General features: G+C 38.8%; 1 protein-coding gene and 1 non-coding gene across 2 annotated transcripts; one reads left to right on the forward strand and one right to left on the reverse strand.

The window, feature by feature from the left end:
- Window positions 1–11,912: 11,912 nt before the first annotated feature.
- LOC140245145 (trafficking kinesin-binding protein 1-like) lies at window positions 11,913–80,526 on the reverse strand (the record flags this gene model as incomplete). Its single annotated transcript, XM_072324744.1, has 15 exons — window positions 11,913–13,391; window positions 13,915–14,011; window positions 14,812–14,973; window positions 15,698–15,966; window positions 16,566–16,757; window positions 17,266–17,345; window positions 22,557–22,703; window positions 24,027–24,101; window positions 25,083–25,213; window positions 26,106–26,290; window positions 26,542–26,639; window positions 32,818–32,934; window positions 33,863–33,939; window positions 69,039–69,269; window positions 80,379–80,526. Coding segments are annotated over 15 exons (3,261 nt in total), but the record flags the coding sequence as incomplete, so codon positions are not given.
- On the forward strand, window positions 67,719–67,838 carry LOC140245643 (U5 spliceosomal RNA). The gene has a single exon (XR_011902353.1). It is a non-coding gene; the product is annotated as a U5 spliceosomal RNA (small nuclear RNA).
- Window positions 80,527–113,439: the final 32,913 nt, after the last annotated feature.

Raw genomic sequence — 113,439 nt, forward strand, 5'->3', positions numbered from 1 at the left:
ATGATCAACTTTGTTATCAATCAAGGAAGTGATTAGATGAGACCATATTCCCCTGAAGTACCGGCTACATAGATAATGAAATGATCTGTGGTTGTTTTCAAGATGTCCAGTGTCATGCAACAGTCATGACTAGGAAACATACTGCAGCATGATTTCTTTTTATCCACTGTGAAGTGCAAGTTACAGCACTGAACTTAAAGGTTGATATATTGATGCATTCTTGGCATAGAAATATACCACCCACACCCCAAACTCCCCCCCCCCAAAAAAAAGGGGAAAAAATAGATGAATAAATAAAAAATTTGAGGAGTTTCCAGTTAATGTTGCCTGACAGTGATTAGAAAAATGATATGCGCAAGCAAGCATTGTACATTGCCACTAGAGTACTTAATGTAGACAAGATATATACAAAGGTAGATTCTTTACACTGCCAACTGTTGTATTCAATGTACATGTGTGTACACGTACTGTAGGCCTACTGCTGCTTCATGGACATTTTGGTGAATTTGATTTGATTTGACCACACTTTTGAAAGTGGCGCTTCAAAGGTCGCTGACATTTTTGACCCTCCAAAATGTGCCTCTGAATAGACCTTATGCATTGACGTCATCACTCGCTTGACAACCTCTCGCGACGCCATCTTAGAGGGCAAGCGAGTCCTTGACATCGCAGAGGCGTGCAGCTAGTTATGTGCTTTTCCTATGCGCGCTAGCGGCGATCGCTCTACTCGCCGCCAGTCCCCAGGCTAGTGGCAGGTTTTTTTTACCATCAAACAAGTTTGACATGACATGACACATTATGCAGCAATATTTGGGTAATTTTCTCACATTGTGCAATCGAAATACTCACAGTAACTACAGAATTCCTAGGTTATATCGCAGAAATTTGTATCCATAGCACAACATCGCCGTTCGCTGAATGCATGTCGCCATTTTGAATTTCATTAGCCAATCACATGCGAGGTACGTGTTTTAGTAAAAAACACGTAGAAATCTACCTCACATGTGATTGGCTAGCGGATTCGTAGGTTGATGAGCTGTTACGACCGCTGGTAGTTGCATCTTTTTTCATGAAAATTGTGTCAAAATGTTGGATATATCATTAACCTGGTGAGTGCAATGCATACATCAAATGTCGATTTTGCTATACAAGCTTGAATTTCCCGATCTAGGGCTGTAGATTACATGCAATAGAAAAGACAGTAAAAGAAACACCGATGTTGTGTGTAAATGCCCATTGCCTCGCGTGTAAAAGCACGCTCTAGCAACGCATCGCTTGCCCTCTGAGGGAGGGCGCCCTTCAGTTAGTAAGACCGTGTGACGTCATATGCATAAGGTCTATTGACCAAAGGAGAAGAATTGTGTGGGAAGACATCGAGTTTAAAACAGTGTAAGCTGACTGCGTCAAATGCTGAGAAATGTACTAGCATAAATACAGTAAAAGGGGACGTTTGTTTGGTACTTGATGTCTAACAAATCACGGAAGCTGGTTGGTTTTTCACTCTTGTAGTTATTGTAGAATAAAATCTTTAGTACTTGTAAGTACACATTTATTTTTTTCAACGGGGGTTGAGCTGCCATTATGAGTATTGCAATTTATGGCTGATGTATGATCAATTAATATTGCTACCAGAAAGGGAGCCTGAGGTTTTATTATTGCCAACTTGGCACTGTTTTTTTTTTTTTTTTCATGTTTTGTTTTTGTACCTCTTTTTTCAGGACTGGTGTAGCTACTGTAGTTCACCAAAGGAAATCCACACTGTCTTCAAAGCAACATACTGGTAGTTCTTCCCTTTACACATACAATGTATCACTAACGGTAAAAAAGAAAGAAAAAAACAAACTAGGTTTTAATGTACCTGGGCATGTACATGTATATATCTTAAAAAGACATCTCTTGAATATTTTTTATATGTACATTTGTATATGTAGAACCTATTCAGACTAGTTATCTTGGACAATATACGTTTTGATATGAGTTTATGAGTTATGGCATAAAATGACATCAGTCACCTCTTGACATCAGTATTAGTGCGCTATGCAATTGCCGACATTGCCAGTAGCTGCACCAGCACACACATTGTATTTAAGTGTACATATGCTCACCATGTTTGATTTTATGTAATAGCACTTATGATTAAGAACAGATGTATTTCTGTGCGTTTTCATAACCACGGAGTTCTCACGCGCCCATGGTGTTACTGAAAGTTTAATACACACTGTCCTTACTGCCTTCTGACACTACACATGGGCTGCATGATGTTGCTGTTGGCTGCAAAAGAGATCTGTATATAAATCGCCAACTTCACACAGCACTAATGACCTTTTTCCACTCACTCAAACAAAAGCATACAGTGGCGGTAGCATCCCCATTAATATCTGAAAGGAATGCAGAGATGGCAACATTTATCCTATGAGATCCCAAGGGCATGTTCTAAATGTCATGCATGCCGAAAATTTTACATGCGGAGCACTGAAAGTTTTTTAATTGAATGAAACAGTTGAAAAAGTCATTTCACATGTTCAATTTTAGTCATTCATTCACACACTGTAGCACAGTTCTCCTAGGAAGAAATGATGTGTTGTTTGTGCATGTAGCGCTCTTATGTTTTCCATATTGTTTGAATAATTTCTTCATTTGGGCATGGCATACATGTCATAGAGAGATGTATTATTGGTCAGTGCATTAGATGAAGATGATAAGAGCAATTAGCAACTCTGCTCCTTCAAAGTTTTGTATATTGGTGAAGATTCCATCCATATCATGCCTGAAATTTGAGATACCGTGGCATTTTGGCTTCCAGTCATTCATGTATGTAACACAGAAACTGTGCAACTTCCTATGTGTTGGTTTTTATATGTTCATCATTATGAAAGAAATTGTGCAGTGGTAGAAATCAAGTTACACTTTAAAAGTCTGTCAGAGAATTAGATATTGCTGCATGAGATGGATTTGTGTATGAAATCTTTGGGAATCTTATGCATAGCACGCGTCGCTGAAAAGTGCGTAACTGTTGTGGGATGCACCTTCATGGTTGCATGCGAGTCTGCATTACTTTTTAAAATAGGCAAGTCAAACAGTATCATCTGTACTCCTTTCATTTCTGTGACACAGATACTGTATATGCATTGTAGCTGGAAAATTGCCTCACTTTTGAGCCCAAACTATGGGAGTGTGATGAATTTTGAGAACTACTGTGCAGAAGATTTTTCATCACAGGAAGTGGTCAAACTCTGTGGATAAGGGCAGGCCGTCTTGCTGCAGGTTTGAGCTTTGGGTGTATGTCTATGTGTCTGTCTGTTCGTCTTAATTCTGGTCATATTCCACTAAGCCTGGACCTCCATGGAACTTCATGGTGAGTAATTTTCTCATACTTGTACTTCCTCTACCTTCTTAGTCATGGCACACAATCTTTCATAAATCAATTCAAATGCATCATTATGTTGTACTAATAATTATGACCAGAATTCACTAACGGGACATCTGAATTAACACATCACATACAAAATAGACGCAAATGTACTGTATCCTATCAAATCTATGCTATCGTGCATATATGCAAGGTATGCCTATTTGGTGCTTGCTTTTAGTCTGTAGACTGGAATTCAAGCCATAGATTTCATTTGATATAAGCTGCTTTTGTGTATTCTGGTCTAAGTGTCTCGGGTAGGAAATTCACATGTCACTGTACACAGCTTTGCTCAGTATTACTGTGTAATGATTTGAAGCACAGATTCTTATATTTTACAGGGCGAGAGATGGCTTATTTCGCATCTACATGTAATCTATATTTCTTTGTACATGTGTAGTTATTCATTACAAATATTTTCTATGTATTATGTTTTTCCCCTTATTGTTATTTTAAGTTTATGCTGAATACATGTATTGACCTGTATGTTATTTGTCTATTTTGTTATGTTAGGGTATAGACTGCAATGATTACATACTGTGTTGTTCTTTGTGTATTATGTGTATTTGTGTTAAAGAGGCTGCCTATTTTTAAAATGGTATTCAATTGTAATTATGTTTGCAAGTGTTAAATGTATTCTTGTGAGTTTTTTGTTTTTTTATCAAATCATGATCTAATAAATTCTAACTAGTATAATTATATGACAAACATGTAATGTCCCGTAATGGTTTCTTTGTAAAATTCTGCAAAAATACTTCTCATGCATTTACTGGAACTACCTCTAATACATGTATATGTACTTCCTTGGTCTTTAGGGGTGTACATGTATTCTTGTAAAAGCTGATTAAATGGTAAACAGTGAAGAGCTGTTGAAAAATTAAAAAGGATTTTAATTCTGTGTATTGAGATGCCAAATGGTACTTTTTAGACTTACGTTGTATGGTTTATGCAAAAAATAGTGTAGGTCTCATGGAAAATACTGTTTTCCCCCATTGTATTACGACACATTACACACATTACTACACACACAGGAAAGGTAAAACTACCATTTAAGACCTCGCATCTACAAAATGTCAAATGTTCAGGAGAGCAAAAAAACATGGCAGCCAAAGCACTGTATCCAATGGGATAGACATTCCTTTGACATGCTGTGGTGGCTTCATTTTTGGGGTGAGACATCTAGGATTTGGACTGGACATCACTTAACTGATTAACTGACCATTAATCCAAAAAAGTCATTTTCACCAAAATTGCAGATACAAGATCTTGTCACCCCAGCGACGATATCTATATATATATATATATATATATATATATATATATATATATATATATATATATATATATATATATATATATATATATATATATAGATATATAGATATATAGATATATAGATATATAGATATATATATATAGATATATAGATATATATATAGATATAGATATAGATATCAAGAGTAAAAACAGTCGTATAAAAACACCGCAGGAGCCAAAATATTGGACTGACGTTTCGGTCAAAGACCTTTACTCTTGGTAGCTATTATTTACACACCGATGCAGAACTTCCATATTTTGATTATGTTTTTATTACTATATATATATATATATATTTCTCAAGTGTTGATAGGGCGGCGAGACGCTTGAAAATTTGTGTGAAGAAATAAACCGTTGGTGAATACAGCATGAACTTCGTTGCAGCTTTGTTACTTATCTTTTTATCTTGCCAACACGTGGACTACCTTATCAACATTGTATATATATATATATATATATATATATATATATATATATATATATATATATGCATTTTCAGCCCTCAGAATATTGCAGTGCTGTTGACAAAGTTGGCATCCCTATAACCATAACCATAACCATATAACCTCTCCTTTAAGAAACAGCAATATTCGGTCAAAAGGCATTGGTGGCCGAGATGCTACATGACATGTAAGGAAATAAGATCCACTCACATACAGATTATCAAAAGCCAGCCTTTTTCTTTTAAAAAAAAAAAAAAAAATCTATTCAACCTCTCTGATCAAATGAGTAGGGAAAAAATGGGCTAAATTCCATATGGACATCAAAACAATATTTTTTGTATCAATACTACTATAATGAAGATGAGAGAATGATGGTGAGATATTATCACATCCTTTAGTGATCATCTAAAATGGGGAGATTGAGTGCTTGGTGCACGATACCGGAAAATCCTGTTATAACAAGGTCGCCGGGATTGACAATTTTACCTCGTTATAACTGGTACCTCCTCTTAAACACATTGAGAGAGGCTAGCTACATGTAAATGCAGTAATGGAAATTAAGACCTCCGAATTCACCTCGTTAAAAGTGGTACAGTACCTCATTATAAGCTACAATGTAGCTCGTTACAACAGGGTTTACCTGCACATAACATTCAAACATACTCAGTCTTGGCTAGACTAGTCTTCTTTCAAGAGCACATCTCACAGTCAGTAGAACTGACAGAACATAAATGAATGATACACAAGCAGCACTCCAGGTTTTACTGATGTACTTTTTTTGTTTTATTTATATTATTGACACATTCAACTTGTACATGTGTAAGAATAGTTTCATCTCAAGTCCTTCTTCAATTAATTGCCTGCTGCGTCCCTTACTACATAACATCACTTGATGGTAATAAGTAAATACATGTAACAGTAAAATCACTCAATATGCCCAATACAGATCCCATTGATGGTCAGGAATAACTCATCAACTGCCAAACTTTGCCTTCTCGATATATCAAAACATCAACACCGGCTTGCCATTCACATCCATTACCTATCTACAGTGTCACTGTGTATGGTGCAACAATCGCCTATATCCTACACAATCATGTCCAGTGTTGACGGCAACACAAGAGCGCTCCCACCCAAGTCACAGCAAGAGTGCACTTCAAGTCCAATCGTTTCCGGGTCTGGATAGTGCATCTGTGTTGAAGTTCACTTGCATGATTAAGTATGGGTAGAAATTTCACACACTTGTTTATTGTACATTCTCATAGTCATTTCTACAGCTACAGACATTACTGACTCATTTTATATCTGAATGAAAATTGTTCATTGATGCAATGCAATACTGTCCTCATGCGAGCGAATGTCTCAGCTCACCCTATCGATTTTTCAGTCAACGGTATACAGACACAGAAAAGTAAGATGCGAGATATGTTGAAGGCAATTTTGAATTTCGCAGACAGGGACCGCACAACAATAAACACATTGCTTCCAACTTCACACTGAATCTCAGGTCAGTACAAATGGACAGGGGAGATTCTACCCATGTAAACTGTAGAATTTGCCATTATACATTCTTTTAAAAGTAGGGACCCAGTAATCATAGATAGCAAACGTCTTTACCAGATCATACAATAATCATTTTAGCATTGTGCTTTCTTGTGACGCTGGACGTACAGACATACAGCCACTAACCTTGGACAGATCAAAAGCCATGTAAGTATATGACTACTCGAGTAATCTGCTTTACTTGGGTACCTTCATTTAAAGATGGCACTTTGTGATATAGACTCTGCACTTTAAAGGGATTGTACAGTTTTGGTTGAGACCTAATTTCAGGTTTCTAACATTTTTTGGTGAGATAATGAGAAACCTCTTATGAAATATGAAAGAGCATGTAATTCTATGAGGAATCCAACATTTATTTGATGAAAATTGGTTTTGAAATAGCTGAGATAGCCAAAAAAGAGCGATTCTAATAAAGTGTGGGACCCACACTTTATTACGATCGCTTTGTTTTACTTTGTTTTTGGATGTTTCAGTCATTCCAAACCCGATTTTCATCAAACAAACTTTGAATTCCTCTTAAAACGGTATGACCTGTACTATTTCATTAGTGTTTTCTTGGTATCTCGCAAAAAGTTAAAAGCCAAATTCTCATCTCCACCAAAACTGTACTATCCCTTTAAAAGGGAACACAGTCAAATTTCAACGATAGATATTTACGCTAAATCATAGAACAATGTTTCTTTTAAAGCCAGCAATTCATTAGGATGGGAGTAAATGCACTGAATAAGCACCTAGGCAGGACTGTGCAGAGGCTAAAATGTATGATATTGTATAAGACATATCAGCGCTGACACAAACACTGGAAGCAAAAAAAATATACTGTCTGAAGATATGAATATAACAGCATCACTGCGACAGTTTAAACAAAGTGACAAAAGTTAGCTCTGATGTGATTTTACAAATAGGGCAAAAGATGGGTAGATCAGCACACACATTAATCATGATGTTTCTTTTAGACATTGGACGGTCATCTACTCTATCCTAGACACTTCATTTAGTTGACAATTCATGGTCATCGAGAGTGTGGATTTTCATAAATGTCTTGATTCTACTGGCCAACACAGACAGAGCAACTCTTAATCTTAAAAGAAAACAGCAGAGATAGAACAAACATCTCTTGAAGAGCCTACTATCCAATGGCTTGGGCACGATGACATGGCAGGGATAGTGAAAAATTTCTTTCTCAAAAGACACAGTCTACCCGCCCAGCCAAATGCTACTCTGACTTTTTCAAACCTCACGTACAGAAACAAGATACACATCAACCAACGAAATGCTTCTTGTGCCGTCGACCGACATCAGTCCCTAAAGTTTTTCATAAACATGTACATTTCATACATGGGGAGTAAGTACAGTTCGGATTTTGTGTCATGGAGTGTATCATGTTCTCTGACACATTTCTAATCTGCGCTAAGGATCGTACTCATACACTATACAGCTACAATAATCATTCTGGCACAGGGAGTAGACTTAGTCATTTTGGCTTGATCGCTCTATAAGCAGAGAGCTGCAGCACTTTGGAAGTACTTATAGCCTGGCTCTCTCCAAGGTGGTACAAATGTTCTTTATGTCCAAATGTTCACAGCTCAGTCAACTTGCACAATTTTAAGTAGCATGGTATATCCTCCAATTCTAAGTGAAGTTAGGAACAACCTTATCAGTCACCAAATTTTCTATCTACAGTGGGCTTTTTTCTTTTCTACTTTATTAATGCTAGTCTTTTGAGGTAAGATTTTCTTCATAAGGTATCCAATGCTGGAATTCAAGACATGACATAACCATTTGTCCATAAATATTGGAATTTCCGTGTGGATAAATTACACACTTTGCTACGAAGTATATCCAGTACTGTTTGTCATCCGCCCAATACAATGTAAAGATTTGTTAGGAGAATGTTATAGATTATAACAATATGGGCCATAAAACTACAAAGGAATCCATTAAATATACAGGGGTTATACATAAACACAACAAGAACCTATTTCAAAGGGAGGAGAGGGGGGAAAAATATGATGATATAAAACAATGGATTAGGGACAATGAATATAACTACAGTGAGTGGTTTTATAACATACATGTACATGTACTTGTAAGTAAGGGTAACAGCTGCAATATTCAACACCTTCCTCTCAGAGCGTTTAACTATGGCATGACAAAAATGAATGCATTGCACAGCAAACGATGAAATGCTTTGTTAGATAATATAGGCCAAGTATCAGACAAAAGCGTTTCGAAATGACCTACTATACTACAGCAGCATAAATACACTACATGCATATCACCTGTAGTCTTTCAAATAGACTGTACAGAATCATGGTCCCTTTACTTCATGCCTATTGCATTTCCAAAACAGTCCTTTAAAATAAGAATGAAGGGAATAAATCCTTTAAAATATTTTGAAGTCCTTCAGCTGATTCATTCAAGCTGGCCTACATTACGAACTCACTGTGTAAGTTGCACTTTATAGTAATAAATTTTGGTTGGCATTGAATGCTATTACAAGGGCTGATGCACACCTTAAAATACACTTGAACAACCAGTACGCTCTTATACTAACATTCAGAAAGCTTGGAAAAGTATATACTCTGACATTAGGAAGATTACTGCGGCATGTTCCAATTTTTCTAGGAATTAGTGTTGTCCTAACATTAGCAACCATCACTGTTTTATGATAGGCAAATTATTCAAGTCACAATTCATGTAAAAGCATGTAACTCACATCAAATACAAATATTTTGATTTGTTCAAATATTCCAGCCGTACAAAAATAATATCTCAATTTACAGCCGTGCACAAAATTGCATGGTATTTGTAATTCAAAAAAAAAAATAGAAATACAATGAGATTTCTCAAATGAAAGTCAAAAGCATAACTGGCTAGAAAAGTGTAAAGGAAATATGCATATCTCTCTATGAAGGGAAATGAAATGAACATCTAATCGCTATGTGACTGCCATTCAAGTGAACATCAACATCTACATTTCATGCACTGTTGACACGAAAGCACTATTTCTATTGCAGACACCATGGTTCCCTAAATTCAGTCAAAGGTACAATAAGACTCTAGCAACACAAATTTACAGTAGGAGAGGTACAGAAAAAAAAAGGATAAGAATCGCTCGGCATTACAAAACTGGTCCCAGTACCGCTGAACAAAGACAGAAATATAAACTTCTTACCCACCCAATGTGCCAATGTTAAAGAATTTACCAAGTTCTTATCCAGTCGTTTGTGTTGAAGACTTCCCATGGATGGCATACCAAGTACCAAGTACAATGTGAGAATGCCAAGGAACACTCTACAAATTAGTCTCACAAATTTTGTGAAAATATTTCCGGGACATAGAGGAGTGGGATACAAAATTTCTGAATGAGTCCTAAATTTCTGTTTGCCCAAGGATTACGTGAAAATAGCTAACATTCCTGTTACACACATTGGCCCAAGACATTTTGCCTAAGAAACAATGTTGGGGGTACTGGCTTGACGTTGGACGATACGAAATACACACCACACCAAAACGACACAAAACATTGTACGCTGTGGGCCTATATTCATCATTCCATCTGCCAATTCCACGAGAAGACCGCTTGTCTTTTGACTTCACTGACAAATACAAGAAATTCTGCTCAATGGAAAATAACCTCAGAAAAATAAAATTTAAACTTCAGAGCACTTTTTTTTTTTCTTTTCAAATCTATAAGCTACAGAATGAAGCCATTAACAGAAATCCTTCAGCACCAATAGATTTTATCTTGATGAAAGAATTAAAAAAAAAATACATAAATTGCAAAAGAAGCCCAAGTATAACTTTGAGTTGATAGAGAACAGACTAGGAGCATTTATTACTATCAAATAGAAGAAAGCCTTCATTATAAATAAATATAAAACTTCATTTTTTAAGGCAAACTGAAGGACAAACCCAATTTCAGACAATTCAATTCGCTTACAAAGAGATCTCAGTTGGGAAGCAGGAGGGCATTAACTCCAGACCTCGGATTTAATCCCTTTTGCTTCTCAACAGAGATGGATAAACATGGCATCGAAGCATCACATCTTTACATACATATTGCACTATCAAATAATAAAAAAAGATTTCTTCAGGATAAACAATATCAAATTAAGAAGATATCCATATAAACAAATAAAACAGGTAGACGTTAATTTCACACATAGCAGAGCTATTCATATCTGTTTCCCCTGCACAAAGGCAAAGATCGGTTCATTGTACATTGGAGAGAGAATGCCGTTTTCACTCAACATGAGTGGCATAAATTATGAGACAGTAGACACAGGAAGACATTCGTGGCACTCTTGCCTTTACGACAGAAAGCAGAGCGAAGCGGCCGCAGAAACGATCCCTCCATACGGCTGCTGGAAACAACATCGGCAATTATTTGAAAGAGCACGTCCAAAGCGACTTTGAATTCAGTGATTTCATATGGAGAAGCGAAAATCATTTCTTTTGAACAAACGAGGGAGATGGACACCAGGAGATAAATTCATTGCAGAATGACGGACGCATCTGGTGCTAGAACATCGCCCCCGTGCGAGATTGTCCGACACATTTCATCAGGCTATTTAATCCTTTGCAAATCTTCCGTTCATAGCAAAGCATAATAATGGCAAGAGCTATTCACATAAGAAGCCGAGGTAAATTTTGCTAAATATCATTTATTGCCAGTCTGGGAAATACAGATTCCTTTTATGATTCCTTGATTGCAATATGCAATGTGAAAACCTGAAAGCAAAAAAAAAAAAAAAATGCTATAATGTGATTATTTTCCCTCGGTTGATGCAAGCCAAAAGACATGAAGTGAATATGTATACTTTAATGGATGAAATTTTTGACAGAACTTCAAGATTCTTCTTCTGTTATGCATAAGTTATCTGTGTTAACTGCAAATGTGTTGTGCATGTATCATACATATTATAAATACACTATGTATAAAGGTTTATCGCTAGTTGCAAATTCCTGAACGCTTGAAAAAAAATAAGTGATTCTGAAGGAATCACCTCGTGTGTGCATGAATGAGCGCATCTATATGATTCTGAATGTGGACAAAAGCCTGGCGCTATGAGAAAGCTCGCACATCAGTTGACTCCTCTCCTGATTTCAGATCAGACACTCCGGAGAGAATTTCAACGACCCCTGAACCAGGGTGTCATCGCCTCAGTGAGGAACTCTGCGCAATATCGCGCAATACATTCGCCTGAGGTCAAAGGTTCTCGTACTTCTGTTTAAGATGGATTTCAGTTTTGTCCAATATCTTGCAGCTGACTTACAACCTGAAAAGAGAACGAATCAGTTCTTGGAATTTCACGACAACTTCTGGCTAGGCCTGTTCCATTGCTGTATTGGGAGTACACAAAAGTTCAAGTGGCTAGTGTCTCCTAGTCTTGACACTATGCTATAGCCTCTTTCCAGACTTTGGTCTGCTTTTTGATACCACTGTCTTCCCGTTGGGGCTGTCTTCGAGGTCTAATATGTTGCCAAGTCCCGAGGGAGCAGCCAGGTCCAGGACTCCTCCAAGGCCTGCGGCGGGTGTCTGTTCTGAGGTCTTCGATACCGCCGCCTTTGATACCGCCGCCTTTGATGTCGATGTCACGGGATGGCTGGCTGCCAAGACTGCCATGGGGCTGGCAATTTGGCGGGACTGTCCGAGCACTGGTGGGAACGCGGATGAACTCGGTGAGGCCAGACCACTGGACATCTTAGGCACGGTGCCGCTGGACATAATGGGACCAGCACTGGACAGGGAGCTGGTGGTACCTTGGGCTGAGAGGGAGGGACCGCCACTGGTGGCTGACATCCTCGGCGAAGTCGTGCTGGACATGACTAGTCCTTCGAGACCGAGGTTGGCGCGAGGGATGCTGACCGCCATGGGGGGTGCCGGTACCAGTGCGTTGGTGGTGACCATCCGCGGGGTGTTGGTGGTGACCATGCCTGAGGAGTACGTGGATGCCAGTGCGCCGGTGGTGGCCATCCGCGGGGTGTTGGTGTTGTACATCCCCGATGTGTATGTGGATGCCAGTGCGCCGGTGGTGGCCATCCGTGGGGTGTTGGTGGTGACCATCCCCGAGGTGTATGTAGATGCCAGTGCGCCGGTGGTGGCCATCCGCGGGGTGTTGGTGGTGACCATCCCCGAGGTGTACGTGGATGCCAGTGCACCAGTGGTGGCCATCCGCGGGGCGTACGACGACACCAGTGCACTGGCGGAGGTCATCCGCGAGGCGTAGGTGGACGCCCTGCTGATCGCAGCCTTCTCTGCCCGGATGCTCCTCACCTTCTCCATCAGCCGTGCCTTGGTCTCCGGGTCTAGGATCTTGATGCCGCTGCTGATGGAGCTCATGGGCGAGGCGTTCCTTGAAAAAATTTGGCCGGACACTTTGTGGACGCCCGAGGGGGCCTCCACATCCAGTTCGGCCTTCTTTTCCGAATTCGGACTGGTGGAGAGGAAGTTGAGGCCGATGGACGAACGCTTTGACCGCGGTGCCGCTGTGGTCTGACTGGCCTTGAGGCGGACGGCGGAGCCACTGGTCACTTCAGGTGTGGCCAGGACAGAGGCTATGCCAAGAGAGGCCCCTGGCGGTGGGTCGTAGACACCGGGACTTGGGGGATGGCTCTGGAGGTCGATGGTCATTCGGGTACCAAAAGGGTTCCTGCATATTTTGACCGGAGAACAAATACAATTGAGAAATTACCTTCAACAACTGGTGCACAAAGTGAGAAGTCAAATAAATTTCGATACATCAGGACAAGTGTTTTCAAACATCCAGCAGTGTCATTCCCACTTTTCTCATCTTCCATTGAAGATGAGTGACTCACTCAAATGATTACAAGCCTCATATTTGGTAACATCTGATTGGAATACTCTACTTCATTTTGTAGCTGTGAAACCTACACCTTTTGCCATAAACAAAGATTGGAACGTACCTCTTTTCTCACAATGCCTCAAATTCCTCTCTTTTAACCTGAGGAGGATGAGTACCGAGTATACTCGGGCAAGAGTCTACGGGAAATGTGTGGTGTAGCAAATCAGCAACCTAATGGAATTTTTCATGGCCAAATGCACAGAACACACTGAGCAAATAATTACATTTTTAAATGTAGCTGTTATAGTTCCCCACTTGACCTATGCACCTAAGCAGTGAATGTTTTAGAGTGGACTATTCCAATACTTACGTGGAGGTCATCATGGTGTTGCCCATCTGGCCCATGCGGCTGGTGGTGTAAGTGTAGGTGCTGCTGGTGTTTGCAAATCCTTTGCTTGGATAAGTGCCTGGACATTTGAAGTGGAACAAAGGGATAGAGTATTACACCACTGCTAAAACCACAGAGGTTAGTCGCTGCTGAACCAATCAACTTACTCCTGTTTCCATCATGATGGTTAAAAAATAATCAAAAGATCACACAAACACAAGGAATGATGGAAAGTCTGTCCATGTTATAGGAAAGCAAAATAACTGAGAAGCAGAATGTTACATTTTGACATTAAGGAGATACATTGTATCTTCCACTGGTACAAAATGTTAGCTCCAAGCTAAATACTGTTGTAAGAAAATGAGTAGACATGTATCAGTAACAAAGTAAAAGCACTTTAAAATAGATACATACATGTACATTTCTGTTCATCTGCTTTTTAAAGTGAAGATAAAGAGTTCACTATTTAAAAAGGGCGATGTTATAGTGAACATTAAACAAAGAGAGATTTGAATCATCATACATCATCAGGGAAATGGCACTCAACAATTAAAAGATATGATCTGTTAAGAACCTACTCTTTTGGACATCTTTTTAGCATAGCAAAAAGAGTGCAATCTTGCAAACTGACACTTCAAAATGCACTTTTCCAGCTCACGTTGTTCTTGCTGCTTCCTTAACTTTAAATAGACTGTCTGTTGCATAGAAACATCAATTTCTCACCAATCCAGGCCCGTAACTATGGGGGGGGGGGGGGGGTTCAGGGGGTTCGAACGAACCCCCTGTTCACTGGACAATGCACAACAGACTTATATTCCCCTAACACCTGAAATTGTGACAAGGGTTTGAGAACAGGAAGCCTGGCTCTGTGGAACTCACCAACAACACAGCCATCATCCTCGATGTCGTCCAGGTGGTAGCCGGCGTCGCGTTTGGTGTCGATCTCACGGAAGCCCTTGACGACGACCCCAGGTCGAGAGTCCAGCATGCTTGCCATGTGAGGAGTGGCCAGCCGCTGCCAGTGGTGCAGGGCCATGGAACCTGGGGGGAGGTATGGTGTGGCAAGAAGATGATAGCCGTGAAAGAATTGAAAGAGTTTTTGTAACAGTGCAGGAGAGGAAGGGGGATTACAAGAAGAAAACAAACAATTGTTTGTCGACTCAATGACAGGAGAGTCAACCTGGGCCACATTTACAATACATAAGATCAGAATCCTCATACACAACTTTGGAGTAAGCGATTAATGGCTGTGAGGATAACCAAGAAGTCCTGAGCAAAAATGGGCAAGTCAAGTACATGTAGTTTACCCCAGCAAGCACAGTGGTTTAAATTCTTTGAAAGACATGGGGAACCTTTGGACACATCTGGATTTACACCAAAAACACTTCCATTTCGTCTTTTAAGAAGAGGATATTTGGGAGAGTATTTTGTGTGCCCTGAAGGCATATCCTGCATCGTACAGATATACATTACAGATTATTGTGGAACAGTGCTCTTCAGGAACAACATAATTAGTCTGTTCAAATTTGAGACATTTTGAAGTGCTTCTTGAAAGTGGTTTGATGCAAGATCAGTTCATGAATGTTTGTTGCTGTTACTCACGAACACAAATAACTTATGTTTAGAGATCCTGTACTGGCACTTCACAGGACAGCACAGAGCAGTTCTCCGATTGGAGCAGGGGCAACACCAAACAGAACTAACAAACACAAATGAACCATCACAGTCAGTTTTCTTTCCCGAGTAACGTCTCTCTGCCACCTACCTTCCATTGGTTTGACGATCTGCAGCTTCTCCGGCATGTACCCGCGGAAGCTCTGGCCGCCGCCCCCGGCGGGAACTGTGGAGATGCCCGAGATTCCCGACAGTCCCGACACCATGCTCTCTGGAGTCGGGCACCTGTCCGAGTCGGCGTGCCGCTCGGCATACTCCTGCTCGGCTTTCTCGTTCTGCTGGCGTAGCTTGAGGCGTCGCAGTGCCGTAGCCAGGTCGTTGGAGCCGGGTATGCTGGACACTGGAGCGGAGGAGGAGGCTCTGTGGACCACGGAGACGGATGTTTGAAAATGAGGGTCATCTTTGTCATTTCATTCAATCTAAATCAACTGGGCGACATTCAACTTGAACAAATTCACTCTATAAAGTCTCATTGCACTAATATTATGATGTGACTTGTCTACAAACTATTTGGACAGTGACCTCACAAAATGATTTCAAAAAGAAATTCACAACGTAGTATAAACATAGATATACATGTATACAAATATACATATTTGACCCATCGTGCAAGTAGTCATGGAATAACTGTGAGTCTTCCATCTTTTTTTCTCATTCATGATAAGGAAGAAGGCACCAAACCCATCATGTTTCAAATGACCTGCAAGTAGGCAGCAGTTCTGCTGAGTCCCTTAATGGAGTACAAGAAGGTAACAACTCTACAATGCTGCAATTTTAACAATGCTGCCGAGTCAATATCGCCAATCTGCCCAATCCATTCTTGCAAACAAACACAAATATAAAATCAAATATTTAAAGAGAATGAGTTAGATTGTTTATCCTCTACCAGAGTTTTGAAGAGGTTGGGTCCAATCTCGGGACTCAACTCCCAACCCTCCTAGGAACACTACTCTACTTACCCTGTGGGGCTATTGATGGACTCGCTGTCACCCTCATACATGTCGCTCCTCTCGGAGCCGACGAGGGAGATGACCGAACTGGACGGGGAGGTCTTCTGGCTGTAGAAGTCGCTGCTGTAGCCCGAGCCGGGGCTGTTGTGACTCCGCCGGTTCACCACTTTCACCGTCTTCATCACGTTCTTGTTGTACTCCCTGGAGTGCAAGAAATAAGGGAGATCGCAGGTTAGGCTGGCAGGATAGGACGAATCCCTTGAATCAAAACCCATTCATCCTCTCCAATCATCACCACGGGACTCTTGGTATATCAAAACTACATTTCCCCTGAATTTCATCCTCCTCAGAAACATAGCAATAGATGTAAATAACCAAGAGTCAATTACTGATAAGAGTCCCTTAAAACCTCTTCTTAAAGGAAGGAAATACTAGAATTGAAGACCAAGTGAAAAGACATTGACCACAAGAGATTTAAATATACAATGTAATACGATGCTGCTTTATTCTTACAAATTTTACATCCAATGTTAATCTTAAATCTGCCTATACCCTGCAACACATTCTAATGTGAGAACTGAAGTCAACTATTACTCTCATCACCATGACTTGATTTTTCACTCAAAATATAAAATTGGAGGAGTGCATCCTTTCCCTTTGAGTGGATTCCATGGTTTGAAGTCTCAGCATTCCTGTCAAAACAACTCACCTCTTTCCTTTTTTCGACAGATGTGGATCTTTCTCTAACCTCTGCTCCACGGAGTCCACCAGCTCTGCAGCTAAGGAGTCCTTCAGTCAAAAAAAAAAAAAGAAAATGGGAAAACAAATTACAATGCTGTGATTACTTCTTGATGGACAGCATAGTGTGTTTCTGCAAAGGGTTGACTGGTTTCCTGGATAAGCAAAATTGTACATCTTTATCTTTCTACTATCTTCTATGGAAAAACTCTAGATTGGTGGCATCTATTAAAATTGTACTTGACATCAGATTATCTTTTTTTCAGAATAATCAATATAATTTCCTCTGAACTAATTTACATGTACAATTCATGTGGATCAATACCTCATTCTTTTCTCTTCTTTTTTTTAGCACTGAATGGCACTGCTGGTTCCAAGAAAGCGTACACATACATGGTATCAAAACATTATGCTAATTTGTTACTGATGACAAATACATGTGGGTATAAATTTGGTACTTTATACAGTAGTCTTCTGGTCATTTTGCACTGGGATTTCACTAACTTGTTATATGTCTGTCTTCAAGAAAAAACAAATAAATGTAAAGTTTATTTCTTCCGCACTTTATATTTTTCCTTTGTGTTTTCCATGAGATGTACCAAAGTTTGAAAGTAAAAGTCAGTCCTTTGGTTAAGATTTTCTTCACTTGCTAAGGTCATCTTCCATATGAAGGTGAAACAAATGCGAACTTCACAATAATCACTTGTTTGCTTTTTGTTTTGAATGATTTGTAAAAAAACGATGAAGCAAGGTTTGAAAGTGAAAATCTGTTCCATGCCTAAGATAACCAACTGGGGAAGCAGATTATCTAAATTTATTTTCAAGGGCTTACCCATTAAACACACAATCAAAAACACATGAAAGAGGTGAACATATTGTGAGTCTCTTTCACAGGGTTATTATGGAAGAGAAATGCTTCCCTATGAATTTGTCTTTTGAATGCTAGCACAATCTTTAACGTACTGATACTGTCTCCTTTCCTAAAATCACAGAAAGGATTTCTGAAGCATATCTTTACGAGGCATCGCATATCCAAACTTACAGTTCATAAGAGGAAGAAAGATACTTTATTCAGATGGTTCAGTGGAGCAGTTGATTAGAGTTTACAAAATGATATCAGAGATTGGACTTACACTGTCAATGATCTCATATACCTGCATCATAACCATTTCCTTATCATAAAGAGGAGGTGTGGATTTACATTGTCACATGTTCATGACACTAGCAAACATCACGTCCATTTGTGTCAATATCATTCTCTCTCTTATGAGTGTTATAATGGACATTCTGCAGAACTTTGCTCAGAGCTGTAGTTCATTTAATGAGACATATCTCCTAAGATAAATGTTTGACTTGGCAAAAAACAAAAACAAAACACAAACTGATAAAGCCTGTTACTGCAACATTTAATGTGCATATTTGATCATCATATTATCGGCACGTTATCGACCGCGTGAATGTACAAGGTGTATACATAAATTTCATTAGTGCATAACTTCTTTTTCTTTTCCAGAGCTGATTTGAGTTTTGCTTTCTACACGTACGTCAGTATACACGAACAACAGTATACAAGAAAGTTTGGCCGCAGCTTGCCCCGACACAGCAACAACCAGGGTCACCTCCCTGCAACAACTAATACATACAAAACTGGATTCACAATCCAGCAATGCACTGAGTATGGAAAAGTGGATGGAACAGTCCGTCATTACATCCGTCCTCAGAAGAAAAACATCCATATCAAATTTTGAATACATTTCTATACCAGCTTCACAGCAATACTTTCTCCTTTTCCTACTGTACTTCCTTTTTTCTTTACTTTAGAGTGTTAAGTATTGGGTACTGCTCAAAACTTTTCATATTGATGTAAGAAGACAGGAATGGAGAGAATGGAGAAAAAGGAAAAGGAGGAAGACAGGAAATGAGACATTCAAAAAAGAATAAACAGAAGAGGAAAAAATACCAGCAAACTAATAACTTTTAGTCAAGAGGACTATGAACTGACTCTAATTATTCTTTTGGTTCTCAGAAAGCACTAATCATATTTGCAAATCACTTCTACAAGAGGGGTAAGATCCCCTCTGATAAATCTAAGACATTAATCTTGATATGAGTTTTTTTTTTTTTTTTTTTTTTTTTTTTTTTTTTTTTTGGGGGGGGGGAGAGAGGCTGGGTCTGTTAACATCATGGAATTCATTAGTAATACACATTAACCTTAATCGTGGACTGTAATGGCAGTATTAGATATCAAGCTGTGTTTTCAAAATCCAGTCTTTTGCGACTTCTTTGGATTTGGGGAATTTATGACACTGCAAACAATTCAAGATCTTTTTCATGATCTCCTCATGTGCTATGTAAATGAACACCAGTGTACGTCCACTTCGCAATACTCTGTAGGTGTAGACACTGCATTTTTCACTGGGGCTCTACTCTACTTTCACAAATTTCACAAGTTAAAAGAAAATTCACACGTTTAACAACCAGGTTTAAATATCACTCTTCAGTGATGTGATTACTATGTATGGGTGACATACTTGTACATGGCCACACAGTTGTGCATGCAGTATGGGCAGGCAGTAGCTTCAGATAGATGCCTAGCAATACTAAAATGTACAAGTACATATATGCACATGCATGCCTCTCGTCAGAGTGCATGCAAACAGTATCATATTCATGTTTCGAATCAATTCATCTACAGGCAAAATTGTCTTACAACTCCCAATTCCAGAAATATTATGCCATAGAGATATTTGGCATTTACAGAACAGCAAAGCCCGCCTTAGCAAAGCCATGTTAGAGACCTTGTCTACAGTGGCCACCTGTCTATATCGGCAACTATTTTGTCTCTCTTGGGCAGGCGCTGCAGACATATTTGACTGTATTTGTGTGATCTACACATTTACAGAAACACATCACTAAAGAACGCTGAGCTTGCAGTATGCTCCGTCTTTCTAAGGAAATACTCGATGTTTCAGACACACCAAGGAATGCATGACTTCCACAATCTAAATGTGCTAGCAAAACATTTACGCATATTATCAAGATGGCCAAGTTGACGATAGCATTCACACACACCATCGAACATCAGAATAGAGAAGTGAGCACATTATGTGCTGCGCAGTGACTTCAAACACATTATACTCAAATTAAAGGCTGTTTCTTCTTTGTGCAAGCTGCTAAAGGCATCATTGCAAAGAAACCCTTCAAAGCATTTAAGTGGGGACGCATTATGTGAAATGCTCACAGTGAGCAAGGATAATATTAATTTGCATTGCATGCTACAAGCAAGCATATAGTAGTTCCAAAGATGATCAGGTGCTACCATGGTGAAACACTGCTTTTTACAGACTTTCATCTACACTTTTTTTTTGTCAAAAAGTGGCAAAATTGCATAAATTGAATAACGCATATATATCAAGATAAAATTTGTTTTAATCACGAAGCATGTTTTCTCATTTTCATGAAGGAAAGAAAATACAAAAATGTGGTATAACCACACACTAGTCTGCAGTTCTGTACCATGTATACTATTTTGACAGTACATGCTTACAGCAAGGAAAGTTGCATTAAACAGTACTATAACAAAAGGACTGCAAAACAGCCTACTTGTCGATACCCCCAAACTGTAATGGAGATATGGAATTATTTTTTCAGGATAAAGTGAGATGGATCTGCTTTACCAGAATGTTATCATGAAAGGTAAGGGGAGGTAGGCAAAGTCCAGCCAAACACAACCTTTAATATGCATCACAAAGACTCAAACAAAACACTTTAAAAATTTTGATAAGAGCATGTGTGCTTAATCGATATCTGTCATCCCGCCCATCATGACAAAATATGAATGATTACAAGAGGGTGAAGCAAGAGGGGGAGGCGGAGGGAAGAAGATGGGGAGGGGAAGGGGAGGGGGGAAGAGGATGGGGGAGGGGAGGGGGAAGAGGGTGGGAGCAGGTGGGTAGAGGGAGGGTAGAGGGCGGGAAGAGGGTGAGTACAGGGTAGGTAGAGGGAGAGAAAAGGGAGGGGACAGGGTGGGGACAGGGTGGAGACAGGGTGGGGACAGGGTGGGGACAGGGTGGAGACAGGGAGGAGATGGGGAGGGAAGAAGGAGGGGAATGGGGGGGGGGAGTAAGAGACTAGGAAGAGGGAGCAAAGAGCACTGATGTTAAATGCAAATTTCGAACGTTCACAACAACCTTCTGGGTTTTGCGAAAAGTCCCACACATATCCACAACTGAAATCTAACATGATGGTGTTATCTACAGCCCAGCACTTGACTTGTAGCCCCCGATGACGTCATTTCACCTCAAACAAGTGTTGAAAAAACTTTTGCCGCAATTTTCATATCAACAACATGCGATTCATATTTTCTGGAATTTCATGTACATTAAACTTATCTTTATCTTTGTTCTTTCACTCTGTTTTGATCATGTTTTGACAGGCTATCAATGAACTTATCTCCAGAAAACAGCACAGTCCATGGTCTAATCAAGCATGTTCAGTATTAAATTTGGGTCGGTCCTCATGCTTCTAGGCAGATACAACAGAGTTTTGTGGTTGCTGAAATCAATGAGGTAGAGTCAAGCAGCGCTCCAAGACATTTACCACAAGATATTACAAGTGTTGAACTAAACCATAAAAAAGTAAATACTAACAATTTCTACATGAGGGGGCAGCCCTGGTTCACACAAGTGTAAAAGTTTCATCATTTTCATTCCCTTGGGGTAATATCCCCCCCCCCCCCCACATAACATTTTAATTATCTTTCCTTCAGTATATTGAAATCTCTCCACTGAACTTTGCTCATTCACTCATCCAACAAATATGGCCACAATGCAGGGAGAAAACGTGACGCACAAAAAAACAAAAACACAGCGCATTATTGCAATAGTGAGTCAACTGGGCATCACCACCACCTGATCGGTTTGAGAAACATGCCATATGTTCCTCGCATCATCATATGTAACAAAAAATGTATATATAAACAAGTGTGTATATCCTGCGCCAAATGCTCCATTCACACGTTTCAATCTCGTGTGATAAACAATGCCCGACAACAACAGCACGTGGCATGGCTGCCAGTCAGTACTTGGTACATCACGTGTATTCTTCAAAGCTCCGCTGTTTGTTAGTGGCGTAAGAAGACATTGGCTGAGAGACTGAAAAAAAAGACAAATGAGGATAGAAATACTGAGAGATGGAGAGAGCTGGAGGAGCAAGAGAAGGAGAGAAAGAAAGATGGAGAGAAAGAAATGGGAGTAAACTTACGGCAGGGAAGACTGGAAGGGGGTTGTAGTAGGGGCCAAAGCCGATGCTTCCGCGGGGCATCGAGTTCCGGTTGGATCTCTTGGCCGTCTCCTGTGCCTCCTGCAGCATGCGGTACACCTCGTCGTACTTCTCTCGCATTTCCAGCAGCTGATGGAAAGAGTCATAAAATGATAGAGAGAACATGAATCAAAAAGTGAAATTGTCTCACTCATTCTCATCTGATCCATGTCAAATGAATGTAGTTAACATCTACATCACACACACATACACACACACACACACACACACACACACACACAAAATAATCCCAAAATTGCTTCATAACAATGAAAAGAAGGAAAAAACTTTTAAAACAGAAAGAAAACTCAATCAAAAGGCTAAAAAAAAAATGCCTGATCAAACATTTTTGGTGCTTATGCTATGGTTGAAACTTCTTCAATTCTGCCTTGGGAGTGAAAAATATGATGGTAGATTCAACTGCATTAATATCCCTTTGGGTGCCTGTGCACTTAGTCATGACTACCATACTGTCAACCTATGTATGCTGAATTCTCATTTTTTATTTGGGCAATAAATGATTGGACAAACCCCTTCATGTGAAACAGCAAGATATTTCTCCACAAGGACCCTCAAGATACCACAGCGGTGAGGATTGCACACTCCCAATTCATAATCGGTTATAGATTTCAGTACACCTACATGTATAATGTATGTTGGAGGGGGAGGGTGAGAGGGAGTCACACCCATTGTTGGTGAACAGGTGCATTGTATCAAACACACACACACACTAAATGTAGTGGAAGGTTTAAAGGACAAGTCCACCTTCATATACATTAGGATTGAGAGAATGCAGCAATATTAGTAGAACACATCAGTGAAAGTTTGAGGAAAATCGGACAATCCGTTCAAAAGTTATGAATATTTTATGTATCTGCGCAGTCACTGCTGGATGAGAAGACTACTACAGTGTATGATGTCACATGCGTACAACGATATAAGGAAAATAAAAGGAGAATTTCACAAAACTTTACTTTTTGAATAAAGTGCACATTTCTTCGACTTGTTACTGACGTATGTTATGGGTAATATTATTCCCCTTGCTTTCTGAAAGAGAGAAGTTGAATGTTCTTTTGTTATGTGAGAAAAGTGAAAATATGTTGAATTTTCTTCATTCTTTCTTTATATCGTTGTACACATGTGACATCACAAGCTATAGTAGTCTTCTCATCCAGCTGTAACTGAGCAGAAACTTCAAAAATTCATAACTTTTGAATGATTGTCCGATTTTCCTCAAACTTTCACTGATGTGATCTAATATTATTGCTGCATTCACTCAACTCACATGTCTATGAAGGTGAACTTGTCCTCTATTTCTGTGCCAAGGACATTTGACAGTGTGTACAATCCTATGAGGTTTTTGAAGGCAATTGGCACTCAAAGCACTCAAAGGGTTAATAAGTCAGTTCTCACCTCTTGAGTCAGCTCCTGCTGGGCATCCTTGGAAGCCTGGAGATGCTGATGCATCTCTTCATTCTCCACCGTCAACTGAAACAGAGAGAGAGAGAGATAGAAATTAAAGGCATAGTTTACCATTTGCAGATGAAAGCATTAGTGCTTTAAAATAGTTCTAAAATGTGAGTTAGGGATAGAAACAACCACTGTCAAAATTTGAATCCGTATAATCGATGTTAAGTGTTGTTAAATACACAAAATGTGAACAATAGTTATAATAAAAATGTTTCCAGACTAAACCGTATACAGTTACGGTTTACTGAGAAAAACCCTGATATCTCCTTATATTTTAGGTTTTATTGCAAATATTTAATATGGTAGGATGTTTTATGATACAACAGACCTACACATATGCATCAAATGTGATATCTTGAACATTTTTGAAATCACTGCTCCCAAAGGTAAACTGGACCTTTAAGTCATATATCATCAATGATTCAATATACTGGACAGCACTTCCTTGGATAGCATGTTTTTACTTCTTGTTTTTGTTGTATTTTGTTTTTTGTCTGGCCGGTTCAGGTTGTAATTGTCATTGCATTTTCACCATGCCATGGCAAGATTGAGGACAGACCTTTTTAGTCATGTGCATAGATGTTCTCTGAACTTATCCACGAGTGTGTTGCAATTGTCAAAATGTGCTGCGGAAGAGAGCTAAAGGACTTGACGGTTTAGAATTATTTGCGGTACGTGCCTGTTATCCAACAATCACTTGTCCACGACCGCTACTAATGAGGTATGGTTGTGCTGTATCTTGACTGTGCACAAGTCAATCTCCATACATGCCAGCCTTCATTCAGACCTAAAGAATTGATGGCTTGACACCCATTACTTGCCATATCAGGAAAAAGCACATGACTTGGCAAGCCTTGACCTTTCACAAAGTAGCCATACTTCTCAAATGTTATGAATTGGCACAGACCCACATTCCATATCTTCAGAAGACATCTATCCCAAAGTCATCTATCCTCAAGTCCTTTTCACACAATCACCATTGGCTACTTCATCGCTCACCTTCTTGACTTTCTGCTGGACATCAACGACCTGTGCCAGGAGGGTCGTCACCTCCTCCTGCAACCTCATGTTGTCCTCGAACTTCTTGCTGAGTTCCTCCGTTAAGATCTCTACACTACCCCTGGACTCCGCTGAGAGAGGATAGAAAGAGAGGGGAAGGGAGAATAGTAGGGAATCAAATGATGAACATAAATAATTATAAAAGTCAGCTTTGGTTTCAGTCCTCAAAAAAGCAGATATTATCATTCATCCAGGATTTATCAGGATATACTGTTATAATTTAATTGGATGTATTAGGATTTGTTGCCCATACTATCAGGGTTTGTCAATGGAATCATTCAATACAATTTTTTCATATAAATGTATAGTTCTTGTTGTTGTGGTCTCATCCTTGTTATTGTCGGCGTGATGGAAGCAGAAAGACAGTTGAGAAGAGGTCCAAGAGATAGGGTAAAGCCCACCGCACACTACATGTATTCGTTCAGACCTGTCGCATGACTCTAGGGCATACGACCAGTCACATGACACTACACCGCCCACTATATGGTATTACTACACAACTAGGATTACGACCGTTCTGGCTTCAGTACATTTTAGCAATGAGTATAGAAGTGGACACAGTGCACATTGTTTGCGCTTCTACACTCTCTGCGTAATGCTGCATCGTGATTGGCTGAAAGCCTATGAACGGTTGTGGAAATTCTACATGTCAAAAGGAATGTCTTAGTGCCAGTCTCTACGACTGGCACTAAGACCCAGTCGCACGACTGGAAACTGGCAAGGCTGGTGACGTCACACTCCAGTCTTAAGGTCGTATGACTGGTCTAATCGTATAGTGTGCGGCAGGCTTTAGAGAGACAGATAGGCCAACTATAACCATACCTGGAGTTGGGGTGAGAAGAATGTATAGTGCAGGCACCTACTTCATGAATCAAAGAGTTCATTCTCTCTGTTAGGGACACTTGTATGTAGCGTACTTTATATGTAGCTCTGAAAAAGAGAGGGCGGGACCGCATCTCTTACCCAGCTCCTTGAAGCAGTCCCTGACGAGCTGCTCCTCCTTCTCCTCAATGCACGTCGTCGTCGTCCGCAGCTCGGCCGTCTCGATCCGGAGGTTGAGGTTCTCCTCCTCCAGGTTCTTGATCTTCTTCTGCAGCGTGTCGATGTCGATGAACTTGGATTGGATGCACATCTTGTTCTTGTCGCTCCTAAACGGAGGAGAAAAACAGAAAAGAGATATGTCATGTGGCTGGCAAGAGCCACAGTGGCAAAACCTTGCACATTTCAACTAGTTCTGACAGTTTTAAAGTTCTTGAAGTTTTGCCAGAGTGACCGACCACAAACTTCCTGAAACATTCTCAGGAAACTTCTTGCGAAACTTTCCGCTCAAACTAGGGAAATTCCCGAGCCCCTGCGAGAATAGAGGCACAAAATGATGGAGACATTACAAATTTCTCACCATGCTCCTTCATCCTCGGAGTCGCTCTGTCCAATGTCATTTGTGTAGATTCGGAGGAGATCATTCTTCAACTTGATCTCGTGATGCAACTGTGTATTCTGTAAATGGAAGAAAGAGAGATTAAACATCATCATCAATAACTGATCTGATCAAATTCAGGACAAATCTGAAAAGAAAAGCCTTGTGAGTGCAAAAATATTGATTTGACAATGATAAATAGAAACACAGCTTAATAATGATTTGAGCACAGTTAACAATATTACTGTATACGCCGAATATTTCGCGAGGTTTTTATTGTCGCGAATTTCGCGAGTCAGGTGCTATTCGCAAAATTAAAGACACACGAAAATATTAACTCTGATCTTGATGTGAATGCGACGTACGCATGTACACTTCTCCATTCAGTACAGGACTTCACGATCGCGAATTTAACCACTCGTGAAATCGTCAGGAGTTCCCGATTCACGAAAATTTAGACTCGCGAAATGTACGGCGTGTACAGTAGTAGGCTACTTTCAAATCAAATTGGTAACCCTCATATGGATCAGTTATTTAAACTCTGACAGTGATTGTGAAGTACTCTTCACAATTTCACCTCACAGGTCACTTATTTTTTTTGTTTGTTTGTTTATCACTTAAAGTTTTTTTTTTGTAGGAAACATTTTTTCCATGATTTTGCTCAAACATATCACAGACATTGGGTTTTAGATCTCCTTCAGCAAAGGTAAACAAAATTCATCGCAGCATTTTCATGAATATCAGACTTAAATGCCTTTTCTGTATCATGCAGCTAATGTATAAAGGAAAAATGATATGGTGATATGAGAGAGACATATATTTTCAGCTGTCAAAGAATTGACACATCTGATGTGTTGCAATTATTCAGTCAAAATGATCTTTGATAAGATCATATTCTGCATAATTCATTATGATATCTGGCCCTTGTGTACATGTAAATCCTCACATCTATAAGACTTTTGCTTTGAAGTACTCTTATTCATCTTCTTCCACATATAAGTATCATGTCAAGTTAAGCTATACATTCAGCAATGCATCTCTAGCCAAGCAGGGCCAGGAAATTGATAGAAAACAGCCCAGATGCAATATGGCACTGGTGTAAGTTTGTCTGAAAGTATCAGGGAGGGGTAGCTTAATACCTTGTGTGAACACATTCACAGAGTGAAATTTAGAACATTCATTATTATTTTTTTGGGGGGGGGGTGGGGGTGGGGAAGAGGGGGTGATTTTTTTTTTCTTGCATCACGTGAATCAACCTTAATAAAAAGTCACAGGAAATCCCCTTCGAAGAGGAAATGATGAAACCATCGAGTAGTTTTGCATGTTGGGTAGAAAGTTTGTTGCTAAAAACAATCAAGTGTGAGTTTTCATGAAATTCTCACAGCATCCTGTACCAAATCACTAACCATGAGTTCTATGAAGCACCCGGAATACACATCAAGAATACCATGATGAAATGTAATTGTTTAAACAGTGGCATGGCACCCGGACATGACAAAATTTGAAAACCTTTAAAAATATGTCACATACAGACACGAAAAAAAAATGAATTAAATACAATAAACCTTTAAAACAGTTGATATGAAGTATTAAGGAAATGCCCCTTGATTATGTTGTGCTGTCTAGACATTTGATGTAAGTTCCCTCTGCAAACGCCCCTTTATCACTATCACACCTCAAATAATTGGTAGTATGCAGTGTGATATATCCAAACATTAAAAAAAAAAACACCAACAACTCATGTGCATTTTTATTTTAATTTTTAACTGTGCTAATAAAAGGCGAAATGAGTTTAATGGCACTTTGTCAATATCTACAGAGTTAAGAACACTGCAGATAAAAGACATGAAATCAGCCAACTTCAAGCATTTCAATTTTTAACTGCCTCTGTGACCCACACTTGGAGGTTATCATGGTTTTATGTCCTTCCTAGTTCTCTGCCTGCCTACAGATGGAACACTACAAGAGCAATCTGATACTCGGCTGCAGTTATCAGTCACCTTTCCTGACTGATAACAGGAAAAGTCACAGTATATCAAATTTGGTCATATAAGCTAGTCATTCTGTCATTAATTGACACCTGAAGCGATATCACATCAGTACCTTTAAAAAGAGCTGTAAAATTTTGTGGCACTTAAATCTCACGAGCATGGAGTATACATGAAAGCGGTCTGGATCGATCAATAAATGTGTTTATATGGGATTTTATCGGTAAATGATATCAGTATCAAAAACATAACAGTCACAATCAAAACTTTATAGTTTACTGCAACTTTTTCCCACTTCTAGTGCTGGCGTGTGCCTGACTTAAAGTCAATTTAATGTTGTTAACAAAAAACAACAACATAAAATTCATTATTATGAATAAAAAGCAAGAGATACATGTGATTAAAAAAAAAAAAAAAAGATAGATGAACCGATACCCAAAGAGAAAGCAGAAACAAGATCATTGGTACCATCACCGACAGTAAGCCAAGATTATCTTCTATTATCCTCCTCCTCTTCTACTTTTTTCTTCCTTCTCTTCCTCCTCTACCTCATTTGTTTTCACTTCTCTCATTTGCTCTTCTTCTGTTTTATTGCCACAGAAAACTACTGGCCAAATTAAAGAAGAAAAAAAAAGTCTGCCGTTATCCCTTGGCTGCATGTACTTGGCTGCATGTACTTGTACATCTTTTAACCAAACTGCAAAACCTTCAAAGGTGCATGGGTTGGACATGATTTGCATATAAAGAGGGCAAAAATGTAAATGTCATGTGAGTTTTTTCCCCCAAGTCTGCAGTATTTGACCAAAATACAATGTATCCAAGTAAAAGCTATAGGGCATGCACAAAGTCATGAATCCCCCCCCCCCCCAACCACTGAATATTTTGAATGCACAGACCACCAAGAGGAGTTTACAACTTCATTACGAAATTGATGAGTGGACAAAGTGAAATGTAACCAATGGATAGAAACTGAGCAAGAAATGTTAATGAATGCGAATAGGTCCAATAATTTTTACTTCCAGATGAAATCTCAGTTTGTCTATTGACCCATGACCAGAAAGTATTGTGCAATGTTTGGATAAATATATGGGACCATCAAAATTCAATGTGTAATGAATGGTTGACAACACAACATTTCTCCCTTATCATTTCCACCTTTGAGTTCTTGTTCTACTTAGATCATAACGAGCGAGCATCATAATCAGTGTAAGTAGTCATAAAAATAGATTCTCGTTGCATGCACACGTGACTACTCTCAAGCATCCGCACATGCACTAAATGGGCACCTAGGGCTGATCACATGATCAGCCGCGTTTAACAAACTGTATGTTCTGCCAATTGAACTTTACATTCACTAATCAGATTGTGAAATCTTAAGTAGAAGGCTAAATCTCTCTACAAATATTGAGCTTCTCAAGTATGTCTGATATAATGATATTAATTTTCATTTCTTTCTTATTTAATTCTCAGGAGGGCAAGGTACAATGTGTAGGTATGTTACTGATATTTACTTTTCTCATTACAGAATTTTCCATGATTTCACTAAAATTTGTCAATATTCATATTTGAAGTCATGAATACATTCTATCTCAGAATAAGCTAGCCTTAATATTGCCTTGTAGTTCCTTTCCAAAAACAGGTGTGGAGCAAAAAAAAAACTGCCTGAAAATTGCTATTTGTTCAACATTTTTTTTTTCTCGGGGTGGGGTCATTTTAAAGGATAAATTTCTTTTGAAACAAAAACATATGCTGAGGAGTTATATTTCTATTGACAAATTTTGGAGACACTTGTAAACATAAGTCTGCATATGTGAATCTAATTATGGAAAATGGGGTGAGCAGATTAAAACAAGAAATTTATCAAATTCTAATTGGAAATTTTAAGGGAAGTATCATACAATTTTGTTGTGACCCAGAAACTCTCTTCCCCTTCCCCCACAAAAAGAATAAAAACAATAACAGATGGTCGACTCAGATATCAAATACAGTAGGATATCATATATGTCCCCTGTGAGTCCATGTACTGACTTAACAAATGTTTTCCTTTTTTTTTGGGGGGGGGGGGACAAACATCTACATTCCCTCTTTGAAAAAATAATCCAGATTTGAGAATTTGTTTCCATTATTTACAAAATAATGTATCAATAACGTAAGAGTGTCTGCCATCAAAATATTTCATGAATTTCTCAATTTACTTTTTAAGAGTGCTCAAAGATATTTACCAACAAGTCAATGGTTCCTTTAGATATGAAAAAAAAATAACAGGGCTATGAAAACATGAAGTAAACATGGTTAGAAGGAAATATTGATCCCTTATCATGTCCTTAAAACAAGGTCGGTGGCAAAATAATTCACAACAACATGACATGTTGCTATCATCAATTTTTAATAATGTGTCAACATTAAAAAATGGAACAGAGGTTGAGAGAGATACTCCCACACCAGAAGCTTACCCATAATGAAACATGAGCAAACAAAATAAGACATTCGGCATTACTGTTCGGCACAACATGCCCCCAAATTGGCTCGAGATAAATTGCAATGAGCATTTTCCTGCGCGTGCGCTGAGCAAACTTTTGGCTCACGCCTTTGATGTGCTCTAGAGCAGATTATCATTATTATTTTTTTGTGGCAGTACGGTATTTCGATGAGAACGCTTCTTCCTTAACACTGACGTAAAGTAGTTCTTCATGGTATTAAGATAAGAATTTTCCAACAAATCTATCAATTTGATACATCACTATAATTTGGACCATTTCACTTTCCTGCCAAGTTATGGAGCAAATGACACATTTAAAAAAATAATAATAATTATAGTAAATAAAAATAAAAATAAATAAAAGATAAAATTAAATCTGAAATAGATGTACAGATCAGAATGTTAACCTTTAATATATGATTATGATACCTCATGCAGCCTTTCTTATTAATTCTCACTGGCTAATTTCTCTTCACTACATGTCCTTCCAATATTTTATAGATAACTTTACAATTACATGCAGGTCATAATTGTGCATAGACCTACATGCTGTATATCCTAGATGGCTTGTAATATATTTAAAGCACGCATTCTTATCAGGGGGTTCAGAACAAGGGAGAAAACAGAGTATCACTAATCTTGTGACCGGAAGTGATCTTTCTCTCCTAACCACAAAATCTGAAATTACTTGCAAGTCCCAAGTGCTACAAGAGCAACGGAACCAGCTGTCTGATGTGTGTTGCATGTGCAATATTTATAGATATTATATTATAGATTGTCAAGCCACGGCTATTTATGCCGACAAAGCATTATTCACTGCCAACTTTAACACCCTTCCATAGAAATACTGTCAGTAATGGTGTGTATACCTCATGCAGTTGTAAACACTAGCCCGCACTGAAATAAAGAGATAATGCTCATGAACTGGACAGTGTGTTGGATCGTATGTTCAGTCCGTAGTGTGTGAATCGTTTGTCCGTTTCTTTGTGTACAAATTTCTTCCTTTCTTTATTTCTCATAAACACAAAATGGAAGTTCTCCACGAGCCATACAATGTATATAAGTTCAAACATGGGAGGAAATATGGAGTTGGCTTTTTATGAGGACTGCGCAAATATATCACTACTATTAAAAAGCTGTTTCACTTTCTATATACACACATAAAACCTAGACTGGTTACAGCTACATACATGTACTTAAACAAATAACAGTATCCTTGCACTTTCGGTACTCCCAATAGAGAGGGGTTCACTGTGATGATCAAGTTTACAGTCACCCATTCCAAGAAAAAGAGATGGGTTCATATTAAAGAGGAGAGTCAAAGAGTGCATTGTCGAACATTTATGACCTCTAATGAGGGTAAAACAAAACATTGTTGGAGTGTATTAAAGCCATGGATTTCAGTATGTGTATGCAAAATAGTGGCAGCCCTGCTGTGCTGGTAAACTTGGGGGGGGGGGTGAGATGGGAGCGGGAGTTAGTGTTTAATAACAGGAGGTGAGGGTCTGTTTTACCGGCAAGAGTGTTGATACATTGTAAAGCGCCTCCAGCATCACAACAAGGTGATGCGGCACTACACAACATGAAGACCATCGTCGCTATGGCAACCAAGGAGGAGAGGGGTGTGGTCAGCAGACACGAGAGAGAAGGAGAGAGAGAGAGAGAGAGAGAGAAACACACAGAGAGAGGGGGAAGATACTGTAGGGCTATTAATGACAAAGAGAGAGAGAAAAGATGCTGAGGAGGAGGAGGAGGAGGAGGAGGAGGAGGAAAGACTTTTGAGATGCTCACCTGGTCTCCGATGACGGTAAGGTTCTCCTCTATCAGCTCGATGCGGGCCTCCAACTGTTTGTTCTGCTGGAGGAGGGACTGGCCAATCTTGGCTGCCAGCTCCAGGTCCTTTTCCTTCTGTTCTCACCAATCAAGCATTTTCGGGAAGAGAGAAAAGAAAGAAAAATATTTTGTCAGCCTTATAAAGTGCATCGAGTCAATGAAATAGCACATAAGAACAGGCAAGAAAATGATGACAAAACAGATGAATACGGGATAACAAGACATGGCGAGAATCAGACAGATATAATACGGACATACAGACTGACACAAAAACAGACAACAGAGACAGAGAGCTAAGGAAGAGATTTAAAAAATGGATGAAAAGCAGGAACAAGAAGCACATGAAGCTATTGTACATGCATACACAAGGACCGACTCCATTTAATGCCTTAATCACAGCCTTTGAATTTACCATCATTTTCCCAATGACAGACTTTTAACATATCACTTCAATTTTTCTCAAGCTGTTACAATGCCTGCCACTACGGTGAAATGCTCACTCCACTGGCAAATTATGAGTGTACCACGCTGCTTGCAGAGTGAACAATTAAAAGCACACTCCAAGAAAAATATCCTCGCCAGTTGCAATTAAAGTTACTTCAAACTTTGTAGATTTTGAAAGTAGCATCACGCATTGCGGGAGTACGAACATCTACCGCTGATGCGATGTGGACAAGATATACTGAAACATCTTAATTACATGCAGAGCTGTCTGACAAAGTTTTGTTCCTGACAAAAAAGAAAGTTTCCACTGATGCTAACTTGACATAGCAATCTATTCAAACTGAATGCAAAGTAGAAATGCATTTAGCAGGAGCAGGTGAATTGAAACACCAATATGAAACTAAGGTTCTCTGAGAAGAGAAAGTTATCAATGAATTTGAATAAAATGGTATAATGGTCTTAACAGCTTGTATAAAACAGCTTTGTCATGAATTATTGGCAATATTATTCATAGATGAAACTTATCTTATCTTAAGAATTATATTCAAAAAGTACTGACCTCCTCAAGTAGCTTGGTGACTGCATCAATGTCATTGTAGGTCCTGGTCATCTGAACCACACGGTCACCACATAGCGCTGCAAGGAGAGAAGGCAGAAGAATAATATGAACACACTGACCACTGCTAGGATCACACTGACCATTGCTAGGAACATCCTTCAAAATCTGAAAACAGCTGGTGGGGGAGGGGGGAATATGGAGGAATGCAAAAATGGATGAATACAAGTTTAAAAGCAAACTACCACAAGCAGTTAGGTCAAGGCATTGCTTTGGGCAATTTCCATGATACCAAACTCTGGTAAATCTCTTAATCCGTTTTTAATCCGTTTGATTTTGCTACAACACGCATTTCCCATTTTAATACTTGCCGGAGTATACTCAGGACTCGTCCTCAACAGGTTAAAAAAAACAACAACTTTTCTTTTATCTTCTTCCTCCCTCTCTCTATTATTTTGTTGTTGTTTTTCCCCTGCCCAACTGTACTCTTCATCAAACAATGTTTGTGGAACCTTCTTTGGAGGTCCCTGGACGATTTCATTTCAAAATCATGAATCAACAACACTTCTAGATTTTTCACGTTCGCTTCTGTTCTCCTGGTTCATTCGTGTCAACAAAGACAAAGATAGCGACAAACACATACTTGACGTCATTTCTTGGCAAACTACATGGTTGGGTATTTTCTACCCCCTGTTTGCAAAACTCGCCCGATTTGAGACACGTTTCAGGTCTGGTTCAAATCCAAGGTTACAATTGCTCAACTTCCACCTACGCTTTATCACGTAACTCAAGCCATTGCAGTTTCACGCAACCTTTTGTACACTCATTGCAAAACCCACATACTATTTTATTCTTAGCTTCATTCTATTATTTCGACCTAATGCACCTTCAGTCATATCTAATAGTGTCAGTTGTTGTTTAACAGAATGTGCTCTTTACATTCAAGAACAATAAAAGAAGAAATTAACACAAGTAATTTTACATTTTTAATTAAACGCCCACACCTTCCTCTTTTCTTTTCATTTCCCTCTTACTCTTTCTCTGTTTCTAACACACACTTTCTTTCTTTCTGTTTCTCACACACAGTTTCTCTACAAACATGTATAAATATCTATCTGTCTGTCTCTTTTTTACTCACTTTCAAAAAGGAAATGAAATATACCACTACAGAGAAATTATGCTACAATGAAGCTGAACCTCATTTTGTGGCACCACAAGCTTTTATCAACACTTCCTTCATTCATGAACATGGCATTCTCATCTGCTGGGGGGGGGGGAGGGGGAGGGGGAGGGGGAGGGGGAGGGGGAGGGGGAGGGGGAGGGGGAGGGGGAGGGGGAGGGGGAGGGGGAACTTCTGCCATTTTCCGAGAGCTGCCACTTCTGTTTTGCAACCCTACGCATGAAGGTAAGTTGACAAACACTGTGCGGAAATGAACAGGGCTGCAAGAAAGATATAAACTCCTCACATACGGATTTCTGGCTCAATTCAGCAGCTAGGTCAACAATGCTGGAAAAAAAAAAAGGTTGAGAAACCAGTTTCTACTCTTCTTGTCTCACCTACTCTCAGTTTACAGAACTGGATACAGATCAGAATGTGGAAATTCACCATTATGAAGCACATCTGATAAGCTACAAAATAGGGCAAGATACGATACACGCAAATGTTAAAACTACAAGTGTACAGCAAAACTGCCTTTTACAAACCTATTTATTGAAGGGACTAACTGTTGCACAAAAACAATGAACTTCTTCTGCCATCACAGCAGGAATATATCAAAGAGTTTAAAATCCTGTGAGTCAGGGTATCCGAGTAGTTTTCTAAGATTTTGTTCCTCTCAGTTTGTGACTGAAAAAAGCAAATGAACATTGAAACTGCAGTTTAAAATCCTTTGCAGATACTACAGGAAAATATATATCTATGAAATACTCTACACGCTGAATATTTAGCGTTCTAATTCTTTGTGAATCGGGACTTCAAGACAATTTTGCGAGTGGTTAGATTTGTGATCATTGAGTACAAAACTGAACTGAGAAATTATGTGAACATATCATTCTCATGTCACGATCAGAGTTAATATTTTCATGTGTTCTCAAATTCACGACTAGCACTTGACTCACAAGATTCGCTAAAAATAAAAACCTCACAAAATGAATGGTGTATACAGTAGTTCATACCTGCAGCATGATCTGTAAGTGGTGATACAATGCTCAAAGCCATTTACAATAAGATATATACATGTTGTTCTTGTTTGTGTGAGTGTGTGTGTCTGTGTCTATTTGTGCATGAGAATAGTTTGTTGATGCCGTCGTCATTGATTAGATTCATTGATGAGATCATTATTCTGTTGCTGTTGTCATTTCATGATATTACACAAAATTTGGTTTAAAGCAACTACCGGTAAATATTGCCACTTAAGCTGACGGTACAATGATTGTATAAATCATGATCGCCTCTGCTACTCCAACTGAATAATCTATAGAAGTATCAGTATCGAAAGCACGTATCATAAATCATGCAGCTAGCCATGCGGAGTAGAGCTGTGTTCCAGCACTGATATCTCACATGAAATGCCTTTTTGCTAATTGGATAACAACTTCAACAAAGGCACAGATCAGTCAATGCGATTGAGTACAAACACAACATTATTTTTTCCTTGCACTTGCACTGGGATATCATAATCAACGTCGGGGCGTAGAATGATATGGGAGTCGAAGTGGCGGAGAATTGAGTTACCATTTGGATGTAACACAGGATGGCATAATTACCACCAAAGCCAGTCGGCTAATTTTCATTTCACGACGCAAAGGGTCAAATTCCTACACTCACCACACCCTGTGCACGTAAATGTGCATTTCTAACAAGTATGCACAACTGTACATGCAGATATAAACTGTATTATTACAAGGCTTATTAAATCCTTTACAAAATTTACCTACCACTGAAAGGTAATGACTCATTTAAATCAATCCACTATCCTTGACATTTTTTTTTAATAAATGCTACTATTTAGGCATTATTTCATAATTATATTTCCATAGAAATTTACAAATTGTTTGATTTATGTTGCAACATTGCAACAATTTCAAAATGTACTTACAAAACTTTCTTAGCAATTTCACTCTTGAATAAGTACTGACCAATTTTTTTTTTTTTTTAAGCCCATTTTGGAAATCCTGTCTCCTACATATTTGACTTCCTGTTGATTACATAGGGCTGACGAAACTGTCCCATGAACTCTGAATGTCGTTCAGGAAACATTTCGAGAGGAAGAGACACGTTCACACGTGTGCCACGGTGGAGCAGCAGAGAATCAAAATCTACCGTGGGTAGACGTAGCTCCACGTACTGACTTCATTAAATGCTTCCCATGCCCCATAGGCTCTTGATCGACAAACGCCCTGGCCGAAAGAATAGTACAGAACAACTGCACAATAGAAGTGTATGGTAACAATGAAGGCCATTGTAGATGGGCATTCTTTTATTGCACGTAGACAGAGTACAGATGAGCTATGACATGTGCGAATATCACAACATTAGTATTGTCAGTGCTTTACCCCTGGCTTGAACCCTCAGGCCAAACGTGTATTTTCCATTTCCATAATTGCAATCATCAATCATTTCTCATCAGCGTCAACAACTCTCTTCTCTCGATCCTCGCGGCGCTATAAGGGGGAGACGCTTCCTTTTGAACCAAACCGATGGCTCTGCTTGGTATCATTGCCATCCCTAATTGATTTCAGTCAGACTGTATTCACTAAAGAAATTATTGTCATGAATTCTAATGATGCTATAAAACAGGTTGGTCCTGACTACAATCTGTATTATCTATCATTACCTTCATGGATGTCCCATAAGTTTCCATGTTAGGGCACATTTACTGTACACAACAACAAAAAAGTGGACCCTAAAGAATTCTGTTTACATCTCAACAAGAAATGGAAGGATTTCCCACAAGGCAGTATACAAAGGAAACTAATTTCATCCCCATGATAAAGGGAAATATTGTGCTGCACTAGGCGCTGTTCATTAAATATGAAAATAAACATGAAATATGAGCTATCCTTTGCCATTGCAAATTTCCTGTTGCTGCAGTAAAAATGACCACCACTAAACACAAACTGAGACATTTAACCTTGAATATTAATAGCCTCTTCCTTGTTTGGTTTTGCTAGCTTTTTTTTCAATGATTTTGAGATTTGCACACTTGTGAATACATTCTCTCTTGATTAAAGCATGGATCAACAGAATTCATGCACTACACTGCCAATTATTTGTTGTTGTTTTTTTGCCTGAAGAATCATATCTCTTTGATAGAAATTAGAATGTTTGAGGGAACAGTTGCATCACAGAAGAAAATATCAATTTCTCATTGGAATAATCTAAAAGAGGACACTGTCTGCAAAGGATCTATAGTTTGCCTTCTTCTTTATGCACAATTCCCAAATTGAATTGCTTTAAAGGCATAATTTACCTTTTGCAGATGAAACAAAAACCCAGCATTAGTGCTTCGAAATAGTTCTAAAATGTGAGTTAGGGCTAGAAACAGCCAACGTAAAAATATGAATCCATATAATCGATGTGAAGTGTTGTTAAATACACAAAATGTGAACAATAGTTATAATAAAAATGTTTCCAGGCTAAACCATCTACAGTTACGGTTTATTGAGAAAAACACCGATATCTTCTTACATTTTAGGCTTTATTGCGAAAAATTTGTATGGTAGGATGTTTTGTGATACAACAGACCTACAAATAAGCATCAAATGTGATATCTTGAACATTTTTGAACTCACTGCTCCCAAAGGTAAACTGGACCTTTAAAATCAGTTCACTATCATGCCAGGCTTGCACGAGATAGAATATTTGAGAAGCGTTAACTTGAACTTCTCCCTCAAGCAACAAAAACATCTGTTAATATTGCTTTCAGTAAACCCTCAAATGTTCATATTTATCAAGGAAACATTTTGAAAGCGCAATGGGCAGAAAGAGAATAGAGTTACACACTGCTGGTCTAGTACTGTTCACCAACAAAACTTGATCTCTCTAATGCTCTATGTGTACTGCTGGAAAAAAAAAAATTGAACGTCCCTTGCTTTGTATTACCTAATCAAACCAGATATTGTTACATTTTATATAATAGTACCTCATCAGATATCAGAGATTCTGTGGAAACTATACTGTTTAATGAATAACAAAAATCATTTAATAGCAAATTTATAAATGATAACCTTACACTCCAAGCTCCCAAATAATATACTGACTGTATTTAGTCTGCAAAACAACTGCAATGCTTTTTTAAACAGAAATATCTTCCCCTAAAAAAAGGAAAGAAATTACAGCCTGCTGCTATTGTCATTACTTATTGCAATTTAGTATTAATATTAATTTCATTATTACTATTATCATCATCCTCATCATCAACATCATCATCATCATCATCATCATGGAAGTAGTTACATTTTAACAGAGCGTATACCTCATTCAAATTTGATGGAATCTATTTAACACTAAAATTGATTATTTCACAAGATTTTTGAGCTTGTTGTGCAGGTTGATCTGTGCAATCTGCACTTCACAACAGAGAAACATGCACAGCCCAACCCCACACACACAGTCTGTTTATCATATTGAACAAAAAGCCCCAATACTTTAAATAGTTGAAAGAAGACGAGAAAGAAGGGTTGGGAAAGATTGCGCAAAAGACTGACGGCAGGGCTTCTATTCTCAGCAGTTGGGATGAAGTCGGGGCACCACGAAGGCACGAGTCATAAAAGTCGACCTCCATATTTCAGAAATCATTACAAAACATACCACAAATGTGTTTTACTCTTGCCACTTTTGTTAAAAATCACTTTTTCTTTTCTTTTTTTAAAGTGGCATGAATCAGCGGTGGCTTGCCACATGTTTTAGCATAAACTTGGCAAGTCATATCTTAATGATATAAGAAGATGGATTACATGTCTGATTAAAAAAAAAAAAAATCTGAGGTGATTATTTTTTCAGGCATTTATTCACAGACTGCCAAGATTGAAGTGCACTCCTGCTTGAAGCGATTCTCTCGAAGGACAGCCATTGGGAGAGACTGCAGTGTGCCCATCAGATCACATTTTGTCGTTCTCGTGGAGCGAATGATGCAACTGCCACATGATTACCACTTCTGTCCTACATCTAAGGGAATTTTGCAATTTATTCGAATATAAATATAGATGTTTCTTTCGGGTAATGCCAGGAGTTTGAAATTCTAGTACCTGTTTTGTATCTTTATTGAATCTCTTGATAAAACCTGCATCTGGTCCAACCTGTATTGTTGCCTGGCAGGACACGGTTGGATAAGCTGTTTTTTATGAAGAAAATCTTTTGTTCTCACATTCTGCATAAATTTGAGTACATTTAGTACAAAAATCTCTTATTTAAATTTTTTATTGAAATCACATAGGTTGCTACAAAACATAATACACTGACTTTAAAAAAGAAACATTTACATTTCTCAAAGCACATCAAAGGCCTGAAATGGGCCAACATGTGAAGTTCACATTTTATAGCTTTGGTTGAGATGGCGCTTCAGGCTTCCAACTTTTGGGGGGATAGTGAGAAACCTCCTATGAAATATGAAAGAGCATACAATTCTAAGAGGAATTCAAAGTTTATTTGATGAAAATTGGTATTGAAATGGTGAAATTTTCAAAACAAAGGTCTAATAAAAGTTGGGACCCATCTTTTACCATGCAGGACTGCTTTACTCTGTTTTGGATATCTCAACCATTTCAAAACCAATTTTCATCAAATTAACTTTCAATTCCTCCGGAATTGTATGCTCTTTGATATTTCAAAACGGCTTCTAATCATCTCACCAAGATTTAAAAATCTGAATTTCCACCTCAACCAAAGCCATACCGTCCCTGTAATACTGACTAGTTATTTTTATATCTTCCTTTCTTCTACCATCTCTGTACTCACCTGACAATTCTCCGATTTCAAGAATGTCGTAAAGGTATGTATTGATAAACTCCCAGTCATTCTTCATCTCGAGAGATTGAAGTGAAATGTCCATTGTTGAAAAAAAATGGTGACAAAAAAGCAACTTCACCCGTGTTCACAGAAGAATGGACAATCTAAGAACTTTGTGCCTTACGACGATCAATTTTGCAAAAGATAGAAAAATATTTATACGGGGAAACGCTGACAGTTTCGAGTCAAGGTAGGATTGAGTACATGTACAAATTTTGGCGTTTGCCCTCTTTCGTTGCTGATGTTTTCAATTTTCTGCAGCAAATGAGTATGGATCAGTAGAATATATCGCAGTTCTTTTTTTTTTAAGCGGTATTTTACAGCAGTGGGGCAGAACTGTCGCAATTTGTCTGACTGTAGTTGATCTGGGGTGACTGTCCTGACGATCAGAAGTCGCAACAGGTGACGTCTGCAATAGATCCAAAGCTGGCGAAGGGATGGGGGGGGGGGGGGGAACCCACAGAGACTTGGTACTGATTCAGACAAATCGAGTTTGTTTTGTATTCAAAACTTGGCTCGAGTGTCCACATGAATGCAGTTGGGGCTGCGGTCGCACAAATGTCTCTGTGGAAATGGGGACTTGTAAGATTGTAGGATAAAAATGCTGATGACTGATGGTGATGATGCAAGACGCTCGATGCGGTAAATACAAAAAAGCGTTATAACACAGATGACTCGAGGGGATGATAAGTTCACTTGAACTCTTTTACGGCGCTGCTTCCACGACTGAGAAAGCAATAATGGTGCCAACTAAACATGCTAATCGTCTAGTTGAGGTGTCTCGCGCCAGGCAGGTGTCTTCTCCCAATGAAAGACGGTACTAATCCTTGGTAACCACAACACACAGCCTCCTTCGTAAAGAAACAAAGTCTTGCTCTCTTGCAAAAAAGTCTGAAAATGTGACCAAAGTTGCTGTAAGGAAGAAGAGCGATGATTTTCAAGAAAAAACAAAGGGCGAAAAACAAACCAACAAGATGCCTTCAACACAGAGGTGTAAGTCCAACATCCAAAAAGAGTTCAGTTTGAAAGTTTTGATAGTTCTCCATAGACCTACAAGAGAGCTACGGAGACCTGGTAACACAATTTTGCCAAATACTGCAGACTTGGGCTCAATAGGTCTAGCGCGAAGCCCGCGTTTCGGGGCAAACGGCACAGCACCTACAGCCCAGAGCAGGACCGGAGGCTATCTGGCTAGGCACACTGCGATGGCACCTCCACTTTGGAATCCCCATCATGTAGAAACAAAAAGTGTTAGAAAACAACGCAACACCTCACTTCCAGATATGAGAAACAGGAGGATATCCTCACGGAAATGCGCTCGCACCGCTCGTTTCCTTTCAACTGAAGCAAGCACGCTGGCGCCAGTGAAAAAAGTACTGATTTCTTATCACCTGACTGATGTTCACTCTCAAGAGTTTCGCTGCGCGAGCACCAGGGTATGGGGGCAAAGTACAGTGATTGTTTCCATCTCAGAAGCGTTATTATCAGTGGCTTGCTTGCTCTTGAGCAGCAAATTTTATATCATATACCTCATGAAGTTCAAGGAGGGGGAGGATTACAAAGTGAAACTTTGTGTGGAGTGTGGACAAGGGGCAAACTTTGATGATCTGGCTCCTAAACGAGGGTGCACGGCTTCCCTCATACCAGGTTGAGGTTGCCTGTATTGGCAGTGGTAGAGGTGGTGCCAATGGTGATCAATACAGTGGTAGCGATGATGGGAGTGGTTACAGAGGAGGTTGCTGCAGATACCACGCTATAGAAAAGAGTGAAAGTTGATCGAAGGGCTGCTCTAAGGGTTGCATGGCAACTTTTCCACAGCCCGCAGATGGCAGATTATTTGAGAACAAGCATATTTCTTCATACACATTCATCATCAGACAATAAAGTACCACAAAATTCCCATTCTCCCTCTCCAGCCCCACATCCCCACCCCATCCCCACCCCATCCCCACCCCATCCCCACCCCCTCAAGAGATGATCTGAGGAAGACCATTCTCTACAAAAAAATCTCCCTGCCCAACATTGCCAACTATTTTACGTCATTAATGCACTGTGCATTTATCTCTGATATCATCTGATAAAACTGCGGCAGTTGATTCAATGCCAAGTTCTTTATGATGATTTCTCTCCTAAAGTCAGATAAGCAGCGGCAATATGATAATTGTAAACACTCCACGGAAATCAAACATTAATAACTAATAAAAAATGCTTCATAAAAAATGTGTTGTCGACAGCGGTCGGAAGAGAGATGCATGTGTGCGGGTCAACAATAAGAATTTGTACCATGATTACTATACCATCACTGAAAACAGAGTAGAATGTTTGGTAATGATGGTCGTTCTGAACACATTTCCAACTTCCAGGCTCTGGATGGTTGGTGTGTCTCCATTTTATATTAAAAAAAAAAAAAAAAAAAAAATGTCAGCAAAAGGGTAATGATGGGCCTCTGACTTGATTACCCCAGGCATAATTTTAACAGACAGCAATATTTTCCTTGGCAACCTTCCTTGCTGAGAAGTTTTCAAACTTCATTCAGTATATGAAGTTTGAGAGAACAGATTGTTGCAGAAGAGGAAATTATCAGGGCACTAAGGTAATTGATGACTGAATTATTGAGCAAGCACTGCAGAAAGCATGACTTTGCAGCCCCAAATAATGATTACACTATAAAAAGAATTATATTTACATCAATACTGCAGACATTTGAAAGCAATATATGTGTACCCTTTTCTCCTTAGGAAACAGAGACTCATGTTGTTGATTTTGTTGCTCCTCAACTTTAAAACAAATATTAACAATTCGCAAAAGGATACAAAGTAATCTAATGCAATTTTGTTTTTAAAAAAACTTTCACAATGCAGACGTCGCTTGTGTGAATGTATTAATACAGATATGTGCGTTCAACACTCACAAACTCCATGAAAATTTGTTCCCAACAATGAGATACAAACATACAACCACATTATACTGTCTATGTACATAAAAACACATTAATTACATTCTTGCTGAATGTTCAGCTAATATCTAACAAGAGACCCGCGGGTCTAGCGCTCACCTGAGTATCAAAAGTTCACCTTTCATGCAGTCACTAATCTAAATTATTCACAGCTCTACTAAAATTTGACCAGGCATTCTCAAGTAGAAGATGAAAATGTACAATAAGGGCCCAAATTCTTTAAGATTTCTTAATTTGGGGGGATTGGGGCCCCCTGGGGCCCTCTGGGTATGGCATGGTGCCCATTTTGATAAATTGAGATCCTGACCTCCTAGGGATGCTACCTGCCAAGTTTGCCGAAAATCCATCATGAGGTTTTCAGGAAGAAGATGAAAATGTACAATTCAGGCCCCCATTTGGAGCTTCTCACCCCCCCCCCCCCCCCCCCGCCCCCAAGAGGGGCACCCCTGGATCTGCTATGAACAAACTTGAAACTACAGTCATTAATGTACTCACTCATAGTATTATCTTAGCTCTATAACTTCTGATTCTAGAGAAGATTTTTAAAGATTCCTTCATTTTGGGGGGTTTGGGCCCCCCTGAGGGCCCCCTGGGTGGGGCATGGTGCCCATTTTAACAAATTGAGATCCTAACCCCCTAGGGATGCTACCTGCCAAGTTTGGTGAAAATGGGTCAAGGGGTTCTCAAGAAGAAGATGAAAATGTACAATTTAGGCCCCATTAGGACCCCTCCCCACCCCCCTCCCCTGGGTCCCAAGGGGGGCATCCCTGATTCAGCCATGAACAAACTTGAAACTACAGTCATCAATGTACTAACTCATAGTATTAACTTAGCTCTATCACTTCTGGTTCTAGAGAAGAAGATTTTTACAGATTCCTTAATTTTGGGGGGTTTGGGCCCCCCCTGGGGGCCCCCTGGGTGGGGCATGGTGCCCATTTTAACAAATTGAGTTCCTAACCCCCTAGGGATGCTACCTGCCAAGTTTGATGAAAATCAGTCTTGGGGTTTTCAAGAAGAAGATGAAAATGTAAAAAGTTTACGCACGACGCACGACGCACGACGCACGACGGACGACGCACGACGGACGCCGGATGAAGGGCGATCGCAATAGCTCACTTGAGCCTTTGGCTCAGGCGAGCTAAAAATCAATCAGGTACTAGTAGTCAAAAGAACACATTCACTGAGATACCATTGCAGGTTGCTACCATCACAGAGTTACCTGGGGCACCTGCAACTCACTGCCCACGTACAATAATCAGGCACTTGGCAGCTATAAAACACATGGGGTCCTTGCCCAATTGCCCATTGGGGCAAGTAGGAAATATATCACTGTAATGACACATCGCGTAGTAGATGTACCCATACATCTGACATATTAAGGCCATGAATACACAACAGATGTTATGGCCATATTTATCTCAAAAATTATATTTTTGGTAACAACATAACACATGGCTGATTAACTGCCGGAAGCTTTACCCTATGAAATGAGGGTTACTTCTTGAGATAGACCCCGTTTACAGTGCGAGGCTCGGCCGTGGCCGAGCCGCGGCCGAGCCCAGCCCCGCTTCCGTGTAAACACGCAAAAGGCCAAATGCGAGGCCAATTTTAGTCTGGCTTCCAGACCCTCTGCCCGTACTATTTCGCTATTCACGATATTAACCCCCTCAACGTGGAAAACTAGTATAGTTTAAGGTGGTTTTGTCCTGCAAAGGATTTTTCCTTCGGCAAAGGCCTTTGCCCGAACGGCGACTTTGTCGCCACAGAATCCAGTTGGCAAAGGGTCTGAAAACCAGGCTATACCAAATTGCGTTTGTTTACAAGCAGAGCGCCACTACGACAAAATATTGAAAGGTTTGAATTAAAAGCGCGGCCGAGCCCAGCAGTGCAAACAGACAAAATTGCGAGGCTCAGCCGCGGCCGAGCCACGGCTGAGCCCGGCCCCGCACAGTAAACGGGGTCTAAGTAATTTCATAAACCTAATTCGATATTTAATAGCAATTTTATCTAACTCTAATAAGTGGTACATATGCAATATGCATCAGTGTTTAAAGCAGCTGCAACATCCAGACAGAAATGGTTGACTCAACAACAAGAACAACAAATATATAATAATAATAATTAAAAAAACAAAATAAGGCATGCAAACTTCAATCACACTGTTCCCCCTCCATGTTATAACCAAATATGGTACTGACTTTCCATGAAACAAATCTTCCTTCCACTCATAAAAGATACCCTAAAGAGTCACTGGGATTGTTTTCACATTATGAGTATGCTCATGTTCAACATATCTCCAGCGTAAGGCTGAATGACAGATCTGCCACATAGCATCACACAACAAAGAAGTTACTACCAGAGCAGGTCTGTAGTAACTCCTTGGTACAACAAGCCACAGACATATATATATCAATCAGTCAAGTAGCAGAGCAGATAAAGAAATAGAAATTCTACCTATGGACGCTCTTCTGGTAGGCACAAGAGTTCGCTGAAAATCACTCTCCTTCTTGGGTCGACGTCGTCCCATCTTCAAAGATTTGATTCGCGGGGTAGAGGGATCCTCTCCTAGCAACGGCAGAATGCAATCAGGTGATCCTCGGAGTGGAGTCGCGCTGAGGTGAAAGGTTCAAACTTCAGTGTGTGTATCGAGGTACCACCACCCACGAAGCAACCTGCAATTTAACTCTCCGCAGGCCAATATATCAAATTGCCTTTGACATTGAGCAAAACGGTGATGAAAGAGTTAATCACTTGTATACGTCAACTTCTGCTCAACACTTTCATTACAACGAGGCCAACAAAAATCGAACGTCAAGTTCTTTGCAGCACTCTGAGATGTGCTGGGTGAAGTTTTCAGTTCAACAAAACCCTGGATGCATGATCAATATTATCTGAAGTGATGACATTTCAAGTAAAAAACAGACCCACATTTAACCAGGTATCTCTGCACACACTCTCAAGTTGCGAGAGAAAAGGAGCAAAGCAAACTGCATGGAGCTATACTGTTTGAGTACCGGGAGATTTCATTTCTCTACACAGAGCAGCTGAAGGAGTTTAAAGTTCACCTGCCGTTTCAAATGCAAGAGGAGCAAAAAACCAGACCATGCAAGACAGGATGATCGCAAAGAAGTTTGCTTCCGTTGGGCGTCGAGAACTTGAAGATGACAGTAAACTTGAGGATGCTGTACGGGTTGTACAGCTTCCTGCAGGGACGGGTTCCTACTTGTATCATGCAACCGTGGAAGCACTCTCTTCAGAAAAAAAAAAAATATATCAACAATTCGGTTCCAAGTCCATGCGAGATCCAATCAGCATTTGGGATATCCTGGACTTTTGACAGGGTCTCCAAACAAATCCTGCAATTTCCAGTCTCAGATATGGTCACGTAGACAGCGTAGCCTCCACCAGACTGTTTACTTGCACGTCATCAACGTACCCCCTCTGGCGGTCCTTTCAATGCAGCACACACTTTAACAAAGAACTTTAAATACTGCGGAATATGATGTGACATTCATCTTGTCCTGCCCACCTTTGAAACACCGAAAGGGGAAAATATGAGAAAGAAAAAAATAAGGATGGGCGATCCAGGGCACCACTCTCATCTGATCAGGTCGGGTCATTCACATACAAGTTTAACAGAGGTCTGCATGAAATGTAAACAGGACTAAAAATCGAAGGGCAAGTCATAAAAAGTTGTGGACTCAAAGCAGAGAGTTTGCTATTTGATCCAATGTTCAATTCGACGAGTGTGAGCACTGACTGCACGTGCACTTCCCTCCTTTGTTTATATTACCCCTTTCTGAGAAAATCAAGTCAACATGACTGAAACACAGAAAAATCCACTTCGGGTCTCTGTAGGACAACTTTGTCGGAATGGTATCTTCGATGATAACATTTCTGAGAAGCTAACAACGGTAGCGATGAATAAACTTGTCTTCATGGTTGATATATGGCATCACTCTTCAGAAGAGCAGATTTTTTAAACATATGTTTTGAGGAATTATCTGTCGGCCTTCTCTGGGGTTAAATCTTCAATAATGCCATCACTCCAAAGGCACTAAAATGAGCTACAACCCCAAAGCTGCAATCAAATTTCACACAGATGCAAGTTCACAAAAGTATAATCTTCTGGAGATGATTCCTCCTAATCGCACACATCCAAGGAAGGAGCTAGCAGAGACGACGCTCGGTGCGTCTGCGTCTCATGCCGCCTTCGACCGAAATGCTGGCAGCGCGTGGCAGTCTCTCCCACCAAACCACACACAGACACACACACAAAATGCGTGAGGCATATGCTGTGTACAATGAATCATGCGTTCGTCGACTATATGCTACTGTAGTTGGCTGGGGTTTAAGTAAAAAGGGGAAGGGGTGGGGGGCCAACTTTTTGCACCTCACAGCAGTCCGATAATGAACCTCGTGATTACGTGACGACACTCACAGAATACTCCATCCTAATGAGAGAAACAGGAGTTGCCTAATGCGTGGGTCGCAAAATATTCATTACTTTGCTGGAGGGGGGATATTGGCTAATCAACTCCAAATTAGCTAATTTTCCAGTCCAGTTCATGCAAGCAGGTAAACAGCATCAGAACTAAGCACAGGGTTTTTATACGTTGCTAAACAGCCTATCCTTATATCTATGCAATGCCGAAACTTAAGCCAGTTTTGTAAAGTTGTATTGAAACTTTCACTGCTCTGAGTCTCACTTTACACACTCACTCTTCAAAATCAAATCGCACTCTGCACATATACACAATTTTCATTCATTGTACTATGTATTGAAAAGCCCTACTGGAGTTCTAGTATAAAACTAATTTCTAGATATATTAGCTAGAGTTTGCGATGTAGTGATGAAAACTAAAAATTTTAGTATATTCCTTAATCTTAATCTTGTTGACTAGCAATGTGTTTATGTGAAATAACTTCCATATTCAATTACTCATATGGGATGCAGGTATCACATGCAGATGAATGAATAATACAAATTTGAATGTCTAATTTGACTGAGAATCATATTGTTGAGACACTGTTCACACCAGTACCTTTAATCTGCATGTACGTCACGCAGTGACGTCTTTCAAAATAACTGTGAAATAATGCACTGTTTGGCAAGCGATATTTCAAGTGTTTTTAACAAGATGAAAATCTGGGTTCGAAGAAGAATACAACGTCTATTAAGAGTCACAAGGTGCTTTTCTTTTACGTCAGTGATAAAGTTTGTGGAAAACTTGGAGGACCTGGTGCTAATTATAGGAAGTTGGCAATCAGGAGTTTTCGTCTACATGCTATAAACCCTTTCGGTGACAACAACGGCACGCACGATATTGACAAGTAAGATCATGACTCTGGTCCTCTTTTTTTTTTCACTCAGAACAGTCTGGTGATGACGTCGCCGTTTTTCCTACGATAATCTCAAAATATGCTTAAAATGTGTTCTTGACGCTTGCGTTGGTCAAGATACTGCATGACTCTTTATTTCTTTTACTCACTTACTACAGGTCATATTTTTTGGTTTCTCCATGCAGAAAGCAAAGATACTTTTCACTGCAGTAGTCAATAATGCAAATAAACCTGAATTTGAATGAATTAAACATGTGTGCAAATACAAGTGCATACTGGTAACATTTAAATGACTGTAATTTCATTTCATAACTTGAAGAATTTGTTAAGGTCTCCTGGTAAAAGTGGCACAAACTTACTATCCACAAACACATGTTTCAAGTGCTAATCTACATCTATAAACATAAATGTGACAAAACCTAAAATGGCATAATAAAACACTCCATCCCGCTGGGAAAGTGAATGTTCTAAGAAACAAAGGACCAAACAAGTTAATAGCAATCACATTTCTTCATCATTGACTGTAAGAATATGATGCCAAACAAGAATATTCAATTCAATTCAATTCAATTCAATCATTTATTGTCTGATCTAAAAAAAATACAAAAAATCTTCCTCCACTGGCAAGATAACAGAGCACAACACGACAAGAATAACAAACAGATCACATAAAAAAAAAAAAAATGACTGATAATCAATGAACAATTCGACACATCATCAAACGATATATCGTATCTAAAACTGAAATACTAATGAAATGAAGAGGTACGTTTGAGACTATAAAAATAGGACATTAAAATATACTATTGATGCATTGAATCTTTTAAACATGCTGACGTCTGACTATGACAAATATATATCAAAAATGCAAAGTCATAAATACAAAATTGCACAGGCCCTAAAAATATGTTGGGAGTGAAACATGTGTGGTATACATAATGTACATTATACAGAAACCCAGGGATCACATGTCACATGTGTGCCCAAGAAGAGCAGGAATAAGAAGAAAAGAATAGAGGTGGAAAAGGATGGAGAGGGTTCCATAGAACAGCTGCCTCTATGGGCACACATTGTCATACAGTGTTGTTATGCAAATATGCATGCACACGTATGCGAAAACATTCCGTGATCATTCCAATAAAATAGCAGAGTGCACAATGAATGCTGCATAATGTAAATGTACTTAAATCACAGTCCATGTGTGCCCAGGAAGCAAAATAGAAAAGATAGAAGGAAAGAAGCAGAAGATAGACGGGAGGGGGAGGGATTTCCAGGAAAAGCTGCCTATGTGGGCACACATACAATGTGATATGCTTTACATAAATACATATATCAAGATTTTATTAGAATATTCGAAGATTCCATTAGAATAGATCTAATAATTTCAAATAAAAAGATATGGACTACAGAACTATTGACCGTTCATACATACAGTTCTTTCTTCACACAGCAATTCTTTTTATAGATATTGAACAGATTTACTTGCAAGTTCAGACAGCTGTAACTGTAACTTTTTACTGGTTATACCCTACAACAATACTGATGATAAACCTTATTCTAGCATCAACTATCAAAGGGGATCAGACTTGGCTTATGTGACTCATTTGCTATGCAGACTTAACATGACAATGACTCTATCACTATAGGTGGTCCCAAAAGTCACCCAAATCCTCCTCTCCCTACTTTAGTCCTGCCCGACTATATGATGCATGTTTCCCAAATCATGTTTCCTGCATGTAAAAGCCAAACAAGTTTTTTTTTTTTTTTTTTTCTTTCAAGCATAATACTTCTAATACCTTTTCTATCTTCTTGAATATCATACCAATATATATACCCAGGCCAATTGTACTGGATCAAACAGTCATTCTCTTCTGGCATAAACAGAGTAGGCTACAAATAAATTAATCAATAAATACCTGGAAATATATATATATATATATAGTTTGTCATTATGTGAAAGAATGCATGGAAAAAGTGACCCCAATTCAGTGACTTCCCATCTCAGTACTCATCCATTAATATAAGTTGTTTGTAGGGCTGAGTAGCGCACAATTTATCCATCAATCAACCCACTGCTGGTGTCACGCATGCGATCTGTCTCATCTCCATGGAAACCACTGCCGATGGAAGGGAGGGAATCACCCATCAGTTTACTGAGAACCGATCACACATATCACACACTGTACTTGCTTGTAATGTGACATCGTTAAGACATGTTTTTCAGTGTCCTTGTACATGTAGATGCAATCAAGTCTCGAAGCTGTGCCATGTATCATTTTCCTTCAGCAAAGAATAAACTTACACTTCAGAAACATGGAAATGGCCATCATGTATTAAAAGTAAGGTTATGGACTGCCTGATACTGTCTTCATGAATGAATCTCTAAAAAAAAGTTCTTAATATCAAATCATGAACCGAAGAACCAAACAGTGTTTTAAATTGGTAGATAATGACAAGCCCTATAAATAACTGGGTGATTGCTTTCCAAGTGTAGGGGATATGAACAATGTGTCATTTAAAAAAAAAAAAAAAAAATGCCTTGAGGTGAAAACCTTCAATATTAATGGTGAAAACATGAAATATCAGTAGATATTGATATCCACTGGATGTGTTACAAAAAAAAAAAAGTTCTGACCATTTACACATCTAACGATCTTGTGTAGTTTGAGTCTACTTGACTGTGATACTCCGACTGCAAACACATCTTCCTCTCATACTTTTCTTTAAAGGGATCGTACAGTTTTGGTTGAGACCTAATTTCAGGTTTCTAAAATTTTTTTGGTGAAATAATGAGAAACCTCTTATGAAATATGAAAGAGCATGTAATTCTATGAGGAATTCAACGTTTATTTGATGAAAATTGGTTTTGAAATGGCTGAGATATCCAAAAAAAGAGCGATTCTCATAAAGTGTGGGACCCACACTTTATTACGATCACTTTGTTTTACTTTGTTTTTGGATGTTTCAGTCATTCCAAGCCCGATTTTCATCAAATAAACTTTGAGTTGGTATGCTCTGTACTATATCATAAGTGTTTTCTTGGTATCTCGCAAAAAGTTAAAAGCCCAATTCTCATCTCCACCAATACTGTACCATCCCTTTAACTGTCTAACTTGGTGCGTATTGACCAACAATTATTGTCAGTTCCTTTGCTCCCCCCCCCCCTCCCAAAAAAAAAAAAGAAAAAAAAGATACACCTGTTTCTTTATTGTTGTTTCTGTATATTATCAAGCACTGGCTAAAACAACAACACTGATGCCTTTACAATGCAAGTGATAACAAAGAGGTGAGACTGTCCAACACACAAAATAATGGGGACAGAAATGCATACATCCTGAATACACAACTGGTACGTTTGGGTGTGTCTCTGCGTATGTGGGTGTTATGGGCGGTCCGAACTGTAGTGAGATGCCTTGGACAAAACAGTGCACTGTGTTGTGGACACCACTTCATGCATAATTTACATATGCGGCATACAATGTTTACTGGATCAAATTACAATCAGGTCGATACTGGTGCTACATGTACTACAAAAGCAACAGACTATTGTATGCTCTTTTAACTTTTTAGGATCAATAACAGTATTTGTATTACATGTATATTGACATATCTGCATTCTAGAAAGGTTAGTCCTTAGATTGCACATTAACTAACTTTTCTGAATGAGTAATTTGCACTCATCTCTATTCGGGACTAAAACCCGATGATATTTTCACCATCAAACAAGTCAGTTTTTAAGCACCTTCAGTATTAAAGGTCTGTATATAAAGTTGTTGTAGAACAATTCAATATCAGAAGGGCATAAACCTTTACACTGTTACATGACATTTGTAGATAATAGCCTTCTACTGCTATCAGTCATAATATAACTTGTCCAAGAATGAGGAATTTAAACCTTTTACAGGAGAAAATACGTAGTATGATATCGACTTACTAATGAAATTATTATATAGTAATTATGCGTAAAAGAGATAAATAGATTAGCAGAGAGAGAGAGAGAGACATATATTGGCATTCTTATCATAAGGAAAAATAAACAACAGCAGCTCAATATCCCATCCATTGTTCCTCTGGTATTAATGTGCCACAGAAAATTTCCACAAACAAATATAGATAAATGAGGCTCATACCATGCCAACAATCCAAAGAGATGAATCAGTTACAGATGTACAATGTATTTTTTCATCTGCTAACAATCATTTCCCCTTCCCTACCTTGGTGAGCAGATCAATGTATTGTTATGAATGCAGAGCATCATGAATGAAAATGTACAACATTCTTTGAAGTGTTGATGTGAAGAATCCTACTGTAACAAGTAGCAATTTGACTGTCACTCATCTTGGAGTAATTTTACCCTTTCAACACCACCACACACACAAAAAAAGGAGTCAAAGATTTATATATTATTGCAATTAAAAATAATAACAACAAATTTGGTTTGCTCTGTCCTTGTTATCTTGTTTGGATTCGGCTGGCGTCTGCCTCTGACTCAGTTCCTCACCCAATCATTGTCGCGTCGGTTCCCAGAAAGCAAATATTGTACTATGCATTTGTTTTCGTGCAAGTAGAAGGTTGAAGTTACTGCTGAAAGTTGAGAGATTGCCACTGTTTACTGTTCTCAATTCTTAGTTGGTATCAAAGGTATACCACGCAAAAGAGATGTGTGTGTGTGTACATAGGTATTTAAATCAAGGTGGCACATAGCACTCAATCCTTTAAAAAAATGAAAGTAAGATACTACATTTCTTCTTTTCTCATGAATTGACAGACTTCATACATATAGATGTAGCCACACCCATTCATCCAGATGTATATAGACTATACACCTAGATCATATAGGGAGTTTCCCTAAAATTTTCGGACACATCCAAAGACATCCCGTTCATACTGCACAGAGAGTATATTGAGTGGCATGCAACATTTAGTTTCCTGCTTGTAGATATGTTAATAGCAAGTTTAAAATTTCGAGTACAGAAACAGTATCTATGGTTGTTAGACCATAAAATATGTGCTTTCCTTGATCAAACGTATGTAACAAGTCAAATATCTCATGACTGATAGAGTAAAAAGGTGAATTGTGCAGCTACTACAGTATACTGTATAATGCAAATTTGGCAAGATCTGTACTGTGCAATTACTGTACAACCAGAAACATTGGCAGCATAAAGCTTCTGCAAATCAGAGCCAACAGCCTTTTTTTTTTTTTTGCAGTGGGCTCAGGAAACTTTCATGGATTGTCACTGGCATTCAATGCATCTACTTTCGCATGCATTTTGCTTTTGCAAAATCGTGACCCCTCGCAAAATTTACAAAAGTTTCCTGTATGCAAAAACAAATTTGGTTTTACAGTATGATGCGCACTTGTGTGGATAGATTCACAACAACAACAAAAAATCATGTTGTTCTATTTGAAACACTGACTAGCTGAGAAACATACTAGACATGATTTTTGAAACCTTCAAGGAGACACCTGAGAGGAAATTTGCATAACAAGGTGATAGACAGGACGAGGACACAAAAAACAACAAAAACTGTAATTGAGACGGTGCTAAAAACTGTCTAGTAATCATTTTCTAGACGTGGGAAGCAAGGAAGGCCAGAAAATTCATTATGAATCTCAAAAGTTCAGATTATGTAATCAATGACGCATTCTAACAATGAATTTCATCCTACCCAAGGCCAATTAACTTTAAAACAATACATGAATGTCCCGTCACTCAAAATGAAGAGCATTTAATGAGACATAATATGATAACTGAAACATAACTATCACAATACTTCCCTCTATACAGTCTAAATGCAAATCAAATTTTCCCGTAGGAATTCTTCAAATGAGTTAAAAGAACATTCACATTGCCTGTAAAAAAAAAAAAAGTCAAGACTTCAGAAAAATTATGACATTGCACGGACCGTGGCAAGGTAACTGTGCCACAAGCTATTAAAAACATCACTAGAAATATCGCATCAGATATGTGCACAATTTTCCTAACTTCGTGTGAAGCTCTGCGCAACAATTTGCCATGTGAAAGGCTGATGTCATCAGAGAAATTGCAGTATTTAACACATGACTTCTACTATAATGTTTCACTACATACACCCTATGTTCAGAAACAAAGTTAATCTAATGAAGGTACATGTTGGGGGTACATCAGATCTCCCATCCTTTCTGACTGAAAAAATGGTGAAAACTTGACTCAATAATACGAAAGAAAGAGCAGTTCCCATAGGGGTGTATTGCAAAATCATCAAGAAAAACTGCAGAAACTCCGATTGAAACAAGAGCTGGGAATGACCAGTCAAAATTCAGATTCTTTCTTCATATTTAGAATGGTCTGGAGGCCTGGGAGGTCTGGGTACATGGTGTTCCCTTTACAACAAACATGGTTATAATGAAATTTCTCAATAAAGCGAAGTAAAAATTAATGTTCCAAAAATCATCATCACAATTACAAAAGTCTGTGGTACAAAATTCCATCCCATCATAACAAAATATCATAACTGATTATATACACTTAAGAAAACTGCCTGTCCTTGAGGACTTTGTTATACTGGGGGTCGTCGCCTGTACGTGCACATCAGCACAACTATCCCCGCGTTCACATTGGTCCCCGCGACGCAGGGACAGCCACAAGAGATCTTATCTTTTTTACGACTGACCGTTCACATTGGTATCTTATCTGTCCCCGAGCTGTGGAGGCATTTTGGGGCTTGGAGCGAGCTCTGCCACTTGAATCCAGGCATAGCGCATGCGCACATTTGATGACCACAGCCGGACGTTATCAATTTCACCCCAAGGTCACTCTCCCCTCAAAATCTTGTCCCCGTACCCGACTTGCTTGGCGGGGACGAGGGGACAAGTCCCAGCGAGCGTTCACATTATGGTTTTGGAGGAGAAAGTCCCGCGGCGTGGGACTTTCCCCGCATCGCGGGGACCAATGTAAACGCGGGGTATATTGATGGAGCTCACTTCCACGAGGGAGGTGAGACACTGCTTCCACAGAATCAGATATTACATAACAGGGTGTGGACACCTGCTTACCTCTGAGATCCTCCTCATCGTAGAGCCATGCCAGGGGTCTTTATATCCTTCCTCCTTCTTTCTCTCTTCCTCCTCCTCTTTACTCATCCTCCCTCTCGGATGATGAGAGCATCGAGAGGAGGAAATTGGACATTGTTCTCGCTGCGTGAGGCACTTTATGTTTTTACAGTCTCCAAAGAGGACGGACTGCCTCGATCGAGGCTTCTTCACGCTCGCTACGATCGCAAGCCCCAGTTTCATGCGTCCGTTTACAAAATGAAAGACACTGAGTAGTCACTGACCGGTCCAAATCTGGAGTCAAATATTTCCTTTGTGATGAACTGTGTGCTTAATAGCCAACAGTAAAATGCAAAACAATCCTTCATGAACTATGAATTCTCCTGTATTGGTGTTCCCTTTGGTGTCCCCTTGGTGTCCCTTTCAAGATGAGAGACACTGAATAGTCACCGACTGGTCACAATCTGGAGTCCAATTTTTTCCTTTGTCACTGAAGAACTATGTGCTAATTAGCCAACAGCAAAATGCAAAACAATTCTTCATGAACTATGAATTCTCCTGTGCTGGTGTTCTCGCTAAACTTGACATTGGACAATCTCCACAGAACTTTTTACACGAAGTCTTCATCAGAATCCCTCCATAATGATATAACTTCTAACACATCCATGTCCCAAAACTGAACAGGAACCAGAAACCAAGAGTCAAAAACATACTATGAAGCACAAGAAAAGTATTTGGGAGAAGATATAATATACTCCTATTTGAATCCAAGGCACAGATGTTATCTCATGAGCTCTCACATCAAATATTTCCATCAAATGATTTACAGTTGAATGCACAAGAGTGAATGATTTCAGGAATTAAGAAAGACTAAAATTATGCAAAATATCACTTCTTCAGCTTTAGATTTCCAAAACATTTTAAATATCCTTTCTATCAGTTTAGAAAAAGAATACAGTCACTCACATTAAACTGAGTTTGCGAGACTGTGTACAATATGAGTGAAAGTGTTACAGGCAGTACAAACACTCTTCCAGGAAAAGGCACAGATTAAAGGAGACACTAAGGTGCCATAACACACATCAAATCCAAATCACAACATGTCGGTATGCATCCAGCGACATGTACTCGTCCACATTATTCTCGCGAGGTCTCACATTCCCTTGTTGAAACAGTGATAATCTCATAGAATCCGGATAGTAATCCTGGCATGCAGCGTAGGGTATCCATGTTCGTCCCCTGTGAATCACAGCAACTGTGTGTCAGATTTCATACTCGTACATATGTACAAATGAACGACGTGCAGTGGTGTGTATTTCCAAGCTGCATTCGCCAGGAGTGAAAAAAAAAATATCTGTGTTTGCTCTCAAAAAACACTATCGCCGACACATTGCTGAATAATTTGATAGCTCCGGACGATCACTGGGGTTCCACCATCTCGCAGTCACACGTCACGGTACGCCGGGCATCTGCTCGTCACACCGACACACACTGGTCCATTGTCAAGTTTGCAATATAGCATAATGCGATGGAGTAAGCACTCAAGGGCATACCTCACTGTTATCAGAATACTGCTAGCACATGTACTAATTCTCTGACCAACAAATGCGGATACGCCGTAACGGCCATTAGCAACGTGAAGAGCTCTGGCGAAAACAAAATTAAATTGCATCAAGCCAGAGCCAGCTGTTAGCGGCAGCGTGAAATATGATGACTTCCTCTATGGAATAGAATCTCTTTCAATTTCTACTTCTCTCCCTAGAAAACAGCCAGTCTCAGACACAGTATCAGTCAGTGTAATAACATAATTTCTCACTTCATGTACATGTTGTATGGCACTGAACAGAGTCACTGCTGACTTTTCCGAAAAAACTTCCACTGTTGGTTTGTAAATCTTATTTTAACTAGTGTCCACATCGGTTCAACACTTCACATTGTAGCACAGAAATCTTCTGTACTTGTACCTTTCACATTTGAGTCTTTAGAATCCAAAGCCCCTGAATTAGGGCAGCACATAAGTCCCATGAAAAATCAGCAAAACTAGAGAATTTCCTAGACAAAGTCCAAATGGCGTAAGCAGACGATCCACACCTATGAGTAACATCCACAGATAGCAATTAAGACTAAGAGAGCTCCTTTCGAAGTAATCCCATACCAAAACACAACATTGGGGAAAACCTTCCAGCACAATCAGGCAGTTAATGAAAAACCTAAATGTCTAAGAGTCAATAGATCTATGTGTGCGACCTTTTGACTATGCACACCCAAAACACTCAACTTCATCTGCAGAAATCCTCATCAGAGAAGAAGAATTCCATAGTCCGTTGCCAACCACAAGATGAGACTGAGAGTCCACAGGGCGTAGCCATGCTGGTCCGTCAAACCGAGGCTTTCCCCTACTACATGAAGCAGCTCTTGCCGTTCATTTATTTCCTTTCTTTTTTTACCTAGGCGAAGCATTCAAATATTAATACAGCGCTCCATCTGTTTGCAGTCTCTTTCGTCATGCCCGACACGACTCCCCGCCCGCCAAAAATGGATCTATCAAAAAAAAAAAAAAAAAAAAAGCCATCTCAACCAAAGGGCACATAATCCTGTCTCGACACCCCCACTCAGATACATACATTTGATCTTTTTTTTTTTTTTGGGGGGGGGGGGGGGGGGGGGAGAGAGCATGGGGGATTATTATTTACTTCACTATCTACATCTGCTCATATGCTGGACCGACTATCTCGACCTCATTTACTGATAAGATACTATGCATTCTGAGTGTTAAGACGCATGGAATAAGCAATACTCAAGGCTGAACGGTAAGGGTGCGACTGAAGCATCACATGTACCGATTCTGAGCTTTTGATGACCTAACACAAAGAAAGGCATGATATGGTAGAAATACACACACATGGTTACATTCACTGTTCTCTACCATTCATTTATGATTTGGTTGGTTGATGAGATACGGAAGGGGGGGGAGGGGGAGGCTATGAACAGCATTTTGAATTTCAAAAGGGCAAGTTTCTCGATATTTGCATGTAGTGGGCTACCACTGAAAAGGACAAATTGTTTGAAAGCAAATGACTTTAGTGGGAATATTTCAGAAAGTGTGAATTTCAACTTGACTCTTTGCCGCTATTAATGATTTACAAATATTAACATACCATCAAAGATCATGAGTTTGATTTCCTGAGTATCCATCAGAAGTGTGAATGAATATCAAATTGATCAATTTCATACCGATAGGAATACAAATACAATGTACCTATGAGCGCAAAAGGCATCAATATGATTCACAAATTCCATTGCAAATGATAACACGACTTGTTCATTGTGATACAGAGAATATTTCTTTTAATTTCAGACCAGTCATCAGAATAAGCCAGTTCAGAGTTCCACTTTGCGCATGAGCAGAAACAAGGTCATTCGGACCAACAGGCATGTTGGTTTTTAAATTTACTGGGATAAGCATCTGTCATGTAATGATTATTCATGTAATCCTTATAAATGCCGCTTGCCAGCACATCCACCTGACAGCAAAAGTGGTATTTGGCAATATCAATAGAAAGAGATTGTCAATACATCCAATGCAAAATAATGAAATGGATGCTTTCTCAAGTGTGAATTGACAGATCATTCTGCTCATCTGGTCTACGCAAGTTTATTCTCTGTTTGAACGGGATTGATGAATCCCATAAATTGTTACGTAAAGCTTATGCATTATGTCGCTCTGAAAACGAGTGAAGTGCCCCTAACCAACTGAGAAAAAAGAAAGGTCATTCGTACCAATGTGCCCATGAGCTAACTCCGAACTGGCTTATAAGCCTGCAGTCCTCTCTGCCCATCCCCCACCCCCTTCTTTCCCACCCTCTGGGCACACCGGCAAAGTGGGAAAAGCACTGGACCTCTACACAGGAAATTCAGGGTTCAATTTTTGCACAGCGTATGGATGGTACGTTCTTTGCAATGATGTTTTCTTCACCATGTCCTTCTTGACCCATGCCCGGGCAAAGGTGTACATATCTGGCATTGCCAGAGATAAAATAAGAAGGAAGGGCAGTGCTAATACTATACGATGTAGATGCTACTCTGGGTAACTGAAATCATAATCAACGTACCACGGTAAAAGGGTCTATCTTGAGAAATGTTACTTCGGAGAAAAACGGGTTTAAAGTTTGGTGTATTTTTCATATTTCATTTTTTATATTTTCATAATACATAACACTCACAAGCCATTCTCTTTACAAACACAAGAGGCAGACATACAAATACACCAAACTTTAAACCCGTTTTTCTCCGAAGTAACATTTCTCAAGATAGACCCTTTTACCGTGGAACGGCCGACAGTCTGCGTCTGAGTTTTGAATATTACCATCATTATCTTATTATCATCACCATTACTGTTATTGTTATTGTAATAATTACCATTATCACCATCATTATCATTATCATTATCATCTTCATTATTATCATCCTTATTACCATAACAATACTCATTATCACCATTATCGCTGCCACTACTACTACTACTACTGTTACAGCTATATACTGTTACTGTTTATCACAATGATCGTCATCCCCATATCCCTCTGTTCAATACTCTCTCTCCCTCACTTCATCCCTCTCTCTCTCCCTCCTTTTTTTCTTCCTGTCACTTGCTCTCTCTTTACAATAGGGAGCTTTAGATTTGCTGCGTGGACGTTTGAGACGACGCTCGAGCTGGACGTTCTCCTCTTCCCTGCGTCATGCTGAAAAGTAGCTTTAGATTACACCGAGACGCAACGTATAAAAAAGAAAATGGCGCCACCATATGATCGGTGCATGAAATAGCTCTCTACGTCGTGAAATGAGTGGACGTAAAAATAGCACAGAACACGTAGTGAAAACTCAGACGACGCGAGCTATAAATAGATCGCGTTTGATACTCGATTCTGCGCATGCTCAGATCAGGTTTTTTTCCCTCTGAACGTCCCAGTCGCGAAAATCTAAAACTCCCTAATATTCCCAGCCAAGACAGTCTACATACATGTAGGTATGACCTGGCAAAGCCAATATTGCATTATGTGTGTCAACAATAGGCCCGTTCACACACAAGGGAAAAAGTGCGATTTAAAAATCGATTTTCTTATCGCGATCAAAATTTCGAAATTTTTTCCAGTGTGGACAGAAAAATCTCACTAATTACCGCGATCCTTATCGCGATCCAACTCGCACTATTAGTGCGATTTTTCAGAATAATCGCGATTATTTTGCCAAGCGTCGTGTGTGTGAGCGCGATCGAGATTCGGAAATCGGTATTTTTAGTCCCATCGTTCGTAGCGCGTGCAAAACTCTATTGGGACTGCGGGGTCAGTCTTCGATCATGCAAGATTCGTGCATGCGCAGTTTGGCCACTGATCGTTCTTTCCTTGCGATTTTTCCCTGTGTATGAACGGTCGAAAAAAAAAATCGAAATTTGGATCGCGATTGAAATTTCGATTTTCGTTGTTTGTGAACGGGCCTTATATCAACACAAAATCTTTGCTGTGCCTTTTTGAGGTGATGCTGTTGAAACAGCCACATGCTGAAGGCATACATGCATAGAACTTGACTGTCGCTTGTGTGCATATGCAAGGTAGACCTCACAATTCATTTTCCACTTGAAAGAGTGTTCTACTTGTACAGCGATGTATTCTGTAGTTTGACTTACATTGTATGAAGTAACATGGCTGAAGAGATATGTTAGGATCTAAATTCTCCAGCAAGTTTGCTACACATAAACTGAGTATAGAGAGTATCTTCTGTTAATCTACTCTCTAGAAAAAATCGAGTGTAAATATTCACTCTTGAAGGAGTGAATACAAAAAAGAGTGAATTTAGAGTGAAATTGGAGTGAATTTTGAGTTAAAATGTTAATTTTCACTCGTTTTAATAGAGTGATCTCAGGATCACTCCAAAATCTTCGAGTGATCCCTGAGGTCACTCCAAAATGAGTGAAAATTAACATTTTCACTCTAAATTCACTCTTTTTTGTATTTACTCTTTCAAGAGTGAATATTTTCACTCAATTTTTTTAAAGAGAGTAAATGCCTAAATATTGTTAATTGCTATCTTTATATAGAACAATTAATTTCCATTCTGATCACAAAGCGCAAGGAGTTTGGGCAAATAGGCATAGGCCATACAAATTTTCCTATCATTTGGCTTGCCTGGGAACCTATAAAAGGAACACCCCCTCCCCTCCCCCCCCCCCCCAAAAAAAAAAAAAAAAAAAAATTGAGGGAGAAAAAAAGAATTTGCAGATGACTGAATAAAAGTAAAGTACCTTGGAATGTCACCCCTGGACTCATTTCTCCAGACAAGACATAAAAGGGCTTGGTTTACTCAGAATGTCAATTCTATAGCCGACCACTATCTAAAGTCTTCGGTTATGAACTTGTATGTGCGATATGCCTGTGTGTATTCGTGTGTGTGTGTGTGTGTGTGTGGGTGTGTGTGTGTGTGTGTGTGTGAGTATTGAGCTTTTGTTTGCATGTGTCTGTGAGAATTTGAATGAGAGAGAGAAAAAAAGCTGGAATTGGCTCCCAAATCCAGGACTCTGATTGATTACTTCTCCATTAGTGGCCAGGTGCCATTTTGTTATTGTTGTTTTTGTCTTCTATTTCTTCTGATTCCTCCTCTTGTCGCAATCGGGCGGCGAATTGGGACCCAAACAAGGAAGCAATCACTTTGGGCCATTTTCATCCTGCTCTGATAGCGAAAGACTGCATACGTTTTGCAGGTACATTTGGTATCACACTGGTGGCATCATTTGTGTACTGATTCTCTTTTAGACACACTGACATCTACGCTCACAACTGACTAGTTTCCCAAATGCAATGAAGTAATACACAACCCCTTATGAAAGAGTCTGCTCTGTGTCTGATAACCACCAAGCTTGTTTGAGGCTTGCCTGACATAGTATTCAAATAGTGAATGGTCACGAGTGCAATGGTACGAGATTTCGCACGAGGTGAAAGATAGAGGCGCTCTATTCAACGAGGCGAAGCCGAGTTGAATAGTGCGCCTCATCTTTCACCGAGTGCGAAATCTCGTTCCATTGCACGAGTAAAGACCATACACTATTTGATTTATACAACGTCCAAGTAGATCTTTTTGGTCTAAGTAGGCCTAGAAGTCTATATATGTATGAAAAATATAGCCATACTTACATGTGGATCCACTGCGATTCTCTTTCTGGCTTGTGCAATCAGTGTAGTATACAGGTCACAGTTATACTAGCGCTCATACACGTACACTAGCACTACGTAGGCATAGTGTACGCGCATGCATGTACCGCACACGTACCTGCGCCTAGCTGCATGCGAGCCTCAATATGCAACACACAGTACACGCAGTACCATACAATTTCTCGAACCGTGGAATAGAATGAAAAAATCGAACCAAGTTGCACGCAAAAATAGAACCAAAATTGCACGGCGCGTTGAATGGAGTACTTATTTAATATCACGTCACCAACAATCCTCCAATCAAATTACAAGGATCTACTTGGACGTTGTATAACATGAACTAATTCTTGAACTGAAATGGAACATGGGACCATGGATGGGTTATAAAAGAAAATGTGAATTCCTATACCGTGCTGCCGCTATCTTGTAAAATGCACTCTCCTGTAATATTCAGAATAGCAAAAAACTGTGAAATCAAAATGCACACAGAAGTCCTGAATTGTCTACACTAAATGCATTGAATGTCGTGGCAATTCACGAAAATGTAATACCGCAAAAAAGGCGATCCGCTCCAATTTGCTAAAATTTCGTGCCAAGAGCATTTCTTTTCTTGCTTTACATTAACAAGTAACATGAACAAACAAAGGTTTTTCCTTGGCAACAAGAATCCCAATTACCACAAACTTCTCGGTGCTAATTGCTACCTCTATCTCACAGATGACATACAGATTTCATCAACGTCTGTCAATTGGTGGGAGATGCAGAGTTTGATATTTTCTATCAAAAAACAAAAAACAAAAATGAATACCTGGGATACAGCATGTACGCGTTGCACAGATACCACCGGCACCTGAATCAATTTACCGACCAGCATGTTAAGGTCATCCTCTGTTTACTCAGTTTTCCCAATCTAACATACAGCTATCAAGATGTCCCGAGGGATGACCAGACTGAACTTCGGACTTCAGAACTCCTTAACTACTCCTTAGGAAAATACAGGTGTATGACTGGTAATCGTATGATATGTCACCTAGTGACTAGTGACAAGTGACTTATGATGTACATGTACGACTGCCTTGATCAACAGCAATAAAATCAGCGTGACCATTGAAAAGAATTAAAGATAAATCATATCATGTTTTTCACTTCAACAGTCTTGGTTGTAGCAGACTGCAATTTTGAATTCCTCACAGCTGATACATAGTTTCCATCTTGTATTCAAGAATATTTTCATTTATTTTGGTTAATATGTTCTTGTTATTTAAAAAAACAACAATAAACCTGTGAAATTATTACATTTGTACTTGGAAGGGAATTCAGAATTTGGCTCATTTGAATTTTCAGATTTGCGTTTATTCAAAATAAAAACAGGACATTCAAACCAAAGCAAATTTGCCAGTTTCCTTCAGAAATCATTCCATTCCCATTTCAGCAAATCAAAGTCACATCAATTGAGAATCACATACAATGTACATGGATTTGACATAAATGTCAACAAGATTCCTTTGTGCAGAATGGAAATTACAAATGTGAATACAATTGACACAATTTCACATAACATTGAGGGCTTTACTGTGTGTGGGTTTTTCATGCTTTTATTAATCAAGTGTGTACAAATATGATACTTTATATTCTATTTTTCTATCTATTATGGCAAGAGACTTCTAATTTTCTTGTTCAAAGACACTATTCTGTCCCTCACTCTGAAGACCAGCGATTATAATGCTCACAAATCCATTTACAAAAACTAGTAATTTTGTCCCACAAAAAACAACATAGCTACATCTTTTAATGTAAAATCACTGCCAACGAATAGTGACAAGTTTGTAGTTCTTTGGAAAAAGTTCTCGCCACCGTCTTGTGTGCTGCAAATTCTAAATGGGGCAGAGAGAGAAACAACTGAATATGATATGCCCAGAACAAAGAAAGAAAGACAGAAAAAAAAAAACCGAGCATAACTCATTCCCAAACCTTGTAACACGATATTGCAGTTGTAGTTGCGGATGTTTGCAAGGCCCTGGTTTGCACTGAAGGAGTGTCTACCTTGTCAATTTGCTTTTCAGAGAATAATACACTTGTATCCGCCTGCTGCCACTTTTCTTCGATTTACAGCACACATTAAATTTCATTCCATACAATGTGTACAATTTATGCACAAGCCCAAGTAAAGTTCTAGCAAAGACTCAGTACTGTACAAATGTTTGAGAGAAATTATTCCTGTACGATGTTCTAAATGATTCCTCTTGTGTAGTAATCTGAAATGTATTCTGACTTTGAAACAGCTGTGCATACAGACTGACAAATTCTGCTGAAATAAAGCTCTTTATTGTGACACATGTGGAACACTTAGAAAAAATATTAATAAGATAATTGTGCCCCTCTCCTCTGCGTACGACCTCACACAAGTATCAAGGCAACTTGATGTCATGCCTGACATTGGGCTATGCAGGCTGCGGTATACAACCTGTGTAATACTGCATGTGGAATGATATTACTCTGTCCATTCAATTCTCATTGTACAAGGTCTTGATCATGGGTGACACACTGCTAGTCGCCGGACCTTGAGTTGGCTATTCTATTGAAATTTTGGTCCACACGAGCGGCAGCATAGACACAAGCCTTTAATTATGCAGAGCAATCAAACTGCGAGTGATAGAGGGTTAGAAAAAAAACAACAACCCATCAACAAACCCTTAATGAACTTTAATCGTCAGAGATATGAAGCAGATGTACTACTCTGTCTACATCAATGCCAATCTATTATAACATTTCTTGTTCTCTTTATATATTTGCTCGCCCTCAATCTCTCTCTCTAGCTCTCCTCTCCCTCCCTGTCTGTCTCTCCTTTTCTCTTCATTATTTTTTTTTTGTGCAGCTTGGCTTGCATCTAGTGGTTTTATATCATTTCATTCACTGCTTGCATTATATCTATTCTTTATTCCTGTCATAAACACAAGGTCATTACATTTCAATGATGTATAATGTTTTGCTTTTTTTTTAAGCTTCAGTTTGAAACTGATTGACGAATTGCCCTTCATCTACATAAATACATTTATTCAGTGTTTTGAGGGACGCTGTAAAACAGCTATGGCAAAAATCATGGGCATTCCAGCCTGGTATATATGACCATAATATCTATAACGGCTAGTACTAAAAACACTAAATAATCTGTGTGTATTTATGTTGATGAAGGGTGATTGGTTAATCAGCTGCCAAAAAAAAAAAAAAAAAAAAAAAAAACTCACAACAGCTTGACAAAAGAATAAATAATTTGAAGTGCTAAACTAAGCTGTTGAAAGCTCTGGAAAACAAAAAGACATCAGACAGTTTCATACCATGGCAAAATTAAATTCTCTCAATTTTTAACTCTAAATATCAAAGGGATCGTATACTTATTGTTGAGACCTACCTTCAGGTTTCTAACATATTTTGGTGAGATCATTAGAAATCTCTTACGAAATGTGAAAGAGCATGTAATTCCAAAAGGAATTGAACATTTATTTGATGAAAATTGCTTTTGAAATTCCCATATAATGCTAAATTCAGAATGTCATTTATTTGGTGTGCATAGGAACCTTGAATCCTACACATTTGTACACTCAGTGTCTTGTACTTTCAGATTATGTATTAATGAAATTTAATATTCATTATTGATTTCCTATCAGCCCTTCTCCATACACACACTTCTCAATTTGCAGTCAAACTAAAATTATTCCACTGACGAAAAATGCAGCTCTGTGGGTTTGATGTGCAAAAACTCAACATGTGAGTAACTAGCAATAGGTCTTGAATGCTCCTCACATACACAAAAACACACACAGACACATACACACTACGTTTCTTTCTCATTACGTTTGCCACCGCTGTGAGTGAATAGCGGCATGCTCATACACTATGCACACAAACACACACACACCGACCCGTATCCACTCCACTGAGCAGTGTGTGTGCGCTCACCTACGAGGCTCACAATAGAGAATGGTCTCACGCACCGAGGGTCTCACATGGAAGGCCCTCATTGGCTGTATTATAATTACATTATGCAAATTAGCCATGAAGGTCTCCTGACAGGCCTGTGGGGAAGGTGCATTTCAGTATGAATTTCTCTCTTTTTTGCAAAAATGTTCTCCTGCAAATCATAAAAGAAATTGAAATATGTGCATTTATATGTAATCAACCTAATCACTTGGTTGATGTGGTCAAACTAGTTAGATTTTCAGTGAATTATGAGAGAGAGCTGTATACAGAAGGCTTGACAACCATGACAAGATTGTAATGCTTATGATACCTAAAGTCTACTCAACCATAACACAGCACTCTGGTTTCTCTGCAATACGCATAAATCTTTCGCCTTTTACTAAAGATTTCCGTGCAGAGGAACACATTGATGAGTATATAAATATTTTTTTCCTGCCCAGTGGAAACACAGGGCATGCAATCTAATGAAAAGACAGACTTCAAAACATAACAAGCAACATGGGAGTGAGGATGTGTCGCAGTGGAAAGACCGATAAGACTCAAGATTGTAATTCCTCTAGATGAATCAAGGGACATAACGTCACCTACATATATTATACATTCTTCCCATAGTTGTCAAAGCTTCTATTACCCCCCCCCCCCAAAAAAAGGGGGGGGGATAGGTATAGTGGATGCTAACAAAAGAAAACATACATGTTGTATATATATATTACAGCCCAACCTCGATTATTCGGCCATCACGTATTCGGATGTCTCCATCATCCGGCCTTTTTCACATAGTGAAGATGGGGGAAAAAAAGGTGATTTCAAACTCAATTCAAACTCCATCAAACTCCATTCAAACTCCATCAAAAACATAAATATGATATATATATATATATATATATATGTCACCCAAGTGAATTACGAAGTAGCTGTCTACTCCAGACCACTGTGGAAGTGCGTATCAGCAAGGAGGTATGATACAGCTGTACCTCCTTGGTATCAGTACACCAGTACAGTTCCTGCCTACAAATACATTTTTATGTTTCATTATTGCAATGCATCAATATCAATGTTGACCTGTACCTCGCATAAAAGAAACTGCTGTCACTCTCAGGTTTGCTTCCATACAAGCATTCAATACTTCTTTGGCAGTCACATGAAAACAAATCAATTCAATCATTCACTCTAGAATAATCACAGGACAGTCAATTACAGTCCGACTTCTGTTTAAATCCGGCCATGTCGGGCTCAGTGCCCATCCAGATTTACAGTTTGGTTGGATACAGGAGAAACAATGCTTATGTACACACACATTTAGCTTCTGACCCAGCGGTAGGTATTAGTAAGTAGCATTCACCGTAATCTATGCTAGCCTACTTAAGATTATAGTTCGTTTTTAACAGAAACTGAAACATTTTGATGTGAAATTAATAATTATGTTTCTGTTTATAGTCTGAGTATCATACATGTATATAAATCATGTGAGTTTTGATGGAGTTTGAATTGAGTTTGAAATCACCTTTTTTTCCCCCATCTTCACTATGTGAAAAAGGCCGGATGATGGAGACAGCCGAATACGTGATGGCCGAATAATCGAGGTTGGGCTGTAATTCAGGACTTCCAAAGTAAACATTATGATAGAAAAGACTCTCTTTTTTTTTTTAACTCACTGAAATACTTGAGTGTCTCCTCCATCATTTCCGAGGAAAGAATGTAGCGGTCGTCGTCGTTCATCTCAGAGCCGCCGGCTACCAGTCCGGCCGAGGCGGCCGAGCCCAGCCAGTCGTCGTGTTCATAGCTGTAGTGGGAGGTGGTGTCAGCGCGCAGCGTGTAGAGCGGTATCTGCTCCTCCAGCAAGCTGAAGATCTCCACTTCCGGAATGTTCGAGGTGTTGTGAAGATCTGCACAAAGAGAAGGACAATGGTAATCGAATCGCCTATAATTTCACCAGCGAAAACTTAGAAAGACATTCATTCTTGACTTAACAGACATAAAGACATCCATGACTGAAACCGGCAAACAATTCTAATCCCTCACAGTCCAATGTGAGGGCAACTGGTGTCAAAAAAACTGGCAAGTGAACATGTCAAAGAATAAGTCATGGAGATTGAAATTTCTGAACCATTTAAACATAATTTTTGTAATAATTTTTGTCTATTCAATGGGAAAAGTGTGATACATCATTTTTTTTTCTGATTTGCATTCACTGTGAGCAAAATTACTGTTTCAGTAAGTGGTAAGTCAACATGTTATAGACTAACCAAAGGAGATTCTAATGTTTGAACCATTAAATACATTTTTTTGTATTCTTTTTTTGTCTACAGGGAACATTTTGATACATCATCTCTTATGATTTGCATATCTCATGCACAAAGAACATGTACAAGTTTTAACTTCTATATCTTTTCTATTTTATGTCTGATTTCAATAAATTATCGCTCTTGTTTGTTTGATTTTAAAATCCTCTTTTCATAAAAGTGAACTTTATGGAGTGGTACTGCACTGTAATTCCCAAGAGCTCGGGGGGGGCAGAAGAAGGAGAAGGAAGGAAAAGGGGGATAAAGGAGTCTGGGAGTGGATAAGGGAAGCTCAGGAGAGGTGGGGGAAAGGGGAGGAAGAAGGGAGATTGGGGAGAGGGAATGGGGGGAAGGGCAGAATCCAAGTGTTGATTGATGATTTTTGCACCTGGCACAATTTGCAATTATACCCTCAAATTATGTTGAGGTGTAAATCTGTGAGTACATGCATATCTATCAACAGACATGTATAACGAATCATGAGGCTGTAGCTCCATTCCTTTTAGAGAACATTACACACCAGCAGAGGCATCGCCTCAGGATACCCCAAGGGGGAGGAGAGAAAAAGAAGAAAAAATATAAAGAGAAGAAATAAAAAAAGAAGAAAAATTATAAACCTAACAATTATCTATTTATCTTTATTAATCTAGTCAGAAGTCTTTCAATTCATTGCAGAGTATTGCGTAGGCAGTTCATTTGTGGATTAGTTCTATCATCTATCCACTCTAAGTGTGGAAGACATCACAGTGTAGAAATCTCCGCAAACTGTGCTCTCCACCGTACAAGCTTGAAAATTGAAATAGGCAATTTTTTTTTTCCTGGATATCAATTATGAATAGAAATACTCCCAGAAATTAAATTATCAACAAGAGAAATTCTGTAAAAATTGCCTCAACACACACACACAAAGCAGCTGCACAGCAATGTCCAATTTCAGTTTTGCTTGAAGTTAGTTTAACACAAGCACGTATCTACAATTGTTACTAAAGTATTATATCAATTCCTAAACCTACATGAAACAGAAAGAAAAAAAAAATGTGTTCAAGCAAAGTTGAGATCAGTACATTTTGTTACATACACTGTAGCATCCGCAGGGCGTTGCCTAGATGCACTGTTCATTACCACCTATGCCATGCGCTTTGCAGGTAGTCTTGCTCCCATGCACTCAGGATTGTTGTTTTGCTTTGGGTTTTTTCCCCTCTCTATATATCTGTTTTACCATGCATGCAAAGTTATCAATAAAGACTTACATTATGCCTAGATGGAGACAATAAAGTCATCACCCTATCCTGTGTCTCATTGAGACAAAAGCACACACACAAATGCAAAGACACACAGACAGACAAAAACGGACAGACAGAAAAATATGACAAAAGTCAGCTTCCAGGCAGTGATAGAGAAGACTGCTTATGATTGAGACTACATGTACGATCCGAGTAACCATGGGTGACCCGTACTATAAATGAGATTCACCACAACAAATGCACAATGTAGGCTGCGATGTGGGTTCACTCAATACTGCTGACGCAATCTCTACCCTGGCAGGCATCAAGGAACGAACAAAATAACCATCTCATGAAAACTACATGCTGAATGCACTGTACCTGATTGCTTTCTGCTGTTGTTTTTGCAGGCCACTTTACCTTTTCAATAGCATGGCAATTTGCATTGCTATCACATGATTCATTATAATTTCCATCAATGTTGCAATAAAGATGACGATGATGATGATGATGATGATGATGATTTTGATGATGAAGATAATGATGATGATGATTTCTATTCTGACATCCACTACCCTCAGATCTCTGCAGTTAATTACATTACACCTGTATTTTATATAGGCTGGATGCCTAAGCCAAAGGCTTATAAAATGGCTGAACCTACAAGTATATGGCCACATCAAAACAAAAACAACAACAGAGTCACCATAATATAACAATGTATCTTGTAGATGATGAGACACACCTACAGTACCAAAGTTTGATTACATACTGAACTATGATAGTGTTGGTCACAGACACTGGCAAAGCAAGGAGGAATACTGGCATGCTGTAGGTTTTCTTTGTTTTCTGAAACATACACGGTACTTGTACACTGTATTAGCCTTGCTGAAAGGGGACTGCACAAGTAGACTAGGCAAGAGTCCATTGCTGGCATGCGTTGTGCAGGGAGGTGTACATAGAGGGCACTCTTTCAAATTGCACTAAATATAGCCTGGAGATCGAGATGCACTGCAGTTTGTTCAGTGGGTAGACAAACAGCAATTTGCACATACCTAATTTTTTTTCCGCATCCTCGTACACACAAATATATGTTACATATATAATGCAATACAGGTGTGGCTCAAGAGACAACTGATGTCGGAGGCATCTTAAATGCAACCTACAACATACAGTTGTACAAACAAATGTAAATGCACAAAGAATGTAAAGCCTTGAGGTTAAATGTCATTTTACCTACCGACAAAATCATTTTACTATCATTCCTAACAAATCATACTGTTTTTGATTCACTCGAATTTATTTCTTTCAATTTCATAAAAAAACAAGAAATTTGGTAAAGATTTGTGTGCACATAACTGAACGTTAATGTGTCAGGCGTATTATCGGTATGTTTCCTGCTGGCATTTGTTTACTTGCAAGTTCATTAACTTTATCTCTGAGAAATATCACCCAGGAGTTTCACAGAGATGGTGATAAAAGTTTTCAACACTTGTAGAGTAGTAGTCCTATCTAAAGATGGGTCCCACCTTAATAGTAACTCTTTGTTTTTGCATTATATCTCAGCCATTTCAAAACCATTTTTCATCAAATAAACTTTGTATTCCTCTTCGAATTGTATGTTCTTTATTATTTGTGAAGAGGTTCTTTATTATCTGACACACACACACACACACACACACACACACAAATGTGGAAACCTGAAGCCCAATCTCAAACAAAACTATACCATTCATTTAAAAGGAACAGGTGATTATTATCATTTTTTTTTTTTTGGGGGGGGGGGGGGACTGGATCAGAATTCAAATCTAGGATTTTTTGTTTGTTTGTAATGTTGGGCTGCATGTCTAGTTCTTACTGAGGTAGTGACCCTATGGCCTTAGCAGAGGTTTCTCTACCTCTGTGAGTACTTCTGGTTTATATGTTACTGTGACCAATATCGCAATCTTTTCCCTGCGCAACCAAAACCATGTGAAAACTTTCAGAGTTCTTCATCCTTTTAGGTTCATGGGCAAGTACATAACATGAATGCATGGCCACTTTCCTGGTAAGAACTATGGGGCCCTTGCTCAAATGCCTACTTGAACTGGCAGGCAGGATACATTGTACGATGTACATTACAGGCTGCATGTAATGCCACGCCTGGAGAGAGACGAGTGGACATTCAAAATTCATGACAGATGTGTGTTAGGTTTGTGCATCTAACTGCTATGTTCCGAGTGCAATGTGCATTGTAAACACCCTCTCCATGCCACACATTACGAGCTCAATAACATTAAAACGCAGCCACCGAGCACTTTGGCTGCTGCAATAATTTGGTAGTCCACCAGAATATACCTTCTACAGTACTAGAAGTTTCATTTTTATGTAAATTCTATGATGCTTTAATATTTCACAATATACATCATTTAAATTGCATATAAGCCATAAAATTTCAAATTATGAAACATAATGTACTTCGTTGTAATTGATATGCTAGACCAATCATGAATTCAATTTGAATATTTTGATTCGCATTACAGCCTTAGAACACGGAGACTAAATTTATCAAAGATTCAAACTATATCACACATTTTGTACTTTAGTAACTCTAGTAATAAACATGATGCCAATGAATAAAGCGATGATAGAGAAGCAAATTTCATAGTAATTTGACAATTGTTACAACATCACAAGTTTTTCTTCAACAATTAGGCATTGTCACTATCCTAATCATCACAAGGTATTATTCAAAAAATGGTATCAATAATATGGGAATAAAAGTCACAAGTGATCGCAATCATAGTAGTAGTCATGAAAACCAGCGGGTGGTGCACAGCATGTACATGTAGCATTTATTATTTACCTGCACATTCTTCAATCAATCATGAACATAAACGTGAATGCAGTGAACATTTGCCATCTTTTTAAACCTCCTCATTCACAGCAGCACCATGAACAGCACTGTCATGAGCACAAAGCATAGCAGCTGCATTAAATACAACTCCAACTGTACACACTGGGATTGCATCTTGAAACCAAATGAATAACACTGTACAATTGCACTGCCCTGTACCTCACAATGGTCTTCAAGCGACGGAATACTTGATGAAGGTGGACAAATGGAATCAGGAATTCAATCTCAAGCACTTCTCCATCTTGGCTTCAGGCAAAGCGATCAGATACGAATCAGAATCACTCAATTTGTCCACACACAAAACGAGAGAAGATTAAAAAAAAAAAAATCGCAGTGAAATCAATGGTCCCTTCGTGGAGAATATGCAAGCACGCCTCATCTCGGCTATTCGCCCCACGTGTGCAATCCGCCCCGCATCATTTCATCAGCCACTCGCCGTCGTCTTCACGAAACATGAATCATCCCATCCCCCTGAAACTCCCCGACCCCCCCCCCCCCCTTTTCATCCTCCCCATAACTTTCACCCTCGTTGTGGGCTGTTATAGTCTGTGATTCAGTCTGCCATTTAATCCTCCATGAAGCCAGCAAGCTAAAACATGTGGTATCTTGCATAGTGGGAAAGTTCATTTCACATGGCATGTACCCAACAGCTGGGCATGACGATGTTTCCAGCGAGTCTGGGGATTTGAAAAATCGTCACTCTGTCTGGAAAGCAAATTTTATCTGAAGCTACCATTTGGCATCTGATTAGCCTATGTGTCAAACATGGGCTTAAACTCTCCTGGGGTATAGCAAAGATACTAGTATGCAATTACAGGTGCTCTTTCAATACAATGTACACGTACATGCATCTACAACTTGTACAGTCTGTATCCTTTTTGTCCTCAGTTTGAAATCAAGGGTCTACCTTGTGACGTGCATTGTAGCTCTTCTGCCATAAACTGACCCATTTGAAGTCGTTACAAGAGCCGAAACTGAAATTTAAGGTCATAATGGAAACAAAATTTTATAAAACCACCATGGAGAGTTATGATGAATGGGTTCTGCTTGAAGCCCTATGTCTATGAATACACATGGGGAGCTTGCACATTGATTTCAGTAATAGTAACAACTGAACTCTCCCTCAAAGGTGCAGTGCACTTTGCAGAGCACATCATTTGGAATACAGTGGTATGCATGTGATGTATAGCACCTTTCAATGACATCACTATCACAGGCCTCTAAAATATCTTGTCATTCCCTCTTGAACACTGTTCGCTCACGAAATATAGGGGGCGGCATCATCTCCAATAGAACTCGGTTCATTATTATGTGTATCTGTCCTGACGTGATACTAAACCCACTTGCTACTAATTGCTCAACTAGCATTACCTATAAAGACACCATATTTACAGCACTTGGATGATGAAGTCAACACCCAAATAAAACAAGTTTACTTCAACAACAACAACAAAAGAAATACAGCTTGCTTGCTCAATTATGCTCAGTTGAGGGAATGAGTCAAAATATGAGCTCATATGTGGAGTGATTGCTAATTTGATTCTAGGTCAAAAATACACTGGAGTGTGATTCACACTGATGCAAAACAGTGGGATACAAATCTCGAGATCTGCATTGCAATCCAAATAGGAATATCAAGATTTTTGATCGTGCTGACATGAAAATCCACTATATAGCACAGTGAGCATGAAATCCAAATCCTACAATTATTTCAGAATTATCGCAATAATTTGAGAAACAACATAATTCACACTGCGGTGATTGTGTAAAGTCTTGAGCAAAAAAAAAAATCTTGAGATTTTTTATTTTGTCATTCAAAACATGCGAGATTGAACAGTGTACAAACACTAGGGCAAGGGTAACCATTTCAGTAGTTTTAAGGCATGCGTAATTTGGTCGACAAATTATCGGAACCGGCAAATTAGTGTGTAGCAGCTTGTTTCAATCCATCTGAACGAGGGTAAAAATATCTTTTTTCATTATCTTGCTGTTTTGTCTGTGTGAATGCAACTTTGGAGTTCGGTGAAAAAAGGAGAAGGGTGTGGCATAAAACGTCTTCAGAAAAGAGGGCTCACATCTTTAAACTGATAGTTACCGCTAATGCTTTTCACAGACGACTTGTAAGATTTCACACTGTCTGGCCAAGCCAATGAGGGGTGAAATCATGGCCAGGTGCTCCTATGCATCGACTTTAAATTTTTGCCATCTTGAAAGGACATTAATGAAGTTTTTTTCAGGCTCTTAACATGCAAACACGTACATCCTAAATTCTACATAGTGCACTACCTAAATCAAACACGGCTCTGAATGTTTAAGTGTTGGTTGCATACATGAGTCTTTATAATATTGATGAGTAGAAGTACAACTATGAATCTACTACAGTACTACCACTATTACTACTGTTTCTACTACTACTGACTGCTATCATTGCTACTATTTCTACTACTACTACTATACTACTACGACTACTACTACTACGACTACTACTACTACTACTACTACTACTACTACTACTACTAATAATAATAATAATAATAATAATAATAATAATATAATAATAATAATGATAATAATAGAATAACTGAAACAAGGAGACAACAAAGATAAAGAAGTAAGAGGAGAGGAAGGAGAAGGGGGAAAAAGAAAAAGAAAGACAAGAAACAAAAGGATATAATGAGAATGTGGCTCATTTGGTTACATACAAATCATACCACTGGGTCTCTTTATACCTACACTAGCATTCAGAAGTGGATATTAAACTAATAATTCATCTCTCCAGAAACACTTGTCAGCACAGGTGTGTATACACCATCAATTGTGACGACAGGAAAAAAAAAAATATGAGTGCACAAACATTTCACTTCATTTCATTTCATTCTCCATTTAAAAATGGAGAATGAATTGTGACTGCTTCTTGATAATACAGAGTACCTGTACAATTGAAGGGTTTTTTTAGCAGGCACCTGAGGTGCTAAAAATACAGAGAGCACTCGAAATCATGGTGCATATACTCATTCATATTGTGTCCCAAAATCTATGAGACTTTGGTGCATGTTCAAGTGGGATTTAAAAAAAAAAAAAAATCAAGGGGGGGGGGGTAATAATTGTACCTGTATGCTAGCAGTTCAGAAGTGGATATGAACTACAATGTATAAATCATTCATCTTTCCAGAAATGCTTGTCAACACAGGTGTGAGGCCCATCAATTGTTCACCAAAATTATAGTGACTTTCAAATATATAGCAGATCTTTGCCATTCTATTTCTCCTGTGAAGATGATTTAGTGTCCCTTGCACAAAGCTTTCTGTATGTTAAAGGAAGAAACAAAAAATTAGTAACACCATTTAGACCAGTCAAGTTAATTCATTTAAAGGCAACTCGTATTATCAAAATTTCTTCTACATGAATATAACTTTCTGTCAGATCTAGAGATACTGGATGCTGTCACTACATGTATATTGAAGGTGCATAGCCCCAGTAGTGTAGAGGGCGCTGTTGATGATACTGCCAATCACCATTAGCATTGATACGAAGATTTCCGACGTTGAGCTGTGCGCCCGCATATGCATTTGACTAAACCACCGGGACCATGTGCCTTTAACTTCAGATTGTACTAGATGACATTCAACACCCTTTCCTATCTACTGATGGTGGAACAGAAGAAGGCAAAATCTATGCATACAATTGCACGTCATCTCCCCCCAAATGAGATAGTGCCTGTACCACAATCACAATCAGCAATAATTTGTGCAGTGTTTTGTCAGCCACCAATCCAACTCTTTAGACTGTTAGTCAACTGTTGTCAGGGCATGTTCATCTTGATTTTTACAGGAGAATGTACTCCATTATCATGTCCACCACCAGTCCAACTCTGCATTGTTAGTATGACTGTTGTCAGTGAGCATTCATCCTGCTTTTTTACAGGTCAAGAGAACGTACCCCATTAAAAATGAAAATAATATTGATAATAATAGCAATTAAATATTTGATACTGAGAGATCTGTGGGAAAAAAAAAATCACCACAATCAGACACAGTACAAGAGAGGTGTGCATACAAATGTGTGTGTACAGTTGTACATGGGATGTGTCCTAGTGATCACTTTAGCATAGTAGCTTTCTGTGCAGGCCATTCGATGGGATAGTTTTTGCGTAATCACAATGTTTATACCACTGGTACTCGTGTAATTTGTATTAATACTACAGTTGTATGTATGGTGCCCATCGCCTAGAAGGAGGCATGATGTGCGCCCATCGGTATGAATGTTGCGCAGCAGAGTGTAGTACATTGTACATAGATGTTGTGCACAGAAATATTGAATCAAATTCTCTCTTTTCTGTGAATTGGATGAAAACATATTGTATGAGAGAGCAATTGCACAGCACCACTTCAAGAACCCACAAATCATATATTTGAGCCACTCAGCACTAAAATGTAATCACATGAAAATCAAGCAATTATAGTATATACCATTACTATTTTGGTTGCAAAATTATCAAAAGCCTAAATCACTAAATCTATAACCAATCCTTAAATTGGCTACACACCTCGAAAGTACAAAGTTAATATTTATCTCTCAAATCAAATGAATGTCACCAGTGTCCGTCAGTCTTTCTCTATAGGTTATGCAGTAAGGCCAGAGTTGCCGTTTTAATGACAAGAAGATAAATCTACAGCAAAATTCCCCAAGGGACCTGATAAGTTTGACAAGGAAGCGGAACACTTGGTGCACATAATTCCTAGTACAGTCATCTGCTCTGTTTAGTGACAGAGCATTGAAGTCATAGCGTCTGGAAGGAAGACTACAGTGGAGATATTTGCATGCATTTTTGAAATTCACTTTCATAGGCATAGTACAGTACTTGGTTGCAAGAATGCATTATACATTGATTCACTTCAATGTACTGTACCTGTGTGTCATGGAGAAGAAAAGTGAATATCTCAAATTAGATACTATTTAACATCTGGTATTCAAAGTCATTCTAACTCACTAAAAAATGTGCAGAAAATTCATAGAGCATGTCATTGTACAATGAAAAGATAATTGACAATGACAGCATTTCTTTCATAATCAATTGCCAATAAAAAAGGATAAAATCTGATGACTGAATTTCGGGATTTCATTCACTGCAGAGATAAACTCTACCCTGATCCACCCTTTCACGATGCCACTATTTTATCACCAACTACACTGTACATTGTGTGTGCAGTGGATTGCCACGCACTTGCAGTTAACACTTGAACCTGTGCAGAAAGCTGACTCAAGAGGGCGACATTGACATTCAGAAGACAGGGCACACTGACTTGACTGAGATGTGAACACAATCCCCATGTCTTGAATGTATTTGACTGCAAGGTGTCACAGATGTGCCAAAGCAGGCTGTTAATACTTTACAGCAAACATTGCACTCGTCAAAAATACTTACTAAAACATTAGGTCATGCCTGTCACTCCCATTAAGCAAAAATTAAAAAATTATTGAAAGAAGACAGGAAAAAAACACAAATTATATATTTAAGGCAAATCTCTCAGAAGCTGTTTTCATACACATACAGTTCACAGTAGTGAATAGGCAGGCAATGTTGTATCTTTTTCTTTTTTATTTAATAATCTTGATGATAAATGTATAATTAATTGCTCTTCATGGACCAGAAATGTCCAGTTTCACACTCTCTCATGTGACACGGGTAACAACATGGCAGCTGTACACACAAGGAAAGTGAAGAACTGTCCCCCGAGGGATGGGCCATAAATTTGAGATACTGGTGCAAGAATGAGTCAAGTGTGAAAGATCCCATTTCACTCCTCATTGTAAGCATGTGTGAATCCAGGGTTAAGTGGCCTCTTCCACACATCTTCCTGGAAAAAAGGTAACTGATGATAATGACCCCCTAGGTTCACCCTACGAGACCAGTAATTAAAGGTATTGTTTACCATTGGGAGCAGTGATGTTCAAGTTATGACATCACATTTGATGCATACGTGTACATTGTAGGTCAGAACTTGTATCCCGTGACATCATACCAAATCAACATTTTGCAATAAAGCCTAAAATATGAGGAGATATCACTATTTTTCTCAATGAACCATATATTTACACGATTCATTCTAGAAACAATTTCATTATAACCATTGTTCTATCCCTGACTCACATTTTAGAACTATTTTGAAGCTCTAAAGGTGGGTTTTTGTTTCATCTGCAAATGGTAAATGATGCCTTTGATAGGGAACAACCACTGATCTCTACTGGAAGTATCTGAATATAATATCTCATTGGCCCATTTGTGCTGTACGACCAAGTGAACCCACCAGTGCCACCATCCTTATATCTGTACCAGGCAAACTCTATATGAGAAATTACGTGCATTTTCCAGCCACAGCTATAACGAAGTTCATTTGATGTTGTGAGCTCCATACACAAATGCGATGTGCCTGGTACGATAACGTCGCGGTGGCTTCACAGCAATTGGCCTGTGAGATATCCAGCATACGTCTCCTACTATGGAGAGATTAGTGGAGAATAACAACACTGAGTCAACTGTGCATGTTGTGCCATACATGTGTAGAAAGACGGGAAGGAAATAGCGCCACCAACCTGTTAAGGTTCCTGCCTCTTGGATCCTGGTTGTCACCGCATCGTCCTCGCCGTCCGACTGGCCCGAGACAAAGTGTTCTTCCGTGAGCTGGTGACTGGGCTCGGACTCTGTGTCTGTGGCCAGCTTGACCGCTGAGAGGGCCAGCGCGGTGAGAAAAAGAGGCGGACCGATGCGTCCTCTGCTCGTTGCAAGGGGGGCAACCTCAGTGGAGTGATGGATGTGCGTCCTCATGACAACTGCTGACTGCGGTTTTCACGTTGGATCAAGCGTATCTGTGTCAAGCAAAAATGTCATTCAAAATCAAGATTAGTTACACTATAACATCTCATTAAAAATCTGACACAACTTGCACAAAAAAAAAATAACATCTTCACATTAGTAATAGGATATACTCTTTCCTCTACATCCTGTAGTGTTTTCAGACAGGGACACTATGGAAAATGTTTCTGTGACATATTTAATCCTTCATGTTTCCAGGTACATCGCTTTATACTTTTAATCAGCATTCAGCATTTTCATCAGCATTCAGTAGTCCATTCGAACTTGATCTGGAAGCAGATTAAAGCATGTCCACTCAAATGTAGTATAATCTCTCTTAATCCAACAGAAAGCCATAGCGACACAATGAAAGGATTAGGGGAATTAAGAGATCGGGGGGGGGGGGGGTGTTTCATCAACGCTTGTCAGCGTCAGCACTGACCAATTTCAGCAAAATCCTTGGTTTTGATTGGCTGAGATGCTCTGGTCACTGACTGTTACTATGGTGATTCAAGTTGTCAGCGCCGACAAACGTTGATGAAACCCCCCCCCCCCCCCCCCCCCGGAATTCAGTAGTGTTTAGTTTCCCAGGCATCTGTGCTGGTCGGCAAAGAAAGCGCTCCAGCAAGCACACCAATCAGCAAGCTAAGGATGGTAAGGGTTAATGGAGATCATTTGTTTCAGAGACACAAATTTGTCACAGCTCTTAAAACAGCCATTCCAAGCAGAGATGATTTTGGGTGCAAGTCTGGTGCAATATAATGCAAAACAGACTAATCCGCAAAGTGGTTCCCCGGACATGGAGAATCAATCACTTTCTTGGCTGAAAGTGATTTAGAGCTTTATTTTTTTATATTACAGTCAAAGGTTGTAGTATACCTCTCATGAAAAGAACTCCCGACATACATTGAACTCTGAGATTTCATCTCAAACCACAGGTAATGTGAGACATGTAAAGTTCCCTCGTGGAGACTTAATGAGCTCCTTCGTGGAGACAATATGAGCTCCCTCGTGGAGACGATATGAGCTCCCTCGTGGAGACTTGGTATATATATTTAATATTCTTGTTTATATCTCTCTAAGATTTATAATGTTTGTTTTATGTTAAGTGCTGTCTGGGGCAAATTATTTGTATCGGGCCCCATTTTCTCTCTCTTCTTTCGTTCTTTAAAACAACAACAACAAACAGCTAAAGTTCCCCAGTTTTACCGTAAATACAGAATAACAAGGAATTTTTAACAAATTCTTGATCGCATGTGTCTGGAATACAGATCCTTTATGGTACAAAATGTATTCAAAGCAACTTAGGTGCAACATTACAATTGGAAATCCTACAAGCTAAAACATCTGTTGATGAACAGATCAAGTTTTAGCATTGAATGTTACATGTAAAAGACTTATATAGTCAGCTATATTGTATGCCAACTAAAGTCTTGTCAGCAACAGGGATTCTGCAATATCACCCTTGGAAAAGTAAGGAAAATTCCAAAATTTTCAAGTGTTCCTACTGATTCTGCTACAAAGGTATTAAGGAGACACTACAAATCCATCTCCTCTCAATAAACACTGAATTAAGCATTAATTAAAAAAATGTAAGAAAATAAAACAAACATTTAAATAAATAACATTAAAAAAGCAAACAAAGCAAAAAAAAAAAAAAAAAAAAAAGATCCCGCCTGGCCTGTGCAAGATTAATCTCCATACTTGCACATATTCAATTCATCCATAGCCAATAAGCTAAAATAATGAGTCTCCAGTAGGAAGACACAATAAATCCATCTCCTCTAAATAAACACTGTATTAAGCATCAATAAAAAAAATAAAACAAACAATTTAATAAATAACACTGAAAAAGAAAAACAAAGCCACAACAAAAAAAAAGATCCTGCCTGTACAAGATTAATTTCCATACTTGCACATATTCAATTCATCCATAGCCAATAAGCTAAAATAATGAGTCTCCAGTAGGAAGACACAATAAATCCATCTCCTCTAAATAAGCACTGTATTAAGCATTAATGAAAAAAAAATAAAAAAAATAAAAATAAACAATTTAATAGATAACATTAAAAAGCAAACAAAGCAGCAACAACAAAAAGATCCTGCCTGTGCAAGATTAATTTCCATACTTGCACGTATTCAATTCATCCATAGCCAATAAGCTAAAATAAGAGTCTCCAATTACTCAATACATCACATATCCGTGATCAAAGTTCAAGTTAAATGGGGGGAAAAAAATGTGCCAGAAGGTACTGCCACAGTTTCCATAGCAGACTTTGCTCTTCTCATGGACAGCTATTAAAAGATGAGTATTGATGATGTCTGTTTATCGTAGAACAGTGATGATTAAAACTGAATGGTATAATGGTATTGTAGTCTTCATTTGTTTCAAGTATGTACATGTATGTACGTGGAGACTATAATTTAGAATACAGAGGACTACAATTTTTTTTCTTTCTTTTTTTAGATTTGACTTCAATATTAGCTGGCTTGTCTGGCTACGCTGCTGTGATTCTCTCTTTGTGATTCTCTTTTTTTTTTTTTTTTCTTTTTTGCAGTGTGTACAGATGTACATGTACCTCCTCTCCTTCCAGGCAATGAGTACAATGACACAATGATGATTACAGAGGAGTTAAAGTTTGTAGCATCGTCCAAATGCGTCTCCATAACGATTACTGTAAAACGAGGAATTTTCGTGTGCATTTTAATTTTGCGAACTTCGCAAGTGCCAAGATTCGCGAAATTAAAATGCATGTGAAATTTCTAGTCTACACTATATGCATTGAACGCCAGTGGCAATTCGTTTTTCACACTGGAAACAGGAGTATCCGTTCTGTACGTCCAGACATGACACAAAATGACAGCCTCTCTTGCTTTGCTAAGATGTACTTCACACACTGGCGATGTGAATGCTTGCAAAACAGGAACTTTGATTTAATAGGCAGACCACTAATAGCTGGCGTGTGATGTTTTTGAGTTGTCTTCTCAGTCTGTTGCTCTTTGGTGACTGAGCACTATCCATCCTACAGAGCTACACTTGATTCTCAATTATGGGGGGGGGGGGAATATGCAAATGTTTGTTGAGCATGAAATTGACAGCGGTAATAATTTCGCTCAAAGCCTAAAGATAGCTCTCCAGCACATTCATGCCCACATGACCTTTCAGTGAGGCCATAAAAAAGGATTGACAAACGAGGCACTTTCAGCCCACATTTGCTCAATTTAAAGCAGGCTAATGATTTGTACCATCATCACAAAAAGACATTACTTGGGAAAGTGTGATTAAATTGGGACTGTGGTTCACAATGGGAATATCTGCACAGCTAAATAGCCTGCATGATGCTATTAGTACAGTACCAGAGTAAGCACACGATACATGTACACTGTATCACAGCTGATCAATTATGATGAAATGGCCTGCATGATATTCCACCATTTCATTGCGCAACGGCGCCAAGGATCCCGGCCATATCATAATGGTGACACCCCTCGTCTGTCGTCTGTCTGTCAGAGTAGTAGGGAAACAGACTTCCACGTGAGATACTGGGCCCTCGTTAATGATTCACTGGCTACCCTAGTCACTCCGGCTGCCATACAAATGACTGGACGGACACATGAAGGGCACGACTAGGGATACTACTAACTAGGATCTTGACATGACAACATAGTGTGTCAACATTGTAGATGCTATACAACAGGAAGCTGTGCAAAGTTCAATGACCCTCATTCAGAAATTGCCATTACTTGTATCATCCAAAATTGTTACAATTCCACAATCATTACCAGAGACTGCAATTTGACCTTTACCTCTATAAAACATACCAACTGTACTACAAACTGTATGTACACGTACACACAAAACCAGACTTTAACAATTACACACTCTGTGTGTAGACAACACATGCAGTAATTACTGTGAGAGACATTAAGGACCGATATTCTGCTTCACATTCATCCAGCGCCCAATCACTACAATGCATTCGTGTCAAATTCACGGCGGTAATTACTTGATCCGAAATACCAATTTACACACACAACACAGACACTGCAGATTATGCACAAATGGGTTTTAAGCATAATGGCCCACATTGGCCCATGAAGCTACCACAGTTTATCTAGTCCATTGATCATGCAAATTTACACTGCTTATTAAAATGCACACTGCATAGTGTACGCTCACACACATTGTTGTATACACTAGCATGCATAAAGTGAATGATATCCCTATTTTTTGTTTGTTTTGGTCCATGGACTAAATCTAAACCATGGATTTGATTTAAACTACAGGTACCTTTGTGAATTCAGCCCAATGAATGCGCACTGACCTACTACATTGTAATTCAACCAATGTGACCATCTGATGCACTTTCATTTCCCCATCCCACTCTTACATTGTACGTGACGTTTTGAGACTATACAAGCACTCTAGATATTAACACTTTATACACTGTACTGGTAGAGTATCTAAAGGTAGGATCATATGGTGCTCCTTTCACTGGGTGGCTAATGAGTGCTAATGCATTAATCAATCAACGCTTCAGAACACAGTTAATACCCAGATGCACGGAACATGTGTGAGGACGGGTAGTAGCAATATCATACAGGCACATCAGCATATGATCATCATTACCTCATTCTTCCAGTGGACTAAGTCTTTGCTATACCAATTGTGCCTCTTTTGTATCATCAGTAACACACAAATCCCACAGCCCAACAGTTTGCCTACCATACATGTACAAAAATTTATTAAAGGACAAGTTCACCTTCATTAACATAAGGATTGAGAGAATGTAGCAATATTAGTAACACATTATTGAAAGTTTGAGGAAAATCGGACAATCCGTTCAAAAGTTATGAATTTTTTAAGTTTTTGTGCAGTCACCGCTGGATGAGAAGACTACTGCAGTGTATGATGTCACATGCGTACAACAATATAAGGAATATATAAAGAGAATTTCACAAAATTTCATCTTTTGAAAAAAGTACACATTTCCTTGACTTGTTACTGACATATGTTATGGGTAATATTATTCCCATTGCCTTTAGAAAGAGGCAAGTCCAGTGCTCTTTTATTATGCGAAAAAAGTGAAAATATGTTGAATTTTCTTTACATTTTTCTTTATACTGTTGTACTCATATGACATCACGAGCCTTAGTAGTCTCCTTCATCCAGCAGTTCCAACACAAAGTTTTTAAAATTCACAACTTTGCATCGATTGTCCAATTTTCCTCAAAACTTTCACTGATGTGTTCTGCTAATATTGCTGCATTCTCTCAATCCTTATGTTAATGAAGGTGAACTTGTCCTTTAATACATGTAGATAGCAATGTCTCCTTGCAGGCTGATCATGATATTTTCCATAGCATCACTTCTGATTCAACAAAGTACATTGTATCATCACAATCTCGCCATTTCGGTTGTTCCTAATTTGAAGCGATATTCCAATCCCGGTTTAGGTTGATATAAAGTGGGGTAAAATCAAACCAAGAGAATGGTACTAGAAGCATCATTAAACTTGGACATGAAATAAGAAATTATGTGAAATAATGCAAATGTTATGTTTTTCACAAAACTTGCATGGATTATCCATTGCCATAACATAATATACAAATGACTGCAGCAATACTGTCACTGTCTCATAGGTATTATAATTGACCTGTACACAATTATCTTCATGAAGTTTCCCTCTTTGAAATGATATCATAACGAAAAAGAATGAGTTACAAGTACCAATCTCATCAAATGATTGTATCATTGTAATAGCTTTCACATGCAGCAAAACTGTCAGAGGGTGATCAATGTTGTGAGGCCTACATGTACAAATTGTACATCATTAACCATCTAGGCACGATTTGTTACCAGTATTTATTTTTTTGTTACAAAGTGAAATAAAATAATTGGTAAGCTCAATTGTGATGACCTCATCAACTCATCTCATATTTGCATTGCACTTGCACCAAAATCAACATGAGAGTAGAACTGTGAGACTACAAAGGGCCCTTTCAGACATACATCGACTTCTCATATTCATACAACATATGGATGTACGGTATGACATATTGATATGAGGCCATTCAGATGCAACACCCTGTTACTGTAAAACGAGGAATGTTAACGTGCATTTTAATTTTGCGAATTTCGCGAGCACCAACATTCGCGAAATTAAATTGCATGCGAATGTTCTGCCTACAAAATATGCATTGGATGCCAGTGGCAATTCGCAAAAATTTCATGTCGTGAGAAAGGCCGTCGGCTCCAATTCTCAATATTTTCCTGCTGCGAATATATCGTGTTTTACAGTAAACAATCATATGGGAGCATTCAGACATCGTCTGTCAGCTGAACTTTCATGTGGAAGAAACGCTGCTCAAAACAACATGGATTTGAAAAACATGCTATATTGAAACAATATTTCAATATGTGGGCATTCAGACAGGGAAGAAGATGTGCTATATCCATATGATATTGTATGTAATGACATTTTTATCCATACAAGAACTCTCTTGTCTGAAAGGGGGGTAACATTCCATAACTTCCTTACTCCTGCGAGCTGTCCCATATGAAAGTTTTATCAATCTGTTTCGTCTTAATTCATTTTTATCTTGAAACATGGTGTAACTTTTTACAGGATCGAGCAGCCCCCTTTTGTACATAAACTCAGAAAGGAGAAAGCATTGCGGAAGAATCATTTTAAATCAATAGTTTTCTCCAAGTCTATGCAGTTGCATCAGAGTTTTTGTTGTTGTTGTTGGTTTGTGTTTTTTTTTGTGTGTTTTTTTTTTTTTTGGGGGGGGGGGGTAGGGGGGTATCTGACCTTAATGAAGCATACATGCCACATAATGATCCATGAATCACATGTTGTATAATGTCTGCCACTAATGAGTCACCATACCATACGCACACATACACTTCATGGCCATTTTGCACCCATTTCTGCTCCATTCCAAACATTCTCAATGTTTTGCATGTGAGAACAAAATGTTGTGCAGTGTTCATTATAGCTTACACTTGTACATCATGATCATTGAACTAAAATACAGGAATATCCTGTACATCTATACTGTATAAATAAACTGGAAATATCACTGCTGTGAGACAATGAGAATTGAATGCCAACTACAAAAACAAGTACTGTAACAAAATGAATAGAGACGTACATCCTCTTGTACAATATGTCAATCACTTCCTCTACTATCTCATGCTGTTTAGCCTCCTCAACAATATGCAAGCATGCAGTAGATGTTTCAATAGTCTCACATTATGGATCTATAGAGATTAGGTATATATAATTATGTAGATCTATACATGTAGTCAGATAAACGTCAGATAATTGATAGAGATGTATCATACCATATGAACATTGTACAATTCATAAGGGAAAGAGCAGGATCTGTTTTAATGCAAGCTTGTGGGCAAGGAAAAGGATATATAAATGCACTTGAATTCTTGCTCACTGTTCTTCACTTCCTCAAATCTGAGAACATTACCATTTGGAAATCATAACAAGCCACTTCCTGAAAAAAAAACAAAGAGGATCTGCCGCTTAGTGAATCTCTTTCACTATGCACTCAATAAACCTACCTGAAAACATTCTGGACTGGAAAAGAGATTTTGTTATTTGTTACAGTCCAATTTTCAGCAATTTCTTGCTGTGCTCAATTTCCAAAGCACTTTAAATGAATGTGACTGAGAAGAATTCCTGTGCTAGTCCAACCTTATTTGTTCTAATCCTCCATCTAAAACAAAGCACTCAGAAATGTTTCCCTGGTATAGTGAGAAATCAAAAATGATATTGCAATGGGAAATCGAGAATAATCTCATTAAAAAGTGATTTGCTGCGAAAATTGCGGCAGCTAATGTGCCAGTTTTTATCCAAAAGGATGCAGAGTGGGGTGCATATACCTCACAAAGCACATCTAGCCAGTCATGAAATGGAGATGAATGTAACCCTAGCCGTGTTTTGTTCACAATTAATCTAGAACCACTTTAGTGCAGCTTCGCAAGTTATAGCTAGATCCATGGACAATTAAGAAAGCCTTCCATCAAAATCTCATTTAAAGTAAACCGCCTCAGTACCTCCGGTGACTGGCTCATGTACAATATCAGTGGCATTTTGAGATAATGGGCATGAGACGATAATTAAAGGGCAAATTTAGCAAAGCAATATGACAATAGCATGTCATGAGGGTTACATGACAACCCCCCCCCCTCCCTCCAATTTCAATTAAAGCAATGATTTTTTTTTTTTTTTTTTTTTGGCACAATGCCACATCAATACATAAGTATTACCATCATAACTAATTTCTCTTCTAGATTTTAATCCGTTGACCGAGTATACTCGGGCAAGTGTCTACGAGAAATGTGTGTTATAGCAAAATCAGTCCGTCCTCAACGGGTTAATACAAGCCTTTACCCAAATGTGCACACTTTGCTTTGCATGTGCAGTTTAACTGAACAGCTGTACAAATAAACAGTTGTACACATTTGCATATAATACTGTACAGCCTAACAGTTAGCTCTCAGGGTACAATCCACCAACATTTTACACACCTTCTTCAAAAAGAAAACAATATTTCTGAATGTCAACTTTAGGAGAAACTATTGTTCTTTAATTATGATCGGTTATGCCCATCTAGACTTTGAGGACAAGAAAAATATGAAAAAATAATATAAAAATGATGACATAAATGGTATCCCAGGGTACCAAATAAAAATCAGCCATTTTGTTGAATTATTTATTTTTTTTAAAAGGTTGTACCCTAGGTGCCAAAAAGAGGAAATTATTTTGGTGCTGGAGCTAGCGCGCGCTAGACACCGCACTGCACTGCGCTGAAGCACACGCTAGTGGTAGCACAGTGTGCCATGCACGCATACAGTGCTGTAGTATACAATGTACATGCAGTGGCATGGGAATGACGGAATGACTACAGCTGTATGTACATGCACACAGAGTGCACGCATTTTTCTCTGGCTGTCCTCGAGTGGACATGAGGTGGCGCTACACAACGCGGTAATCTGGGGTACTACGTACGGTACCCCGGGGTAACGCGTGATGCATCAAATGCCAAGGACTGTGTACATAAAATATTGTACATTGTAAAATACAAATTTTACATGTAGCATCACCGACAGATATCTATTGATCACATAAATGTCTGACAAAATTCTAAACTGATCTGTTAAGTATTTGTAGGCTGTACAAGGGCCATGTTATCTTCCTTTCTATGGTACAATGTACAGTGTAGTTGTGAAATTACAGTGCTCAAAAATGTTTTCAACAGATCCCAAAAAAGGATGTGGACAACAGTCCTGCAACACAAGAATCTTTCCCCACAACTAAAATGGGAATATGGGGTAAAAACCATACAAAGGAAGCAAAATGCAATCTTGGTATGTTTTCAGCCTACCTTGACTACAATTGTACTTCTTCAAGCTAAGCTTTAATGTGCTGACACATGCTTATGAAGGTCATATCTATTCTGTATTAGTGTATGATACAATGAAGTGTGATTTCTCAATCCCAGCCAACCCCTTTTCTAAAGCAAAAGTGCAGAGAAGCATTACTAAAATTAGCTCCTGATACCCTCATGTGCAGTCAGCCAGGAAATTGCGGGATTTCCCTTGAAATTACGACTCATTTTTGCAGTCTGTGCAAATCTTAATATCTACTCATTCATGGAGCTTCAACAATAAGTTACAGAGGGAAAACAATACCCTTGAGTAATTTACTCTCTTTCCTTTACAAAATATGAAAATTGTTGTATTACATGTATGCAAACTGACTGAAAAAAAAACAAACATACATGTACAGCTATATTTCTATTTACATGTGTGTGATACAAGGTCTCTTCGATAGATTGCTTGTTCACTCAATACATGTATTGATCAAACATTCCTAGATTTACAATTGAGTTAAAAGCTTATAAATACAATATATTAATTATCATTTATAACAACATCAACATTTTGGGTTCAATCTTCTCCTGTCAAACTGAAAATATCACAATATGGAGAGACGACAATTTCTATTGAATGCCATGCCAGGAATACCAGCATATTTCTTATTCTCCTATCCTTAAAAAGCCAGATACGTGGAAACTTTGGTGCACTGCAAGGGTTAGTGCCAGTCATTTGTAATAGTCCAGGCTAGAAGGCACCCAACCTTGTTTTTTGATATATACAATGTTTTTTGATGGTTTCTTGTCAATTCGAGTGTGCTGATTCCAAATCCGATTGATGCCACTCGCGTAACCTTGAGCATTTTCGGCAAAATGCAAAAATCCAAAATGGCCGCCAGATATGCTAATTCGGCCGTGATAAACACAATAATGTGCATTATATGACCAATTATTCCACCAAACTTTGTACATTTCTGTTCCTAGAGGTACTCCATCTGCATTTGCAAGAGAATTTTCATTTCATATAGGTTTATTTAGTATTTAAAGTTCATTCTTTATTCAAAATGGCCGCCATTCCTATGCTTATGTGCTATATGAATGGCAAAACATATGCATGGAAATATAGAACAAATTTACTGTATTTCCAGTCCCATACCTACGCTGTCATGAAGTGTTGCATGTTTAATACAAATATGTTGGGTGTCACTTACAATATAGAGGGCCTACATGCATATTTGAGCATCTGATATTCATAAACTTTACGATGTTTAACACAATTTCTAATATACTTCATTTTGTCTCAACAACGAATATAAGTTCACTAAACGTCTCGCAAGAAACCTATATACCATCATATTCTATACCACATGCAGGTTGAATATAGAAATGTAATAGTAACACAATATATTAAGAAGCCTAGATGAATAGTATTTTTTAAATAATGTTGAAAATGGAGGGGAAACTAGAAAGCAAAGCTTCTAATATGCATTCCCCCAAAACCATATCAACAAAGTAGAGAAAAATCCTAAACAGTAAGTGCAGAGATACATGGTCGCAGACAAACTGACCCAACTAAAAAACCCTTTATATTGTAGATTTTTTTGTTTTTACCAGCAAGGAGTTGGGGGGAGGGGGAGGGAGGAGTCCTGAGGCGAGTTTGAACTGGATCATAACCTCCATCACTTTGATATGATATAATTTAGAAGTACCGCCGTGATATTATCGAGGAAACTTGATTTTCTTCTTGAATTAAAACAACAAAAACTTGTGAAGGCATAAACGAAACTGTCCAAACGCAATACCGTACAAATAATTCATCAAACATCAACCAAGGAGCAATGTGAGATACCTCTTTCAGTTCACTCACAGTTCCCAGGTTGTTGATTATATACACTTTGACATCATTATCTCATTCAGTCTTGTCTTAAAACTAAAACTTTCATTTTTATTGTCTTTAAAGAACCCTCTAATTGGATGTTTGGCAGCAGGCGACATCAGCCCCAAATTTGAAGAATTCTCAGGCTAAAGATGCGTATTAGTCCTGCAATTGCAATAATTGCAACCACATCTGGTGATGTTCAGCACTTCCTCAGGAGTCAGAGGACGATTATTTGCCATAGAAACAGAATGAAGACATGAAGACTTGCTTGATCACCACCCGTTGAAGCCCTATGGCTTTGTTGCCAGGCCAGAGACAGTTGTAGGTAGCTTTGGTGGTATCAGAGATGACATGAGACCAGCATCTGCACCAACCTGTTTTGGGGTCAAAGCTTTCAAGTTACGGGAGGGAAATCTAGGCTTGTGGGATTTCAGACGCATTGATGGCAGGTTGTTTAAGGGGGCATTCCATGAAGCGCTTTGTCAGATCTTTTCTTTTTGGCAGCTGTTATAAGCTACTAAAATCCTTGCATCTGATTGGCTGAGAGCAAATTTGTCAGACAAATTTGTCAGACAAAACGCTTCATGAAATGCCCCCATGCTATCGTGTTTACAAGGTCAGGGTATGCGTTGATGGCACTGGTGACACTTGCCATCCTTCCAGCGTTCCAGCGTGAGGGAGAGTGATCGAGTGCCAGTGAAGGAGGGTACCTTGGAAGGCTTGCCACAGAGGGCTACCTTGAACATAGCGTTGGAAAGATGGTTACAGAGATGGAAGGCATGGGTCTGATGATAATCTTATAAAGGTTGGGGCAAAGTATCCAGAAGGTGAAGTACTCTTCTATTGTCTTGAGATGGGTCAGTACTCGGTTGATGTCATCCAAGGACTTTCTATGAGACGTAAAGGCGAGATCATCTGCAAACTTCCTACGTGAAGTAAATGTTATGTCACCATGTAAATGTTAAAACGAGCTCTAGTGGAGTTAGTTTACAGCCACCATTAAGGAGGCCATCATTCAGAGTCCTAACACAGCTGGTCTGGTTACCTAGAGCAATCCTGAATCTGCAAGTGCCGAAGATTAGTACCACAAGCAGTGTGAAGTTGTTATAACACTGCTTTCATAATGAGGTAGCACTGTACAGATCTCAGAGTCTCCCTTGACATAGTACGCAAACACATTCACTCCGAAAAAATGGTGGTAAAAATCATCTACCATATATAATTCATCTGGGTTAACATGAAAAACTTTTGGGTATTATTTTCATTTCAGAGATTTGACGACAGGAAGTGAGGTGGTCCGTGTTTTTCCCTTTTCCCCCTGACTCATATTCTTTCTCGGATGAGGGGACTGAAAAGTTTGTATGATATCGCTTTTAGATACTGTAGAACAGGACAGGTAATTGGAAATTTCATTTGTGTCATCATCTAGGATTCAGCCTTTTAATTCAGCAAATCAGAGTGAATGTAATGATGTCAAACATTTCAAGGAAAGTAAGTATCAAATGTTGATATCTAATAATTCCTGATAAACAATCTTGATGTTGGCGTCAATTCAAGCTTTGATGGATTTTTCCACATTCCTAGGGAAAAATTCAGATTGAGGTACGTAGCAAATTCGGATGTTTGCATCAAAAATAAAACAGCTTTTGTTACTAACAACCTTCTGATTTATTCCATCAGCACACAGATTGATAAACCGTGTACCTGAGTGATCAAAAAAGAAAAGAAAATTTGTTTATTTCCATGTACACTTTGCCGTTCATATTGTGCAGGGGTATAATATGAGTGACATCCATTTTGAAGTTTTGTATTAAGAAGAATACAATAAGCCTAAAAACAATACATTTTCTGTTTGTTTGCTTGTTTGATTGCTTGTTTTGCTATTGGCACTCATCAGATTTGCATTGCACATGCAAAACTTGATAAAAGCATAGGAATGTGACTAAAAATTCGTCTTCTATTTCTATGCATATTTTTTGCCATACATATAGTACATGAGTATAGGAGTGGCGGCCATTTTGAATTGAAAATAAGCTTAAAATGCTAAATGTACCTCTTCAAATGAAAAATTTCTTGCATGTGCAAGTAGAATTACACAAGGAACAAAAAATTTTGAAAACTTTGATGGATTAATTGGTCATAAAATTGACATAACAGGGATTATCATGGCCAAATTAGCATATCTGGCGGCCATTTTGGATTTTTGCATTTTACCGAAAATGCTCAAGGTTACGCGAGTGGCATCAATCGGATTTGGAATCAGCACCCTCGAATTGACAAAAAACCATCAAAAAACATTGTATATATCAAAAAACAAGGTTAGGTGCACTTTCTATGGAGCCTAGCCTGGACTATAAGCATTGTAACATTGTTGCAGTTCAATGTGGCAATTTCTCCAAACTTCCCACCCCCCCCCCCAAAAAAAAAAAAAAAATAAATAAATAAATAAAATAAATAAATAAATAAAAAAAGAATAAAAATAAAAATAATGATAATAATAATAATGTAAAAAATTCTGACAAAGAAAATGTTTTGTACATTTTGAGCTGAAAAATAAAGACAACTCATTTACACTCCACTTCAAGGGTAAAATCAGAAGGTTTTACCGTTTCTTCTTTGAGAGAGCTGTAAAAGTTGGCCAAATTTCAACATAGTGATTATGACACATAATCTGTATTATAGGACATTTGCCAATTCACATCCATAACATCAAAATTTCCCCTTTGAACAATCTGTTCAACTTGCACAGTCCAATATAATGCTATTCGACAAAACCCATGACAAAGGAAGTTAGGGCTCTCTCCTACAAAGAAAAAAAAAGAGTACTGTATAGTGGTACACATGATTAGGATTAAACATTGCATCCACGCACACTAAATCATGTACATATTGAAATACAATGTATGCACAAACCTGTTGCATGGTATAAAATACAGATTTCAAATTCACTTTCACTGCTGAGAGTATAATTTCCCTTCAGTCCATAAAGCATTGTTACTCTTGAACTGTTTGACTTCTTTGAGATGGAGGTACCAGCAATACCATGAAGAGTGTAGGTGCACAGGAGTCGAAGTTTTCAAGACATTTCCTGTTAATGCTAGCCTTTGTTAAAGGCCCTATTAATACAGAAATTGCCAGAAAAGGAAGCACAGGGTCATTGTGGGAGATTGAAACAAGCCACCAGCAGCAAGCCCCACCAAAAGGGCCTCCAGAGAATGTCCAAATTTCTCAACATTTTACACCTTTGAACTACACATACCATACGTTTACTGCTAGCATTTGGGAACAAAAATTAACAGCCAATCAGCTGTTTGAAACCAGTTAAATGTATGCCCTGATGGTCAATGGCTAACAGGCAATATTTCACTGGTCAAAATGACAAACTGAATTATTCAATACGAGTTGGGTGCACCAGTCATCTTTTTTTTTCCCCAAATAGTGAATTAAAATCACATTTATTTGTACATCTCATAGGGTCCATGTGCTGGGGCACATGGCTTCCACTCGCTTTGCTCACAATTGTTGGCATTAAAGAAGATGAAGAAAAAAAAACAAACAAACGTATGGGCCTTTGAAAAATGCAAGTCATACCTAAGAACAAGTCCACAACATAGGGCCAGTGTCTACAAAGAGGCTCATGCTTGGCACACCAATCAAGTAAAATTTAATAGATCAGAGTATGAGATGTAGATTTAGCATCTACAGAGCAGGAAGAGCATGGGTCAAATTCAAAAGTGATTAAAAATACAACTTGTATCGACTAGAACAAGGTGGCCCTGTATTTTTTAGTGAAGCACCAACAAGAGACTGTGTTTGGTATGAGGACAACAGACAGCCATACTGTATCAAGGCACCCAGCAGATATGGTGTAAATAGTGTTATCAGAATGATTACAAGTTTTCATACCGTTTGTTGAATTTCATTTCTAATCTCGCTGGCAGATAGAGCACTTCACAGCGTTTCCAGCAGCCCTGTAGCTGTCCTCTTCTCAAAATAAATCTTCATTAAAAGCCATTAAACCTTGCAAGGAAAGTTCATATTTCAACATTAATGCTATGCTATCTTTTAATTTACCACAAACATACTGTAAATATGTGTACCAACAGTTAACCATCAGTTAATTGTTACTTGATAAGCCACTGCAGTCAGTCCGCAGCACGTATGCTAATGAGCCGATCCGGCAAGATTTATTCAGCACTCTCGTTGACGATCTTTGCGTTCGAAAGGTGTCTCGTCGTGCGAGATTTTGCGAGACTTTGATAGGGCTATGGTTTTCACAGTGTAGCGACTTGTACACACATTCGTCATGGCTACAAGTCACGGTAAATTGTTTTCCAGACTTTGATCTTTATTTTGATACTAAATTTGCCTATAACATCGGATCTTATCATGACTATATAATCAGTTGAATTTGCGTAAATTTTACCTGCTTTTCACGGAAGATTTTGTCATCTAAAGTTCTTTTTTGGTTCCTGACCGGATTAAGAAACTGTTGTTTCTGATTTTGGCTTTTTCGTAGAGAGGAAACTTAGATACTCATCATATATTGGAGTCAAGGAGACGCAAGCATGATTTATACTAGTTTTTCCGTTTTGAAATGTCTGTAAAATTCACTCCTAAGCCAGAAGTATGCTGCGCACAAAGTGTACAGTGGTGCGAAAGAGCTCTCTCATTGGACAGTGCGTGCGTTCAGCGCTTGAACTACACGCGTGCCAAGAAACCGCAAGTGGCATGAAACCGTTATGTAGCAGCGTAATGACGTAATGCAAGCGCTGAGTGCAGGCGCTGTCCAATGAGAGAGCTTACTCTTGAGATTGCACGGTTTCAAGCTGATCAGCACTGACATCGATGCATATTTTACTGGTTCCTGACCGGATTAAGCAACAAATTGTCAAGATATTTACATGGATACAAAGATTAGGAGATGGACAACCAAATAAAGCATTTTCATTGAGACGCAAGGTGAATTTGGTATTTTTTTGACGTCTTGAAAGTATACTGCACGAATTATACTTTTTTCATCATTTTTCAAGCTCAAATTACGCTATGATATTTTTGATTTACAATAATTTGAGTAACATGTGACGATAGTTTACATATTTTCCTTGAATTTGATACCAAATTTGTGAACATAAGGTGTATTTTTGTAGCCGAAAGCCCAAGGACAAAATCCCCTTACGCAGCTCATAAAGTATGCAAGCCTAAAGCGGGCTTGCATACGAGCTGAATAAATACGAGCGAATTATCGGGTGCTGCGGACTGACTGACTGATTCAACCAATAGTTGGTCCATCTTTCACAAGTTCGGATTTGAACAAATTAGTTTCACCTCTCTCCTGCTTTCTACAGGGTGCATAAAGCCATCTTCAGACCAAACTGTATAACAGAGGTTCAAATTTGTATGCTTCCTGCTTTAATTAAACACTATGAAAACCTGTAATTCATTTAAAAGGTGATTCATTTACTATTACGCCACCACAATCCGTCTGGCAGCTTTGAAGAGGTGCGGCATTATGCTATCAAAACTCAGTGGGGCAAATACCGACGCGCCCCAGTTGGAGATAATTAACGAAGATGGTCCAACCAGCTGATGAGGAAACCCAGGGATTTCCCCTTCGGATTACAATCGAGGAGGAACAAGTCCAATCTATCGACACCATACAAAGTATGCAGTACAAGGCAAACTGGAGAGCTTCAAAGGTTCAGCCGAAAATCAGGTTGGGGATAGATGAATCTCAGAGTATCAGAAAAAAATTCTCACCCAGACTCAGTAACTCTAAGAAAGACTAACTGGTATAAAAAATCAACTGGATTACCCTGGAGGTACAGGTCTGTACAGCAGTTCATGTTGGATGAGAAATTTAAGTAGTTTAATAGCAAACTACTGATGATGTACCTCAAATAAAAGCAACCCTCTTACATTTCTTCTAGAGGGGAAATTCATAGACTTCTGCAGGTCAGAAAACAACTTTTTATCATGCCCTTATGGTATTTAGATGAAAATATGCCCTTGCAAGACAAGTTTGTTTCCAAGAAACACAGTGAAATAAATCTCTCAAGAATCAAGTAGAATGAGACAAAAGTATGGCCCTCTGACCTACTAAAAACTCTCATCATTAGGGTTTTCTGAGTGTGCTATCAAAGCGGCACATATCTCAAAGTAATCTTCATATATAATACTTTGGAGAAAAAAAAAAAGAGACAAATTATGTAAATGAAAACGACACATTTACATGATGTACAGTGCGTTCCTGGTTTAACGAACACAGTACTGACAAAATTTCCTTAACAACAGAGTAAAAATTCAGGTCCCTAGATTATTGTTTGGTTATGGCAAAATTTTGATATAAGAAACACAAGAAAACTGCAAGTCCCAAGGACTTTGTTATAAAGGGAATTGCCTCTACATGCAGTTTAACTTTAATTTGATTCTCCTGAAAGAGAAGGAGTAGCTACAACTTTGTGATTTCTATTGATTTCACCATCTCCCATACATGAGCACAGTACAGGTTACAGGAAAATAAAAAGTGAAATTTGACAAAATGAATTTCACTCTCAAGCAGAGTCTACTATCACATCTCACTTCACAGAGAATTAAATGCCACCCTCAATAATGCAGTCCATTCTCTTGGCGCAATAGGTTTCACGCTTCTTCTCTCTCTTCTTTCGATGTGCAAACTGAGTGTGCACATGATTCATGTGGTGAACATTACTACACATGTATCAAGAGTTCACATCAGCATTAAACATTGCGGGGAGTGCCCTCATCCACTTGCATTTACACCAATCCCTCTTCAGAGCAACTCGGGATGCCCCTAATCCTCTGTAAAAGGGTAATAGGTTAGAAGAGCCTGAAAATCCGAGGGTTTCTCCTGCTGCCTCCTCCCCTCCTCCCCCTGATCATTTTTCATCTGAAATGCACAATTCCTTCTCGGCATGACACATTTGAACTGCAGTCAAATCTGGGCAAAGATGATTTCATTGCATTGCTATTTTTAACAAGCATTCTTTGAAGATTTTGATGTACCGTATGCATAAGAAATGGGCTTCTTTTTTAAATGCCCACATTATAAAGAAAACTTTAAAGATGAATTGTTCATTGAAAAAAAAAGAGTAATTTACTTAATTCCTACCAACAAAATTAACAGGAAACAACTAAAAAAAAAGAAGACTTTCACAATTTCATTTCTTAAGTGATATTTTTCATAATTTCTTCCTATTCTGGCCACTTGCATTATTGCATTCAATTATGAATATATATCAGAACTGCACAACTACTCAAATGCACTATGCCCTAGTCATGTACCTCATTTGTAGTCCTTAATACTCTCAACAACACAGAAATTACTAATGTTCACACATATTTACAACAATGTATACTTTTCTTTACTGTAATCCAATTAGTTTCTTAATTTCTGGATCTACCAATTTGCATCACACATGCAGGCTCTATTTTGTATAGATTGTGTGCAAATAGCACATTGTCATATAAAATGCTCAAAGTTTTGGCCATGTTCACAAACTTTTTTTGGGGCCCCAGCGTACTCATGTGAGCCTCAATGAAAGGCTCACATGCAGTATACAGTGTATGCCAACATCTCAGGAACAAATGACAGTTTATGCCAACACACACCCAAATTTCAGAAAAAATACTGTGAACATGTTAGCTCTAAATGCTGAAGTGTGACAAGGCCTTTGGCATTGAACAAATAGACATACTGTAATACTCAAAGTGGTACTCTATCAAACCATTGCAGTTATTCAGTCGTGTCATTCTAAATATATTACCCCAATTCAGAATTCTAATACTTGACTTCAAAATACAATACTAATCTGCCCTGCATATAACTGCACCTTTCCTGTCATCACTCTCAACTTCTCAAGGGTCTAGTCTTCAAGACCATGCTCATTTACATTGCTCTGTCTTCAGAGTGTATAAATGAAACAATAGTATAAACAAAAATGCTGTATTAAAAGAGCTTTTGTGCCATTGTTCCCTGTCTATAGAACAGCCTACCTCATGATACTCAAAGCAGTCTGTCACTAATATGTAGACTCCTTGGGAGGTTCACTTGAAAATACATTTGTTTCAATCTGTTCCATTTGTTTTTATGATGTAAAGTTGTGTATAAATAATGTGTTGGATAAGGAGGTAGGTATGAAATCTTAGTTTAACTCAAGAGGATACTGTATTTGCTACGGATCCTCCTTTCCTGTACTGTGTCTCCTGATTCATCCCTTTGCAACGTATTGTGAAGCTCATCATATGCATAATGTATGAGCATTTAATCATAGCAGTACAATATTTAAAGGAAACCTTTAAAATGTAGCTCTGGAAATAATCTTCTACTTTAAATGGAATGGCTACAAGCATCAAGTGTAGGACATGCATATATATTTTTTTTTTCAGTGTGAAATGGGTAATTGTGGATCTGTGTCTCCACAATATGTACAATGTACTTGTGGCACATGTCCTCTAATTTTGAGTGCAGCTACCAAGTTCTAGCAAAGTAATTCATGGCACATGCCGAACACATGACGACATTTCGGATGCATGAAAAACAAAAGAAATGTTTTGACTGGCACGTCAAGATGAAATATTTCCTACCCTTTTACAGTCTACAGGCTCATCCATCAAAAATTGCCAATGGTGATGAAAAGTCAACAATGAACAGCAAATATTCCCAAACACAGACATTCGGTTACCAGGGTTTACACAGGCATGCAGTGTTCCTCAGACCCTTTCACAGATGAAAACCTCTCAGATCCATATTTTATGGGTAGGTAAACTTTGCCTGCTGGAGCAATATGCGTTGATGAGGACCTCATTCTAGATATTCTACATTGTAGTTATACATTGTATGTTGTACAGTATCTAATGTTTTAATCATATGTTGTACCACATTTAATGTTTATTGATGACAATGACACCCAGGTAAATTTAAAAAGAAACTAGAAATGTCGCTTTGGCGACTGGTATGCCTCCGCCATAATGCATGATTTTCCCAATAGGTCTAGATAGTACATGTGGACACTGTGTGATTACATTTCCACAAAATTGGCAAAATATTGGAATGACAAGTTTGTCACAAATGTGTTGAATGTTCACCTTCCTTGACGTAGGTTTAATTGGATGAATAAGAGAGCATGTATCTAGGGATTTAAGGACTTTAACTTGACTTTGACCCATTCATACATTTAGGCATTGAGTAATTTTCAAGGTACAGGTGTGGAGAAAAAGTGCAATTTCTGAATTGAATAGTAAATTGTTACCATTTTCATCTGGCCCTTGACCCTAAAATTCATAAGATAATTACTTTCAGGTAGAACGTGCATAATATGTACTAAGTTTCAAGGAAACTTGAGCCACTTCCGAGATATGGAGGAAAAAGTTAGTTCAGCACTTTCACCTGATCTTTGACCTTTTGACCTTTGAGGCAAAAAGAGAAAAAAAAAACTTTCCAGAGAATTTCTATTAGGTTACACACGCATACACCAAGTGTAAAAAAATAACCCTGCTGGCATTGCATAAATATGAGGGTAATAGTAAAATTTTGAAGTCTTGCACTTGACCTTTGACCCCTGACCTTTGACCCCATGAACCCTACATTCTCTAGATAATCACTTCCAGTCAGTACATGTATATACTATGTTCCATGAAGATACCTTGAACAATTTTCCAAGGTACGGAGAAAAAAAAGAAGTTTTAATATTTTTACTTGACCGTTTGCCCTTTTGAACTTTTGACCTTTGACCTCATGACCCAAACTTTCACCAGAGAATCTTAATTGGGTAATACATGTATACACTAAGTTTCAAGAAAATATCTTCAGGCATTCAATAGATATGGTGGAAATAGTGAAATTTTATGTATTTGACCCTGACCTTTTGACCTTTGACCTTTGACCTCATGACCCAAACTTTCACCAGAGAATCTTAATTGGGTAATACATGTATACACTAAGTTTCAAGAAAATCTCTTCAGGCATTCAATAGATATGGTGGAAATAGTGAAATTTTATGTATTTGACCCTGACCTTTTGATCTTTGACCTTTGACCTCATGACCCAAACTTTCACCAGAGAATCTTAATTGGGTAATACATGTATACACTAAGTTTCAAGAAAATATCTTCAGGCATTCAATAGATATGTTGGAAATAGTGAAATTTTATGTATTTGACCTTGACCTTTTGACCTTTGACCTTGAGCATGTGCACCCAAAAGTTGATAGGCACAACTTCACCCCCTAATACACATACATGCCAAGTTTCATTAGGATACCTCAACAGGTTTCGATAGTTACCTTGTCCACAAAATTCATTACGGACGGACGGAAGGACGGACGGACGGACGGACGGAAGGACGGACGGACGGACGGATGGACGGACGGACAACCCGAAAACATAATGCCTCCGGCACCACCTCGTGGCGGAGGCATAATTATTGCATTAATACACAAATCATGTTTGTACGGATATACCTGGAAATTACTCATCCTGCAAAGTTTGCCCTGGAAATTTACCAGTACACGGGAGTCACAAGCACAATTCCATGCTGTGTCAAGTTGTCATTGTCAAATCAGATGAAAAGAATGGCAGCAGTTCCATCAGATTTGGATTTGAAAAGAGAGTTATAAAAGTCTAAATTTTGACACAACCATAATATGCAAATTTGCTGAAGTGATGATGTCATCAACTCAAAACTCCAACATTAGTTTGTGCACATAAATATCATAGAAAGTACATGTAGGTTTTGATTGATGAGTTAGATAGCAACTAAAATCCACCTGCCTAAAGGTCATCACTACTACACTGTAGGTCACTGTCAAAACAAAACAAAACAAAATAGAAATGAATTTTGAAGATTTGATGTAAAGGATATTGTTTTCTTTTTCTGTTTCATTTAATCATAAAGGAAATTTGAGATTTTTCTTTTCTGTCATGGGGGGGGGTGCTTGAGAGACTGTGATACAATTACTTTTTTTAAAATATCTGATTTAAATCTTTAAAGTGGTTGCTACAAAATCACTGATACAAGGAGTACATGAAATAAATGATTTGGCTGTAATGACATAACTTCATGATATGCGATACAAATTTGAAAAAAAAAAAAACCTACCAAAATGCTTTGTTGGATTTCAATTTACTCTAATATTGATTGTAACTTGTAACTCAAATGGCATGAGGAACTTCTCTGCAAGTGCTTTAACTTGGCCCCAATGTTTCACTCTTCATCTGACCCACAAACCTATCATCAGGTGCTCTGTTGAGGCAGGACTGTATCAAATGTGTAAAGTTAATGGAAGCAGCCTGGGAACAGGAGGCTACATGTACTTAATACTGTATACTGAAACTTCACGAGGCCTATGCATAGTCGGATTAACTAAATGATCTAGAAAGGTCATAAGAGGTCAAGTGGTCATATCTGATGTCTGCTCACGACTCAATTTGAACCAGAGAATAATGGGCTCCAAATCTGTCACACGGTACACCGCGCAAACTGTGCACATCACTGGTCTACACTGAACGCTTCTTCACCTTCTTCATTTGCAGTTTCAGAACTTATGAGACCACATTGGTGATTTCAACTGTGGTATCAAAATGGCATGAAAATTGTGTATTCTGTTGCTTAATGCAATTTGGATAGCTTTTAACAAGAAGAGAAAATGAATTCTGAATCTTAATTCTCCCTTTTTGCACATACACATGGCCTTTAAAAAAGCAACAACCAAAAAAAAAAAAAACCACCCATGAATTGTTCATTTTATTAGATCCTCTGACACAACCAGTATGATACAGGTCTTAGTCACTTTGCCACTGAACTTCCTTTGGGTGACACTATGATAGGCATCAACTATGAGTCTGGTTAACAAGGGGGAAACTATATTTGAGACACTCGATACTAACCTACTTTTCACCTCCAATTTGATATATCAAGTCAATCCCATCCCACCCACCATGACCATCCTCCCCCCCCCCCCAAAAAAAAAAAAAAAACAGCAACAATGCAAAAACATTATATAACATTAAAGCATAACATACACTACACATTGTACATTGGCATAGCATGATGAACTGTACTTTTATTGCTGTACATGCTTTCATCAACGAACCACCTTATTTGCAAATTTTATGCTGCTTCTGAATTGTTTGGATTTGGAGAGAGATCATACACAGCCTATGTCAATATAATGCATTGTTGTGAAACAAACTTTGTTTTGATTGTTACAAATGTATGTTTTTTGTTCCCCTCTCTCTCATAATTGGACATTGTATAACTTTGTACATTAGACATGAAAGACCAATTCAGATTATCAATCACTCACATCTCACAAAATTTACTGAGGAATGTAACAGGTAAAATACCTTATGAGAATACTACTGTATGATACACAATCAGGCAACAAAACAAACAAAAAAATACAGAGGGATGTAATCCCTCTGTGTAAAACTTTCTGTACACAAGGGATCAGAGCATTAGTTTGTAGAAATGATACAATATAATGATTTAAAGTGGGATTTGAAGAAAGTTAGAGTATGCAATCAAAAGAATTATAGTTTTCAATCATAATATTTCAATTGAATAAAAAAACAGTTACCTCCCATTGTGTTTTTTATGTAAGTTTTAGTTTCAACAAATAATACTACTAAAAAATTGCAATGTAACTGTGTATTAAGGCATTGTTTCTCAAGCCAAAAGTGATTTTAATGAGCTCACCAGATCGAAAGGAATATCACCAATTGTTTTACAAATGGAATGAATCACACTCACATGCTGACTGAAGCAATGAAACACTGCAATGGGAACACATGAAAGTTAATTCACACTCTTGCCCTATTTTCCTTTAAAACCAAGAGGCGACTGAGAAATTCGTCTGTCTCTTACTCAGCTTGAAGTAAGAGACAGACAAATTCAGAAGAGGTCATTGCCTGACATCAGAATCGGCCCATCACCACAGGCTTTGCACTGGACAGTGGCCAAAGTTCTGAAACACAAGGCTACAATACTACATGAGAGATTCTGGCAGGCGATTAATTAACCATTTCCACATTCTCTGCCCCATTACGATTGCGTAGAAAAATCGTGAAATATCCTGTCCGTCTCCCGGATATACGTCAGCTAGGAATGACTTAGAGACACTTTGTGTCTTTAACAAACAATCTCCATACATTGTAAAATTCACAGTAACTTTACTACAGTATGTCTTTATTATAGCCTTCCTTACTGTCTGTTCAGTGCTTATTACTACACGTACACTTTTGTGTACATGCTGTGGTCTAAAGTTGTATCACGGTAAAACAAAACTAGAATATCCTTCAATAAACTCAAGAGCCACTTACGCAGAAGAGAGAGCATCACTTATTTCCTTTACCCATTCCACACAAGCAGGAAAACATGATTGACATGTTGATTCTAATGACCTACAGCATGTACTAAAGCATGGAATCCTCATGACCTAGATGAGGTATGCAATTCTGAATTTAAATAGCTGTTTTCAGTTTTAAACGCCAAATATTGCTTTAATAAAATACTTAAAGCTCTCTTTCAATAAGGAAACAAAGTACTATAAAGCCTCCATCCCACCCCATCCCCTTTGCACAAGATACTGTACATTTAATGCTTTCATACAGCTGTATTTCAAATTTCATGGTCACAATTTAGCAGAGAAAATTGCATTTTCTGGTAGTAAAGTTTCTAACTGCCATTGTACACTTGGCCGTCGACACAAGACTGCCAACCAAAGCAGGAGCCATCCAAAGGTGAACAACTGAATAAATACCACATGATATGGACTGTGATCACGGCTTGCTGCTCACTCTCAAATAAAGGCCACTGTCATACTCCATACCTGATTACTCACTAAAACTGTATGTTACACAATAACCTTGAAAGTGCAACTGTCAATTATAAACAGCCCTTGACAAATGCCCGCAAAAAAAAAGAAGAAAAAAATATGTTCTTTTTTTTAAATCAGTAAGTTCCCTCTTTCCTCCTCAAAGTGGTCTGCACATTCAATCAATTATAGTAGCTGCATGTCATTTGTAATATTTTCCATTGTCTGCCCTGCTGGATCGCAACAGGCATGGAAATTATAAATGTGGTGCATCAGACTGCGAGTTTGTCGTTGTAGCTGCCCCGAGTGAGTCAGATGTGAACTTAGGGAGGCACATGGTGATTCAAAGGGGGGGGGGGGGATGGGGAGAAGGGAGGGAAAGCAGAGGGCCTATCTTTTTTTTTTTTGGGGGGGGGGGTTGTTTTGTTGTTGTTGTTGTTGTTTTCTAAGAAATAGAATGGCTTTAGGTCAACTGTTCCTACTCAGGCCTGGCCTTATGTCAAGGCCTTCTCGCTGTACGATGGCTAGAACGGGTGAGCAAAGCGAGCCCAGCTGAGCACGACAGCACGAGGGCCTTTTGAGATCTGCTTCACATACATGTAACATTATTCATGACACATGAACCCTACTGAGTAGTCATATTAACGGGTTCGGGTCAACCATTGGAATGGCGCACTCCCCACATCCTCCGTCTTTGCTTGTCCAACCTGTTTGCATGCATCACTGACCACCCATGGAGGTCTGTGGCACGCATTCGCTGTATGCAAATTGGGCTCGGGCAGACAGACGTATGCAAATTGGTCGATTTTTGCTCCCTGATTCAGGGAGCAAAAAATCGGTAACTCAAAGGGATAACATCAGGATGTGAATCAGATCTCAAAAGGCCCTCGTGCTGTCCAACTCAGCTGAGGTTGCTTTGTTCGCCCCCCTTCGCTCACCACCCTCACCACCATACAGTGAGAGGGCCTTGGCAAAAGGCTAACTCATCTCATGGTATACCATAGTTTTGATAACACTGCCTTCTTTAGAAACCGTCATTTCAATATCATCAGTGAGATTCTAAAAACAAAACAGAATAAATCTGGCTGGCTTAAGATAACATTCCTATGTTTGCCTTTCACATTCCTCTCATGTGAACCCTAGGGAGATGTATTTTACCAGGTCTTTTTCTACGATAGTTTTATTTCATGATGGCTTAAAAGCATTGCTTTACAGCAAAACTGTAATTCACAGACATTGAATGATCTTCAACTAAATGAATGGTAGCATTTATCTCAAATTTCATTCACTGGTTTTTAGATAGTGAAAGTGCCCTTTTCTGGAATTTCATCTTTCAGATATACAAAGGCTGAATCACTTCATAAAAAGTCCCAGCCAAACATGAATTCTACCCACAAACATAGCCCTAACCCTAATCTTAATCCTCACATCAAACTAAACCTAAAACCCTATCACAGCCCTAACCCTAATGTTAAGTCCTTGGAGAAAAATAACACTGCGGGCAACTGTCGCAGGAGCAAATGTCATGTCACCCCAATGGGAGGGCCTTTGGAGACACGTCGTTATCTATACACTTTTGAACGATTTCTTAACTTAAGCCCTCGAATGACCAAATTTTGCTTCCAGCATTTGCTAGCAAAAAAAAAATAAAAAAAAAATAATAAATAAATAAATAAATAAAAATCATTGCCTATCAGTGCATCTCTGTTCACATAAACTCATGAATACACTGCACATTTGGCAAAGATGACTGATGGATGAATCCATTGACTCTATTGGTTAAGTGACAGACTTAAATTCATAGACTTCATTATTCAGGACTGAAGCATTTGTACGGCTTTTTTATCAGCTTTTGAATAATTTTCACATTCACATAGGCCCTAACAGTAACACTGATGCATTCAGCTTCAGCTCACTTGGCCCAGGATCGTCAGCACAAATAAAAATGTTACTGTTAACACAAAAGAACAGTTTTTATATAGAGGGGAGGCTCTCCTACATGTACATTACATATGTGTACAGGTTAAACTCCAGTCTGTTGATCAAAAATAACATCTTTCGATGGAGTCCACAAGCTTTTCACATTTGGTTGTGAAAACAGGATTTGTACCATTACAAAAGGTACTGTATAAGCTGTTATTAGGGTTGGGGTTTAACTTTCATGAATATCGCAAATCACTGTTGGACCACGAATTTAATAACACACAAAAATGTTGCCATGCGCTATAGGGTAATGGTGCACTTAAAGGGGATGGCTAGTAACTGATCAGTGGGAATCAGTGGGAGTGCTGGGGGATGATTGTTCCAATCCTTGTGGAATTCATTTAAGAGTACATTATATATCTATTGCTGTGTGAAAATTATTTGCTTCAGAATGGTCTCATATTCAAGTAATGTGCAGTTTAATGTTTCCAGGTTAGCATGCCTGTACAGTGACAGGGCGATCATTAACGGCCCGTTCAGGATACACCACGCGTTACCCCGGGGTACAGCGGTACCCCAGCGTAACGCGTGGTGTAGCGTTACCTCACGTCCACTCGAGGACAGCCGCAGAGAAATGCATGCACTGTGTGTGCGTGTACACATTAGTCATTCCCATGCCACTGCATGTTATACTATGCATGCATGGTACACTATGCTAGCAATAGCGTGTGCTTCAGTGCAGTGCAGTGTAGTGCATCTTATAGACAGAAAGATCCGTCTGCGTCTGTGCGGAGGAGTCTTTTATTTTTTTGACGTTATCACTCTCCTCCGTAGAGGGGATCCGTGAAGCCAGATGCAGTCTCCGCGGAACATTTCCCCGACGACCAGATATGGTTGGACCTACTACTCATCGACCGCCTAATGTTTATTTGCTTGATAAGAATATTTAACACTGAAATTCACGTAAAAACTTGACCTACGTGATTGAGAAAATCCAGCAATATCAAAGATGCTGTTGTTCCCTTTTCAATTCGAAGTTTCAGTGCAAAAATATCACCGTCGAACTTGCATGGCCTCTTTTCAGCTCTCTGCGGTGCCGCTCCTTATTTAGATCGACCACTGTTTTTGCATTGACAATGCACACAAACCGAGTTGTATTGAACACCGTGTTGTACGAAGCTTTTTAGAAACTTCCATAGACATTACATTACGATTCGGTTAAAATAATCATTTGAAATTTTGTCCTTGATTCAAACCATTAATGAACGGTGAATTTTCGCGTTTTCCCACACATCCTCATCAACAGTCAAAGCCAATACAGTATGTGCTCTGCGGGCAGTGAAGTGCGTACTAAGCGTTCTGTGCGCCAATACTATACGGTCGGTTTCAATAAGGGCGGTCGATATTGTAGTAGGTGTCTAGTAAGTAGGGTTACCATACAGTTACAGACCGATCTTTCGGTCAATGTAGCGCAGTGCAGTGGCTAGCGCGCGCGCGCTAGCTCCAGCACCAAAATACATTTCCCACTTTTTGGCACCCAGGTTACAACCTTACCAAAAAAAAATAATTATTATTAATTCAACAAAATGGCTGATTTTTATTTGGTACCCTGCTGGGATACCATTTTATGTCATCATATCCCCGACGACCAGATACAGCTATAAATTTAACGTTACAGTCTACCGATCTTTCTGTCAAGACTCTCAGTCTCAGGAGCAGCAGCATGTTGTCTAATTATATTATGTCTAACATAATTTACCCAAAAACGGCCTAACGTTAGCACTTTCCAACAAATTTTGGGGCAACTATCAAACCGTCTTTTGACTAGATCAAGGGTGTACAAACTCCATCTAAAATTCCAACAAGCTCGTGCCAAATCATGGCTAGGCGTTGTCCGCTTATACCTAAACGTTAGATGCAGCGGCTAACCTCCCCCATGGAATGGTTGGCACGGAGCGCACCCCGCTCAGCCCAGCCTGCGCTGCTGGCAGTGCATGCCAAAGAGAGTAGCTGACAGAAACCTCTCTTTGAATTACATCACTCAACTCACCGATAAGTTGCCGGTTGAACACTTCAGTTTGTCAAACGCTACTCAACTTCAAAGATCGGCCCTTGAAGACTACTTTTTCCTCGTCAAAATTCAGAACAAATGAGTACGAGACCGCTAAGTGTTAAATAACAAAAACTGGATCATCAATATCCTAATGGAAATGACGGGTTGATAAGTCGGTCTTTCAACGACGTTGAGCCGGTTTGTCGGTCATTAGGAAGTCGCCATCTTGTGGCTAGGAAGCGCATGCGCGCGTGCGTGGTGCTGGCGTAGTGTGTGGTACTTGTGTGCATGGACATCACAGTCCACCCGATCGACCGGCGAAAGTCGTCGCAAAACCAGCCTCTACGCTACGCACTTCGAAGAATTTGTTTGTAAACACGATAGCGTCTTTTTCTCACGATTAATCAATAACGCATTCTCTCGACTGCTTGCGAAACTCGTAGGCAGTATAAGGTGATTCAATAGTGAACTCTTCATTCGCCTTTAATCGCAAAAAAAAAAAACACCCCAAACTGAACAAGGGATACTAGTAGTAAATGAATATTCTTAGTTGCAAACTTTCAAGAATCATTTTGATCTCTTACCAGTCTCACCTCCCTGCTTATAAAGGACATAGCTAGACTTTCACTGGGTTCCCCTTTCACTGAATTAGGATCAATAAGCTGTTCAAAATAAAATAACGTTGAAAGAGGAATGAGCTCCCGAAATTTGAGCAATTCCCGGGATTTTATCAGTGGTAAAAAGAAAAAAAAAAAAGATTTTCGATATATTCTATATTTTAACTTTTTTATTATTTTCAACAGTGCGAAGAGAGAGAGGGGGGCGAGGGGAGGAGGGAGCGAGAGAGAAAAAAACCTTTCAAAACAAAAATTTCAGAGTGAAAAGTCAAGTAGGGCCTATAGGTGTATACACCTCTTCCCATTCTTTTGTGTTGTTGTTGTTGTTGTTTTAAGCAATTCGCGGGCCTATTTCGTTGCTCAAAAAGTATGGTGATGTTCGTTATTCCAAAGGTTCGTTATTCCGAAACACACAAATTCCTCGTAGGGCCTACCTATGATATATTAGAGGTTCGTGGAATAATCCGAACATTTTGTACTTTATACAGAAGTTTCGTTATTCCGAAGGTTCCTTGATCCGAAAATTAAATAATATTGAAGGTCGTTATTCCGAAGGTTAATTCGTTAATCCGAAAATGAAAAGGGTCGTTAATCCGAAGATTCATTATTCCGGAGGTTAAATCTGATGTGGCGAAGCGGGGGGGGGGGGGTGATCATTATTGCCGACGAGTAGTGTAGAGGGTGGGAAAGGGCTAATCATGACCACCCTCAGGGGCACGCAGGATCCTTTCTACGAGGGAATTCATTACACGCAGTTCTGAACCTTCTGAACCTTCTGAAAGTTATAGCCAGCAGGGCAGCACACTGCATATCGCTGACTTTGGTGTTGAATATATATCTCACGTGCGTGGTTATGCTGTAAGTGCCCCCTTGAAGCTCTCCGACGATGACACCTTAACTATATCATTTTCTAATTTATTCCATGCCATGGGAGTCCTTACAAAAAATGAGTTCTTGTATGTATCCGTTCTTGCAAATGGTATTTGGATTTGCATGTCATTTTTCCTCCTTGTTTTCCTTTCTGGCAGATATGTGATGTACTTATTGGCTGATATCCCCACCATTCCCCGCTGTATCTTAAATAACATGGTCAATCTATTCCTTTCTCTTCTTGTTTCCAGTGTTTCCCATTTCAAATCTGCTAGCATCTGTGTGACACTGCTACTCTTGCTGTAGTTTCCTAGGCAGAAGCGTGCTGCTTTCCTTTGTATCCTTTCCAACTTCTCAATCTGGCCTATCTTGTGTGGATCCCAGGCGCAAGATGCGTACTCCAGTATGGGTCTTACTAGTGTGGAATAAGCTGTTGCTTTTACTTCCTTGGGACAAAACCAGAGGTTCCTTCTCAAAAATCCCAGTGTCCGGTTTGCTTTAGCGACAGTGTTGTCTACATGTTCCCCCCACGAAAGCTTGCTGTCAATTTGAACTCCGAGATAGGGCTGGGAACTTGAATGACGGAGGGTCTGCCCACAAAAGACATAGTCTCGAGTGGGTGGTTTCTTTTTGTCAGAGATAACCACAATAGAACACTTAGAAGGATTAAATGACATCTTCCATGTGTCTTGCCATGTTTCAAGAGCCCTGAGATCTTCTTGCAGGATGTCCATATGTTCTTCTTCTGTGACAGATGTGTATATCAGACAATCGTCTGCGAAGAGCCGCGTTGTACATTTATTTTTTGTACAGTTTTGTTTGTTTGTTTGTTTGTTTGTTTTGCGTTTTTCTGCCCTTGAGTGGCCTCTTATAATGATTGTTTCTATACGTCACATGATTGTGTAGAAGGGGGAATGCGAAGGAGGAGGAGAAAATTCAGTCACTTTTTTTTTTCATCCATTTATGACAAATTACGATTTTATTCTAGCTAGTCCAAGTTCGTCAATTACGTGCGTCATTGCGTAACATCGTATATACCTTTTTTAGTTATATATAGGCCTACAACACCTATTTTGTCACAAAATGAAGTTCAATTCATCTTCAGAATTAAGAACCTCATTTCATTTTCGGATAAACGAACTTTATTTCGTTTTCGGATTAAAAAAAAAAAACAAGCAAACTTTCGATGAATGTACAATATAACGAACCTTTAGGCCGTGTTTCATTTTCGGATTAACGAACCTCATCTTGTTTTCGGATTAACGAACCTCCAAATCAACGAACCTTCGGAATAACGAACTGCAACCCCAAAAGTACCCCTTAAAATTTGTAATCTATATAGATTTACATGAACATGCATGCGGTCCCAAATTTTATTGAAAACCCATATCGGTATTCCAAACCCTCGCTTTACATGACTGTGCAAATTTTCTTCTTTATCTGTGATCTGCTGAGAAATCAAATTATCACAACGAAATGAATTAAACAGTGTTATTGAATGATGAACTTTGCAATCTTTTATGATATAGTTCTATTTTTTCTTACACGTTTTAACTTCAGCTCGGAATGAAAGAAAAATGCGTAATTATATAAAACTGATAAAAACAAACAAACAAATTGATAATATTCATCGTACACGCATTGTAAAATATTCAGCATCATCACACTTTCTGCTGCAGTGGTTAAAATATACAGAAAATAATGAACTTACCTGTTTTAACTATGAAGAATGATGGAGAACTGAATCTATTCACGATAACTATATGAGGCATCAAAATGAATTTGTCATGCTGTTTTTAGGACTGGTCGTTATTACGTTATGTCTTCTTTCATAATCGTTGCCATTCATGGGAAAGCGCTTGAAACGTCAATATAAGGTACGATACTCGTGGAATTCGGTAATTTTTGTGGCACTCATCATCATTGGAACTATAAGATTTGAGAATAATTATGACCACCCTGCGAATAGACTTTTCCAATCGAACTGCACCGATGGATTGAAAAGAGCATAAAACTTCAATGACATTTCAGATTGAAGCGCAGTGGTATAGGCCTATCGGTGTAAATGATGGTAATATCCACGTGTAATACACTCGAGAACATAATAATTATTATAAAGTTCATTACTCACAAGAGCAACATTTCTAATGATTGAAGGCGCTTTATACAGTACTTTTAACGGCCATGCATGGTTTATGGCAGGAATTATTTCAAAACAAAGAGGAT

This window comes from Diadema setosum, chromosome 22 (assembly GCF_964275005.1).
Source record: "Diadema setosum chromosome 22, eeDiaSeto1, whole genome shotgun sequence".
Lineage (NCBI taxonomy): Eukaryota > Metazoa > Echinodermata > Echinoidea > Diadematoida > Diadematidae > Diadema > Diadema setosum.